At 40.1% G+C, this 144,179-nt stretch overlaps 2 protein-coding genes, 1 non-coding gene and 1 pseudogene across 5 annotated transcripts in view; 1 reads left to right on the top strand and 3 right to left on the bottom strand.

Moving 5' to 3' along the window:
- Positions 1–1,808: 1,808 nt before the first annotated feature.
- PHF8 (PHD finger protein 8) lies at positions 1,809–119,987 on the bottom strand. 3 transcript variants are annotated; one of them, XM_019710846.3, is made up of 22 exons: positions 119,274–119,987; positions 118,192–118,381; positions 84,010–84,095; positions 83,524–83,632; positions 80,380–80,540; positions 79,636–79,777; positions 78,012–78,198; positions 76,009–76,171; positions 70,904–70,991; positions 70,436–70,542; positions 69,069–69,160; positions 66,190–66,279; positions 64,004–64,306; positions 63,142–63,245; positions 55,856–56,034; positions 54,858–54,943; positions 53,464–53,564; positions 52,555–52,868; positions 26,971–27,066; positions 12,083–12,192; positions 5,304–5,640; positions 1,809–4,387 (listed from the first exon to the last, which is right to left on the bottom strand). In XM_019710846.3, exons 2-22 carry the CDS (start codon positions 118,287–118,289, stop codon positions 4,299–4,301), a joined length of 3,042 nt encoding a protein of 1,013 aa, XP_019566405.2. In that variant the 5' UTR covers positions 118,290–118,381; positions 119,274–119,987; the 3' UTR covers positions 1,809–4,298. The 3 variants fall into 3 exon arrangements, with proteins under 3 accessions (XP_019566405.2, XP_019566404.2, XP_019566406.2); XM_019710845.3 differs by having other exon boundaries at positions 53,431–53,564; positions 119,274–119,986; XM_019710847.3 differs by lacking the exon at positions 64,004–64,306 and having other exon boundaries at positions 53,431–53,564; positions 119,274–119,984.
- Positions 40,675–46,463, bottom strand: LOC109434108 (etoposide-induced protein 2.4 homolog pseudogene; annotated as a pseudogene).
- A 1,946-nt stretch (positions 119,988–121,933) lies between the features above and the next one.
- Positions 121,934–122,036, top strand: LOC141569774 (U6 spliceosomal RNA). Its single transcript, XR_012493570.1, has one exon. It is a non-coding gene; the product is annotated as a U6 spliceosomal RNA (small nuclear RNA).
- A 17,915-nt stretch (positions 122,037–139,951) lies between these two features.
- FAM120C (family with sequence similarity 120 member C) overlaps positions 139,952–144,179 on the bottom strand; it is an 86,061-nt gene continuing 81,833 nt past the window's right edge. Inside the window, exon 16 of the mRNA XM_019710841.3 lies at positions 139,952–144,179. This exon is cut by the window's right edge and continues 575 nt beyond it. The gene's annotated coding sequence lies outside the window, so the exon portion shown is untranslated.

Consider the following 144,179-nt stretch of genomic DNA (forward strand, 5'->3'; position numbering starts at 1 on the left):
CTTTCCCATATGATGCCCTTCATCTTCACTTAGCTTACAGGAGGGCAAGTGCCCCTTCAGTCAACTTGGCATGAACAGGGTCCTGATAGAAAGGGAGGGGCCTGTGTACCTGAGGCAACACTACAAGAGCAAGTAGAAATGGGGATTTGTACTCAGGACAGGTGAGAGTTAGAGGATTCTGTTTAGGAATCAATAGCATCCAGAACATTTAGAGGTGACCATCCTTCTAGAGGGCTTCATAGTTGAGACAATTCCAACTGGCAAATGTAGAAACTGACACCCAGATAAGCAATGTCCCCCAAATTAATTGGTTAGTTATTGAGAAGGTGGGCTTTTAAAATGACAAGCCCTGTGCACCTTTCCACTGCATGCTGGAAAGAGGGAACGCCGAAGTTGGCTGCCCTTGTTTTCCTTCCAATTTTTAGACAGGAGCCTCTGATTTGTTGGCACTTCTGACCAGCATGAGTAAGGTGACCAAGACTCTAGCTTATCCTTTAACCTGAGGCTGGTGACAGTGCTTTGGTCCCTCACGGGGGAAGGAGGGGTGAGAGTTGGTAACAAAAAAAAACCCAGCCCACTGTTCCTACAAGGGATCTGAAATGCTTTCCCTCTTTCCTGTTGCCTTTCTACCAGGAGACACAGTTCCCCACGCCCAGACAAGAAACTTCTCTACCCAAATCTTGCCAGATACCAAGAGTCAGATTGGGAGAGCTGGAGGAGGTCATTTAGCCAGTAGGTACCAAACCCGGACAGCCTCATCACAGACCCATCAGAAGCAGAATCTCCAGGATGAAGAAATCCTGATTGGGTTTAAACCCCTTTTACAGTGACCCTCAGACAGTAAGCGGCCCTGCCCTGGGTCACACAGAGTCACAGTGGTGGTCAATTTGGAACTGAGGCTCCTGACATTACCCCAGGGGCTCTCCTCAGGACACAAACTCTCAAGGCTACATCTTGCATAAAAACAGGTGCACAATAAACATCTGTTGGATCAGTGAGTTACAAAAGATGTTCTAACATGGTGAGGGGAAAGAACGTAAGTTTGGGAGTCAAGCAGATACTGCTGTGGAATACCACTGGCAAGCTTCAGTGCCCTTCACTACAAAATAGACCATTAATTATCTCCCAGAGTTGTCAGTAAGGATTAAATGAGATATCCCAAGTAAAACCCCTAGTCCAATGCCTGGCACAGAAAAGGCACTTAATAAATAGTAGCGGTTATCAGTGACAAGTGGTAGAACAGTGAAAAGAACATAGACTCTGAAACCAGGTTGGCCCCACAACTTATGGTATATGACGCTGAAAGGCTTTTTTGCCTGTTTCCTCATTAGTAGGTTGAGGATATTGGTGAGGATGAAATGAATCGAGAGAGAGAAAGAGAGAGAGAGAGAGAGAGAGAGAGAGAGAGAGAGAGAGAGAGAGAGAGAGAGAGAGAGAGCGCGCCAAAACTCCACATTTGCAGAAAGAAGATACAGGTGTCACCACTAAAAACAACCCATGGAAGCTATGGAAAGCCTTCCCAACAAACTTGTCAGGCCCCTTTGAATTGATGCACCCTTTTTTGTTTTTCTGCTCACTGTCCTTCTCATTATGTTTCTGGTGTGTGAACTGTGTCTCTCATGAAGGCAGGGATCCTGTCCCCTCCCCACCTTGGGTATATGGCTGGGAACCAGGGATGTGCTGAGTTGATGGGAGGGAGAATCAGAGACAATGTAAAGAGAAGGCAGCACTCTTGTACCCCATACCATCACCACCACCACCAACGCCACCAAAAAAAAAAAAAAAAAAACAAAAGACAAGCAAAGCAATTGCCAAGATAAATCACTTTTATCTCTATAGGAAAGGGAGGATCTAAAAAAAAATATAAATTACATTAGTAACACAACATAAGAAAAAAACAGGGGGGAAAAACCAAGTGTGTATGATGCTATTCTAACCTGTTTATAAAAAGGCCCTGCATCAGAAATTCACAATCCTACCCACTTCTAAAAATATATTTAGACATGTACAGAAGCGGTGGGCTTGTTTTTAAATTGTTTGCTTTTTTGTAAAAATATATTAAAGGTGAATAGAAATCCTCTCTCCCTGCCCCCTATCTTACCCCAGCTCTGTGCTGGGTATTGGAGACCAGAGGTTAACTCTCTCACCATGTTCTAAACCTTGGTTACTACCACTCCTAACCCCTCCCCAACTCACTTCATTTAGAACCTGAAACATAAAAAAAAAAAAAAAAAAAAAAAAAAAAAAAAAAGCACACTAGCCTCTTTGGAAAAGCATAACTCTGAGGGTAAACTTGCTTTTCATTTGAAACACAAAACAAACAGGAAGCTCTGAGAGCCCAACTAAACTAAAGGGAAACCCAGTCAAATGGAGTTGGGTTTCAGCTCCACAGAAACTTCTAACGAAGAAACAGAGAGGAAAGAGGCCTGGAACTAGGGGGATTTGCTAGCAATTAGCTGCCTTTGAAAGATCAAGGGGGGTTGTTAATGGGCAGAAGGGCGGGGGTCCTGGTCTTGGTTACAGCAGTCAGGGCCTAGTCAGGCAGTTGCCTGCACAGGAACACAGCCTGCCCCCCTTCCCTCCCCTCACTACGCTCTGCTGCCTTGAAATCCCCAAGAAAAGTAAAGCTGGGCAGAAACAGAGAGGAGAGGAGTGGGGACCTCATGTGCTAGGGGGGAGGTAGCCAGGCTTTTTGCCTTTGGTGTGACTAGATGGAGGACTGCTTGGCCCCTGGGGTCCCCAAGATAGGAAAAGCAAATGGGGCTAAGGGACCCCTGATACCAAGGAAGAATAGATATGGGCTGTGGAGAAAAGACAAACTGGAAACATAAAGAAGACAAGGGAAGTCTCACATATTCCCTGTGGTTTGCATGGTAGCTGTTAAGTTCCCCAGAAGCACTGGGCTAACTGGGGTGAGGTTGGAGTGGGGTAGAGGGTAAGGATGCACTCCATGTGGGCAGTGCCAAAACGGAGGGAAGGGGACATTCTCCGTCCAGTCCAGGATGCCAGGGAGGGAGGAAGGGTGGTCACTGTCTAGACCACAGAGACATCCACAAAGGGAAGAGGGGGAGGGGAGGATCAGGTGGTCTGCTCCTTTACAGATGAGTGCCTCCTCTCCTAGGCTTGGGCTCCCGGGTGGCCATCTGCACTCTGCTTGAGCATTAACCCGACGTCTGGGAGTGCAGAGGCCCAGGAGTGAAGATGGGAGTTCTGAGGTCTTCCGATCAAGACATCAGGTGGAGAAAGAAGCAGGGAGGCTCTGGATGGCGAACCCAAGGCCGAGAGGTCCTGCCCACATCCTCCCCAGAAGGTCCAGGCTGTGCTCTGTGGTACAGGTGAAGGCAGCAGGCCGCAGAGCCCAGGTTATCTGCTTCGGTGGCAGGTGCTTTCAGGCTTTTAGGAGATGGTTTCTCATCTGCTGGGACCCAGCCACAGCCACACAGATAATGTTCTGCAGGACCTCAAAATCCAGGCAAATTCCTGGAGCTCAGCCTGGGATGGCGGGCTTCATCTCTAGCCAACCAAAAGTAGCTTCCTCCGATGGGCAACAAAGTTGTGGTCAAAGGCTTGGGCATCGGTCCTCTCCCCACCTTGAGAAGTGACAGGAATCTGTCCTTTTCCCAAGAATGAGTGAAGTCAGCCCATGGCCTTTCTAGGCTACCTCTGGAAATGGCCCATAGTGGGGCAGTAAGGAGACTCTGGGCCCTCCTCTTTATTTCCATGAAGCATTTGGCAAGAGAGGGCAGAGACCAGACCCTTCTGCCAGAAACAAGTCTTGAGTGGGACATGTCCACTGGGCTGAGGGGAGGAAGGGGAAGGAAGAACAGGCAGAGGTGGGCAGCCTCCTGGAGACAGGGCTGGAGTTGTGGAAAGTGTGGAGCACTGGGCCTCCCACTTCACGAGCAGGGAAATACTGAGGGGAACCAGGCTGTGCTCGTGCTCTCTTCATCCTGCCTTCTGGCTCTAGGTGGGGACGAGAGTAAGGGGCACACAAAGCTGGTGAAAAGGAAATGGGCTGGAGCAGCAGAAAAGAGGGTTCTAGTCAGCTGAAACCCTCTCCCATTTACTTGCTACTCAGAGGTATGGAGAAGGCAGGATGTCCCCAGTGGAAGTGGGGAAGGGAGCTGGGGGTCAGTGAAGGGGCCGTAGAGGAGTCCCTGCCTTTGGTCAGTTCCAAGAAAGCAGGACAATGCGCCTCAGCACCTTGTCTGGGGCAGACAGGATCCAGGAGCGCCCCAAGAGTTGACAACGGAGAAGGCAGTGGGGGTGTAGGGGTGATGGGCAGAACACGAGGGAGCTCACAGAAGCAGTTTGCCATTTCTGTGGATTTTCAGGATACGGCCGAGTCTCTGCTTTGCTGTGGCCAGGCCCTTTTTGGGACGCTTTCCTGTGGGGGAAGGGAGAGAGAAGCAAAGGCTACGGCAAGGGCTCCAGCAGCAACGCCAGCACCAACTGTCCTTGGGCCAGTCCCTCCTCCGTTCCTCTGCCCAGTCTCCCCATCCTTACACCAGGCCCATCTTGGGCAAGAAGCCCTCCTTAACTACTCCCATCGAACGCCACGTGCCTCGGCTCTTCCTCCTGTGACCTTATGCACCAACTCCCCAGTTAGTCTGTCTGGTTCTTTTTCCCACTGGTTTCTTTGGTCCCAATAATGTTCCTTCCTAAATTCTTCTGGGACGTGATTGTGCCTCCCCATTCTCTCATCCTGTCCACCAGTATTAGACAAGTGCCTGGTTAGTGCTTATAGCTCAGTGTCCCTGAAGTTGCCACCCCCTGGGCCTGGTTTCATTAGAAACCCCCATCCTCATCACCCCAATGCCACATCAACCCCACCCCCTTGAGCTGCATACTCTAGAGACTGGGCTTTGAGGGCCAAAGCGAGTCAAAGGAGGGCCTGAGTCTCCGACCCTGGCCTCTTCCCCTTCCCGCATCAAATCACCTCCCATGTCCCATGTGATTTCCTTCATATATAATCAGTTTGTCCCCTCCCTCTCCATTCCCTGTGCCAGAGCCCCAGCCTCTCTTCACTAGCTTGGACCTGAGTATGTGCCTCTTTTTTAGACTTCCCACCTCCAGCTCACTCACCCTCTACTCTGGCCACCAGAAGCATCTTTCTAAACCTACATCAGAGCTTGTCTCTGTTAACACCAGTCAATGTCTGTCTCTTCATGGACTATGAGATCAAGTCCAAGCACCTTAGGTTGGCTGCCAACGTCCCTCCCAGGTATTCTCATCTACCAGAGTGCATAGGGTTTGGAGTGCATAAGAACCTGCTCAGTTCTATAACCATGTGGCAGTTGTACCTTGTCCTGCTTGATTGCTCTGGGAGCCAATGGAAGGGCGCCGCTGGGTCAAGAAGACGCCGGGGGCCATGGGTGTGGTGCTGCGGTTTGCCTGAGCCATGCCAAAGGCATTGGGACGAGCAGTATACTCGTGGTCAGCAAGACTTCCTGAGAGGGCCTCTTGTTTAGGCTCAGGAGGAGGCAGGGGTGAGGAGGAGGTGAGAAGCTGGGGTGTAGTGGTCAGAGTCGGGGCTGGTGCTGCCACACTGAGATTGGACTCTTGAGGGCGAGGCTGTTCTACTTCCTTCAACAAAGGCTTCTTCTTGATATATTTCTTCTTTTGGGCCTTCTGCAGCTCCTGAAACACAAGCCAAATGGAAAGTGAAAATTCAGGAATGGAGAAAAGAGAATTTCCCAGAAGGGAAATTAGACAATGGTCAGTGTGGACCTCAACCTGCCCCCACCCCAAGTCTAGCCTGGATGCATGGACACACAAACATACCAGCCTTCAATACCTGAGGTCATCTCTTGGGAACCATCCATCCGGAAGTCATCACTGCTACTAATCAGTACAGTGGCAACAGGGGGGTAAATGAGTTCAGAGACTTGGGTTTTGGTAATAACACTGCCAATTACCAGGTGGATCGTGGCCACTTGTAATAATAGTAGCTAAATTCATGTCAGCACCTGAGACCCTTTATATACTTTATCTTATTCACTCCTCAGAGCAGCCCTGAGAAGGAAAATCCCTCAGTTTACAGATGAGAAAACTGAGGTGCAGGGATATTAAGTATCTTGAGCTCAAAGCCTCACAGCTGAAGAGTTCCTGGGCCCAGGAGTCAACCAGGCCTATCTAAACACCCACCCTGCACACTTCTCAAAATGGGACATCTCAGAGTAAAAGGGTAATAGTAGGTTTGGAATGAGGTAGACCTGGGTTCAAATCTAAGCTTGCACTCCTAAGTTGGATGATCTTGGTCAAGTTATTAACCTTTCCAAATTTCAATTGCCTCATCTGAAAAATGGGCAAAATAATGTCTGTTTTTCAGGATTGTTGGAAAGATTAAATAATGACATACAAACATGTAGCATATAGTAGGTACTCAACAAGTAGTAAATTGTTATTCTATCTTCATCTCTTACAATGGTGTATCTTCCTCTTTCTTTTTAAACATTTTTAAGATTAGTTTCAGGTGCACAAAACAATGTAATAGTTAGACATTTATCATTTATATCCCTCACACAGTGACAACCCCCTCCCCCCATCCACTACCCCTCTGACATCGCACAGAGACATTACATTTCCACTGTCTCTATTCCTAATGCTGTACTCCGCTTCCTGTAACTATAAACATATATAGAAAATTATAGCTGACATTCATTATTGTTCATCTTCCTCTTTCTTTTAATAGAGGACTTGACAATCCTCTAGGTCATCAGTTTTAAAACCTCAATCTGGGATGAAGAGAAGAATAAGGAACTATATCACTTCTCCCCATATTTTGATTTCATCCATCCATTGCTCTGTGGATTTACTATCCACTGGGTAGTGGGTAACTGTGTAGTGGGCATCTGGAGCCCTGAGGACCTGGAAAAGTGATGCTGAGAGCATGTGAACGATGGTACACAGCCACACAGACCAACTCAGTGATTACACATCTTTGCCCTCTCTTGGCAACACAGGTCTACTCCTACTCCTGCCTTTGGAAGCTCTGACAGGCTGCAGCTACAATAGGAATTTGTGGGGGACAAGAATAATAATATTAGTAATACATGCCAGGTACTGTTCTATAGTTTAACTCATTTAATATCTGTAAGAAGTATCAGAAGAATCATAACCCCATTTTTAGGAGAAGAAATCATGGCACCAAGAGCTTAAGTCATTTCCCCAAGGTTACAGGACCAGTAAGTGGCAAACCTGGGATTCAAACCCAAGCCATCTGACTTCAGAATCTCCTTTCTCAGCCACGCTGGTATTCCACCCATACCAAGAACTGTATTTCTGACCCCATTTTTCTTATCTGAATCCAGAAATCTGTTTATACCTAGATCACATAGCCTAAATTTGCTACCTTTATTGCCTATTTACTTCTCATATAATTCACCCAGATTGCCCCACAGAAGACTAGACTGTCTTATGACAAGGCCACTTTCACTTGGACAACTCCTTTGCTCAAAAAGCCTAGCAAGTCTGCACCCAAGTTCAAACTCCCTGGCCTGACACTCATGGTCTTCCAGACTCCGGCCACTTACACGTAGCCAACCCATAATGATAATGATGAAAAGCGAACATGTCTATAGTATATATACTACATGGCAAGTGCTGGTCTCAGAGCTTTTATATACATTACCTCATCTAATCCTGAAAGTCTATAAAGAAACTGAGGCACAGACAAATTAAATAATTTGCTCAGTGGTACAATGAGGATTCAAACTCAGGCAGGCTGGCTCCAGAATCCATTTTTTAACCTCTATTTATCTTACCTGCTCCTCACCATGAAGCCTCCAATCTAGAAAAATCTGCTCATTCATTCATTTACTCACCCAACACTGACAGAACATATGCTTAGCATAATGGGGATACCAAGTTAAATTAGATAGAGCCCCATTCCTGCGGCACTTACAGTTTAATAGGGGCCACAGAAAAGTATACTTATGATTGTAAATACCATGAGAGAATGCTATGGAAGCACAGAAGAATACTAAAATAAATTGATAGTAAATGGTGTGAAGGAGGGTTAGGTAAGGCATCTGAGAGGAGGGCATGATTCTCAATGGGCAGAGGGAACAGCCTGTGCAAAGGCACAGAGGCGTGAGACAATCTGATACACAGAGTGAACTATGAGTAGCATAGTGCAATAGTATGGCTGGTATAAAGGATGTGCGTGAGGGGCTGGCAGGAAGTCAGGGAGGAGAGGTGACCAGAGACCAAATCTAGAAGGCCTCTGTGCTGTATGAATTAGTTCTCTTACCCTGAAATTCTTCCCTGTCCCCTACAAAAGCTTCACCTGCAAAACCCCTCCCCGATTTCAAAACCTCTTCACTGAGGTCATTCCTGATTAACTCACACAGAAGTGAGCTCCTTAGAAGGCTGAAAGTAGTTTTCACAACTTTAATTAATTTTTCTTTATTTAAAGCAGAACCCCATTGTTTTGTTTTGTTTTCCAAATTATTTTACATGGCACTAAAGTATACATATCAGAGAGAAGTTCTGTTCAAAGAAGGGCTGCCTGACAAAACCCAAACAAGCAGTATCTGGCTTCAGTGCACCCTGTACCTCTTGCTGAGCAGCCCCAAACCCAGCATTGGCAGCAGCCAGTCTCAGTTCATGGCTTAGCCTCTCCCAGGCACCTTCAAGCCCAGCGCAGGTGGCAGCCATCTGCAGAATGCTTTGTGGCTTATGCCAGGTGGCTCTGGACAGGGTACAAGCTATGGCTGAACTTGGCCTGTGGCAAGGCCCCTCCCAGGAGGCCCTGGGGCTGGCAAAACCAGTGGCTGGCTTCGGACCCAGCCAAAGCACCACCCAGCTACCTCCCTGGGTGACACACTCAAAAGACAGACTAGGCAGGCACCAGAGCCCCGCTAAAGTGAGTCCTGCTCCATAAGGTCAGCCCCTGCACAACAGCTCGACTGTAGTCATGGTCAGGCCTCACAACTAACCAGCTCAAGGTCAATCTCTCCCACGGATGTGCAAACAGAAACCAAAGCACAACTACAACAGGAAGGCACACACAACCCACACAAAGAACACAACTGGAGCACCCGGCTCAGGTGACAAGGGAGACTGCGTCACTGGGTCCCACAGGGCACCTACTACATAAGGTCACTCTACTAAGACCAGGAGACATAGCAGCGCTACTAATACATAGAAACAGACACAGAGAAGCAGCCAAAATGGGGAAACAAAGAAACATGTCCCAAATGAAAGAATAGAACAACGCTTCTGAAAAAGAACTAAACAAAATGGAGACACGCAATGTACCAGATGCAGAGTTCAAAACACTGGCTATAAGGATGCTCAATGATCTCGGGGAGAACTTCAACAAAGCGAGAGAAAACATAAAAATGGAGATAGAAAACATTAAAAAAAAAAAGTCAGAAACAATGAATAACTGAAATAAAGAATACATCAGAGGGAATCAACAGATCAAATGCAGAGAATCAAATCAGTGATTTAGAAGTTAAAGTAGCAGAAAACACCCAATCAGAACAGCAAAAAGAAAAAAAGAATCCCCCCAAAACATGAAGATAGTTTAAGGGGCTTCTGGAACAACATCAGGCATACCAACATACACATAAGAGGGATACCAAATGGAGAAGAGAGAAAGCAAGGAATTGAAAACCATTCTGAAGAAATAATGACAGAAAACCATAACCTGGTGAAGTAAATAGACATACAGGCCCAGGAAGTGTACACAGTTCCAAACAAGATGAACCCGAAGAAACCCACACCAAGACACATCATAATTAAAATGCCAAAGGTTAAAGACAAAGAGAGAATCTTAAAAGCAGCAAGAGAAAAGCAGTTAGTTACCTACAAGGGAGCTTCCATACGACTGTCAGATGATTTCTCAACAGAAACTTTGCAGGCAGAAGGGATTGGCAGGAAATATTCAAAGTGATGAAAAGCAAGGACACACAACCAAGATTACTCTACCCAGCAAATCTATCATTGAGAATCGAAGGACAGATAAAACAGCTACCCAGACAGAAACAAAAAGCTAAAGAAGTTCATCAACACCAAATCAGTATTACAAGAAATGTTAGAGGGACTTCTTTAAGAAGAAAAAAAAAAGATCAAAAATCTGAATAATAAAGTGGCAATAACTACATATCTATAAACAATTACTTTAAATGTCAATGGATTAAATTCTCCAATGAAAAGAAATAAGGTGTCTGAATAGAAAGGAAAACAAGACCCTTACATATGCTGCCTACAAGAGTCTCTGTTCAGATTGAAAGACACACATAGACTGAACATAAAGGGAAGGAAAAAGATATTTCTTGAAAATGAAAACAAACAAGCTAGGGTAGCAATACTTATACCCGACAAAATAGACTTTAAAACAAAGGCTATAATAAGAAACAAAGAAAGATCCAGTAATCCTACTTCTGGGTATTTATCCAAAGAAACCCAAAACACTACTTTGAAGAGAAATGTGTATCTATATGTTCATTGCAGCATTATTTACAATAGCCAAGATATGGAGGCAACCTGGGTGTCCATCAATGGATGAATGGATAAAGAAGAGGTGGTACATATATACAATGGAATATTCCTCAGCCATAGAAACGAATGAAATCTTGCCATCTGCAACAACATGGATGGAACGAGAAGGTATTGTACTGAGTGGAGAAAGTCAGACAAAGACAAATGCCATATGATTTCACTTATATGTGGAATCTAAAGAACAAAACAAACAACAAAACAGAAACAAACTCATAGATACAGAGAACATTTTGATGGTTGCTAGCTGGGGGTGGGGTTGGAGGTTAGGTGAAAAAGGGGAAGGGATTAAGTACAAATTGGTAGTTACCAAACAGTTATGGGGATGTAAAGAATAGCATAAAGGAGATAGTCAATAATATTGTAATGACTATATATGGTGTCAGGAGGGTACTAGATTTATTGGGGTGATCACTTCACAAGTTATATAAATGTCTAATCACTATGTGGTACACCTGAAACTAATATACTGTTGTATGTCAACTGTAATTGACAAATAAAACAATTATGTTTTAAAAAAATAAAAGCGCCTCCTGGCCTGCAGGCTCCCAACAAAAGCCTCTGAGACACGTCTAAGCAACTTCAGAGCGCCATAGAACATCATATTAAAAACAGCTTTTTATCAATTTTTTAAATAGAATATAATTACTGAATTATATAAACACTTAACTGTTTCATTTTATTTAAATAACAAGTAACATGAAAATTAGAAGCTATGAGTTGAATCTTGTCTCCTCCATTTACTGGCTGTATTACCCTGGACTAGTCACTTAAAGAGAGCTTCATTTTCTTCACCTGTAAAATGATGACAATATCACCTATTGAACAGGGGTACTGGGCATATCACATGAGTCATTGTACATGGAAGCACCTGACATAAAACAGATGCTCAATAAATGCTCTAAACTACGGGATGTGGCATGAGGAGCTAAGCAGATATTGACAAGTAGAGAATCAGAAGAATCCCCTCCAACTGCTCTCAGGGTTGCTGAACACAGCATACACATTCAAGAACTCTGCCAACTCTAACAGGCTAAAAAGTCAACTTGATTCTAGTGAAGTGACCCTTTAAGACAAAACTTAGTGGGTGAACTTTTCTTGGGAGGCAGGGGGTGAAGATCAAGGCAATAGTATTTGATATAGAGAACAATAAAAGCCTCTCCCCCAAAAAGCAAATTCCAATACTGGTGGGTAGCTGAAAACTTGTGTATACTCAATTGAGTCACCTCCTTGGGCTTCATCTGAAGGCTAATGCCATTACCCAAGGACAGACCTGGTCCTTCCCATCTGAGAGGATATTACACACCCAGAAAAGCAAGGGCCTTCCGCTGGCCCTCTATTTCCTTTCACCCTAAATCATGTCAATTGCGTGACCTGTGGAAGTAGCTTGTCATTGAGTTGGGATCTGAAGGATATAGGAGGGACTAAGAATACTGTCATGGATAAAAATCAAAGGTTACTCACTCCCCAGTGAAACAACAGTGGGATCCTATCAACTCAAAGGTCTGAGCTTTGAGGCTCTAAGTTAAACTAGATTCAGTAGCAGGGCCATTGACTAGCTGTCAACACCTACCTGCTGGGCCAGCTTTGCAGCTGCTGCAGCCAAACCTGTCTCAATGGAAGCTACCCGGGTCCCCTCACGGACAGGACGGTCCTGCTTCGGCAGAGTTGGGGTCACACGGGCTGCAGAGGAAACAGGATGAAGACATTTATCTGAATGGCAACCATATTCCCTACCTCAGCCCCCCAAAGATGATCTCAACTGGTCTTCCTGTTTTCAGCTTAAACAAAGTCAGATTTTGCTTCCCATCTGGTAAGAAGCTAGTTCACAAATACCTAAAGTACACAAAGTATACAAATATTAATGGATAAAAGTTAACCTCCCTGAACTGGCATTTAAGGTTGTCCATATTCTACTCCTGGCCAACTACCTCACCAACCTTATTTCCATACCATATTCTCAACTTCTCTAGACAAAATGGCTTCCTTACTATACCTTCAGAATATGTACAGTTCATCTTCTCTCCCTGTGCCTTCATCCTCACCATCCACACTGCCTGGAGTACCCTCTTCTCTTTTTAACTCCTCTTCGAAACCTGTCCATCCTTCAAAAGTTAGCTGAAATCAACCTTCTATGATGCAAACCTCTAAGAGGGGCTCACATTGATATCTCCATCCCCCGAACTTAAAATATGTAGAAGTCACTTAATATTAGGTTGGTGCAAAAGTAATTGCGGTTTAAAACATTACAATTGCAAAAACCGCAATTACTTTTGCACCAACCTAATACATAGCACATACCATCTTGTCTCATTCCCTAATGTTTACGTGTGTTATTTTGTCTACCAGCCTGGCCATGAGCTCCTGAAGACCATCTTGCATAATCCTTTTATAATTCCTTAACAATTTTCAATCAAAAATAGTTATTCATTCCACATTTTACATAGGAAGTATATCTCAGTATAACCAAACTGCCCCAGATGATGAGGGAAAGCTCTTCTTTACAGAAGAATACCAGCTAATAAATGTAGAAACAATGACAGAATTAGAAAATCACAGGTTTGCAAGCCCTTAATGGAACAACTGGTTCAAGGGCACTGGATATTCACACAGTACCAAAGTGTTACCTCACAGATTACTTGTAAGTCTCTAGAAGAAAAAACCAACTTGACAAGGGTGAGATCAGGAAATTGCTCCCTTAACTAAGTATTAACTTTATTGTCACTAATAGTGAGACAGACACTTTCATGCATTTCCTGATGCAATACAATAGAAAATTCACAGCATGATCTGGGAAGTAGTTTTGCCAAAGATCTAAAATCAAGTAAGCAGTTCATATCACTTCTAGTTTTTAAGAAAGACAGAGATACAAGAACAAGTTAAATGACACCATGAGAAAACAATCAGACATTCTACAAGATAACTGGCCTGGTTTCATTAAAAAGACAATTTTACAAGGAAGCAAACAAATCTAAAAGTTGGGATGTGCTACAGGACGATTATACAGGTTGCTGTTTTTTTTTTTAACAACATAAAACAAAAGTGTGTGTGGGGGGGACTGCTTTAGATTAAGAGAGACTTAAAAGGCATGACAGTCAAATGCCATATGGACATTATTTAGATCCTGACTTAAACAAATCCAGTGTAAAAATACTTTTTACTTAGACAATTGAGGAAATTCGATTATGGACTTAGTGATAGCTAACGTCAGGAAATTATCAAATTATTAATTTTGTATGTATGACAACAGGATTGTGATAGTGTGAGAAAATGTCCCTATTTTTTAGAGATGCATACTGATATCCATAGAAGGTGGGAATGGCACAATATCTGGGAATTGCTTTAAAGGATATACAATTTTGAAAATAAGAAGCTACAGATTAATCAAATGTGGCAAAATCTTGATAACTATTGATTCTCGGTGATGAGAGTATGATAACTCATTGTACTAGTCTCTCTATTTTTAATTAAAGAAACAAATCAATGTCACAGAAAAAAAAGGAGATGATGGTGATACTGACCTAGATTTAAAGATTACTTGGTTAGCTATTATTATTACAAAGGAGACTTTCTCTATAAAGTTGTGCAGATTGTAGAACAGGCAATTCAGGAAGTTGAAGTCTTTCCTTTAAAGGTGGTATTTTATTTGTTTAGAAAATGATCTGAAGCAAATCTAGCAAAAATGTTAATGCACAATTTTCGGTTATGGATTTATAGATATATTTTATATTGTTCTCTATAGTTCTGTAAGTGTGGTGGTTTAAAAACAAGCGCCCAAATTCTATTGATAGGTGGGGTCTATGTTCCCTCTTGTTGAATTGTGCAGGCTCACGTGTAGCCTATAGAGTGTGCTGAAAGTGACACTGCATGACTTCTGAGGCTAGATCAGAAAAGGCAATTTCAGTTTCCACATTGTTTATTGGAACACTCACACTTAGAGCCCTTAGCAACCATGTAAGAAGCTTGATTGCCTTGAGGCCACCAAACAGTGAGGAAGCTAGTCATATGGAAAGGACACATGTTGGCACTCTGCTTGGCATTTCTAGTATCTGAGTCCGCCAAGTCCAGGCACGAGGGATGTGAGTTAATGAAACTTCAGATGATTCAAACTCTTAGCCATCAAGTGACCCCCAGCCTTCAAAACTACCCAGCTGAAGCCCTAGCCAGCATGGAGTAGAGCCAAGTTGTCCTCATTGTGCCCTTTCCAAATTCCTGACCTATACAATACATGGGCAAGTTGATGTGTCAAGCTGAAGAACAAACAAACAAACAAACAAACAAAAACAACTGTTTTGATTGGGCCTAGGTTTTGGAAAAAAACACCATAAAAAATTATGGAGGAACAGTTGAGAAAATTTGATTATGAACATGGTATTAGAAGATCTTAGGAAATTGTTAACTGTGAAATATAACAAAGGTAGTATGGTTACATAAGAGGGTGTCCTTATTCTTAGGACTTACTGAAGTATTAAGGGGTAAAATTTCATGTTTTGATAGCTGCACATTACTCTGAAGTGGCTCAGCAAAAACTATAGATAGACAGACAGATATAGATAAGTGGATGAAGCAAATACACCAAAATATTACAACTGTAGGATCTAGGTATTGAGAACATGAGTGTTTGCGTACTACCCTTCTACATATATGTACGTTTGAAAATTATCATTAATAAAATGTTTTACATAACCAATGAGACTAACAGATTATACAAATAAAATGTACAGTCCTTGAATAGATACTGGTTTGAATAAGCAAATTATAAAAGATATTTTTGGTACAATTTGGGGAAATTTAAATAAGGATTTGACATTAAATAATATATGAAATAAATGTTACTTAACTTAGGTGTCATATAATGGTCCTATAGCTATGGAAGAAAATGTCATTTTTCATAGAGATGCACACTGAACTATTTAGTATGTCATGATGGGTGGCATCAGCACAACTGACAAAGTTAAGAACCTCCAAAAACTTGCTCCTGAATGAAAACAATGAAAAAACTGGCAAAAATTGTCCAAATAAACTTTTTTAGGACTCTGGAAATTAACCAAAGACTTACAGCAAACTGGAGAGCATGTACGTAAGAAAAATTGCTAAATCTCAGTAATAGCAGTGAGCTTTACAGCATTTTACCTTGCCTTAGACCCATTCGGGTCTCCTCAGCTCAGCAGTATCCTTGAAAAATAACAGCCCACATTCTCAGCAACTAGGGAACAGAATGGAGCTGGAGCTTTCTTTCAAAGCCTAGTGCTAAAAAGCTTCTCCCTAGGTGGCATTTAACAAAAATATTTAAAGGCAAGGGCTTTAATGTCACAGCTGCTTAAGGTGATGGATAACAGTTGCGGCAAACAATAGACTAACCCAAAAGCTTAAAAGGAAAAGCTGAAGAATGAGTTACCTACTGGGGATTAGAAAAACTCCCACATATTCATGGGAATCTAGAAGGCCATAAACGTGCATAGGGTCTATGTGCATAGTCAGGAAAGATTTGAGAATACCCTAGCACTCACCTACGGCTGACATCCAGGCTTCGGCAAAGCAGGAAGTGAAGCCTAAGGCAGAGTTGTAAATTGCCTGCCTGAGTGCTGAGGCATGTCCCAACATGCACATCGAGTCCCTTGTCAAACACTGTGAGATTTACTGGTTTCAGGCATTTAAGGAAATCTCTGTCCGGTCATTAGTTGACCACTAAATTGAGACTTCAGTGGCCACAAATAAAAAGAATATATACTTTAATGATTTTTCTGAACTAATTATAAACAAACAAATAAAAACAAGTAGCAACAAAACAAACCCTGGGGAACAGAGTGGGGAGTATCTCATTTCCAGAGTTGCCACATTATTTAAAATGTTCAGTTTTCAACAACAAAATTCCAAGATACGCAAAGAAATAAAGTGTAGCCATACATAGGAAAAAAGTAACCAATAAACACTGTACCTGACTTTCTAAACAAAGTTGAACTTACTAGAAAAGGGCTTTAACCAGCTATTTTAAACATGTTCAACGAGCTAAAAGAGACCATGCGTAAAGAACTAAAGGATACTACAAACAATTATATGTCAACAAATTGGACAATCGAAAAAATGGATATTTTCCTAGAAACACACTATCTTCCAAGACTGAATCAAGAAGAAACAGAAAATCTGAATAGACTGATTACTACTAATGAAATCAAATCAGTAATGAAACAAACCCCAACTAACAAAAGTCTTGGACCAGAGTGCTTCACAGGTGAATTTTACCAAACATTCAGAGAAGAATTAACAACTTTATTTCTCAAACTATTCCAAAAAATTCAAGCAGGGAAGGCTCCAAGATCATTGTATGAGGTCATCATTAATTACCCTGATTCCAAAACCAGACAAAGACATTACAAAAAAGAAAATGATAGGCCGATATCCCTGATGAAAACAGATGCAAAAATCCTCAACAAAATATTAGCAAGTCGAATTCAGCAATATATTAAAAAGATCATATACACCATGAGCATCTGAGATCTAATCCTAGAACGCAAGGTTGGTTCAATATACACAAAACAATTAATGTGACACACTACATAAACAAAATAAAGCACAAAAATCATATGACCATATCAACAGATGCAGAAAAATAATTTGATAAAATTCAGCATCCATTTATGATAAAAACTCTCAGCAAAGTAGGAACATACCTCAATAAAAGCCACATATGACAAACGCACAGCTAACATCATACTGGATGGAGAAGAGCTAAAAGCATTTTCCTTAAGATTAAAAACAAGACAAGTATGTCCACTTTCACCACTTTTATGCCACCTAGTATTGGAAGTCTTAGCCACAACAAGCAGACAAGAAAAAGAAAGAGGCATCCAAATTAGAAAGGAAGAAGTAAACCTGTCCTTATTTGCAGGTGACATGATACTATATACAAAAACCCCAAAAGATTCCACCAAAAAAACCCAAAACTATTAGAACTGATAAATGAATTCACTAAAGTAGCAGGATATAAAATTAATATTCAGAAATCAATTGTATTTTTATACAATAACAAACTATCAAAAAGAGAAATTAAGAAAACAATCTCATTTACAATTGCATCAAAAAATACCTAGGAATAAATTTAAACACGGAGGTAAAAGACCTGTACTGGGAAAATTATAAAACACTGAAGAAGATACAAATAAACAGAAGATGGAGAAGATCTGATGTGGGTCCTGGCCCTGAGCCCACCCACCTCCCCCCTGCCTGTCTCTCTGTCTCTGTCTGTCTCCCTGTCTCTGTCTGTTTGTCAGGTTTCATTTTCTTTTTTCTCTCCTACCCTTAGCTTGTTTTTAAACTAGATTACTTTAGAAAGACTAAATAAAGTTTCCCTTAAGTTTAAAAAAATAACAAACATTGAAAATATCCATGCTCGTGGATAGAAAGAAACAACATCATTGAAATATCCACACTACGTGGGAGATGAGGGTAAGGGGGATCAAATATATGGTGATGGAAGGAGAACTGACTCTGGGTGGTGAACACACAATGGGATTTATAGATGATGTAATACAGAATTGTACACCTGAAATCTATGTAACTTTACTAACAATTGTCACCCCAATAAATTAAAAAACAAACAAAAAACCAAACAAAAACAAAAACAAAACAAAAGAAAAAAGAAAAAGAAATATCCACACTACCCAAAGCAATCTATAGATTCAATGCAATCCCTTTCAAAATACCAATGACATTTTTCACAGAACTAGCAGAAAATAATCCTAAATTTTATATGGAACCACAAAAGACCCCAAATAACCACAACAATCTTGAGAAAGAACAAAGTTAGAGGTATCATAATACCTGATATCAAACTATACTACACGGCTACAGCAATCAAAAAAGCATGGTACTGCCATAAAAACAGATACACAGATCGATGGAACATAATAGAGAGCCCAGAAATAAATCCATGCCAATATGGTCATTTAATCTATGACAAAGGAGGCAAGAATGTGTAATGGGGTAAAGATAGTCTATTCAATAAATGGTGTTGGGAAAACTGGACAGATAGACACAGAAACATGAAATCAGACCACCTTCTTACACCATATACTATAATAAACTCAAAATGGATGAAAGACTTAAATGTAAAATCTGAAACCATAAAACTCCTTGAAGAAAACATAGGCAGTAAACTGACATTGCTCTTACCGTGTTTCCCCGAAAAAAAGACCTAACCGGAAAATAAGCCCTAGCATGATTTTTCAGGATGACATCCCCTGAACATAAGTCCTAATGCGTGTTTTGGAGCAAAAATTAATATAAGACCCGGTCTTATTTTGGGGGAAACACAGTAGCAATATTTTTTTCTGACATATCTCCTCGGGGAAGGAAAAGAATAGAAAAAATAAACAGATGGGACTACACCAAACTAAAAAGTTTTTGCACAGCAAAGGAAATCATCAACAGAACGTAAAGAAAACCTACTAAATGGGAGGAGATATTCGCCAATGATACATCCGATGGCTTAACATCCAGAATTTATAAAGAACTCATATAACTCAACACCAAAAAACACAAACAATCCGATTAAAAAATGGGCACAGTACCTGAATAGACATTTCTCCCAAGAGAACATATAGATGGCCAAGAGACATGAAAAGATGCTCAACATCATTAATCACCAGAGAAAAACCACAATGAGATATTACTTCACACCTATCGGGATGGCTGTCATCAATAAATCAATAAACAACAAGTGTTGGTGAGGATGTGGAGAAAAGGGAACCCTCAGGCACTGTTGGTGGGATTGCAAACTGGTGCAGCCATTATGGAAAACAGTATGGAGGTTCTTCAAGAAATTAAAAATAGAACTACCTTATGAGCAAGCAATTCCACTCTTGGATATTTATCTGAAGAAATCCAAAACCCAAATTCTAAAAGATATATGCACCCCTATGTTCACTGCAGCCAAGAAACGGAGTCAACCTAAGTGTTCATCAATAGACGACTGGATAAAGAAGATGTGGTACATATATACAATGGAATATTACTCAGCCATAAAAAATGAAATATTACCGTTTGTGACCATATGGATGAACCTAGAGGGTATTATGCTAAGTGAAATAAGCCAGATAGAGACAAAAACCATATGAGCTCTCTTATAGATAGAATCTAAGGAACAAAATAAATGAACAAACAAAAAAGAAACAGACTCATAGATACAGAGAACAAACTGATGGTTGCCAGATGGGAGGTGGGGTAGGAGACTGCGTAAAAAAGATGAAGGGATTAAGAAGTACAAATTGGTAGTTACAAAATAGTCATAGGGATAAAAAATACAGCATAGGGAATAGGTCAGTAATATTACAAAAACTATTTAGAGTGCCAGGTGGGGGATCACTTCATAAATTATATAACTGTCTAACCACTACACTGTACAGCTGAAACTAATATAAAATAATACTGAATGTCAATTGTAATTGAAATAAATAAATAAAATAAAAAGAATAAAGCAAAGTATGAGAATGTTTCATCAAAAAGAGAACACCAGGCCGGTCCGGTGGCTCAGGCGGTTGGAGCACTATGCTCCTAATGCCGAAGGCTGCCAGTTCGATTCCCACATGGGCCAGTGCCAGATTGCTCAATTGGTTGGAGTGCGGGCTCTCAACCACAAGGTTCCCAGTTCGACTCCTCGACTCCTGCAAGGGATGGTGGGCTGCATCACTGCAAGTAACAACGGCAACTGGACCTGAAACTGAGCTGCGCCCTCCACAACTAAGATTGAAAGGACAACAGCTTGATTTGGAAAAGTCCCAGAAGTACACACTGTTCCCCAATAAAGTCCTGTTCCCCTTCCCAAGGAAAAAAAACAGAATACCAATAGACAAAAACTACAAGAAGGAACCAAATAGATATTTTAGAGTTGAAAAGTAAAATTCAGTAGAGGTTTTCAACAGATTTGAGCAGGCAGAAGGAGGAAGAATTAGTGAACTTAAATATAGGCTTACTGAGATTATCCAGTTTGATGAGCAGAAAGAAAAAGACTAAGGAAAATGAGCAGAGACAAAGGCACCTGTGGGATACCATCAAATTTACCAACATATGCATACTGCTTTCTCCAAAGGAGTGAGTGAAAAGGGCAGAAAGACTATTTGAAGAAATAATTGCTGAAACGTTTCCATATTTGATGAAAAATGTTAATCTATATATATCCAAGAAGCTCAACAAGTCCAAGTTGAATAAACTGAAAAAGACAACACATCATAACCAAAACTAAAGAAAAGGATCAGATCTTGAAATCAGCAAAACTGAAGTGACTCAACACAGAAGGGATTCTCAACAAGATTTATAGTGTATTTATCATCAGAAACCATGGATGATAAAAGGCAGTGGGATTATTCAAAGCGCTGAAAGAAAAATACTGTCAAGCAAGAATTCTAAAGCCAATAAAACGAGTTCATTACTAATAGTCCAGCCTTATAAGAAATGCTACAAGGAGCTCTTCAGGTTAAAATGAAAGGACACTATGCAGTAAATCAAATCCACATGAATAATGAGCACTAGTAAAGGTAACTAACTACACAGGGAAATACAAAAGAAAGGATAAACATTTTTTGTTGTATCTCACTGTTTTCTTTTAATTAAAAAAGCTGCATAAAGCAGTAATTTTAATTATGTTCATGGGTACACAATGCACAAAGATGTAAATTTGTGACAGTAATAGCACAAATAAGAAAGGGAATGGAACCGTATAGGAACAAAGTTTTTGTACACTATTGAAATAAAATTGATATGAATCTGAGTTAAAATGGTATAAATTATTAATGTTAATCCCCAGGACAATCACTAAGAAAATAACTCAAATATGTAGAGAAAAGAATTAAAATGGGACCCTAGAAAATAGCTAGAAACTAGAAAATAAACACAAAAAAAGGCAGTAATGGAAGAATTGAGGAACAAAAAAGAAATAAGACACAGAGAAAAATGAACAATGTAAACCATATTTTGTCAGTTATTACATTAAGTATAAATGGATTAAATTCTCCAATTTAATTGGTAGAATGGATAAAAGCCCATAATCCTACTACATGCTGTTTTACACATGTTAGATTCAGGACACAGATTGAAAATAAAAGGATGTAAAAGACATACCATGAAGACCTTACCCAAATGAGAAACTGAATAGCTATACTAATACCAGACAAAATAGACTTTAAGACAAAAATTGTTATTAGAGACATAGAAGGGACATTTTATAATGATAAAAAGGTGAATTCGTCAAGAAGATACAATAGTTATAAAAATATACGTATCTAATAACAGAGCCCCCAAATACAGCAAAAGCTGACCGAATTGAAGGAAGAAACAAATAATTCAACAACAGTTGGAAAATTCAATGCTCCACTTTCAATAATGGATAGGACAATTAGACAGAAGAACAGCAAGGAAATATAGATTTTATGATGTCTCAAACTTCACTAAAAATGCCTTGAAAAAAAGGATGTAAAATGTTCATCATTAAATCTGGGTGATAAATATATGGGTGTTCATGGTACTAACCTCTCTAATTTTGTGTGGAAAGTTTCACAACAAAATATTTGAAACAAAAAAATATTTACTGTTTATTTTTGTTTTTGTAACATTAACTTGATTATTGTAGCACTGCAGTATATTTAAATATCTTATAAGGCAAATTTCTTTTCATTTCCTTTTTCTAGTCTAACACTCTTTAAACTAATCATACCTGTTTACTCCTTTAAATTAATTTTAAAATGAGTTTCCCATAAAATTCCACTAGGATTTTTATCTGGGAAAGTGTTGAACATATATATTTAATTATTGACCCTTTACAACACTCAGTTCTTGTAACCAAGCACATAGCACACCTTTATTTATTCATGTTCATGCCTCTTTTATGTTCATCAGTAAAGTTTTGAAGTTTTCTTCATGTAGGTTCCACACATAATCTTACAATTATTCTTGGGTATTTTATACAATTGTTGTTATCATCAATAGAATCTTGTTTCCTCGGTGTATTAAGGTTATTACTGATATATAACAATCCTTGATTTTCAGGTATCTGGTTTATAGTCAGTGATTACCCAATTTATTGAATTCTTATATTAGTTTTAATAGTTTTTCAGTTGGTTCTCTTACACTTTCTAATTATATAATCATACCATTTCTTTCACTTGTCAAATATTTATCAAATATCTTACGTGTGCCAGGCACTATGGAAGGTGCTACATATAATGAAGGACAAAAATAAACAGGATTCCCTGCTTAGGAAGCCTTACATCATGATAATTTGGTCTCTTAATTTCTAATAATTACAGTTCTTATTTCTGCTTTATTCCTAATTTTGCTGTCTAGAACTTTTAGAACAATACTAAATGGTAGCAGTGATAATTGGCATATTTATCTTATTTCTTATTTTAATGGGAATACCTTTAGTACAATTGCCTCTATCTTTTTTGGGTAACAGTCCAGTTTGAAAAAGTGATAAAAGTTATTAGCTTTCTATCTACAGAACTATACAGGCACATATGCATACGTTTAACTAAAAAACACAGAGGGTTAATTATCTACTTTCTGAATAAAAAAACAATGAATAAAATCAACTTTTTTATAGAAATATTCAGATTTTTTTATGCAGAATGAGGAAAAAGTACCATAAACAAATTACATACATATATGACTATTTCCTTACTGTATAAAAAGGGCAATTTGGAAAGCTTGAAGACCTACATGGATAAATGGGCGAAGGTCAGAAATAAAATTTACAAAGAAGAAATTCTAATGCTAATACAAACATATAAGAAATGTTTACTCAAAGAAATGAAAATTAATCAGATACTGTTGTTTGCTTGTGAATTACCAAAGATCAAAAAAATATGGTGGAGACTGCTTGTTCTCAACCCTGTATCACTTATCCTTCTTTGCTTACTATCAAAAAACATGACAGTGTGGGATAGCAATGTACCTAGCTAAAAATTCCATTTCCTGGCCTCTCTGGCAGATAATCTTGGCCATGTGACACAGTTTAGGCCAAAGATGATATTAAAAAAGTGGAACGTAAAACTCCGTGTAGAGGGGTGCTCAGCAGGCTTGTTCCTTTCTCCTTTTGCTCTTCCTCTTCTTCCTGACTGTAACTCAGAGCCCTCTGCTGACGGTGAAGTAGCCATCATATCACCCTGAGGGGATACACACTCACTAAGGATGCCTGAGAGGTTCTTGTTACAGGCAAACACTATTCCTAACTGATAAGTTCCATGCCTGTAAGGATTCATAAACAAGTACTGTCGCACATAGCTGGTGAGAGTGTAAACTAGTACAACCTTTCTGAAAAGCAATTTGGCAATATATACAAAGAGCTTTTAAAACGTTTGTATTAACAAATTGTATTGGCAAGCGTCTAGGGAAACGCACTCACACGCATTGCTTGTGGGAGCATAAACAATCTCTAAGATGTAATTGTTAAGTGAGAAAAGTAAAGCACAGAACAGTGTGTAAAGTATGCTTCCCATAGAGTAAAAAAAAAAAGAGTGGGAAATAAAATATATACATGTATTTACTTGTATATGCATAAGCTACCCTGAAAGAATTAACATGAAACTAATAACAGTGGCTGACTCCAGGTGAGGAATTGGAAGGCTTTGGAACAGGGGTTGGAGGAAGAATTTTCACTGTGTACCCATATATAAAGGCACATATTTTCATACACTTGGGCCCTTCTAGAGTTTCATGGGGATCCATCCTAAGTAAATAATCAGAAATACAAACACTTACATAAAAAGATGTTCATCCCAACCAGAGGTTAAGGGGGGAGAGGGGTTTTGGAAGAGGGTAAACGGAGTCAAATATATGGTGATGGAAGGAGGACTCTGGGTGGCGAACACACAATGTGATATATAGATGATGCATTACAGAATTGTACACCTGAAATCTATGTAACTTTACTAACAACTGTTACCCCTACTGGGTGACAATTAACTTAAAAAAAATGTTCATCCCAAATGTTACCACTAAGTGTGAAAACTTGGGACTAGGCTAAATGCCTCACATCAAAGGAGAAGTTAGGTGAATTAGGTATATCCAGGGAACGGAACATTTTGTAACCACTAAAATATTATTTATAAACAATAGCATAGGGATATGTTTATGATATAATATTAACTTAAAAGGCCAGATGTATTTATTGGTTTTCAACTTTTACAGTCAACTTCTAGTCAATATAGAGTATTAATCACAAGACAGTGTAAATGTTAACAACCTTGACAATATAAATGAAAAAGTGCGGCTCATAGAAAGTTTGAGGAAGGAAGAAAAAAACAGCGGCACTAATGTCCATGTCTTAGAAAGTGGGTAATCAAGAGAGATTGACAGAAGTTGATGGAAGGAGAAACAGAAATTAATAAATCAAGAAATGGTGTTACAGGGCAGCTGGATGGCTCAGTTGGTTAGAGCACGAGCTCTGAACAACCGAGTTGCCGGTTCGATTCCCACATGGGCCAGTGAGCTGCACTCTCCACAACTAGACTGAAGATAATGAGCTGCCACTGAGCTTCCGGAGGGGCGGCCGGATGGCTCAGTTGGTTAGAGCGCGAACTCTCAACAAGGTTGCTGGCTCAATTCCCACATGGGATGGTGGGCTGCGCCCCCTGCAACTAAAGACTGAAAATGGCAACTGGACTTGGAGCTAAGCTGTGCCCTCCACAACTAGATTGAAGGACAATGACTTTGAACTCATGGGCCCTGGAGAAACACATTATTCCCCAATATTCCCCAATAAAATTTAAAAAAAAAAAAGAGCAAAAAATGATCATGATATATTTTTTAAAAAGAGCAAAATAATGATGATACATTTTTAAAAAAAGGAAAAAAAAGGTGTTACAAATCCTATTATATATATTTTTTGGAGGTAACTACCAGAAAAATTAAAACTATGCGGCTGCCTCTCTGGCATGGCATTGTAGGTGGAAAAAGCAGAGGCAGAAGACCATTGCATTTCATCCTAAACTCCTCTGTACTATTTGATTTGCTACCAAACATACACACATATTTTGAATAAAGGCCAAAACAATTTTAAAGTAGGATATATGATTGTATACATAATGCAATTTCAACCATAAAAAGAAAAATGCATAAGAATAAAAGACTATAAGGAAATATGTAAACATATTAACAACGGTTATTTCTGGGTGGCAGAATCATGGGTGGTTTCTTCTTTATACTTTCCTCTATTTGTCTGTATTTTTCAAATTTTCCATTATGCTAATAAGCCAGAAACTATAGGACAAAATAAAATCAGAAAATGGGTCTGAAGCAAGAAAAAAGAAACATTTGCTGATTGACTTACTAAGAGAACACTTTCCAGGACTGCTCTACCACCCTATTCCCCCAACCCCAAACAAACACCAGAAATGACAAATAAGGCTGGGTGGGGTTATTGGGCCCTTTATTTCCTGGGGAAACATGGGCACTGAGATGCGAGCACCCTCTGTGGTGAACTGCTGCGGCAATGGCTCTCAATTAGCTCACATTTCCTTGTATACATAGGAGGATTTTGCAGCTCCTTGTCATAAGATGGAATCTATTTCTCCATGCCTGGAATTGAGGCTTGGCCATATCTTTGGCCAATGGAAAACATGACACAAACAGTGGCTTGAAAAGGGCTTACACATTGGGGCTTGTCCTTTCTTGCTGCTGGATACCCTTCTGCTTGCTACCTTGTGAAAAATCTTGGGTGGGCCCCCTGGTCGATAAAAGACCACATGGAGAGAGGCCCCAGTCGACCCAAATTAGGTCCCAGACACCTGAGGGAGATCTTTTCAGACCATCCAGACCCAGCCAAGCTGGTCCAGACTGGAACAGCAGCTCAGTCAACATAGATAATTGTGAGAAGTAATCGACTGTTGTTCTATGCCATTAAGTTTTGGGTAACTGGATAAGCAGCAAAAGCTAACGAACACACCCTCTAATGTGAAAAATACCAAGCCAATGAGATGAATTATTTTATTATCCTCTAAATTACATGTTCAACTCAATGATCATCCTTTCTTCCTTTCTCAGAGATGGCCTCTCAGCCAGTACAGGTGACAGTCTAAGGAGTCTTGGGCCTTGTACAGCTCAACAGTCAGAAGAATTTCCCTTCTTTGACATTAATATTACCAAAGAGCTAGGAAAATGGTAGCAGAATGTTCTCAGAAGCCTTAGACTGCTTGCTAGAATCTGTTCAAGGTCTTCCTCTTTTCATCTCTGGCCATAAAATATCAGAAGGAACATATTACATTACTTCTGGCTTTGCTGAACTGAATGCATAAACTCTGTGTCTCCCTGACCGTTTTCACTGTAGCACCTAACACAGCAGACAGTCAACAAATGTTTGCTGAATAAACAAATGAACGACTGAATCATATCTTCCTATATTAAATATCCCACCTACCCCCAGCCTATTTTCCCCCCAACTACCCCCACAGTGTTTAAGGACTAAATCACCTTTAGGACTCCATGGAGCATCATCTGAATTCTTCTTTTTCTTGGGTCGAGATTTCAAAGCAGGGTCATCATCATCAGACTCCAGGGAAGGGTAAACTGCAGGGAGAAAAGCAAAGTCAACTGAGATCTCATCCGGAAGGGGGAAGACAGAACAATACCTACCTCAACTCCTCCCACTCCCCTATAAGTAGACCCTTTTACTTAACCCATACTCAATTGCAGGATTCCCTGAGTATGCCACGTACTTTTCATGCCTTTCTACCTTTGCACCCTTGCTGCAAATGTCCTTCTCCAAGCATCACCTAATTGTGATTCACTCACCCAGCATCCATTTAGTGAACAACCTCATGAGTTACTTTGCTCACCCTGCAAATTCCAGCTCTAGATTCACTTCCTAAAGAAGTCTTCCCTCGTTCTCATAATCTGATTCAGATGCCTCCTCAACTCCCCATAGTATCCTCCGCATACCTTTACTGGAGTTATTTGTTAAATAATACTTAAGAGATGATTAGTAAATCTGTCACCCCAAATTTACCAGAAGAACAGAAATATGTATTGTTTGATTTCAAACTAAGGGAGCCAAACATAATACAGAGTAGGTACTCAGTGTTTGCTTAATTAATGGAAAAAGAATGGTACACACATCATTGACAAAAATGTAAGAAAAAGACCACCTGGGCTGAATTAGGGACAAGATTACTGGCTCTGAATGTTCTGAATGACAAAACACACATATACAAGTATCTCATATGAGGTGTGATAGAAAAATACGGTGAATGTTTAAATTTTAAAAAATTTATTATAGTAAAAGACATATTGCCATTAATCCCCTTCAAAATACTCCCCCTCACTTCGAACACATTTATCCCATCATTCTTGCCACTTTCTAAAGCAGTTCTGGAAGTCCTCTTTCATGAGTGTCTTTACTTCATTCTCCGTCATGACAATCTCCATGTCACACGTTGCTTCTGGTATACGGCAATTTCGGTCAAATAAAAACATTACAGTGTGTCCTCATCCACCTTATTCACCAGATCAGGCACTGTGTGACTCCTGGCTCATCCCCAAAGTCAAAATGAGCATGAAAGGAAAACATTTTTAATCCATCCAGGTAGCCACGACAGCACAACGAAAGACACAAAAAAGGATCTCCAGAACTACTTCAGAAACTGAAAAGAACAATGGATAAGTATGTTGAAAGTGAGGAGGAATATTTTGAGGGGGATTAATGGCAATGTATCTTTAACTATAATAAAATTTTTTAAAAAGATTTTATTGGGGAAGGGGAACAGTGTGTATCTCCAGGACTTTATTGGAGAACAGTGTGTTTTTCCCAGGATCCATCAGCTCCAAGTCAAGTTGTTGTCCTTCAGTCTCAGTTGTGGAGGGCGTGGCCAACCTCCAAGTCCAATCGCCGCCCTCAATCTAGTTGCAGGGGGTGCAGCCCACCATCCCATGTGGGAGTCGAACCATCAACCTTTTTGTTAAGATCACACACTATAACCAACTGAGCCATCCGGCTGCCCATCAGGAGCTCAAGTTGTTGTCTTCAATCTAGTTGCGGAGGGCACAGCTCACTGGCCCACGCAGGAATCGAACTGGTCACCTGTTGCCCAGAGCTCACGCTCTAACCAACTGAGCCATCTGGCCATTCCTGTAATAAATTTTTTTTAATGTAAATATTCACCGTATTTTTCTATGATACCTCGTACTATACAGATACACACAAACATCCAGTTTTACCACACTCTCCTTATAATCCACATGCAACACCTATAGGATTTAATGTAAAGATGGTCTAGAAAGGTCTGACTGATGAGGTCAAACTACAAGAGAAGCAAAGTGAGACTGAAAACTTTCTCCTGATGACCAGCTTCAAATTTCTCTAGAATTCTACTTCATCAGAGGAATCCAGTCTCCCATGTCCCACCAGAGGGATCAGCATACAACATGGCAGAACCCAACGCTCATGACAGAGTGAAAATGGTGGTTTAAGCCCTCACTGCCAAGAAGAGATCAGAGGGTATAGGAGCCTAGCCGCCCCATCCCCACCCTGTCAGAGCTTACACCACCCCAACCCTCCCAGTGCTACTAGAAGCGTAACAGTAGCAGTGTCAGATCAAAAGAACAGAATATTTGCTGTTCTGAGAACTGTGGCCCACACAGACTCACAGCCCAACTAATTCTGGCCAACGGGAGGGATCCTTTGATGCAGAACTGGCTGTGCTGGTGGTCACCGCCATTGCTCTGGGACACCTCTCACAACCCACCCTGTCCCTGTCAGATCCCTGCAATAGTAAACAGAGCTGCTGAAACACAAGGGCTCTGAATCTGCTGCAGGAAGAACTGTGGAACTTCGGAAACTCTCCACACACACCCCCGCCACGGAGGCGGTTCACTGTGACCCAGGCGAAGTGTTCACAGAGAAGCTCGCCTTCCAGGGAATCCCCCCATTGTATGAGAAGCCGGAACAGTGCACAGAAAATATAACACGAGAGCATGAGAGAGAACAAAAGGCTGAGTTCTACCAACACATACTGGAAAGCAAAACAAAGACCTCTTACTATCAACCTGTTGCAGAACCCACTCCTGTAGATGCGTAGGAAGAAAAATAATAATTCACTAATTGCCACGAATAACAAAGGTAATAAGGCAGCACAGAAAGAAAATGAAACGTCTCCAGGAAAAGAACTTAAAGATATGGAAATATGTGACTTAAAGTGACAGAGAATTCAAGATTGCAGTTCTGAAAAAACTCAACGAGATGCAAGAAAACACAGAAAGGCAGTTTAATGAACTCAGAAACACAATCAAAGAACAAAATGAACATATTACCAAAGAGACTGAAATTTTTAAAAAGAACCAAATAGAATTTCTGGAGATTAAGAACTCAATAAAATAAATGAAAAATGAAATAGCCAGCTTAGGTAGTAGAGTTGACCAGATGGAGGAAAGAATCAGGGACATCGAAGATAGAAATCTGAAAATGACACGGATGGAAGAAGAGAGAGACTTGAGACTTTAAAGAAAGAACTCTACAAGACATTTCTGATTGCATCAGAAAGGGCAATATAAGCAATGGGCATACCAGAAGGAGAAGAAAGGGAGAAGGGAACCGAGAGTATATTCAAATAGTTGACGAGAACTTCCCACACTTGTGGAAAGAACTGGATCCTCGAATCCAGGAAGCAAACAGAATACCTAATTACCTCAACACCAACAGGCCTTCTTCAAGGCACATTGTATTGAAGCTGTGAAAAATGAACGACAAAGAAAGAATCCTCAAGGCAGCCAGGGAAAAGAAGATGGTAATCAACATTAAGGAAAGCCCATTAGATTATCATGAGATTTTTCAGCAGAAACTCTACAAAAGAGGAAGGAGTGAAATCAAATATTCAAACTATTGAAAGAGAAATAATGAGCCAAGAATAATATATCCAGGAAAGATATCCTTGAGATATGAAGGAGGAATAAAGACCTTTCCAGAAATACAGAAGCTGAGGGAATTTTCTAACACATGACATGCACTACAATAAATGCTGAAGGAGGCTATTCGACCTGAAACAAAAAAGCAAAAGAATACAAAACCATGAGTAGCATTACGAACAGACAGAAGCACGAAATGGCAACACCTACACTAAATAGGACTCTATACACTTAAAACATAACATACAGAGTAAAGATGGGGGAAAAAAAAACACTTAAAAACAGAGGAAAAAGACAACTTGCTACTGCAGCGCAGAAATCAACTCACAGCATAAATAGGGATCATTTCTGACAACAAAAACATAAAAGGGGAGAGTGTAAAGGTCTGAACCGGCACAAGGGAATGGAGAAAGTAAGCATGCTGAAGAAAATGGAATACTCTAAATACGAAACTGTCTTTTACATAAACTTAATGGTAACCACTCAAAAAAAATCCAGTACTAAAATATATAACATAATAAAGAATAGAGGGAAACATCATAGAATACCACCACATTGGAATAACAGACAGCAACACAAAGGCAAAGAAACAAGGGAGACACCATCGTACCAGAAAACCAGAGATAAAATGATAGGAAATTCTCATGCATCAATAATCACGCAACATGTAAATGGACTGAATTCACCAATAAAAAGGCACAGAGCAGCAGACTGGATCAAAAACCGAAACTCAACCACATGCTGCCTCCAAGAGACACATCTCAGCTATAAGAACAAATACAGATTCAAACTGAAAGGGTGGAACTTGACCCTCCAAACAAATAGTATCCAGAAAAAGAGGTGTCTCATACTGATATCAGATGAAACAGACATCAGGATAAAAAAGGTAACGAGACAAAGATGGACATTTCATAATGGTAAAGGGGACTACACAACAAGAAGAAATAAGTCATCAATATTTATGCCCCCAATCAGGGAGCACCGAAATATACCAAGCAACTACTAACAGAACTAAAGGGAGAAATTGACCAAACACAATTACAGTAGGAGACCTAAATACATCATTGACAGCTACGGATAGATCATCCAAACAGAAAATAAATAATGAAATAGCAACCCTAAATGACACATTAGATGAAATGGACATAATTGACATTTACAGAGCACTTAATCCTAGAACATCAGACTATACTTTTTTTTCCTCGTGTACATGGAACATTCTCAAGGATAGACCATATATTGGGACATAAAATCAGCCTCAGCAAATTTAAGAAGACTGAAATCATACTAAGCATGTTTTCTGATCACAAGGCTTTGAAACTGGATATCAACTGCAAAAAGAAAGCAGGAAAAACCACAAATACGTGGAGGTTCAACAACATACTTTTAAAGAATGACTGAGTCAAAGAAGAAATAACAGGAGAGATCAAAAGATACATGGAAACAAATGACAATGAAAATACATCCTACCAAAATTTCTTGATTACAGTTAAAGCAGTTTTAAGAGGGAAATTTATCTCATTACAGGCCTATTCTCAAGAAAACAGAAAAATCCTAGATAAACAGCCTCATGTTACACCTTAAAGAACTAGAAAAAGAAGAACAAATTAAATCCAAAACCAGCAGAAGGAAGGAAATAATAAAAATCAGAGTAGAACTAAATGAAATAGAGAACAAAAAGACAATAGAAAAAAAATCAATGCAACAAGGAGGTGATTCTTTGAAAAGTTAATAGAATTGGCAAACCCTTGGCTAGACTAAGACAAAAAAAAGAGAAAAGACGCAAATAAGTAAAATCAGAAATGAAAGAGGGGAAGTTATCACAAACACCACAGAAATACAAAGCATCATCCAAGAATCCTAAGAAGAATTATATGCCACCAAATTCAATAACCTAGAAGAAATGGGCACGGTCTTAGAAACATACAGCCTTCTTAGGCTGAATCATGAAGAACTGGAAAACCTAAATAGACCAATCTCCAGTAAGGCAATTGAATCAGTCATCCAAAACCTTCCCAAAAGCAAAACTCCGGGACCAGATGGCTTCACTAGTGAATTCTACCAAACCTTCAAAGAGGATCTAATGCCAATCCTACTCAAACTGTTCCAAAAAATGGAAGAAGAGACAGTACTCCCTAACTCATTTTATGAGGACAACATTACCCTGATACCAAAATCTGGTAAGGACAACACAAAAAAAGAGAACTACAGACCAATATCCCTGATGAATACAGATGCAAAAATCCTAAACAAAATTCTAGCAAATCGAATGTAACAATGCATTAAAAAGATTGTTCATCACGATCAAGTGGGGTTCATCCCAGGGGCACAAGGATGGTTCAACATATGTAAATCAATGTGATACATCACATAAGCAAAATAAAGGACAAAAATCATATGAGTATATCAATACATGCAGAAAAAGCACTTCACAAGATACAATATCCATTTATGATTAAAACACTTAATAAAATGGGTATAGTGGGAAAACAACTCATCCAAATAAAAGCCATATATGACAAACCCTCAGCAACTATCATAATTAGTCGTGAAAAACTGAAGCCGTTTCCTCTAAGTTCAGGAACACGACAGGGCTGTCCCCTATCACCTCTGCTTTTCAGCATAGTATTGGAAGTCCTAGCCAGAGCAATCAAGCAAAAGAAGTAAATGGTATCCAAATTGGGAATGAAGAAGTTAAGTTGTGACTTTTTGCAGATGACATGATGCTATACATAGAAAACCCTAAGGACTCCACCAACAAGCTACTAGAAACAATCTATGAATACAGTCAATTTGCTGGCTACAAAATCAACGCACAAAAGTCCATTGCATTCCTACATACTAACAATGAAATCTCAGAAAAAGAAATTTAAAACAAATTCCTTTTCCAATTGCAGCAAAAAGAATAAAATACCTAGGAATAAACTTAACCAAGGATGTGAAAGACCTATATGCTGAAAACTATAAGACATTTTTGAAAGAAATTGAAGAAGACACAAAGAAATGGAAAGACATTCCGTGCTCATGGATTGGAAGAATCCACATAGTTAAAATGGCCATATTACCCTAAGCAATATATAGATTTAATGCAACCCCCATCAAAATCCCAACGGCATTTTTTAAAGAAATAGAACAAAAAAATCATCAGATTTGTATGAAACCACAAAAGACCCCGAATAGCCAAAGCAATCCTAACTATAAAGAACACGGCTGGAGGTATCACACTCCCTGACTTCAGCTTGTACTACAGGGCAACGATAATCAAAACAGCATGGTATTGGCAGAAAAACAGACACATAGACCAATGGAATAGAATTGAGAACCCAGAAATAAACCCTCATAAATATGGACAGATAATTTTAAACATATAAGCCAAAAACATACAATGGGGAAAAGACAGTCTCTTCAATAAATGGTGCTGGGAGAATTGGAAAGCCACGTGCAAAGAATGAAACTAGACTGGTATCTGTCACCGTGTACCAAAATTAACTCAAAATGGATCAAAGACCTAAAGATAAAACCTGAAACAATAAAATGCATAAAGAAAACATAGGTACTAAATTTATGAGGTACTAAATTTATGAGGTACTAATTTTATGGACCTTGGGTTCAAAGAGCATTTTATGAATTTGAACCCAAAGGCAAGGGAAGTAAAAGCTAAAATAAATGAATGGGACTATATCATACTAAAAAGCTCTGCACTGCAAAAGAAACCATCAACAAAATAAAGAGGCAACCAACCGAACGGGAGAATATTTTTGCAAAATGCAAACAACACCTCCAATAAGGGGCTAATATCCAAAATATATAAGAAACTCACACAACTCGACAACAACAGAAAAACAAACAATCCAATTAAAAAATGGGCAGAGAACCTGAAAAGACATTCCTCCAAAGAAGACATACAAATGGTCAATAGACATATGAAAAAATGCTCAACATCACTAATCATCAGAGAAATTCAAATAAAAACCACAATAATATATCACCTCACCCCAGTTAGAATGGCTATCATCAACAAGACTAATAGTAACAAGTGTTGGAGAGGCTGTGGAGAAAAAGGAACCCTCATACTCTGTTGGTGGGAATGCAGATTGGTGCAGCCGCTATGGAAGGCAGTGTGGAGGTTCCTTAAAAAATTAAGAACAGAATTACCGTATAACCTAGCAACCCTTCTCCTGGGTATCTACCAAAAAAAAATCTGAAAACATTTATCCATAAAGATATACGTGCTCCAGTGTTCATTGCAGCTTTATTTATGCTCACCAAGACAAGGAAACTACCAAAGTGTCCTTCGATAGGTGAATGGATAAAGAAGTTGTGGTATATGTACACAATGGAATACTATTCTGCCATAAGAAAAGATGAAACAGTACCATTTGCGACAACATGGATGGTTCTTGAGAGTATACTGAGTGAAATAAGTCAGAAGAAAATGTCGAGAACCATATGATTTCACGGATACCGTGTTTCCCCAAAAGTAAGACCTAGCCAAACAATCAGCTCTAATGCGTCTTTTGGAACAGATATTAATATGAGACTGGGTTTACGTTATATTATATAAGACCTGGTCTTATATTATAGTAAAACAAGACCGGGTCTTATATTAATTTTTGCTCCAAAAGACGCACTAGAGCTGATTGTCTGGCTAGGTCTTATTTTCGGGGAAACACAGTATGTGGGATATAAAAACTGTAAACAACAAAACAACAAGACAAACAAATGAAATGAAAACTCATAGACAGACAATAGTTTAGTGGCTACCAGAGGATAAGGGGGAGGGGGTGGGAGATGAGGGTAAGGGGGATCAAATATATGGTGATGGAAAGAGAACTGACTCTGGGTGGTGAATACACAATGTGATATATAGATGATGTAATACAGAATTGTACACCTGAATTCTATGTAACTTTACTAACAGTTGTCACCCCAAGAAACTTTAATTATGAAAAAAAAGAAAAAGGGTGCTTAATTTAGTTATTTAAGGAAATCTCTGTCAGGAAATATCAAGTTATATACAGTATTTGCAAACAATTATTTGCAAAGTCACTAAATAAATAGGTAACTATAGTTCACAATAAAAAACAACAGCAAACGCTAGGAAGGAAGGAAAATATGACTTCTAGAGATACCTCATTATACTATTCAAAATGTCCCGAGTTCAACAAAAAATTATGAGGCATGAAAAGAAACAGAAAAGTCTTATTTACAGGAAAAAAAGAAACTGATAAAACTGTAAGGCAGACACTGATTGAACTTTTTATACAAAGACTATAAGTCAGCTGTCTTAAATATGATCAAAGGAAACCATATCTTAACAGAAAATTGAACATCAACTTTCTATCAAGAAACAGAAAATATAAAAAGGAACTAAAAAGAAATTTTGAGATGGAAAAGTATAATAGCTTGAATAAAAAATTCACTAGAGGGGTTCAAAGTAGATTTTGAGCAGGCAGAAGAATCAATGAAGGGAAGAAAGTTCAACTGAAATTATCCAGTCTGTCTGGGTGGTGAACACACAATGGGATTTACAGATGAGGTAATACAGAACTGTGCACCTGAAATCTATGTAACTTTACTAACAATTGTCACCCCAAGAAACTTTAATTTAAAAAAAAGAAAGAAGTTATCCAGTCTGATGAACAGAAAGAATTTTAAAAAAATGAACAAAGACAAAGGGACCTGGTAGGACACTATCAAGCCTATCAACATATTCATATGGGAGTTCCAGATGGGGAGGAGAGAGAGAGAGGCAGAAAGACTATATATGAAGATATAATGGTCAAAAAATTTCCAAATTATATGAAATACATAAAAATATACATCCAAGAACATCAACAAATTCCAAGTAGGATAAACTCAGAGATCCACACTGAGACACATTATACTCAAACTGTGAATCTACAGGGACAAAGAGAGAATGTTGAAAGCAGAAAGATAGAAGCAACTTGCCATCTACAAAGGATCCACAATAAGATTAAAGATGGATGGAGAACTGACACAATGTGATATATAGATGACGTATTACAGAATTGTACCCTTGAAACCTATGTAACTTTACCAACCATTGTCACCCCAATAAACTTTCATTAAAAAAAAAAGATTAACAACAGTTTATCAGAAACAAAGGAGGCCACAAGGTAGTGGGGTGCTACATTTAAAGAGCTGAAGGAAAAATACTTTAACAAACAATAATATAGCTGGTAAAACCATCCTTTAAAAATGAAGGCAATTAAGACATTCTCAAATAAACAAAGGCTGGTAGAGTTCGTCATTAGTAAACCTGCCTTTTAAGAAATGCTTGTTATTACTTGTCTTGTTGATAACAGCCATTCTAACAGGTGTGAGGTGGTATCTCATTGTGGTTTTGATTTGCATTTCACTAATAGCTAGTGAAGTTGAGCATCTCTTCTTGTATCTGTTGGCCACTTATACAAGGTCAAACAATTACACTCACGAGCTTGTTGCAATGATGTTGCTAACCTTTTTTTTTATATCAAAGAAATTATTCATTATGAATTTGTACCAACTGGACAAATAGTTAACCAAGTTTCCTATTTGGAAGTGCTGCAAAGGCTGCATGAAAAAGTTAAGACGACCTGAACTTTTCACCAACAATTCATGGCTCTTGCATCACGACAATGCACCAGCTCACACGGCACTGTCTGTGAGGGAGCTTTTAGCCAGTAAACAAATAACTGTATTGCAACACCCTCCCTACTCACCTGATCTGGCCCCCAGTGACTTCTTTCTTTACCCGAAGATAAAGGAAATATTGAAAGGAAGACATTTTGATGACATTCAGGACATCAAGGGTAATAGGACGACAGCTCTGATGGCCACTCTAGAAAAAGAGTTCCAAAATTGCTTTGACGGGTGGACTAGGCGCTAGCGTCGGTGCATAGCTTCCTAAGGGGAGTACTTTGAAGGTGACTGTAGTGATATTCAGCAATGAGGTATGTAGCACTTTTTCTAGGATGAGTTCACGAACTTAATTAACCGACTTCACATGTCTTATTGGCAGGAGTGTCTGTTCAGGTCCTCTGCCCATTTTTAAGTTGGATTGTTTGTTTTTTTGTTGTTGAGTTATGTGAATCCTTTATATATTTTGGATATTAGCCCCTTATCGGAAGTATTGTTTGCAAATATCTTTTCCAATTTTGTTTGTTGCCTCTGTTTTGTTGATGGTTTCTTTTGCTGCGCAGGTTTTTAGTTTGACATAGTCCCATTAATTTATTTTTGCTTTTACTTCCCTTGACTTTGAGGTCAAATTCCTCTCTAAGACCAAGGTCCATAAATTTATTATCTACATGTTTTCTTCTACGCATTTTATTGTTTCAGATCTTATATTTAAGTCTTTGATCCATTTTGAGTTAACTTTTATATATGGTGACAAATATTAATCTAGTTTCATTCTTTTGCATGTGGCTTTCCAGTTTTTCCCAGCACCATTTATTGAAGAGCTTTCTTTTCTCCATTGTATGTTTTTGGCTCCTTTGTCGAAAATTATTTGCCAATATATATTTGGGTTTATTTCTGGGTTCTCAATTCTGTTCCACTGGTCTGTATGTCTGTTTTACTGCCAGTACCATGCTGTTTTGATTATTGTCACTTTGTAGTATAGTGTGATACCTCTGACCTTGTTCTTTTTTCTCAGGATAGCTTTAGGTATTTGGGGTCTTTTATGGTTCCATACAAATCTGATGATTTTTTTGTTCCATTTGTTTAAAAAATGCCATTGGGATTTTGATAGGGATTGCATAAAATCTGTGCATTGCTTTGGGTAATAACAATTCCTGGAGAAATTATGGAGAAAGAGGAACCCTCATACACTGCTGGTGTGTATGCAAATTGACATAGCCACTATGAAAACAATATGGAGACTCCTCAATAAATTAAGAATAGAGATACCATTTGACCCAGCAATCCCTCTTCTACGAAAACTTGAAAACATTTTTTACAAAGATATATGTATCCCTATGTTCATTGCAGCATTACTCAGAGTGGTCAAGACATGGAAACAACTGAAGTGTTCTTTGATAAATGATTAGATAAAGAAGATGTGGGACGTATATACAATGGAATATTACTCGGCCATAAGAAAAGATGAAATACTGCCATTTGCAACAACATGGATGGATCTTGAGAATATCACCCTAAGTGAAATAAGTCAGATGGAAAAAGTCGAGAACCATATGGTTTCACTCATAAGTAGGATATAAAACTGAAAGCAACAAATGAAAAAGAGAAATAAAGAGACAAAATTCATAGACACAGACAATAGTGCAGGGGTTACCAGAGGGAAAGTGGGGAGGGGTAGGTAGAAAAAGGTAAAGGGTATCAAGTATACCGTCACAGGAGATTTGACTTTGGGTGGTGAAAACACAATGCTATATACAGATGATGTATTATAGAATTATACATTTGAAACCTATATAATTTTATTGATCAATGTCACCCCCAATAAATCTAATTTAAAAAAATGCTAAAGAGAGTCCAGGCTGAAATGAAAGGACATTAGAGAATAACTTAAAGCTGTATGAAAAATAAAAAACACCAGTAAAAGTAGCTACAGAGGTAATTATAAAAGCCAGTATTGTTGTATTTGCAGTTTCTAACTCCTTTTCGTTTCCTATATGATTTAAAATTCCAATGCATAAAACAATAACTATAAATCTATGTCAATAGGAACTCTCAGAGATCAACATATAAAAATCACTGTGTTTCTATACACTAGCAATGAACAATCTCTAAAGTAAATTAAGAAAACAATTCCACTTACAATGGCATCAAAAAGAATGAAGTAGGTCGGAATAAAATTAACCAAGGAAGTGTAAGACTCGTATACTGAAAACTATAAAACATTGCTGAATGAAATCAAAGAAGACCTAAATAAATGGAAAAAAATGCCATGTTCATAAATTGGATGTCTTAATATTGTTAAGATGGCAATACTATCCAAAGTATTCTACAGATTCGATGCAATTCCTATCAATATACAAATGGCCATTTTTGCATAAACAGAAAAATTGATTCCAAAATTCAAATGGAATTGCAAGAGACCCCAAATAGCCAAAACAATCTTGAAAAAGACAGAGTTGGAGGATTCACACTTCCCAATTTAAAAACTTACTACAAAGCTACAGTAATCCACACAATGTAGTACCGACATAAGGATAAATATATAGAGCAATGGAATAGAACTGAGTGTCCAGAAATAAACCCATACATCTATAGTCAACTGATTTTTGACAGGAATGCCATGACCACTGAATGGGGGAAAGGAGAGTCTCTATAAGAATTGGTGTTATATAAGAAGAAAAAGAACTCAATTGATAAATTACAATGAAATACTAAAACTTAATCAAATAATCCAAATGAAGGCAGGGAATGAGAAACAGAGGAACAACAGGCAGAGATACCCAAGAAACAAAAGAAAAAACAAAATGGTAAGCCTTCATTTGAACATATCATTAATTACATTAAATGTAAATGGTCTAAAACACCAATTAAAAGATAAAGATTATCAATAAGGAATTTTTTTAAAACCAAAAGACTCAACTAAATGCTGTCTACAAAATACTCACTTTAAATGTAATCATACAGGTAGGTGAAAAATAAAAGGTATATTAAAAGATATACCATACCAATGCTAATTAAAGCTGGATTTGGCTATATTATCAGACAAGGTAACTTCTGACCAAGAAAAATTACCAGGGACAAAAAGTGATGTAACATAATCACAAGAGAGTACAATCAACAAGAAGACATAATCTTTGTTTTTCCAGATTTAATGGGTTTAATAAGTTTTCCCCTTCAGATCCTATTTGCAGCACCCAATATTCTTTAGAAACACCAGACAGAATCAACAGTGGCCGACAGTAAACGTCAGACCTCCAGAGTTTAAAAGTTCAGGTTCTCTGAGTATTCTCTGTTGCAGTGGCAGTTATCCAAAATTGGTACCTCCCTGTAGTTGGGGAACTTTAAATATAACAGTGGAAAAAGCTTTTTTTTCCCCTCCTTCAAGGGGAAGAAAAATGACTCCTGAAAACCCAGCAGATCTGGCTGTGAAGTATTTCCTCCTGTTCCATCTCTTTCAGGCTTGTTTTCTGCAGTGGAGCAAGAGACCAAAATCTAACCTGAGTTAAGAGAAACAAAACAGTGATGGCTGTAAAAGGAGTGACCAGAAGCAACTGAGATACTCCTTTACCTCCCACATCCAATATATGAAAACAGAAAAACAACAAAAAACAATAGGTCCACAAAATACAACAGCTCGAATTGCAAAATCCATTCATCTAAGGGTGGTGGAAGGCAGGAAGGGGAGGTAGGAGGGTAAAGTGCACAGGGAGAAAAAGTATTCAAATCAGTTCAGACACAGGGGCTGGTAAATGCTAGAAAAGAGCTGCAGAAAGACATGTGCTCCTTTCAGACTCACGGGTGTTAAAAATCCACACATTAGTGTCAGGGAGATTGTGCCTTATGTTCACCAGAGACAAAATGGTCAGTTACTCAGAGAGAAGGGACTATGCAGAGGACCGTTGGCAGCATGGGTCCTGCTTTCCCTGGTGGGAGAGGTGACAACAAAAGAGCTGTTCAGCTTCCTTCCAATCCCATTCATCCCCTCTGGGTGGCAGGTGATTCAGTGGCCTGCAGCAGCCTTCAGTTTCGCATGAGACAGGTTCAGTGAAGGGAACTTCTCTGTAGAGGTTGAGCTACTCAGGGCGGACTGCAGGTAGACAGTCTTGTGGAAGACTCTGTTGCTTAAGAAGACCACAAGGAGAAGAGGAGCAACTGGAAAAGGGATGCTTTGCCAGGGGTCTTTGCCTCATTGGCGCTGATAATGAATAAAGAAAAGAGGATAGAGAGGAGGCAGCCACTGATAATGTATAAGGACTGCATTGCTGTGAGGAGAGCCAAAGGCAAACCGAATCCGAAGTAGTAAGGCCAATTCCTCTCTGACAACCATTGGTGCATTTCAATTCCTTTATTAAACCAACGGTGTTCAAAGCAGTATAGTGAGTAGAGAAGGGACATATGCAGGAGACTCACCAGTGGACCAACAAGATGGATGGGAAAGAGATTCACAAACATCCCCGGACGAGGAAGAGCCTGCAGAAGAAGGCTGAAGAACATGTCAGCAATGATTTTGCTGACACTAGGCAATGGGTGAGGCTTCCTCCCTGATACCTCGAATGCCAGATCAGCAATATCTTGAAACCAAATGTCATTCACAACTTTGCTAAGCACAAACAGGGAGAGCACCCAAAAAGCACTGAAAACTGATGTGAGGAAGAATTCTAGCCACAACCAAACCTCTCCATGTTGTGACAGATCACCAATAATTTAGGCAGTTACTGACTGAAGCACAGGAATAAACAATCCATAAAACAAGAGGAGACCGAACCAGAATACTCCACCATTCCAAGCACAGCACTGGAATGCTCTACTAACAATACCTGGCTCACTCTCTTGCTTCCTCTCTATCCTCTGGGCTGTCCTCTGCACTAGGACACTACTTGCCCTTCTTCGATGCTGCTCTCTCTTTTGCTGAATTCGAGCATCTAGTTTTGAGATGGTACGAATTCCCCAGATGAAATCTTTGATTCTCCTGGCAAGGTCAAGGAGAAAAGCTTTGACACTATCAGCCACCTCTTCATCACTCAAACTACCAATTAAGGTAGAGAGGTTTCTAGGATAAGAAACTTCTGTTAATACTCCCACCACGCAGCTCTGCTGCCTGGCGCTGACCCAGCCTGGCCCCTCACCCACCACAAAGCTGGCTGCCACCTGGGTGCTCCCAGGGCCCAGGCCAATGCACACACACTGGGCATGACCTAGGCATGAGGGGTGGTGGGAAGTCTGCAGACACAGAGCCCAGCTGCCCAGGGTGGAGGGTATGGGGCCAAGCTCAAAACAACAATCTTAAATGTGGATGCACCTAACAGCAAAGCTTCCATCTATATGAAGCAAAAACTTATGGAATTTAAAGGGGAAATAGACAAATCCCTAATCATGCTTGGAGAGTGCAACACACCTTTCAGTAACTGATAAAACAAGTAGACACAAAATCAGCAAGGTTACAGAATGTCACCATCAATCAACTTGATATAATTGAAATTTATAGAACACACATTCTTCCCAAGTTCACAGTGCAAAATTTTCAAGACAGACTTAACCTTGAGTAATAAAACAAATCTTAACAAATTTTAAATGAAATGAAATCCCGGTTCTTTGAACAGATTAATTAAAATGATAAAATGCCAGCAAGAATGACAAAGGGAAAAAAAAGACACAAATTACTAATTTCAAGAATGAAAACGAAGATATCACTAAAGACCTCATAGACATTAAAGGGATAATAGGGGAATACTAAGATAACTCTGGGCCCATAAATTCCACAAGTTAGCTGAAATGGACCAGTTCCTTCAATTACATAAACTATCAAAATTCACTCAAGATGAAATACATAACCTGAATAATCCTATATCTACTAAAAAAAATCCACAGGGAAACCTGAAAAAGAAATCTCTAGACCCAGGTGATTTTGCTCACAAATCCTACTAAATATTTAAACACACACACACTATAATTCTACATAATCTCTTCCAGAAAACAGGAGAGAAAGGAACAGTTTTCAATGCATTCTTTGAGGCCAGCATTACGCTGATACTAAAATAAAAGACAAGAGTACAGGAAAATTACAGAACAGTATCTCTCATGAACATAGACACAAAAATCCTAAGTGAAACACTACTAGTAAATTAAGTCCTGTAACATAAAAAGAATAATACACCATAATCCAATAAAGTCTATCCTGTGATTTCAAGTCTGGTTTGATATTTGAAAATCAATCAATGTAATCTACCATATTAACAGTCTATAGAAAAAAACATATGACCATATTCATTGATGGAACAAAAACACTGGACAGAGTGCAACACTCATTCATAAAAAAAAAAAAAAAAAACTCTCAGCAAAATAAGAAGTGAACTTCCTTAAGTAAAACTGCCATTATCTGCAGCTGACATGATACTATATAGAAAGAATACCAAAGATTCCACCAAAAAACTATCAGAACTGATTAATGAATTAAGTAGTAGGATACAAAATATTCAGAAATCAATTGCATTTCTATACACCAATAATGAACTATCAGAAAGAGAAATTAAGAAAACAATCCCATTTACAATTGCATCAAAAAAAAAAAAAATACCTTGGAATAAATGTAACCAAAGGGGACAAAGACTTCTATTGGAAAATTATAAGGAATTGAAGGAAAAAATTGAAGACCATAAAGTAAATAGAAGCATATAGACAGCTCATGGTAATACAATGAATTAACATTGTTAAAATGTCCATACTACCCAAAGCAATCTATAGATTCAACGTAATCCCTCTTAAAATACCAATGCCATTTTTCACAGAACTAGCACAAATAATCCTAAAACTTATGTGGAACCACAAAAGACCCCAATAGCCACAGCAATCTTGAGAAAGAAGAACAAAGTTGGAGGTATCACAATACCCGATATCAAAATATACTACAAGGCTATAACAATCAAAACAGCATGGTACTGACATAAAAACAGACACAGATCTATGGAACAGAATAGAGAGCCCAGAAATAAACCCACACCTATTTGGTCATGCAATCTACCGTGTTTCCTCAAAAATAAGACCTAGCTGGACAATCAGCTCTAATGCGTGTTTGGAGCAAAAATTAATATAAGACCTGGTCTTATTTTACTATAATATAAGCTTGGGTCTTATAATATAAACATAATATAATAAATATAATATAATATAATATAATATAATATAATATAATATAATATAATATAATATAATGTAATGTAATACCAGTTCTCATGTAATATAATGTAAGACTGGGTCTTATATTAATTTTTGTTCCAAAAGACACATTAAAGCTGATTGTCTGGCTAGGTCTTATTTTCGGGGGAAAACAGTATGACAAAGGAGGCAAGAATATACAATGGAGTAAAGATGGTCTATTCAATAAATGGTGCTGGGAAAACTGCACAGATACATGCAAAAAATGAAACTGGACCTTCTTACTCCATATTCAAGAATAAACTCAAAATGGATTAAAGAATTCAATGTAAGACCTGAAACCATAAAACTCCTGGAGGAAAACAAAGGAGGCAGTAAACTCTCTGATATTGCTCTTAGTAATATACTTTCTGATCTCCTTGGGCAAGGGAAACAAAACAAAAAAATAAACAAATGGGACCACATCAAACTAAAAAGTTCTTGCACAGCAAAGAAAACCATCAACAAAATGAAAACGACAACCTAACGAATTGCAGAAAATATTTGCCAATGATACAGACAATAAGGGGTTAATATCCAAAATGTATAAAGAACTCAGGGAACTTAACATGAAAAAATCTAAAATTCTGATTTAAAAATGTGTAGAGGACCTGAACAGACAATTCTCTGAAAAGGACATACAGATGGCCAACAGACATCTTAAAAGATGCTCAATATTGGGGCCGGTCTGGTGGCTCAGGCAGTTAGAGCTCCATGCTCCTAACCGAGGGCTGTCAGTTCGATTCCCACATGGGCCAGTGGGCTCTCAACCACAGGTTGCCAGTTCAATTCCTCGACTCCCACAGGGGCTGGTGGGCTCCGCCCCCTGCAACTAAGATTGAACACGGCACCTTGAGCTGAACTGCCGCTGAGCCCCCGGATGGCTCAGTTGGTTGGACTGTGTCCTCTCAACCACAAGGTTGCCGGTTTGACTCCCGCAAGGGATGGTGGGCTGTACCCCTGCAACTAGCAACGGCAACTGGACCTGGAGCTCAGCTGCGCCCTCCACAACTAAGACTGAAAGGACAACAACTTGAAGCTGAACGGCACCCTCCACAACTAAGACTGAAAGGATAACAACGTGACTTGGAAAAAAGTCCTGGAAAGTACACACAATTCCCCAATAAAGTCCTGTTCCCCTTCCCCAATAAAATATTTAAAAAACAAATAAATAAATAAAGATTTATTCATACGTTTAAAAAAAAGATGCTCAATATCACTTAATCATCACAGAAATGCAAATTAAAACCACAGTGACAACAAATCAACAAAGAAGTGTTGGTGAAGACGTGGAAAAAAGGGAGCCCTCATGCACTGTTGGTGGGATTGCAAATTGGTGCAGCCACTATGGAAAACAGTATGGAGGTTCTTCAAGAAATGACATCCACAGACATCATCAAAATGGCGGCGTGAGGTGAGCCTCTGTGAGGCTCCCCTGGAATTTACAACTAATCGAACAATAATAACTCCACAAAGAACTCCCTGCACAGCAGACAGGCAAGATGAAGAGGGCCACTACTGAATTCACCTAAAGGTGGGCAAATCGCGGGAGCAGAGGTGGAGGGAAGGGAGAAGTGTGGAGACGGAGTCGGGTGGGCACAGGACGCAGACCTAGATCAGTGCTCTGAGCTCGCTGCATCCCGGAACTACCGCAGCTGCGGGAGACGGAAGAACTTGGACTACTAGGGCTCCACTTGTGGCCCACAGGGCTGAGGGGACAGCATATAACACAGCTGAACCCAACACTCACGGCAGAGACCTCAGAGATAAGACTGAGGGAAGAAGACTGAAAACGTTGGTTTGAGCCCTCACTGCTGAGCAGAGAATGGAAGCCTTAGGCACTGAGACTAGCCGCCCCCTCCCTACCCTCCCAGAGCTCGCCCCAACCCCAGCTGCCCGGTGCTAGAAGTGGAACAGTAGCAGTGTCAGATCAAAATAACAGAATATTTGCAGTTCTGAGAACTGTGGACCACACACACAGATTCACAGCCCAACTAGTTCCAGTAAAGGGGAGGGAGCTGTGGAAGCAGGACCGGCTGTGGTGGTGGTCGCAGCCATCACTCTGGGCCACCTCTCACAACTCACCCCACCGCTGTCCCCACCTATCTCGGCGGATCCCTGCAGGAGTAAACAAAACTGCTGAAACAAATGGGCTCTGCATCTGGTGCAGGAAGAGCTTTGGAACTTCAAAAGCTCTCTGCATACCCACACGGACGCTGCGTCCTGTGACCCATGCGAACGATTAACAGAGGAGAAGCCTGTCTCCCAGGGAATCCCCCCATTGTGTGAGAAGCTGGAATAGTGCAGAGAAAACATAGCACTACCATGAAAGAGAGAAAAAAAGGCTGCAGTCGGAGAGAAAATAAAACATTCTAACAACAAGTACTAAAAACAAAAGAAAGACCTCTTCCTATCAACCTGTTGTAGAAGCCACTCCTGTAGGTGTCTAGGAAGACAAATAATAAATCAGTAATTGCCATGAATAACCAAGGCAACAAGACAGCTCAGAGAGAAAGTGAAAAGTCTCCAGAAAATGAAGTTAAAGATACGGAAATACGTGACTTAAATGACAGAGAATTCAAGATTGTAGTTCTGAAAAAACTCAACGAGATGCAAGAAAACATAGAAAGGCAGTTTAATGAACTCAGAAACAAAATCAAAGAACAACATGAGCATTTTACGAAAGAGATTGAAATTTTAAAAAAGAGTCAAATAGAATTTCTGGAGATTAAGAACTCAACAGAAGAAATTAAGAATGAAATAAATAGCCAGCTTAGGTAGTAGAGTTGACCAGATGGAAGAAAGAATCAGTGACATCAAAGATAGAAACTTGGAAATGACAAGGATGGAAGAAGAAAGACACTTGAGACTTTAAAGAAATGAAAGAACTCTACAAGAACTTTCTGACTCCATCAGAAAGAGCAATATAAGAATAATGGGCATACCAGAAGGAGAAGAAAGAAGGGAACAGAGAATATATTCAAACAAATTGTCGAAGAGAACTTCCCAAACTTGTAGACAGAACTAGCTCCTCGAATCCAAGAAGCAAATAGAACACCTAATTACCTCAATCCCAACAGTCCTTCTCCAAGGCACATTTTATTGAAGCTGTCTAAAATCAATGACAAAGAAAGAAACCTCAAGGCACCCAGGGAAAAGAAGATGGTAACTTACAAAGAAAAGCCCATGAGATTCATCATCAGATTTTTCAGCAGAAACTTTACAAGCCAGGAGGGAATGGTACCCAATATTCAAACTATTGAAACAAAGAAATTATGAGCCAAGAATAATATATCCAGCAAAGATATCCTTTAGATATGAAGGAGGAATAAACACCTTTCCAGACATACAGAAGATGAGGGAATTTTCTAACACACGACCAGCACTACAAGAAATACTAAAGGAGGAAATTCGGCCAACATCAACAGGGACTATTTGTTGTGGAAACCAAAACACAAAAAGCGGGAGAGTAAAGGCATGAACCGGAATATGGCAATGGAGCAAGTAAGCGTGCTGAAGAAAACGGAATACTCTAGATATCAAACTTTCTTTTACATAAACTTAAGGGTAACAACTCAAAAAAAAAGCCAGAACGGAAAGACATACCGTAATAAAAGAAGAAACAGAGGGAAACATCATAGAATACCACCACACAGAAATAATAGACAACAAAAAAAAGGCAAAGTAACAATGGAGACACAGTCTTACCAGAAAACTAAAGATAGAATGACAGGAAATCCTCACATATCAATAATCACCCTAAATGTAAATGGACTGAACTCACCAATAAAAAGGCACAGAGTAGCAGACTGAATCAAAAAACTAAACCCAACCATATGCTGTCTCCAAGACACACATCTCAGCTACAAGGACAAGCATAGACTCAAAGTGAAAGGGCAGAAATTGACACTCCAAGCAAATGGTATCCAGAGAAAATCAGGTGTAGCCATAATGATATCAGATGAAACAGATTTCAGGGTGAAAAAGATAACAAGAGACAAAGATGGACATTTCATAATAGTAAAGGGGACTATACAACAAGAAGACATAACAGTCATCAATATTTATGCCCCCAATCAGGGAGCACCGAAATATACCAAGCAACTACTAACAGAACTAAAGGGAGAAATTGACCAAAACACAATTATACTAGGGGACTTAAATAAATCATTGACAGCAATGGATAGATCATCCAAACAGAAAGTAAATAACGAAATAGCAGCCCTAAATGACACATTAGATGAAATGGACATAATTGACATATATAGAGCACTTCATCCTAAAACATCAGACTATACAGTCTTTTCTAGTATACATGGAACATTCTCAAGGATAGACTATAGATTGGGACATAAAATCAGCCTCAGCAAATTTAAGATTGAAATCATACCAAGCATATTCTCTGATCACAAGGCTTTGAAATTGGATAGCAACTGCAAAAAGCAAGCAGGAAAAAACACAAATACATGGAGATTAAACAACATACTTTTAGAGAACGACTGGGTCAAAGAAGAAATTAGGAGAGATCAAAAGATACATAGAAAGAAATGATAATGAAAATACGTCCTACCAAAGTTTTTGGGATGCAACAAAAACAGTTTTAAGAGGGAAATTTATCTCATTACAGGCCTATCTCAAGAAACAAGAAAAATCCCCAATAAGTAACCTCATGTTACACCTTAAAGAACTAGAAAAAGAAGAACAAGTGAAACCCAAGGTCAACAGAAGAAAGGAAATAACAACAATCAGAGCAGAACTAAATGAAATAGAGAACAAAAAGACAATAGAAAAAAATTAATGTGACAAAGAGCTGGTTCTTTGAAAAGATTAACAAAATTGACAAACCCTTGGCTAGACTCACTAAGATAAAAAGAGAGAAGACACTAATTAACAAAATCAGAAATGAAAAAGGGGAAGTTATCAGGGACACCACAGAAATACAAAGGATCATCCAAGAGTAATATGAAGGACGATATGCCACCAAATTCAATAACCTAGAAGAAATGGACAAGTTCTTAGAAACATATAGCCTTCCAAGGCTGAACCATGAAGCACTGAAAAATCTAAACAGAAGATTTTTGCAAACAGTGCCTCCGATAAGGGGCTAATATCCAAAATATACAAGGAACTCATGAAACTCAACAACAAAAAAACAAACAACCCAATTGAAAAATGGGCAGACGACCTGCAGAGACATTTCTCCAAGGAGGACATACAAATGGCAAATAGACACGAAAAAATGCCCAACATCACTAATCATCAGAGAAATGCAAATCAAAACCACAATGAGATATCACCTCACACCAGTAAGAATGGCTATCATCAACAAGACAAATAGTAACAAGTGTTGAAGAGGCTGTGGAGAAAAAGGAACCCTCATGCACTGTTGGTGGGAATGCAGACTGGTGCAGCCACTATGGAAGGCAGTGTGGAGGTTCCTCAAAAAATTACGAATAGAATTGCCATATGACCCAGCAATCCCTCTCCTGGGTATCTACCCAAAAAATCTGAAAACATTTATACATAAAGACACGTGTGCTCCAATGTTCACTGCAGCTTTGTTTACAGTGGCCAAGACATGGAAACAACCAAAATGTCCTTCGATAGATGAATGGATAAAGAAGTTGTGGTATATATACACAATGGAATACTATTCGGCGGTAAGAAAAGATGATATAGGAACATTTGTGACAACATGGATGGATCTTGAGAGTATAATGCTGAGCAAAATAAGTCATACAGAAAAAGCAGAGAACCATACGATTTCACTGATATGTGATATATAAACCGAAAACAACAAAAGAACAAGACAAACAAATGAGAAACAAAAACTCATAGACACAGACAATAGTTTAGTGGTTACCAGAGGGTAAGGGGGGTGGGCATGGGAGATGAGGGTAAGGGGGATTAAATATATGGTGATGGAAGGAGAACTGACTCTGGGTGGTGAACACACAGTGGGATTTATAGATGATGTAACACAGAATTGTACACCTGAAATCTATGTAATTTTACTAACAATTGTCACCCCAATAAATTTTAAAAAAAGAAAAAAAAAAGAACTGAAATATAGAACTACCATATAACTCAGCAATTCCACTTCTGAGTATTTATCTGAAGAAATCCAAAACACGAATTTGAAGAGATATATGCACCCTTATATTCATTGCAGCATTATTTACAGTAGGCAAGATCAGTAGACAACTGGATAAAGAAACTGGTACATATATACGATAGAATATTACTCAGCCATAAAAAAATGGAAATTTTACCATTTGCAACAACATGGATGGACCTAAAAGGTATTATGCTAAGTGAAATAAGTCAGACAGAGAAAGACAAATACCGCATGATCTCACTTATATGTGGAATCTAAAGGACAAAATAAGTGAACAAACAAAACAGAAACAGATTCATAGATGCAGGGAACTTGTTGATGGTTGCCAGATGGCAGGGAGGTTGGGGGAGCAGGGTGAACAAGGTGAAGGGATGAAGAAGTACAAGTTGGTAGTTACGAAATAATTATGGGGTATAAAGTACAGCATAGGGAATATAATCAATAATATAATAGCTATGTATAATGCAAGTTTAGTACCAGACTAGTCAGGGGATCACTCTGTAAATTATATAAATATCTCACCACTACAGTGTACACCTGAAACTAAGATAAAATAACACTGAATGTCAACTGTAATTGAAAATGTTTTAAAAGGCGTGGGGCGTGTGTGAAGGTGAATAAAGGGTTCAAATTTCCAGGTATAAATCAAATAGGTCATGGGGATGTAAAGTACAGCATGTGGCATATAGTCAATAATATTGTGATAGCATGGTATGATGTGAGATGGTTGCTGGACTTATCATGGTTATCAGTTCCTTAGGTATATAAATGTTTGGGTTTTTTAAATGTTGAATTAACTATGGTTTGCACCTGAAACTAATATAATATTTTATGTCAGTTATATTTTAATAATAATTAATATAATTTTTTTAAAAAAAATCTTTAAAAAAAAAACCTCAAAAATCATTTCTAGAATGTATTAAAAACACTCCAACAAATGTAGAATATATAAAGAATATCTACAAATCAGTAACAAAACCAAATATCCTAATAGAAAAATGGGTGAAAGATTGAATAGATAATTCAATCCAATAAACATAAAACAAAGTGAGACACCACTTTTTTACAGTTGGACTGGCAAAAATTAAAAAGGCTGACTGAGAGCATCCACTGCTGGTAAGGGTATGGGGAAACGATATTTCTCATACACTGCTCATGCGCTTGCCCTTTTAGAGGGGAATTTGGCACTACTAACATTTATTTTGTATATACCCTTCACCCCAGCAGATCCAGCTACCCTAAAGAAATATTAGGTGGCACATGGGCACAAAGGGTTATTTATGAGAGTTTTCATTACAGCATTGTTAGTGACACTAAAAAATTAGAAACGAACTAAAAGTTAATCAGTAGGGAATGGTTAAACATATGAAGGTATATCTATGCTATAGACTACTACGCAGCAGGCAGATCTCAATGTATTGATGAGGCAGATTTCTAGGAACTGATGTTGAAAGATATCCAAGCAAGCTGTAGAACCACACACACTATAGAAAACTATACCTCTATCTATTTTTCTACATACGGGTGTAAACACACGAAAATGAAAGGTATACATCAAACTGATAACAAAGGTTACCTTTGGGTAATCTTCCTGAGAGGGGGAAGAGTATTAGTCAAAGGGAATTTTTGCTCTCTCTGTCTAGTTCTAATTTTTGGTCAATAGGATTAATTTTTCAAAATAATATTAAAACAAAAGCCCACATTAAAGTCAGCTGTACTATACAAAAAAAGTGCTTTATACACTGTAGTACCCAATAAATCTTAGCTTAAAAAAACGAGCCATCTCTTACATGCAAAAAAACCCATCAGGTCATTATATACCTTTGCAAGGAATGAAATGAATGGCACAGAACACAAATGATACAGGTGATGGAAGTAAAATAGGCAAGAGGGAAAACAGTCACCAGTAGTGAAGGTGGGACAAAGCTAAAAGTGAATGATAACTAATTATAATAGCTACCAATTTTTGAAGGCCACCCATGAGCAAGACACTGCCAGGTGCTCCGTACAAGCATTATCTCTAACTCTTACATCAACCTGTGAGAGATCCCCATTTTACAGATTAAGAAAACAGAGCTCAGAAAAATCAAGTATTCATCCGAAGGCCAAGCCATTGTTCACGGCAGGCTTTCCTGGATTGGGATTAGGATTGACACTGGGGCCAGGGGAGCCCTTCTGGCATGGACCCGAATGCTCAGCTGCCTTACTATACTCTGCATCCTTGAAGCATGCTCCCAAGCTGTCCTGTTCATCCAGACTGGCATTCTCCTCCTCCTCTTCGCTCTCAGTTTTCCAGTATGCTGGCCGCTTGATGGGCCGCTTCCCTGGGGTGCGCTGGGAAGCCGGACTGCCAGACACTGTGCCCAGCCCACTGCTGGAGCTCCCACTGCTTCGGTCCTGCGCCCCGGTCCACCAGGCCTGCAAGCTGGAGGTAGCAGGGGAGGATGACGAGGACTGCAGGTTGGCCATGCACAGCATGCCCTGGATGGCCTCCTGAGTGCTGGGAGAGGCAGGGGCCTCGCTGCAAGAGACAGAAGGGATATGCTGAAGGAGTTTCTCTAGACGTCAGGGGAAATCAGTCATCAGAATAGTCAGGGAGGAGGGGTCAGGGTGGGAGGAAGGAGGAGAGAGCCATCCCAGGTGAAAAACCAGAAACCAAACTAAAGGATTCAAATAGTGTCTGTTTTCATGAAAAGGCCAGTCCATCTTGCCTCAAGTTTCTCCAGACAGCAGACAAGATGGCAAAAAGATGGGCGTTCTCCCTCCCAGTTCATTCATGCTGCACTTTTTCCTTTTTTCAACAAGGTCCAGTTCTCCTTCCATGCCTCTTCCAGCCCCTCTTCCAACTTCCAAAGAACCCAAAACTGATTCCCCCTGATGTCTGTACAGCTTCTCTCTGTCAGATATTAAGTCCTTTAGGACAGATTGTATGTCTACTTTATTCTTTCAGCTCAAATGCCCTGGCTAATTCTTTGTCCCTTTAAATGATTCGATAAATATCTGCTGATTGGCTGACCCAGCCCTTTGGGGTGGGGGGGTGCTGTTTGATCGCCTGGAAAGGGCAGAACAAAGCCATTACTCACGTGAGGGCAGCATAGTCAGGTCCCCCCACCTGCCTGCTGGCCTTGAGCAGATCAAGAATTCCACCAGCTCCACTCCCTTTCCCAAGCTTGCCTTCAACACCTTCTACCATGTCCTCATCTGTTGTGTAGTCCTCCTGTTGGGGAAAGAAGGTATCACCTCAGCTGCCCAGGATTGGTCTGGTAAGGCCCCAAAACAGGGTTGACAGCCTCACTCCTGATACTAATATCCTCTGAGCACCAAGTATATTCCAAATATTATGCAGAATATTCATTCTTTCATCTTATTCTCCACAGCATCTTTGTGAGTTAAGTATTATAACTCCCTCGAATGGCTATCATCAACAAGACAAATAATAACAAATGTTGGAGAGGCTGTGGAGAAAAAGGAACCCTTATCCACTGTTGGTGGGAATGCAGACTGGTGCAGCCGTTATGGAAGGCAGTGTGGAGGTTCCTCAAAAAATTATGAATAGAATTGCCGTATGACCCAGCAATCTCTCTCCTGGGTATCTACCCAAAGAATCTGAAAACATTTAGAGATAAAGACACGTGTGCTGCAATGTTCATTGCAGCTTTGTTTACGGTGGCCAAGACATGGAAACAACCAAAATGTCCTTCGATAGATGAATGGATAAAGAAGTTGTGGTATATATACACAATGGAACACTATTCGGCGGTAAGAAAAGATGATATAGGAACATTTGTGACAACATGGATGGATCTTGAGAATATAATGCTAAGTGAAATAAGTCAGACAGAAAAGGCAGAGAACCATATGATTTTACTGATATGTGGTATATAAAAATGCAAACAACAAAGGAAGAAGACAAACAAATGAAGAAACAAAAACTCATAGATGCAGACAATAGTTTAGTGATTACCAGAGGATAAGGGGGCAGGGAGGTGGTAGATGAGGGTAAGGGGGATCAAATATATGGTGATGGAAGGAGAACTGACTCTGGGTGGTGAACACACAATGTGATAGATAGATGATGTATTACAGAACTGTACACCTGAAACATATGTAACTTGGCAAACAATTGTCAACCCAATAAACTTTAATTAAAAAAATAAATTAATAAAAGTATTATAATTCCCATTTTACAAATAAGGAAACTAAAGCTCAGTGAAGTTAAACAACTGGTATAAGACCACAATTGGATATTTCAAATCAGATACTCTTTCTGCTACATCACACTACCTTTTATTCTACTCTGTATTAAAGGATTTTAAAAATATTTAAACTAAATTATAATCCTCCATTAATATGCTCAGCAGCACTTAGTATGCAATCTTTCACTTAATAAATACCTGAGGAATTGAATGCATAGGATATCTTATTTTCCCCCAACTAGAATGACAATCTGTATTCTGTCTCTATAACCAGAATGAGCAGAAGACTAGACTCAGGAAGGACAGGCTCTTACCTCAATGTCAAATTCAACTTCTCCTGGTTCACGAACTCTGTTGGGGTCAGAGCAAGGCTTTGCACGGGGCAGCTTTCGGGGAAATTCTAGAAAACAATGGAATGCACTTATCATGAAGCTAAGATTAGCATCTGAGCCAAACACTCAGGAGAAAGACAATAAGACTATAATTTTCCTCAAAGTAATGACAACAGACAAACTCATTTAGGGAGCTTAGGAATTAGTTTATAAAAAATCTCTAGAGCAAAGGTTACATGGAGGCCTACAGAGCTGGTAAATCAGAAAGTCAGATGTGGGGGTTGGTAGGGGGCATCAGAGCAGGGTTAGCAGTACTTCTGTGGAGTGGGGGTAGGTGTGGTGACACTGGCAGCCAGGTGTGGGGTGTTGGAGTCTAAGTAGGGTGATGAGGAATCCAGGTACTGAGCCCAAATGGGGTAAAGAGGGCATATGCAGAGGGAGTGGGGTTGGCAGCAGGAGCAGCCTGGCAGGGTATTTGTGCCCAGATGAGTCAAATAGGACATTGAGCATTGAGGGATAAGTGTCAATAGCCCCAAGCTTGGTGTCAGAGCCCTGAGCAGGGCAAGGAGGGTGTCTGTCCAGGCAGAGGCAGCCATACAGCTTGGGAGATTAGAGTCTGGGCAGAATGAGGAGTCGTCCCCACAGCCAACATGCTATGCTGGAGCTCAGTGGAGGGAAGATGGCATCTGTGTGAGGTCAAGGGCTATATGTGACAATGGCCCCAAACAGGTCATGGGTGCTAAATAGAATGAGGAAAACAACTGGGGTGAAGGGAGGCAAGTGTCTGCGGGGGGGGGGAGTTGGAGCTTAATGAGGTGAGGCAGTCATTAGCGTGGGGTCAGGTTGAGAGAACAAAAGCAGAAAAACAGAAAAAAAAACATAGAAAGTCAACAAGCTCAGGCCTGAGGTCTGGAGCCTATCAAGGGGACCAAAAACAAATGTGAAATGAGCAAAGCAGGAAAGAGAAAACAGGTACACACTTGGTCTTATGATCAAGGTCGCCTTTTCCTTTCCCAGTCTCTCGTCAATCTGCAGTTCATCATCTGAATCCAAGCCAAATTCATCCTCCATCACCTGTTCTGCCACCAGCCTAGCCTTGTCTGCCTTCTTCGTGATCTTGGCTCGCCGAGACTTGGATAAGGTCTTTACCCTCTTGGAACTAGAGAGAAAGAGAAGGAGAACATAAAAACAGTCATGCTCAATATTGTTATGGTGGCAATTCTCTCCAAATTCATCTACAAATTAAATGCAATCCCCATCAAAATCCAGTTACCGTTTTTGTAGAAATTAATAAGCTGATACTAAAATGCATATGGGCATACAAAGGACTTAACATGGCCAAAACAATTTTGAAAAAGAACAAAGTTGGAGGACTTACACTATTGCATTGTGAAATTTACTAGAAAGCTACAATAATCAAGGTAGTGTGATATTGGCATAAAGATATCCATAGATATACATCAATGGAACTGTGCTGAAACTCTGGAACTAAATCCTTAAATTTATGGTCAATTGATTTCTGACAAAGGTGCCAAGGCAATTCAGTGGGTAAAGGATGATTTTTTTCAACAAACGGTGCTGAAATAACTGTATATCACATACCAAGAAATGTGGATTATTACCTCACATCATACACACACACAAAAAAAAAAAAACCCTCAAAATTGATCATAGGTCTAAAGGTAAAAGCTAAAACTATAACACTTCTAGAAGAAAATACAGGAAAACATCTTTGTGACCTGGGATTTGGTATAATTCAGAACATCTGTGCTTCAAAAGACACCATTAAGAAAATGAAAAGACAAGCCACAGACTAGGAATAAATATTTGCAAGTCATTTCTCTGGAAAAAGATTTGTATCCAGAATACTTAAATAACTCTCAGAACTCTATAATACTACAAACAAGCCAACTGAAAAAAAAATGAGCAAAATATTTGAATAGACATTTCTATAAAGGTGATGATATACAAATGGCCAATCAATAAGCACCCGAGAAAATGCTCAACATTGTTAGTCATTAGGGAAACGCAAATTAAAACCACTGTACATCCATCAGAATGGCTGTAATCAAAAAGACAATAACAAGTGTTAACCAGTATCTGTAGAAATTCTTTATCGCTGGTGGGAATGTAAAATGGTACAGATACTTTGGAATAAATTTTGGCAGTTTTTTAAAAAGTTAAACAGAGAGTAACCATATGACCCAAATTTCACTTCTAAGTGAGAAATGAAATCATATGTCCACCCAAAAACTTGTATGTCAATGCTCATAGCACCACTATTCATAACTGCCGAAAAGTGGAATCAATCCAAATGAACATCAACTAGTGAAAAGATAAACAAAATGTGGTATATCCATACAATGGAATACTATTCAGCAATAAAAAGAACCAATTAATAATACATACTACCTCATGGATGAATCTCAAAGAAGCCAGACTCAAAAGACCACATATTTTATGACTCCATTTATATGAAATGTCTAGAATAGGCAAATCTATATAAACAGAAAGTAGATAGATTACTGGTTGCTTGGGCCTGGGGAAGGGAACCAGGACTGACTATAAGTAGGTATACGGGATCTTTTTGGGTGATTGAAATGTCCTAAAATTGGATTGTGGTGATGGTCGCACATTCTTTAAATTTATTAAAAGTCATTTACAAGTACACTTAAAACAGGTGAATTGTACGGTATGTAAATTTACCTCAAAAAAGCTGTTAAAAATATATAAAGTATGGGAAAAAACTCAAAAGTAGCTTTTGAGTTTTTACATGGTGTTATACATGGTGAACAATATTAACCAGTACAAACTGCTAAAATAAAACTTATAGTTAAAAGGAAACAAGTTTTTGGTAAATCAGAACACTTGATACATTCAGCAAATAGTAATCTGGTGAACTAGCTTTCAGTGAATTAGTTGTCCTTAAATTGGCCTGTTCTCTACCTCATAGAATTGTTGGGAGGATTAAATGAGCTAATGCAGAGATTTATACATGGCTAGTGCCCAATGGTAGCTAATCTTTAAGTTATTGGGGACTCAGTTTCCAAATTGGTAAAATAGAGATATTAACACTGACCTTTAGGGTTGTTAAGAGAACTAAATAAAGTATATAAATAGCTAAGATAGAATCTGATACAGAGCAGGTGCTCTGGAAATGGTACCTATTTATACCCTGATCTTTTATTAACTTCTAATTACGAAAAATGTCAAACATATACAAAATATAAAAGTATAACAAATTCCTGTGTACCTATCACCCAGTTAAGTTCCAGCAATTATCAACACACAGCCAATCTTGTTTCATCTACACCTCAGTCCCTGTAGAACACTGGATTGTTTTGGAGAAAAGCCCAGATATAAGATCATCTGGTCTGTAAATATTTCTATACCTTGACTCTCTAGGTTCACTTAACAGCTGCCTCTGGCAGCTGCAGGAGGTAATAGAAGCAGCACAGTAAAGACTGGTGGGGAAGGGGAAAATATCTCGTGTCCTCAATAGCCATTACAGGAGGGACGCTTAGGACTCTCAATTTTCTTTTCCCCAGAGCCTAACCACGGGTTCTGGACAAAGGCAATGCTCAACAGTCTCTCTAATCTTATTCTTTAGTAACCAGGTTCTCAAATCCCAAGAACAGCTCTGCTGCTTTCAGAATCTGCCCTACTCTCACACTTCCTTTTCCCTTATTTCCCAGCCCAGTGGACCTACTACTCCCCTCTTTAGGATCTGAAGACAATCTTTTCCTACAAAAAGGCTATTAAGGTATCCTTGTCATTTGTATTCCCACACTGTTCATACTCTGTACTTGGCTCTTGACTGCTCCTGTCTGATGTTCTGAATGTTCAGATGATAACTCTTACTATCTTCTGCCTTCCTACGTGTTTCAGGGCTTCTGATGACCCACTCAGCTTCTGACCATAGCCATGCCATCATCACCACTACCACTATCATCTTTCATCTTCAACTTCAGCATTATATTTACGAGCTACCATTAATTAAGCATTTACTATGTGGCAGGCACTATGATAAGCACTTTACATACATTAGCTCATTTAGTCCGCCAACAACCCCAGGTTAAGCTTTATCTATAGAACAGATATAATGAGGACACTGAGGCACACACAGGTTAATTAACTTACCGTGGTCACACATGAATACATGTCAGAGCTGGGATTCATACTCAGGATTGTCTGATTCCCAAGCCCATGCTGTTTGTTGGGAACAGCTTTTATCTTATGCTTTTAGAAAATGCTTTATTAAAAATTATTTTAAAGGAGAGACAACCAAGATGGCACAGTAGATAAACACTGTGTTTACCTGCTCTCACAACCACATCAAAATTACAACTAATCTACAAAACAACCATTATTGAGAATCACCTAAAATCAAGCTGAACTAAAGCCTCTCAACTAAGGACATGCAGAAGCCACCTCTAGACTGGTAGGAAGGTCAGAGATGCGGAATGGGCTGGTCCCACAACCAAGTGTGACCATTAAAGATCAGGAGGAGTATTTCAGCTATAGGGGTCCCTAGAGGAGCGAGAGATCCCAGCCCCACACCACCCCAGGGTTCCACTGCTGGGGAGAGATGTCCCATAATTTCTGGTTGTGAAAACCAGCAGAGATTGTGACTGAGACTGAGTAAAGCTGCACTCACAGGCGCTCCTCTTAAAGGGACCACGCGTGGACTTAACCCTCCAACGGAATCACTCGCTCTGAGCTCCAGCACTGGGGCAGCAGCTGGAGAGGCCGCAGGGACATGTGGTGGGGAACTGAGTTATCTGGTTTGGGACAGGGGCTGGAGAGGTGGCTTTCTCCTGGATGGGGGAGCTGGTGAAGGCCATTGTTTCTTTTTTGAGCCCTCCCCCTTCCCTGCCTATGGAACACAGGTGGCCGCCACATCTGAGTCTCAGCAGTTCGTCAGCCACACCCTTGCGATTTGAAACCTGACCCCGCCCAACTTTCAGGCACACCAAGGCTTCTTTCAGTGGCTTTTTCGAGCAGACCGCCTGTCTTGGCTCAAGCTGCAGACCTTCCTAGACTCTCAAAGGTTAGCAGAACCCAGACAAGCAGCTTCTGGATTGAGCGTGTCCTGTACCTCTGGCTAAGCAGCCCTAAGCTGGCACTAGCGGCAGCCAGCCTTGGTTCATGGCTTGGCCTCTCAAGGCACTTCCAAGCAAACCACGGGTGGCAGCCATCTGCAGATTTCTTTCTGGCTCCCGCTAGGCAACCCTGGGTGGGGCACGGACTATGGCTGAGGTAGACCTACAGCAGATCCCCTCCAAGGTGGTCCTGGGGCTGGCGCCCCCGGTGGCCAGCTTCAAAACAAGCTGGAGCATCACCCAGCCACCTGCAAGTACAACACACCCAAGGGGTGGATTAGGCTGGCACCAGAGTCCTGCTGAGGCAGATCCTGCTCAGTAGGGTCAGCCCCTACACAACAACTCTTCCACTGTAGTCAAGGCCAGTCCTCACAAGTGAGCCCTAGGGTCAGTCCCTCACATTGAGGTGCAATTATCAACCAAGGCTCAACTATAAGAAGAGGGTACACACAGCCCACACCAGGGACACAACTGGAGCGCGTGGCTCAGGTGACCAGAAAGATTGCGCCACTGAACCCCACAGCACACCTACTACAACTACATAAGGCCATACTATTAAGAACGGAAAATATAGCAGCCCTACCTAATACACAGAAATAAACACAGGGAGGTAGCCAAAATGGGGACACAAAGAAACATGCTCCAAATAAAAGAACACAAGAAAGCTGCAGAAAAAGAACTCAGCAAAACGGAAATAAGTAATCTATCAGACACAGAGTTCCAAACACTGGTTATGAGAATGCTCAATGATCTCAGGAGAACTTCAACAGAGAGACAGAAATCATAAAAATGGAGATAGAAACCATAAAAAAGAAACAATCAGAAATAAAGGATACAAAAGTGGAAACGAAGAATATATTACAGGGAATCAACAGCAGATTAGATGAAGCAGAGGATCCAACCAGAAATGTAGAAGATAAGGTAGCAGAAAACGCCCAACCAGAACAACAAAGAAAAAAGAATCCAAAAAATTGAGGAGAGTTTAAGGGGCCTTCAGGACAATTATCAAGCGTACCAACATTCGCATTATAGGGGTACTAGAGGGAGAAGAGAGAGAGCAAGGAATTGAAAACCTATTTGAAGAAATAATGACAGAAATCTTCCCTAACTTGGTGAAGGAAAATAGACATATAGGCCCAGGAAGAACAGAGAGTCCCAAACAAGATGAACCCAAAGAGGCCAACATCACAACACATCATAATTAAAATGCCAAAGGTTAAAGACAAGAAGAGAATCTTAAAAGCAGCAAGAGAAAAGCAGTTAGTTACCTACAAGGGACCCCCCCCATAAGACTGTCAGCTGATTTCTCATCAGAAACTTTGCAGGCAAGAAGAAAGCGGCAGGAAATATTCCACATGATGAAAAGCAATGACAAACAAACAAGATTGCTCTACCCAGCAAGGCTGTCATTTAGAATTGAAGGACATAAGGAGCTTCCCAGACAAGAACAAGGTGAAGGAGTTCATCACCACCAAACCAGTATTAGAAGGAATCTTAGAGGGACTTCTTTAAGATAGGAGAGGGGTTAAGGATGGGTGAAATGGGAAGGGATTGAGAAGCACAAATTGTTTGTTATACAGTGGTCATGGGGATGTAGGGTACAGCATAAGGAATATAGTCAATAATATTGTAATAACTAGGTGTGGTGCCAGATAGGTACTAGATCTATCAGGGTGATCGATGGGAGTGGGGTTAGGGGCAGAGTGAAAAAGGTGAAGGTATTGAGAAATATGAATTGGTAGTTAATACATATGGGGAATATAATCAACAATGTTGTAAAGATGATGTAAGGTGCCAGATGGGCACTGGACTTATCAGGGGGATCACGTCATAGACTGTGTAGATGCCTGACCAATGCGCTGTACACCTGAATAATAATATTGAATGTCACTATAACTAAACATATAGGTATATATATAGTCACAGGATGTGGAGTACAACACAGGGAAGTTTCTCGATGGTATTGTAACAGCTATATAACATGTCAGAGGGGTAGTAACTTGTGGGGTGGGTTATCATTTTATGAGGGGTTTAAATGTCTACCTATTACGTTGCTTTGTACATCTGAAACTAATAAAAAAAATAAAGAGTCTAAGAAATATAAAAAAATTATTTTAAGAAAAGTAATACATGCTCATTGATTGCATAAAATTCAAATGCTACTGAAGTGAAAATTTCCTCTCCTTCCTCCCCTATCCTACTTTCCAGAGATAATTACTGTTACAAGTTTGGTGTGACAAGTATCAAATATGTAACAAATATATTTATTTGCGTGAACGTGTATAAATATCTCTGGAAGGAGTGGGAGCAAAATTTTTCACTATGCATTCTTTCATACTTTTTGAATTTTAAACTGTAAAAATTAAATTTGAAACCTCTTTTAAAAAGTTAAATTAAAGGGAAAAGTCTGTATGTTGCTTTTCTACACAAGCATACATGTGCATACAAGCAGTTTTTAAACATTAAAATGGAACTATTCCTATATATTATTTTATAAACTGATGTTTTCACTTAAGAATACATCTTGGCCAACAGCCTGATTTTGAACTTGTAGCTTGCAGAACAGTGAGAGAATAAATTTGTGTTTTTTTTTAAAAGAATATATCTTGGATATCTCCCCATGTCAAAAGATGTTAAACTCATTTATTTCAACAGCTGCATGGTGTTCTATTCTATAGATGTACCATAATGTATTGATGAAACACTTATTAATGAACATGTTTCCAATTACTATTCTAAACAATGATGCAGTGAACACCAAACATTTCTCTCTACACACCTGTGCAAATATTTCTGCAAAATAAATTCCTAAAAATTGAATTGCAACAGGTATATTAAAAACTAATGCACTTAACCAGTATGCTATACTACTTCTTATACCTGCCAGTGGTTCTGACACACTGACTTGCTGAAATTTCTAGAACTTATGCAAGATTTTTCTCAGGATGGCCAATTAGATTCCAGACCTCTCGCCCTACCCATCGTCAAACATTACCATGGTTCTCTGAACTAAGCAATGATATCGGATAATATATGGGTATTTTCCCAAGTAGAGTCCCTCCCACACCCGTGTTCCAGTTACAGGTCCCAATCCCATGCCCTGTGTTAGTGGCATGTTGCCACTGACAGTCCCAGTATCTCTGTGCTACTTCTCCCAACCTCACCTGCCATTAGACATGAGTAGGGCCAGCGGGCCCTCATTCCCATCAAGGTCCAAGTCTGGCGAGTCATCATCTGAGTCATTCAAGCAGGTACCAGCAATGTTGAGCTGCAGAAGGAGGAGGCTCAGTTGTCATCGGTCTGGGACTCCCATGTGAATCAGGATGGCCAGTTCCCTCCGGTTTCACTGGCTGAGTTCACTGTCAAAACCACCTGAACCAGGGTCTTCTGCTACACTGTCCCACACCCCCACCCCCAAATGATCATAGAAGGAGACTGAGAATGTATGGCTGGCTCAGGGAGAACCTATCAATCTTATAAAACATGTTCCCGAAAAAGAGTGGGGAGCAGCTTCACATGCCTTTGGACAGCACCACAATCTTGAAGCAAGATGGAGCCCTGGAGGAGGGCTTTTTTCAAGAACCTGTTCAAGACTCCAACTTGACACTCATGAAACATGTTCTCAAATGTCATCCGCACCCCAGCATTTCAAGATTTAGCTCGTATCATGTTTTCTGAGAAGAGCTCCTGACGACTGCCCCTACCCAGACAGAATCATCCCCCCTGTGTCTCAGGGACCCACACACACCCTTTGATTGTGGTATCCACAACACTTCATTGCACTCATTTGTGTTTATGCCTCTCTCTCTCACTAGCCTTCAGCCTCTTGGGGGTTACATCTACAGCACCTATCACAGTGCCCAGCATAGACAAGGTCTCAATAAATGCATGTTAAATGAGTGGGACTGGTAGCCAAACACCAGGGGCCCTAAGGGAGGTGGGAGAACAGGACAGTCTGTTCTTTTGATACCCTGCTCTTCCAAGGGACCCAAAAGGGTTGAGCTGAACCCATGGGCCAGCACCCACCTTTGCTTTCTGGGAAGAGCCTGTCTTCAGTGCCTGGTGATTGTATATGTCCATGAGATTATAGCTCAATTGGCCAGCAGGCCCCAAGGCTGAGCTCTCCTTGCCCTTTCGCTCTGCCTTCTTGAAGAATTCCTTGGACTTCAGGCCTTTCTTCTTTGAACCACTTTTGGAGGGCAGTGACAGCCTGGACATGGATACTGAAGTGGAATGGGCTGGCCTGGTTAAGGGAATGGAGCCAGATGGGAAGATCCTCTGCAGCCCAAAGATATTGCTCGTCTTCCCAACGTTCTGTTGGAAGATATCCTACAAGAGTGTTAGCACATGAGGGGGTTAGAGCTTTACTCAAGGGTTCTCTCTTTGCTTTGCTAAGAGCAGAGGTCTGTTTATGGCACTGGTGGTACTGCCATGGAAGTGGCTTACAGATGCTCCACATATGCACACCCTAGTTTTTGCACAATGAGTCATCAAGAATTTACCGGGTGGCATTTCTTTACCCAGCCACTGACGAGTAAGAAGACGAGCAGAGGAAAAGCCCAGCTTACTGTCAAAACTGGAGAGAAAAGACTCCAGGAACAGTTGACATGAGACAGAAAATAATTCAGTACTAAACTGTGTGGTTCCAACTCTAAGGACTGCAGGATTTGAGAGAAGGACAGAGGTTCTAGTCCTAATTCTGCTACTAGCTACTTCTGTGGCCTCAGGGAAGTGATCTGACACTCTCCAGCTCTGTTTGCTCAGTTGTAAAATTGCAAGATTAGACTGGAAAGGTGGTTTTCAAAGATGCTCTGCGGCTCCTTTGAGCTTCTTGGGAGGAGTACTGGGGACTGGAGGGAGGTGGAAGGCAAACAAGAGGAACAAGTGGAACTCTAAGCCTCTTGCCTTCATCTTATTCATAGTAGCTATACTTTGATTGGTTGTCTGTATATACTGGACTTCCATGTAAAATCTCATTTGAAAGAAAGGATTCTATTTCTTTAAAATATTTGAAAGCCAGGTATTTGACCAGGTATGATCCATCTCTAAGTCCTCTTCCAACCAGCCCAAAGTTCTGTGTATACAAAATTGGTTTAAGTGGGGAGAGCTAGAAAAGGGATAGACCTTTTAACTACCTGAAGAATTCTGACAGATGGGAGTGGAGGAAAATGAGGCAGGAGGTGGACAATGTAAGCTGTGCTGTAGGCAGTGAAACATGCCGCCAGCAGTGAGGCTAGAAGCCCAACTTCCCAGTAGCTCATTCTGACCACGCTTCAACACGGATTTAGTGCTTATATCCTGAATGCCAGCCAAATCGAACGTTACAGCTTCTGAGCTAAAGGAAAGTTTAAACTTCCTCAAGTCCAGTTCTCCTCTGGTGCCTCTGCTACTTCACCAGCCCACAGTGAGTTCTGTCTTTGCTGCAAAATCTATTAGTAACAATGGCTCTCATTTATCAAGCACTTACTCTGCCAGGCACTGTGCTAGGGGCTCTATATATATATTAGCTCTTGATCCTAACAAAACTCTCAAAATGTGGAGTGATCCCCACTTTACAGATAAGGATACTGAGGCTCTGAAAGGCTTGCAAGTGACAGAGCAGGAACTAGAACCCAAGTTTCTCTGAGTCTCTTACCACTACACCTTACTGCCTCGCGGTATATGCCACCTGTTGAAACATGGCTTTGTATTCATCTTCAACCCGAGGAGAACTGTCACTTTGTAGAATGCAGAGACTGAGTCAAAGTATTAGTAACAACAACTACTATGACCTCCACCATCCACCACCACCATGACCCACCGTCAGAATTCATTGAGCACCTACTGTGTGCAAAGCACTATACTTAATGCTCAACCTGTATTACCTTATTTAATTCTTTTAACACTCCCTGACTAGGTATACTTATCCCCCCTTCAGAGATGAGGAAACCGAGGCTCAGACAGGTTCACTTGGCTCAGGGTCCTCTACTAGACTGTGAGTTCTTTGTGGGAAGGCATTGTATTGTGCATCCAAAGCACTTAGCCCAATGTATGGCATACCAAGGCACATAATATAATTATTTGAATGAATGAATAAATGAATCAATGAATAGGGTGCTTGGTGGGGTCTTCCCAACTCTTCCCCTCAGCTCTTATGACAACTACAGAAGCCTGACCTTCCACTTGAGCCTTGAGCCCTTCCCAAACGCCTCCCCTGCTCCCATGCTTCTTACTTCCACCAGGCGGATCTCCCTAGCCAGATCTTTAATGAGCTGTACAGTCCGCACTGTCTCCGGGATCTCATCCTCGTGGTCTGGCAGAGCCTGTCAAACAAAAGGCATGAGGAATAGACCCACATATAAAGGTACCAAGGCAATTCAATGGAGAAAGGGTAGTCTCTTTAACAAACAGCACTGGACTGATTAGATATCCATAAGCAAGAAAAGGAACCTCAATACATATTTTGCACCATACATGCAGACACACACAGACACACACACACTCAAAATGGACCACAGAACTAAATGTCAAATCTAAAATTATAAACCAATTAGAAGAAACCAGAGGAGAAAACCTTTGTGACCTTGAGTTAGGCAAAGATTTCTTAGGACACAAAAAGCATGAACCATAATAGGAAAAATAAAAACTATAAATTGGACTTAATAAAAAAGAAAAACCTTCTCTTAGAAAAGCACTGCTAAGGCACACTGTAGACTCAGAGAAAACATTTGCAAAACATATATCTGATAAAGGATGGTGTCAAGAGGTGCGAGGAACTCAGCTGAGAGCTTGGACCATACCCCTCAAAAGATCCCTAGGGATATCCCAGCCTCTCCATGTCTGAGGACAGGACTCAGCTGAGCGGCTACAGGCCTACAGCTAACTTGACACCAACCCAGGGAGAAACCTGTTGGTTGTCCTCTTCTAATCTGTTAGCAATCTTTTTGAGTCCTCAAGATTTACATGTTTATGTAGACAAATCTCTCAAGCTTTTCCTTTGTGATTTCTTCCATCAATTTTCACTTCACTTCTGTATCCAGAGGATAAAACTTCCTCAGCGTTTACTTCTTGTTTCTCATGGTTTGATTATTTTTTCCTTTACCTCTTCTAACCTATCTGGAATCTATTTTGGTGGCTGGGCAGAGGTGGGGCCTAGAACCCATGTGACCCAGCTGGATAAACTTAACAGCTCCCTCCTCCCAGCCCAGGGGCTCTGGAAGGGTGAGGGGAAAAAGTGTCTCCCATGGAAGTCGTCTGCACTTCATAAAAGACTTCTTTCATAAATGTGGGCTCCTCATATCTGTGTCCTACTCTCCTCCAGCTCTCTTTTGCCACACTGTTTGGGTCTATCCCTTGGTCTCTGGAGCCATCCTGGCCCAGGGCATGAGCGCTTATGACCCACCCTCTTCCTCCCCTTTTAGTATTCTGGGACAGAGTCACTTCATGGGGATGTCAGAGATAAATCTCAAGGTAGTCACACCTGAGGGATGTAAAGAAACAGAATCTCAGGCTAAAGTCCAAGTGTAGATGAGTCTACGGAACAAAGCACAAAATATGAAGTTCAAGGATATCTGAGGGGATGATTGGCAATAGGAAATGGAGAGTTTGCACAAGTCAAGCCTGCAGTGGCTGAAAGGTTTCCTTAACCTTTTTCACTGCATTAATTGATTTCAAGTTTGTTCTCCAAAATGTGTCAAAAATCCACAGAAAATAATTACAGTATTTATGTTTTTAAGTAAATACAGTTAAGGTGCTACATTTTATTAAAATAAATGATTACTTTAAAGTATAAAAATTTCCTATTGCTATTCATTCTTGAAAAACACAAAAATACAGAAAAATGTATATCTGCTTTCCTAAACTTCCTTTCTGGAACACTGAGCTTGTAGGGTGAAGTCGAATGCTGCAGTCAGTGGCATGGAAATATTATATTCGACTATAGACAAACGTCACAGCGAAAATGTTAAGCCACTGTATGCAGGGGAAGGAGTCTAGAAAGACTATTAGCAGCATAAAATAATATATTGATATTTCTTCTTCTATTTTTTGTATTTGTTAAAATTGGTTTTTAATAAAAATTCAACATTTTGAGTAGGTAATCCATTCACATAGTTCAAAAATCAAACAACATAAAAAGATGTATACTGAAAAGCTTCAATATATATCTGTCCCGTCCCTGCCATCAGCCCCATTAGGCCATCCCCATATGTAACCACTTTTATTAGTTTCTTCTGCATCCCTTCAGATTGTGTCTTCAGGCAAATAAAAGCACATATAAATATAATTCTTGTTTTCCCCATTTTTACACATAAGGTAGGATACTATACACACAGTTCTACACCTATACTTAAATTCTGTAGATCTTTCCAAGTCAGTACATGGACAGCTTTCTTAATATCTTTTATAGCTGTTTAGCATTCAACTGGATAGATGGATATTGACATATTTTTAAAAAGCCATTTTGGCAGTATGCATCAAGAGTCTTACAGTTTTTCATATTCTTTGATCCAGTAATTGCTCTTCTAGGATTCTATCCTGAAGAAACAATTAAGAGATAAGGACAAAGATTGATGCAAACAGTCACTGCTTGATTTTCTATAACTACTTCCAAATAAATAAATAAAAAGGAAGCAGCAATAAACAAGTGGTTAGGTAAGGATGGCACATCCCTGCAAAAGAATATCATGTAACTATTAAATGTTTATGGAGAACTTTGGTGACACAGAAAAATTAAGATAAACTAACCAATTCAGATACAAAATTGTATGTACAGGGTGACAGCAATTATGTTTTTTAAATACATATAAGAAAGACCAGAAGAAAATATACCCAAATGTTAATGTTAATTCCCTGAGTGTTAAAATTACAGGTTATGTTTTTCCTTCTTTATACTCTTCTGTATTTTTCTAATTATCTGGAGTAAGCATGTATTACTTTTTATAATCGGAAAAATTTGAAAACGCAATTCAAGTAGTCCTAGCCCAGTCCTCCACTCTAATGCCAGGAACCCACAAGCCTCCCTGCCCTCTTCTGCCTCCCCAAAGCATCTACCCAAAGCCAGTCCCGATGGAGGGTAAAACTCTAGAGGAGGTAGGGAAATAAGTATATTTACTTCTTTCTTTGTCCAGGCTCTAAAGGCCAAGTTCAGGGCTTTGCCACCATGAACCAGATAGGAGGCAGGGTGTCTCCTGTTCTCTCGCAAACCTAAAGGGTGAAAGAGGAAGGCAGAGTGTCAACAAAGCCATACAGGTAAGTGAAGGACTTGTTCCTTTTTTCAGGCAACCAGAGAAAATGCTCAAGGTTCTAAACACAACTCCTGATCTCAGTTCTTATAATAGTGTGCATTTAACGAGTACCTACTATGTGCTAGGCATCTGACATCTACTATCTCATTTAATCCTTATACCCCACCCTGTAAGCCAGGTATCATTATCTTCATTTTATAGTTCAAGAAACTGAGGCTCAGAGAGGCAAAGAGACTTAACCAAGGGTACACACCTTGTAAAGTGCCAAAGTCACGACTAAAATCATGTCTATTTGAATCCAAGGTCTGTGCAATTCCCGCCACACTACTCTTCCTCTTGGGTTTCAAAGCGCAACAGGAAGCCCATGATTGCCATTTGCACAGATGTGAGTGGCCATTAATGCCCTTGTTCTAAGTTACTCCAGGAGGAGGGTATGACGAGCAACCAGATTTAGGCTCAATAAAGAATTTTTTACTGAACTGGTAATAAGGAGTAGTCATCCACCCTCTGATCGAACACTTAAGTGACAGTCTGTCTAGGTGGCAGAATATGGGCTTGAGGCATTGGGGAGGAGACTGTACTCACTGGCCTCTGAGATTCTTTGTAACTCTGAGATATTGATTCCTTCTGGCCAAGTCACCTTGAAGAATCTCATGTCTGAGCAAAGGAGCCACTCTATTTAGAGCAGACCAGGAAAGAGGAAACCCTGAAGGTTGGCTTCCACCTGGGCTGGTGCCCAGAACCAACACAGCAATGCCAGGATGGTCAGGACTGGGCCTTGTCCCTATGGGAAGCACATCCAGGAAACTCTGAGACTATTCACACTGACTTTCTGACTTTACTTGGTAAGGAAATAGGGATAATTTCACTGTGGTTCAATTTTTTCAGCATCTTTGCTAAATAAAAATGTTAAAAATCTATGCTCTACCCTACATTATACTTAGTAAAAAAGCCAATCACAAAAGATCACATACTATATGATTTCAGTTTTATAGCACTCTTGAAATGACAAAATTATAGAGATGGAAAAACAGATCAGTGGTTTCCAGAAGTTATGGGTAGTGCAGGGGGAGAGAGTGGGTAAGATTTTATGTGGGTAGCACTGGGGACATACCGTAGATCTCTGTGGTGAGGGAGTGTGTCTTGATCGAGGTGATGGTTACGTGCACACACATGCACGCACACATACTCAGCGGACCAAGGGGAAAGGGACAGTTGGCAGAGGGCTTCATACCTCGAAAGATGTCCAGGATGTGCTTTCCCACATACCAACAGATGGTCTCAAAGTTGGGGAACTTGAAGAGGTCTGCTGTGCTCAGCCGCTTTTCAATCTCATAGGCTCTAGAGGAAGTAGGCACAACAATAATGACGATCACAAGGCTCCTGTTTACTGAGCACCTACTATGTATCAGGTATCTGGATGCTTTATATCCATTATCTCTAATCCTCACAATTACCCTGTAAGACCCTACTTTATGGGTTAGGAAACCTGGGCTTAAAGATTATGTGACTTGTCCAAAGTCACATAACTACTAAGTGAGGAAGAGGTATTCACCCTCAGATTGAATATCATCAGGAACCAGTATCAGTCACTTTCTGATCATCTTGCCTCCTGTGCTGCACTCCTCACTATACAGGAGAACCCAAGGACTCTAGCAGAGGGGAATGGCCAACTTGGGATCACCACAGCCTCAGGACTCACTTGAGCTGCATTTCGATGTTAAGGCTGTGTAAGAAGTTCCCTCCAAAGGCAAGGCAGTCCACGGGGGTCAGCACAGCATGGATCCATCCTGCAGTGTAACAAAGCAAAATCAGAGCTGGAAGAGGCCCTTTCTTCCTCTGGACATCTCCGCTGCCCACTCAGCTCAAACACAAGACCTTAGAGCATCCAGGCTGGCAGTGACTCAGAACAGTCTAACTTCCTCTAATTCAGAACATTCTAGGTCTCTCCATTCTCCTAATACCCACCCTGGCCAAGTCTGCCATCATTATAACCCTGAACTGGACCAACCTAAGAGGTCGATAAACTCCTACCTCCCTCTTCTCTACTTCAAAATATCTTTGTTGCCTCAACCATCCTCTCTCTTATTTCTAAGAAGGGCATCATCTCCTTGCCATGACTACCCCTTTTAACTCTACCCAAGATAAAACAAAGAGTTTATGTGTTAGGCAGATCTGGATTTAAATTCTGTCATATTATAGCTAAATATCCACTTCACAGGTTGGTTATAAAGCATGCACTTAAGTTGGAACTCTATTCACCTTGCCCTTAATCCTACACTGCCTTCTGGGACCTTCTGATTTTTCTTCTGAAATCTCTGTCATAGTCACCTTCTCCATCCATCCATCCTACCAATGCTTTGATCAGACCCCTCATTATCTCTCACGGAGGCTGCTTACAACAGCCTCCAAACTGGTTCCCCTACACCAGTGGTTTGGAAAGTGTGGCTCAGAGAATCCTGGGGGTCCCTGAGACTCTTCCAGAGCATATCTGAAGTCAAAACTATGCTTATAATAATACTAAGATGTTATTTTTGTCTTTTTCACCCTCATTCTCTCACAGGTGTACAGTAGAATTTTCCAGAGGGTACATGACATGATATCACAACCTGCAGAAGTAGATTTGAGGATCCAGTTGTTTTCTATTAACCCACAAATTAAAAGATTTGCAAAAATGTAAATGTCAATCTTCTCACTAAATGTTTTTAAATGTTTTTTGATTTGAAAATAGGTTTTCTTAAAAAAAATTGTTACTTACACTAATATGCAATGAGTTTATTAAGGTTATTTTTCAATTGATTAATAAACATTTTTAGATTTTGTTTTAATTTACAATATGGTAAACATTACTAAATATAAACCAGAAAAAAACAAAAGCTCTTTTGGGCCCTCAATAATATTTAAGAGTACAAAGGGGTCTTAAGTCCAAAGTTTTTGTTTACAAACCATGCTCAACGGCAATCTCGACTTCTAAAATCTATCTTCCACATCCCACCACAAAAGTAATATATCTAAAATACAAATCTACCCATATCAGCCCCTGCTCGCAACTCTTCAATGAAATGTCCATCTACAGGAGAATGGATAAATTGCTGTACACTCATACAATGAAATACTGGAAAACAAGTAAAATGAATGAACTGCAGCTACATGTATTAACATGAATCTCACAATCGTAATGTTCATAGAAAAAACCAAGTTGAGAATAATACATCTCTAATATGATGATTCCATTTATATAACATTCAAAAATATGTAAAATAAATGCATAATAAGGCATGCCATGTAATAAAGGGATAGAAATGCATGAAAATGATAATCACCAACTTCAGGACAATGGCTAGCTCTGAGAGGGAAAAATGGGAATGTAAATGGGAATAATGGCTAAAGATATAAACCTACACATTCAATAACTTCAGTGAACATGTACAGTATAAAACCAAAGAAATCCATGCAACGACACTGTTAAAAACTAAAGGAAAAATACTGAAAGTAGCAAAACATGACACATACAGAAAAAAAACACACCAATTTGAATGACAGTTGAAATCTCATCAGAAATCATGGAGACCAGAAGGAAGCAGTACAACATTTTTCAAGTACTACAAGGAAAGAACTATTGAGGCAGAATTCTATATCCAGCAAAAATGTCCTTCAGGAATGAAAGGGAAATCAAGACATTTACAGATAGAGGAAAACTAAGAGAATCTGTTGCCAGCAGACCTACCCTGAAACTGTAAACAGAGAGGAAATGATAAAAGAAGGAATCTTGGAATACTAGGTGGGAAGAAGAAAGAGTAAAAATACAGGTAAATACAACAGACTTTCCTTCTCTTGGGTATTCTAAATTATGTTTGACATTTGAAACAAAAAAATTAAAACACTATGTGACATGGTTCTCAAAGTGCAAAGGAAATATTTAAGACAAATACATTATAAATGGGAAGGGTAAAGGCACATGAACAGAGGTAAGATTTCAACACTTCCCTCAAACTGGTAAAACGTCAATTAAAATGTCAATACCTGTAGACTGTGATAAAGATATAGACATGTAAAATAAAACTAGAGTAACCACAAAAACCTATATAAAAACTGAAGCTAAAAAATCATATAGAAATCCAAGGAGCCCACAATAGCCATAACAATCTTGAAAAAGAAAAACAAAGTCGGAGGGCCAACACATTCTGATTTCCAAACTTACTACAAAGGTACAATAATTAAGACAGTATGATACTATCATAAGGGTAGATATATAGAAAAATAGAGTAGAATTTAAAGTGCAGAAATCAACCAATACATCTACGGTCTTCTGATTTCTAACAAAGGTGTCAAGATAATTCAATAGGAAAAGAATAATCTTTTCAAGTGGTTCTGGGACAACTGGACATCTACATGCCAAAGAATGAAACTGGACCTTTACCTCACACCATGTACAAAAATTAATTTGACACAGATGAAAGACCTAAATGTAAGAACTAAAACTATAAAACTCTTAGAAGAAAACACAAGTATAAATCTTCCCAACTTTGAATTAGGCAATGGTCTCTTAGATATGACACCAAAAGCACCAGCAAACAAACAAAAAATAGATATATTGGACTTTGTGCGTCACAGGACACTATCAAGAGAGTGAAAATACAACTCTCAGAATGAGAGAAAATATTTGCAAATAATATGTCTGCTAAAGGTCTAATATCCAAAACATATAAAGAATTCTTACAATTCACAATACAAAAACAAATTACCAAATTAAAGAATGGGCAAAGGTTTAAAACAGACATTTCAAAAAGAAAAAAAGATGCAAATGTCCAATAAGCACATGGAAAGATGCTAAACATCAATAGTCATTAGGGAAACACAAATTAAAATCTCAATGATATACCACTTCACATCCGCTAGGATGGCTATAATTACAAACACACAAAAGAACAAGTGTTGGGGAAAATATGGAAATATTGAGACCCTCATAAATCGCTGGTGGGAATGCAAAATGATGCAGCTGCTTTAGAAAGCAGTTTGGCAGTTCCTCAAGAAGTTAAACAGAGTTATACGACTCAGCAAATTCTCTCCTAGGTATATACCCAAGAGAACTGAAAATATATGTTAACATAATAACTGGTACATAAATGTTCATAGCAGCATTACTAATAATAGCAAAAAAGTGAAAACAATCCAAATTGACTATAAAATGATGAATGGATAAACAAAATGTAGTATGCCCATACAGTGAACTATTATTTAGCCATTTAAAGAATGAAGGAAGTACTGATACATGTTATAACATGGATGAACCTTGAAAATAGTATGCTGAGTGAAAGAAGCCAGACACAAAAGATCATATATTGCATGACTCCATTTCTACGAAATATTCAGAATAGGCAAATCCATATACAAAGAAAAATACAAAAGTGGTTGACAGGGACTAGGGGGAGGGAGAAATGGGGGGTGACTAATGAACACAGGATTTCTTCTTAAAGTGATGAAAATTTTCTGGTATTAGATAGCAGTGATGGTTGCACAACCTTGTGACTATTTAAAAAAAAATACTGAACTGTATACCCTTTAACATTTTTAAGTTTCATGGTATGTGAATTGTATCTCAAATTTTAATGCATATTTAACTAAATGAAAATTAAAACACAATATGTCAAAATACGTGACATAGCTAAATCAGTACTGAGGGGGAAACTGATGGCACTAAATGCTTACATTAGAAAAGAAGGAAAGTCTGAAATCAATAATCTAAGTTCCTGTCTCAAGACTGGAAAAAGGAGAGCAAAGTAAACCTAAAGCAAGCAGAGGGAAGAAAAAACAAAGATAAAAGCAGAAATCAATGAAATTGAAAACAGAAAGACAACAGAGAAAATCAATGAAACAAAAAGTGTTTCCTAAAAGTTCAATAAAATTGACAAACCTCCATTAATATTAACACAGAATAAGAGAGAAGGCACAAACAACTAACACCAGGAATGAAACAGAGGATCTCACCAAAGAACTGGAAGGCATCAAAAGGATAATAAAGAAGTACTATGAACAACTCTACACACCCAAATTTCACAAATTAGATAAAATCGATCAATTCCTTAGAAGCATAAACTATCACAACTCACCCATTATGAAACAGATACTTTGAATAGCCTAATAAAGTTAAAGGTAATTAAATGCTAATTAAAAACTTACCCCCCCAAAAAAACCTCCAGGTCCATGAGATTGCACTAAATTATTCTACCAAATGTTTCAAGAAAATTTAATACTAACTCTAAAATCAAGAAATTAAGAAATGAAGAAAAATCTAAAGAAATGGAGAAGCATACTGTGTTCATGCAAGACTCAACATAGTAAAAATGTCAACTTTCCCCAAATTGAGACAACTGGAGGACCTTTTCAAAATACATACACTCAGATCCCACCCCAGGCCTAGGCATGTATTGTTTAGGGGGGAAAGGCCCACCCTCAACCCAAGTCATTCTGATTTATAGCCTACAATGCCAGCCTTCCAGTCACTCAAAGTTACAGGGCTTAGAGTCCTGTTCTCTGTATGTCCACCAAGATGTCATCAGGCCACTGCAAAGGAGTCCATCAGCCTCCTCCTGCACCTCCCCACCTGAAGCCTCCCCAAGCAACCATGCTGCCCACTGGCCACCATGTGAATTTTCTTGAAGTCCAGTTCTGAGCCTTCAGCTGATAAGAAAGGGATATCCCACATAATCAGATCAACAAATTACGGGAAGGGGTTGGCTCTGGTGCCATAAGCTCCCTTCCTCATCCCGCCCTCCTCAAACGCTCCCAGAGGGGCCCAGGGAAGACCTGTAGGAATGAAAAGTGTCTGTCCTTGCTTCACAGAACACTTGTAGCACTTGTCCACCTGGTCCCCAAAGAACATCTCATCCTGGTTAGAGGAGCTACTCCAGCACTCAAAGAGAGTCAGGTTGGCATTTGTTGGGCGGATCAGGTAGAAGATCTTCTCACCCTGAAATAAAAAGAGAGTGAAGTGCCAGAAATATCAAGGTTTCCAGAAAAGTCCTTCAGGGGGTCTCCAAAAGGATATTCTCTCTCCCATGCTCCAAGACCATGTAGTATGCCAGAATTCTTTCCCACACCCATCCATGAATCGGTTTTATGTGGATTTGGAAAACTTCAAAAGGTGCTTTTGCACACTGCACTTTTAAGCTTCTATAAGACTGACAAAAATAATTTGGAAAGGGTATTTCAAACAAAATTGTTCAACTTAGCACAAATGTACACCAAAGGCACCTATTTCAGATGCAATGCCAAATGAAAAAATGTCCTCTATAGATGAAAAGATCAATACTACTAGCCCTAGGAGAATTTAAGGCCACATTACCAATGAGGAAAAAATTGAATTTGCCTTTAAATGCCATTTACAGAGAGTGCTCTTTTTCACACCTGCCATCAAAGCTAATAAAAGTTTAAAAGTTCAGTAATCGCCCAAGGACTTCTGGGAGATTTTATGTTACATGATTATCTGTTAAAAGAACATTTTATTTCCTAATTATGTTTTGCCTGAAAAATCACCAGATAGATAATTTGGCACAAAAGAAGCAAAAACCCACTAGCACAAAAATATCCCCAACCCACAGCTTGATTAGTTTAACCATTATTTTATGATAATAAATTTCAATGTAATGTAGAAAAGCAACACTAGAAATTATCTATTGCACAACTGGAAAGATTTGAATTAGATTAATACTAATGTAGATTAACAGCATTACATAAATATTAATTTCCTGATTTTTATTACTATACTGTGGTTATATAATGCCTTGTTTAAAAGAAAAATACACTAAATTATGAGAAAAAAGGACACCATGTCTGCAACTACTCTCAAATGTTTCAGAAAAAAAATATATATATATAACCATTTTATTATGTTTGCTTTAGAGAAAGAGAGAATATAAAACGGTAACATTTGGGGAATCTGAGTGAAGGGCACACAGAAATTCTCCCCATTAGTTTTGCAAATTTTCTATAAAAAATAAATTATTTAAAAATAAAAAAGTTAAATCTAACATTTGCGTAATAGCACTTTTATTTACACGCTCCAATTTCTTCATGATAAACCAATGGAAACTATTTCAGGATTGGTGATCATGTGGACAAGAGCCATATTCAAGTTTTCTGCTCTTTCCTTGGCATTTCAGATAAGAAAACTAAATAATATGAAGAATGGCAGAAAACAAGCAAAACTACTTAAGAATTTGTTTTCCATACCTCAAAACTCCTTTACAGTCATTGACAATCAATATGCTAATTACAAAATTGTTACAACCACAAAAGGGAAACTATCTACAGGAAGGCTGACATTAAAAAAACTTCTCATATATGCTCCATCCTGATGGTGGTGGCAGTTATGCAACTACATACAAGTGCCAAAACTCATCAAACTATACACTTAAAACAGATTAATTTTATGGTATATAAATTATACCTCAATAAAATTGGGGGAGGGGAAGTTTCTCATGTTACCAGGAATTTCTGCAGTAAATATGGACATTTCCATACACAGTGGTACGAGTATAGATTGGTTTAATTAAGAAGATAACAGGTGGAGAAAAAAAACACACATCCTCTGTTATTCAAAAACAATGTTAAGCATCATCAAAACAGTAGAGGCAGTTTATATGGCATATCCACTAAGTGCCCGACCCTGATAGAGCAGTTATATGGAAATGTCACCCAAATAGAATCCAGGAGGCAGGTAGGCCTCAGCAGCCTGTTTTGTGCTGCCACCTGAAACAAACAGGGAGGTCCAAGGCTGAGCTGCCTCCAGAAGCCATACCCATTCCTACCTTGAGCACATGGTACCAGACCGAGGTGCCGCCAAAGTCAATGTGAAAGTCTGTATAGCTATCCCGCACGCTCATGAGGCAGTACTTCTGCACATTGGGCCTCTCAAAGATACACTCCTCCGGCCACAAATTCTCCACCCATGAGAGCTTCCGAACAATCTTGGGTGTCTCTACAAGGTTAGAAAGCCTAGCAAGGAAGGGATGAAGAACAGATGTTAGCTGCTTGGGAACTGAGGTTGAAGTCGGAATAAAATACCCTCCATCCCCGTGAAAGTCACATAAGACAAAGCTGTTCCTCCACAGAATCCCCAAGGACACACAGGACACTTATTTCTGTAAGTCTGGTCAGCATCCTCATTCCACTCAGCTCTAGAAGTCCCAAGTTCCAGCTCCACAACCTCCCCCAGTCAAAGGTGATCATTTCCTCCTCTAAATGCTCATATGTCCCCTCCCCCCCTTCAGGGCCCACTCACTTGGCACTTGGTTTATAACAGCTATTGTACTGTCCCCATCTCATAGTGTCTTCGTTATGAGGAACCATCAGATAAACCTCTCCAGGCTCAGTTCCAGGTAAAGATGTGTTCCTCCTAAACATCTGGTTGTTTTTATCCTATGTGAAACCACAAATCTTGTAACACTGTATTCCTTTCTTTGTTCTGACCTTCAGGAAATTCAGTGAAAAGTCTACAGTCCTTCTCCACCAACTATCCAGATGTTCATACATATTTTGTGTGTAGATTGCCCACCAGATGTAGCCTATTTTCCCACCTTTATTTTCCTTTTATTCTAATTTTCTCTTTTTTCCCCCCTCTCTGCATCTCTGCAAGCTACTTCAAATAGTCTTTCAAGATGAAGTGAGGTGTAAGCAAACGTAGTTTTTTAAACAATCTTCAGGTTGTTTACTTTGCATGTCAAAGCCAACAGCAAGGGTTTCAATATTGTACTATAGTTATTGTAAGATGCTCCCATTGAGGGAAACTGGCTGAAGGATACACAGGACTTCCCTGTACATTTTCTGCAATTTCCTGTGAATGTATAATTATGTCAAAATTAAAAGTTAAAGAAGTAAACAATTAGACAGTAAGCTTCCTAAGTCCAAAAAGATACTTTATGATTTTTTGGAATCTCCCATGGTTCTGAGCACAGAGAAGACTACATATATCTATTGAGTGCATGAGCCCAGACAGAATGATTTAAAGGTTATAAGCTTTTTTTCTTTTATTTTAAATATAAAAAAACCTTATTCTTAGAGAAACTACTTGTGGGTAATTTTAGTAAATCTATTTCCAGGAAGAGAGGACCTATCTTGGGAATTAAACAAGTGACCATGCCACATTCTGAATACCAGCCAAAGGTCTAAGAAAGTTGTCATAGTCTTGAAGGAGATAAAAATTAATTAAAATAGCTAATGTATAATCAATCTATCCAATGCTAGACACTGCAGAGGAGAAATATGATTTGGTTGTTATAATGTGAGCAGCTCACCTAGAAAAAAGTATAAACCAGCTCCCCACCCCAAAGGAAGAAACCACTAGGAGGAAGGGAAAGGAACATTAACATATCCTCAGTATATCACAAGTTCCAGGCATTTGTCAGACTTTTTACTTACCCCTGACCCTCTTACCTGGTATCAGAGAATTCCAAACTAATGACATTGAGGACTTTCTCTCTCTTCCCACTGTAATAATATTTCACAAAATCACCGAGCTTCATTTTGCAGTCAGCCTGGCGGGTCACATCAATCACATCAATCTCTTTGTCAGAACCTGGAGTAAAGAGATGGGTTCTGTACCAAGTGGTCTCAGGGACCGGAGAAGAGGCTCCCATCCCCTCACCAGTCCTTAGAACAGCTTTACACTCAAAACCTCTCTCCTCAGACATTGTATTTGTATGTGCATGTTTGGAAGGTCGGGGTAGGAATCCCTCACCCTCTCCTTAGACTTATGTGCCGGGTCCAGGCTGCTAGGGCAATAGAACTGCCTGACACACAGCCTCACTCACAGTACAGTCCACCTGCCTGGGCCCTGCGTCCTCACTTCTTCTCTTCCTATCGTCCAAAAGACAACTGGTATGTGAGGGCAAAAGCCGAAGGCTTTCTCATCTCAACAGAGGACAGAGAGACTACCACCTCTGGAATTCCCAGGTGAAAATGGGGCTCAGCCTGGGGTTTTGAGGTCTATTAGGAAAAAAAGGAAGAGAAGACTAAGATTTTGATTCTAGCTTTGCCAAAGAATGACTCTGGGCAAGCCACTTCATCTCCAATTCTCCAGATGGCTAGAAAGGAAATGCAAAAGGTAGACTGGAGGGAAACGGTCATAGGTCTTGATGGTAGTGACCAATGGTAGTTAAGAGGGTCAGTGTTGCTTACCAACATAGTGTTCCACATCCCTCACAGTGAATGATGGTGAGGGTAACGTCATCCCCAACCCATCCTTCTTCAAGACTAGGATGGGCACACTGAAGCTATTCTCTTCCAGGTATTCCACGGTCAGTTGACTTCCAGTGGGCTTCAAAATCACTTCTTCTGAGCTGTAGATCACATGAGAGAAAGCCTGAGGACCAGGGGCCTTGCCACTGAATGCCTCACTGGATGCTGCCACTCACCCAAGTATAGGGGGTCTTTCTGAGGGGACCCAAGGTGGGCTGGCAACCAATGGCATAAACTTCATGTGCCAGGGAAGAAAGGACCTATCCAAGGCAATAAGCCAGGTCACTGGAATAGGTGGGGAGCTTAACCTACGGCATCCTATCAATAGGCTGCTCTGCTCCGGATGACAAAGGAAGAAATCAGTCAACAGCCTGCCCAGGAAGAAAAGACATACCTGACAAGTTTAGCTGATTTACTCTAACCCAGAGAAGCATTACCCCATTTAAAATATTGGCAAATATGTTTTGATTGGACTGTTTTTTAGTTGTTGAGTTGTATGAGTTCCTTATATATTTTGGATATTAGCCCCTTACCAGAGGCGTTTGCAAATATCTTCTCCCATTCGGTTGGTTGCCTCTTTATTTTGTCAATGGTTTCTTTTTCTGTGCAGAAGCTTTTTGGTTTGATATAGTCCCATTCATTTACTATAGCTTTCACTTCCCCTGCCTTTGAGGTCAAATTCATAAAGTCCTCTTTGAACCCTGAATAGACATTTCTCCAAAGAGGACATACACATGGCCAATAGACATATGAAAAGATGCTCAACATCACTAATCATCAGAGAAATGCAAATAAAAACCACAATGAGATATCACCTCACACCTGTTAGAATGGCTGTCATCAACAAGACAAATAGTAACAAGTGTTAGAGAAGCTGTGGAGAAAAAGGAACCCTCATACACTGTTGGTGGGAATGCAGACTGGTGCAGCCATTATGGAAGGCAGTGTAGAGGCTCCTCAAAAAATTAAGAATAGAATTACCATATGACCCAGCAATCCCTCTCCTGGGTATATACCAAAAAAATCTGAAAACATTTATCCGTAAAGATATAGATATACACGTATGTGCTCCGATGTTCATTACAGCTTTATTTACAGTGGCCAAGACATGGAAACAACCAAAGTGTCCTTCGATAGATGACTGGATAAAGAAGTTGTGGTATATATACACAATGGACTACTACTCTGCCATAAGAAAAGATGAAATACTGCCATTTGCAACAAAATGGATGGATCCTAAGTTATTATGCTAAGCGAAATAAGTCACACAGAAAAAGTCAAGAACCATATGATTTCACTGATATGTGGGATATAAAACTGAAAGCAACAAAGGAACAAGACAAACAAATAAAGAAACGAAAACTCATTGACACAGACGATAGTTTAGTGGTTACCAGAGGGGAAGGGGGGAAGGGGTGGTAGATGAGGGTAAAGGAGGTCAAATATATGGTGCTGGAAGGAGAACTGACTCTGGGTGGTGAACACACAATGTGATATATTGATGATGTATTACAGAACTGTACACTGGAAACCTATGTAATTTTACTAACCATTGTCACCCCAATAAATTTTAATTTAAAAAGTTTTTTAAAAGTATTGGGAAATAAAAATAGTGATGCAAAAAATGAAAGCAACTTTTACAACCACTTTCTCAACACGCATACTTAATTAGAAAACGGGAGTTTTGGGGTTTTTTTTGTTTTTGTTTTTTTAATCATGCTGGAGAAAAGATGGACTACTTAACAAGTTGTGTGGGGATGAACATCTGGAAAAACATCTATTCACTCTTTACATAACTCTAGCTAGATCAAGAATCAAACTGAAAAAAAAATAAAGCCATAAAGTAGTAGAAAAAAATATAGAAGAGAAAAGGCCCAGTAGTCATTAAAAATAGTAATAAACAGTAATAAACACATTTTCTAGTGGGAACATGAAATGGTATATCCACTTTGGAATAATTTGGCAACATTTATAAACATTTTTAAAGCACATACTCTTTGATCTAGCAATTTCACTTTTAGGTAGTAAATCTACACATACACTCACCCACATATGCAAAAACTTAAGTACAAAGACATTCACTGAAGCATTTTTTCTAATAGCAAAATACGAGATTTGATTTAAATGTTTGTCAACAGATGTTTGTTAATTATGTATTCATACAATGAAATACTACACATCCATGAAAAATAATGAAGAACATCTGTATGTGCTGCTACGGATTGATCTCCAAGATATATAATTTAGAGTTAAAAAAAAGGAAGATGCAGAACAATATAGTGTGTTTCTATTTGTATTTTTTTACAAAGAGTGATACACACACACACACACACACACACACACACACACACACAAACAACACACGTGCTTGTATAAGCAAAAATTATTTCTGAAAGAATGCACAAGAAACTGGTTGACTTTGGAGAAGAGACCTGACGGGCTTGAGGAGGAAGGGAGACTCACTGCCTTTAAACAAACAGATAAAACAAAAAAATAGTAAGTTGAAGAAACATTTATAATTCTAAACATTTCAATTATAGGAAAGCTGGAAATAATCAAATGAATTAAAAACTAAGCTAAAGAGAGTGCTTCATTCATTAATTTTTCCAACTTATTATTTCTGCTCAATTGAAATATTTTAATAAGCCATCTTAATTTTTTAAAAAGGAAAACTATTTTTGTTGATTGCAAAAGAAATACATGCCCAGTCAAAATTTTTTTTATTATTAAAAATGAGTTTCCTCTTCTCTACAATGAGACAATTAAACTTTCTGATCTTTATGACTCCTTCTAGTTGTAGCAATCTTTGGGTGCATGTAAACATTGTCTCCTGACTTAGGTGAAAACTGCCACCCAATCTACCAAAAGTTTCCACAAGTGGACCTTAATGTACTGTGCACATCAAATGAAACTCTAGCAATGTTTCTCAGAAACTGATTAAAATGGAAGATCCCTCCCCAGAGGGAACTTGCAGAACACTGCAGAACACCCCCAAATGGGAGAAGCAACTAATGGGGCAGCCAGTGGGAAATCTGGGAAGAGATGGTCCCAGCTTCCTAGAGCCCTGGAGTAGGGGTAACTCACCTGTCAAAGGTCCTACTCCGGAGCTCTCGAATGAATGTAGGGCTTCCAGTCTTGACTGGCTTCCCCTTGTGTGTATCATGCCCTTTTGAAGACACACGGCGTTTTTTCACTAAGCCAGAAAGAAAAAGACAGGAGACCATAAGTCAGAATGGCCTCGAGCTATGGTTCCAAGACAAAGGCTTCAGTAGACCCTGCTTCTCTTCCAATCTAACTGGCCCTTGGAGCATGTGGGGTCAATGAGACCCTCACAGATTCAGGAAAGTTCCTGGTGAGGATAGGTGTCTCCTTTGGGGAATACCTAGGAAGGGAAGGAGGTGAAGCTCTGTACTCTGCCCTCTCAGCGGGGCAGCTGCTGGCCTGCAGGGCCTATGTAGGCGTCTGCTATTTCCCAAGGGAGATGAATCTGAAGTAATCTCCCTTCCACGCTACCTTTGCTTTCTCTCTCTTCTGGCCCATCTTCTCTTAGAAACCTTAAGATCTACTTACTAATGGAGGGCCCATGTAAGACCTCACAGTTGGGGCAATGGTAGAGGTCAATGTCAGCAGCCTTCTCCTCTTCAACACCAACACAACTAGAAAAGAGAAACACGGAAATTTTATTTTTCATAAGGTCCAAAACTGTACAGTCCAGAAAACATGGCTATTTACAGTTAAATTAATTCAAATTAAGTAAAAATTTAAATGCAGTTCCTCCATCACACTAGCTACATTTCAAGTGCTCAGTAGCCACATGTGGCTAGAGGTTACCATATTGGGAAGATTATCAAACATTTTCATCCATGCAAAAAGTTCTACTGGACCACACTGGTCTAAAAGAATTATTGCAGAGTTAAACATGTACAGACAGTAAAATTTCATTAAGACTCAAAATGGTCAAAGCTGAAAGAGACTTTAGAGCAGTGTTGTCCAATAGAAATATAATGTGAGCCAAATAGGTAATTTTAAATGTTCTAGTAGCCACATTAAAAAGGTAAAAAGAAACAGGTGAAGTGAATTTTAATAATATTTTGTTTAACCAACATATCCAAAATATTATTTCAACATATAATCAAAAATTTAAACTTTATTGAGCTATTTTACTTCATTAAATGAAAAGGACTAAAACAGTATTTTATCGTCAACAGTGGTTCTGAGCAAAGGATTACAGGTAATCATTTTTTCTCTTATCTGTGTTTTCTAATTTTCTACAATGAACATGTGTGACTTCATATTGTAATGTCTAAAAAATATTTAATTTTGAAAATTTGAGTTTGCATGTATAATAAGATGGAAATCTCACAAAATTAAACCCTTCCTCACCAAAGAAGTCATCAGCAGCCTTCCAAATAACTTCTGGCTAAGATCAAACTCCTAAAATCTTTTGGTCAGCCACACACAGCAGGGAGAATAAAAATAGGGCAGAGCTCCAACTGTTTCAGCCAAGGTCATGCTCACAAACTAACTTCCTGGGATCAGGACCCACCACTTTCCCGCCTGCTAATCCTAATGCCTGTAAACATGCCGTATAACAATAAACTGAGGATATCACCATCAACTTGGCAGGATTTTTTTAAGGACTCAGATAATGTATATAAAGTCCCTAGCACAGTGAGCTCAGAGTCTGGTACACAGTAAGTAGTCAGTAAGTACTAGCTAATAGTTTTTCACCCAGTCTAGATCTCACCCCTCACCTGCCTAAACCTTCTTTAAATACATTCTCCAGACCTTGTAGCATTTCTGACTCGCACCCCTGTTACCTTTGAACACTGCTCCGGAAGGAAGCCCTCTGGTCATCTCTCTTCTGAATTTTCACCCCACATAGTCATGTGCTTTCTCTACCCCAATCATCCACTGCTCATCACCTTTCCCAACTTATCTGTTATACTACCAGCAACCCCCTTCCTTGGTAAACAAACCTCTTTATATTCACATCCCCTTCAACAAACCCCTTCTTCACCTTCTGGCTTAACGGAATGCAGGTTCTCCTATGAGAAAACCATTTTTTCTGTACCAGTGCCACTCAAAGTGTAGTTCACAGACTAATGTGGTAGTGAGATAAGTACAGAAAGAAAGTAAGCATCTAAAAACTTTAATGGCAACTTGGCTGAGCAATTTTATGTCTGTTGAATCTAATAATAAAAAATTGGGGGTTATCTTTTGTATAGCTTTTTTGTTCATACCATTTTTCCAGTAATTGATTTTTGTGAGTTGAAAATTAAAAAGTCTAGGAAGCACTGTGCTAGAGCCGTCAGATAGATACTGTACATTCTCCCAGACCCTTCTAACTCGGGCCTTGGCTGGGGGTAGATGTCCTCCTCACTCTCCAGTGAGATTTCGAGATCACCTCTCCTCTACCTTTGTATAAGATCTCTAATCCTCTGAGTTTCGTATCATCCGACCATACAATACCTCTTCAATGTCAGCTACTCATCTCCCCAACATACTCCCTTCACTCACTGAAGAACCTACTCACAAATTCCTCTCTACCCAACTCCAATCAACATCCCACATGACATTTCTATCAATCTAGAGGCCCAACGTCCTGGCCTTTCAGCTCTTTGACCTTCTCATCTTCAGAGTCTGCTGCCTCCACTCCCATTTCAGCTACCAACTCTCATGGCCATTCCCCAGACCTGGTCAACTTGCAGTGGCTCCACCTGTGAAATGTGAAATTCATACATCATACTCTCTGACCACAAGTATATCCATTCAGCTTTCATTCATTACTCCTGTTCATTGCCCTCAAAATCCCTTGCTCCTACCTTTAACCTATTCACCTATTCTTGACTACCCTTCCTTCCTATCTTGGATTCCAGCATGCCTCACTTCTACCATTCCCTTACAGATATCCTCAACTCACTTGATCCACTGCCGTTCCATTACCCCCACCTGCAAATCCCAACCATGGTTCAACTACATAACAATGCACCATTGGACATGGCTGGCGAAAAATCACCCATTGGATTGGTGCCACAATATATTCATTGTCCAAAATATCTGAGTCACAGAATAGCCAACACAATATTGAAGGAGAAGAATAGAGTTGGAAGACTGATACTACCTGACTTCCAGACTTACTATAAAGCTACAGTAATCAGGACAGCATGGTATTGAAAGAAGAAACAAACAGATCAATGGCACAGAATGGAGAACCCAGAAATAGACCCACATAAAGATAATCAATTGATTTTTGACAAAGGAGCAAAGGTAATAAAATGGAGCAAAGACAGTACCATATTTTGCCAGGTATAATGCGCTCCCATGTATAATGCGCAACCATGTTTTTGGCCCAAACTTTCAGGGGAAAAAATGTTTCATTTTAATTTTTTAATTCAAATTTTTATTTGTTTACATTTAAGTACTTGTTTTTGGTATTATAAAGGAATTTTGGCATTTATTTTCTAACACATTATGGTACAAGAAATTTTATGTAACAATAATTACAAAACACAAGAACAGATGCAAGGTACAAGAAATTTTATGTACCAGTAACAAATTTACGATATTTATGCATCACAGAAGGCCAAGAACTCTTTGTTGTTGCAAGTTTGTCATAAGTTCAACAAAACTGATTATCGTATTCCAGGGTATCATTTTGCATAAGGATATCATTATTGATTTCTAGAGTTACACTTTTAACTCATAAGCATAAATAAAAGAATTAAAGGGATGGTCGGTTAGCTTAGTTGGTTAGAGTGTGTTGCTAATAACACCACGGTTGCCAGTTTGATTCCCGCATGGGTCACTGTGAGTTGTGTCCTCCTCAAAAAAAAAATTTAATTAAACACATTTATATAGATATGGAATCTACCCATGTGTAATGTGCATCCTTATTTATCCCTCACAAATTTAGGCAATAAAGTGTGCATTATACACAGCAAAATACGGTATTTTCGATGAATGGTGCTGAAACAACTAGACAGCCACATGCAAACAAATGAATCTAGACACAGATCTTACACCCTTCACAAAAATCAACTCAAAATGGATCATAAACCTAAATGTAAAATGCAAAACTATAAAACTCCTAGAAGATAACATAAGAGAAAATCTAGATAACCTTTTGTGTGGCAATGCCTTTTTAAATGCAACACCAAAGGCACAATCCATGAAAGAACGAACTGATAAGCTGGACTTCATTAAAAATAAAAACCTGCTCTTTGAAAGACACTGTCAAGAGAATGAAAAGACAAGCCACAGACTGGAAGTAAATATTTGCAAAAGACATATCTGATAAAGGACTGTTATCCAAAATATACAAAGAACTCTTAAAAGTCAACAATGAGAAGATGAACAACCCAATTAAAAAAGATGTGAACAGACACCTCACCAAAGATATATAGAAAAGGACATACAGATGGCCAATAGACATATGAAAAGATGCTCAATGTCACTGATCATCAGAGAAATGCAAATAAAAACCACAATGAAATACCACCTCACTTCTGTCAGAATGGCTATTGTCAATAAATCAACAAATAAATGTTGGAGAGGATATGGAAAAAAGGGAAGCCCTGTGCACTGTTCATGGGATTGCAAATTGGTGCAGCCACTATGGAAAACAACATGGAGGTTCTTCAAAAAATTAAAAATAGAACTACCTTATGACTCAGCATTTCCACTCCTGGGTATTTATCCAAAGAAATCCAAAACACTAATTTGAAGAAATATAAGCACCCCTATGTTTATTGCAGCGCTATTCACAATAGCCAAGATATGGATGGAAACAACCAAAATGCCCATCAACAGATGACCGGATAAAGAAATTGTGGTACATTTATACAATGGAGTATTACTCTGCCATAAAAAAGAATGAAATCTTACCATTTGCAAAAATATGGATGGACCTAGAGAATCTAAAGAACAGAATAAAAGAGCAAACAAAACAGACACAGAGGTACAGAGAAAAAAACTGATGGTTGCTAGATGGGAGGGGGTTGGGGGATAGGGGAGAAGGTGAAGGGATTAGAAAGTATAAACTGGTACTCACAAAATAGTCATGGGATGTGAAATACAGTATGGGGCATATAATCAATAGTGTTGTATAGATTATGTAGGGTGGCAGATGGGTACTGGAATCATGGGGGCATCACTTCATAGATTGTATACATGCCTGAGCACTGCACTGTACACCTGAAGCTGATGTAGAATAATACTGAATGTCAACTATAATTAAATATATATATATATATATATATATATATATATATATATTACACACACGCGCACACACAGTCACGGGATGTAAAGTACAGCATAGGTAATAAAGTCAATGGTATTCTAACAGCTATCTATGATGTCAGAGGTGTAGTAGATTGAGGGGGGCTATCACTCTGTGAGGGGTGTAAATGTCTAATCATTATGTTGTTTTGTAAACCTGAAACTAATATAAAAAGTAAAAGAGAATAAAAATAAAAATAACAGCAAAAAAATAGTTTAAATTGGGGGGGGAGAAGATATACAGATAGCAAACAAGCGTATGAAAAACTGCTCTATATCATATGTCATTAGAAAAACGCAAATTAAACCAACAATGAAATATCACTATACACTTGTCAGAACAGACAAAATCCAGAAGACTGACAGCACCAAATTTTGGAGGGGAGGTAGAGCAACAGGAGCGCTTATTCGTTGCTGGTGGGAATGCAAAATGGTACAGTCACTTTGGAAGACAGTTTGGCGGTTTCTTACAAAACTAAACATACTCTTACCATACAACTGAGCAATTGCGCTTCTTGGCATTTACCCAAAGGAATGGAAAACTACATCCACACAAAAACCTGCACACAGATGTATATAATCAGCTTTATTTACAATTGCCAAAACCTGGAAGCAACCAAGACGTCCTTCAGTAAGTGAATGGATAAACTGAGGTACATCCAGACAATTGACTATTACTCAGTGCTTAAAAGAAATGAGCGGGGCCGACCCGGTGGCTCAGGTGGTTGGAGCACCATGCTCCTAACACTAAGGTCGCCAGTTCAATTCCCACATGGGCCAGTGAGCTGCGCCCTCTACAGCTAAGATTGTGTACAACGGCTCTCCCTGGAGGTGCACTGCCGCAGGCTGCTGTGTGCTGCCATGAGCAGCTGGCAGCCGGCAAGAGGTGCCGTGAGCTGCTGTGAGCGGCCTACCCGGTGACCTCAGCCCGTGGGGGCGGGGAGGGGGAGCACAAGGCTCATAATACCAGCTTGGGCCAGGGAGCTGTGTCCTACACAACTTGACTGAGAAACAATGGCTTGAACTGGAGTGGCGGGGAGGTGGAAGAAGGGGAAAAGGAAAAAAAAAAGGTTAAAAAAAAAAAGAATTGAGCTATCCAGTCATGAAAAGACACGGAGGAAACAAATGCATATTACTAAGTGAAAGAAGCCAATCTGAAAAGGCTCCATACCGTGTTTCCCCCAAAATAAGACCTAACCAGAAAATAAGCCCTAGCATGATTTTTTAGGATGACATTCCCTGAACATAAGCCCTAATGCGTCTTTTGGAGCAAAAATTAATATAAGACATAGTCTTATTTTTGGGGCAACACGGTATTTTATGATTCCAACTATGGGGACAGTTAAAAGATCAGTGGTTGCCAGGGGTTAGAGGGAGAGAAAGAGATGAATAGGTGGAGCACAGAGGATTTTTAGGGCAATGAAACTATGCTGTATGATACTAAAATGTCATAACGGTGGATACATGTCATATTATACATTTGTCCAAACCCACAGAAGGCACAACACCAAGAGTGAACTCTCATGTAAACTATGGACTATGGGTGATTATGATGTGTTAATGTAGGTTCATCAATTATAACAAATTACCAGTCTGGTGCAGGATGTTGATGATGGGGGAGGGGGCTCTGCATGTGGGGGCAGGAGGCATATGGGAAATCTCTGCACCTTCCACTTAATTTGGCTATGAACCTAAAATTGCTCTAAAAAATAAAGTCTATTAAAAATAAGCGGGGTCATGCTGTCTGACAATCCTCCCATATTTCCCTGCTCAGTTCTCTCCCATTATCCACAGCGGCTATTTCAAATATCTGACCCCACTACCTCCCTCTTCTCTCTCAGCAAATGACCCTATCGCCTACTTCTTAGACAAAATGAAGTAATCAAAAGGGCACTACATCAATTTCCCACACTGAATCCACCTCCTTCTGCACCCATCTTTTCCTACTGTTACAATGAAAGAACTATCCTTCTTTCTTCCCAAAGTCAGCTTTTCCACCTGGGTCACATTTTTTTTTTTAAATCTTCTCAATCAATAATCCCTTCTTTTTGCAGTATCTTCAACTCCCTCTCTACCTTCTCCTTCACAACAGCACGTTAAACAAGCTCACTGGACTTTTAAGACAACAAAGACAAGATCCTCCCTCACTCCTGTCTGTCACTTCACAGCTAAATATCTTCTTTGGTTAAACCTACCTGTACAGCTTCATAATAATTTTAAAGAATAGGTATCAGTTATACGTGGTACAAAACTCAAAAGGTACAGAAGCACATACAGTGAAAAGTCTCCCTCCTACTGCTAGTCACCGGGTAGTATCCAGAGATGTTCTATCAGAGCCAAACCTATAAAAAGAATTTGTTAGGAGTTTCTGTGTACTCTTTCTCACCCATTTGCTGCAGTCCGATTTTAGTCCCCACCTTCTTTAAAACAGATCTCACCGATGTCCTGACCTCCTTACTGATATGTGCAGTAAGTGTTAATAGTTCTCTCCTTTATCTCACTTGACCTCTTCGCACCATTACCACAGTGCCAACCCTGGGCTCTGTCCCTTTCACAAGCTCTCTACCTTGGACTTCCAGAACACTGCACTTGCCTGGTGCCCATTCCTTCAGCTAACACTTAATGAACATCTTCCAGGTCCTGGTCTAGGTACTGGGGAGACAAAGAAACAGAACAAAGCATACAAAAAGCCCTGCCCTCATGGAGCTGATATTCTAGTGGGGGAAGCAGACAAACAAGAAAAAAATCAATGTAATCAGTGAAATACACTGTATGTTAGTGAGAAGAGCTAAGTAGAAAAAATAAAGAGGATTATACACGCATGTGTATATACACGTGTATCTACACACACACACACACACACACACACACACACACACAGTGGGGGCATGCCACTAGTATTGATATTTTAGGTAGGGAAGCCAGGGATGGCCTGACAAAATGACTTTTGAATAAAGACCTGAAGGGAATAAGGGAACAAGCCCTATGGCTATGAGGGAAAAGCATCCCAATTAGAGAGAACAGCAAGTACAAAAGCCCTGTGGCAAGAGCATGCCTACATTATTGTAAAGCAACAGATGTGTGGGGGGGTAAGAGACAGTGTTCTGGAATAGAGGGAGCAAGCGGACAGTCATAGGTCAGAAAGGTAATGGGCTTGTGTCGTAGGGTCCTGTAGGCCAGCATGAAGGACTCTGGCTTTTCCTGAGTGAAGATCTGGGTAAAATCCACAGGAGGATTATGAGCAGGGATGTGATGTGATGTGATCTTAATTATGTCTCTGGCTGCTCCTGTTTCCCAGTGCATTCTTTTTCTCCTGTCCACTCCTTAAATGTTGACATTTCTCAGGCCCTCCTTCCTGGCACCCTTCTCACCTCACTCTCCCTCTCCCTCGTTGATCTCCCCCAACTCCCAGGGCTCCAGGTGCCTTCTATTCACCTACAACTGCAAGCCAGATCTCTTTGCTGAGTTTCAGGCACCTCCCTCGAAATGCCTCCTGGGTATCTCTACTGAATAAGCAACCCACTTACATCAAATTTAACATGTCCGAATTAAATCTCTCCCCCTGCCTGCCCCCTAAACCTGCTCCCTTTCTTAGCAACGAGGTCCGTAAGCCAGAAACCTGGTAGCCACTGAGGACTCGCCTCTCACCCTCTCCCTCAAGTAGACCCCGAGTAGGCATTCAAGTATCAAGAACTTAAAACTTTAAGGTCAGACTGCCTGGGTTTACATCCTGGCTGTACCTGTGACTTACTAGCTATGGGATCTTGGGCAAATTACTTAACCTCGGTGCCTCAGTTTCCTGATCTCCAAGGCAGGGCTAAAAACTGTATGCATATCATAAAGTTGGTATGAAAGATAAATGAGTTAATTTACATAAAGTGTTTAGAACAGTGCTTGGCACATAGGAAGTGTTCTGTATGTGTTGTATTACCCAAGTTATCACCGTGTCCTATCAATTCTAGCTCCTAATTAGCTATCAGTTGTGCTTTTCTGTCATCCTCATCGCCCCTGCCCTAACCCAGGCCGCTATTATCTCTAATAGGGATTATGTCCTGCCCTCCTAACTGGGCTCCCAGCCTCTACTTTGCCCGCACCCAACTGGCCCTCCACACTGTAGCCAAAGTAATCATTTAAAAAAAAATTTGACCCTGTCAAACCTTGCTCAAGAGCCCTCACAGGCTTCCTATTTTTCTTAAGGTAAAATATAAACTTACCATGGCCTTGCCTCTCTGGCCTCACCTCTTGCCCCTCACACACAGCATCTGGCGCAAATAAACATTAGGGACCCCTTGTTCACAAAATGGGGAAAAAAAGCTTTATCCTTTATTCCACAGTCTCTCAACTTGTCATGGGGCTTTTTATTTGCTATTTACTGTCACACTCTCTTGGGCATGGGGTGCGTGCAAGACGTCATAGGCCATGTCCTGCGACTCAGTGCACAGGCTGCAGGCACCTGGCCCTGACTCTCCTGCACCCAAGCCTGGCACCCCAGGCAGCCAACCAAGAATTTGTTCGGGGAGGCAGGACCACACATGAGGGAAAATTATTAGTCTCCAGGACACAATCCATTCTCCCACGGAACTTCAGATATGAAACACAAATTCAAAGGTAAAATTATTAAGAATTTTATGAGAACAATCACAGAGCATTAAACCTCAAGCTTGGGGTTTATCCAAATATGATGCTGTATGTTACTATGGTAGTCATATATTCACATGTATGGAAGGCAACCCTGCTCTGAAAGGCCAGCTGGACTCTCAGTGCCATGCTCTTTCTGGTCTCTGGGTCTCATCACACGTGGCTCCCTGTGCCTAGAACATTCCTGCTCTTCCTTTTCCTCATGGCTGTGGCGCCCCCCCCCCCCACACACACACACACACTATCCTTATTTCAGCACTCACCACGGGGACTTGCAACTACTCATGTACTTGTGTAGGGATCTGGCCCACAGGCAGTCAAGGTCCCCGGCTCCATGGGAACGCGGTTTATCAGCCAGCCAGTTCTGTACACAGGCCGGCAGTCAAGGTCTCCGGGCTTCTCCAGACGCTGTGTGCCTGAGAGCAGCCTGCAGGGCCTGCCAGATGATTTCTCCCATGGAATGCTGTTTGTTTTGTTGTATCTGTATAACCTTGCTTCTTCTCCTCCTGAGGGCAGAGCACTACCCCTCCCGGAGGCTGCCACTGGAAACTCTCCCTGGTCTGGAAGTCTCAATAAACCTACGTCCCACACTCAGCCACCTAGTGTGTTCCTTGGGCTTGCGGCTTCTCAGGCCCCAATCTTGGAACATCTCGGACTCAATCTGAACAACTTGCTATCTGCCTCCACGACATTCAGCAGATAGCATCTATCTTGCTCACCAGAAGTCTTCACCGTATCCATCTGTCTCCCAGTCTTGCTTTATTTATTATTCAACCCAAATGAACAAACATTCACTGGGCTTGATGACTCCTCATATCGGGAAGGCAGATGGATGAAAATCAGGCTTCTAGCGGCACTGTCTCAATAATTATCACCTGTGATCAAGGGTCCTAAATGTTATTTTTGCTTCCTTGGTGTAGAAGGTAATTAGCACCAGGTCTCAAGATGAAGATGAATTATCCCCAATGTATCTCGCAGAGTCTGGTGCATGCCAGATAATCAATATTTAAGTAGGTGAGTGCATAAATTCAATACATATTCAGAACCGCCACTGCCCTCATGGAATGGACAGTCTGGAGGGGGAGACAGGTGAGGCCAGAAGAGTTTCATAAATGCTATAAAGTAAATAATGCAAGGTAAAGAGATGGTGAGTGAATGAGTACATTTGAAGCCTGCATAAAAGACCTGAGAAAACGGATCTATGAATTATACATGACATTTAATCTCCGCAACAAATCAGGGCATTCTGTACAGTATTCAGAGGCACTATATCACAGAGGTTAAAAGTAATGACTTGGGAGCCAAACTGCCTGGGTTCTAATCTCACCTCTGCCACTTACTAGCTCTGTGAACTTAAGCAATTTCCTTAACCTCGCTGTGCCTCAGTTCCTGCATGTATATGATGAGACTATTAATAGTACCTCACCTCATAGGGTTGTTATGATTAAATGAGCTAAAATAGGTAAAGAGCTAGAGTACCTGGCACATGATAAGTATTAGCTATCATTATCATTAATATTATTCTAATTTAACAGATGAGAAATCTGAGTAACTAAATAACTTGTTGGCCATTACAAAACTAATAAGCAGCAAAGCAGGATAAAAATCCAGATCTGGGTGACTCCACTATATCACCACAATGTGTCACTAGAACATAGTGCGGGGTCAGCAGTAGTCAAGTGCTATGAGCACACAAAAGGGGGCACTCAGTTCTTCCAGGGCCGTGGAGGCCGAGGACTGGAGAAGCTTGACAGGTGACGAGGCTGCACAGGAGCCTGTCTGGCTTATCTGCTCAAGCTCTGCTCTCTGAGGGTGCCCACAGAGCCAGGTCCTGTCACCACCTGTACGCTGGAAAAAGCATATCTTCATCCATAAATAAAGAGGAAAAAGAGCGTACTTTACCTTTCTTCATTATTCAAAAAATACCAGAAAAATCCAAATCAATTTCTGGTTTTCTGCAACAACCTGGACCAGGCCGAGCACAACCTATAAAAACAGGGATGGACCATCCCTAGCAGCTGGAGAACCCACTATTCCCAACAGTGGCCCCCCGCCTGCAGGCACTCAGGACTTGAAGGAGTACAAAGGACACTGAATAAGTTCCAGAGCTCAGGGCAAGTTTCTTTTTGGTCTACCCGGTCCCTGACACTTGTTTTCCAATAACACGTGTCACTACATTCTGGATGCACTGACACAATCACTCCACATGCACTCACATGCACACAAACAGGCTGTAACCGCTGTCTCCAAAAAAAACCCCAACCAAACGAAAAAAAAACTGTGCCTCCTTCAGTCATTGCCCCATTACTCTGTTCCCTGTATACCAAGACCTCTCCAAATGGAGTCATCACTGAGTACTTCCTTTCACAACTCCAATCTAATCCATCGGCAAATCCTGTAATCAATATAGATTCAAAATCCAACCACTTCTCATCACCACTGGCTCTGAAACAAGCCACCACTGCCTAACTAGACCAGTGTTTCGCAAATATTAGGGAACACTTGGAGGGCCTGTTAAGCTAGATTCCTGGGCCTCATCCCCAGAGATCCTGACTCAGCAGGTCTGGGGTAGGGCCCACACATGTGCATTTCTTTTTTTTTTTTTTTTCTCTTTTTCTTTTTTTTTAAATTTTATTTCATTAAATTTATTGGGGTGACAATTGTTAGTAAAATTACATAGATTTCAGGTGTACAATTCTGTATTACATCATCTATAAATCCCATTGTGTGTTCACCACCCAGAGTCAGTTCTCCTTCCATCACCATATATTCGATCCCCCTTACCCTCATCTCCCACCCCCCACCCCCCACCTTCCTTACCCTCTGGCAACCACTAAACTATTGTCTGTGTCTATAAGTTTCTAACAAGCTTCCAGGTGATGCTGACACTGCTGGTCCAGGGACCACACTTTAAGGAATAATGACCTATAGTAACCCCCAAACTCTACCTGCTTCCACTCTTGCTCCTCACCTTGAGTCTGTCCTCACCACAGCCAAAGCCTAAACCAGATCACAAGTCTCCTTTGTGCAAAACCTTTCTGTGGTTCCCATCCCACCTGGAGTGAAAACCAAGTTTTTACAATGACCAGTAGGACTCTATACCTGTGGTTCTCAAACGTTAGTGCACATTAGAATGACCTGGAGGGCTTGTCAAACCATAGGTTCTTAGGCCCCACCTCCAGAGTGTCTGACTTGGTAGGTCTGGGGTAGGATGCAAGCATTTGCCTAACCAGTTCCCAGGTGATGCTGATCCTACGGGTCCGGGGACCACACTTGGAGAATCACCACCCTACATGATCTGCGCCCGCCCCCAACCCAACCTCTATCATCAGTTTCTGCTATTCTCCCTTCACTCACTCCGTCCAATAGCATCGACTGGAATGGTAGCACGCCAAGAGTGCTCCACACTCAGGTTCTTTATTTTCTTGACCTGGAACACTCTTCCCCCACTTACCAGCATGGTTACCTCCTTCACTTTTCTTTACGCCTCTGCTCGTGTCAGCCATCCATAATCACCCTATATAAAACCACCAGACCCCCAGCGCTGGGCACGGCACTCCAGCTCCTGCTTACGCTGCTTTATGTTTCTCTCTACCACTTATTATCACTTGACATACTATATATTTACCTGCTAGGTTTACTGTCTGATGCACACTGCTGTAGCCTAATTTAACAGATGAGAAATCTGAGTAACTAAATAATTTTACTGTCTAGAATAATGCCTGGCACGTAGCACGTATATATTGAGTAAATCAATACATAAATGAATGAATAAATAAATCCGTATTATTTTCTAGCTTGAGATAATCTAGACAACCTGTGTCTTCATCTTCATCAGTTCTTAGCCCACTCCTTGGCAAACAATAAATATTCAATAAATATTTACTGCATGAATGTTCTAGGTGATAGCCAAAACTTAGTTGCTACTATGTGTCAGGGACTGTGCTAGATGTTCTACAGACATTCTCTTACTAATCTTCACAACCATATGAAACATGGATTTTGTTTGTTTGTTTTAAAGCTGAGAAAGCAGAAGCTTAGAGATGTGAAATGACCAGCCCAAAGCAATAGAGCTAGTAAATGGAAGAGCTGGGATTCCACGTCAGGTTACTCTGACTCCCAAGCCATTCTTCCTCCAATATGCCTCTGTTTCCAAAGCAGATTCTCATTTAGCTCCCATAAGTCAGTCCCAGGCATCATGCCGATCAGACCCTCCACTATATCCTAAATTTTCAGGACATTCCTTTTGGAGACACTGACTGCCCATACATGTTCGCCATTCCAAACTCCTTCCAGGGGGGCTGAGGCAAAAAGTATGCTACCCCAGTAATAAAGGAACAGTTCTGTATTTTGATCATCATGGCTACACAAATCTACAAATGTGATAAAACTGTGTAGAACTCAATACACATACACACAAATGAGTACATATAAAACTGGTAAAAATGAAATAAGATGGTGGATTGCACCAATGTCAGTTTCCTGGTTTTGATACTGTACTATAGTTACATTAGATATGAGGAAAACTGGGTAAGGATATACAGGCACACCCCATACATTTTTTTTTTTTTTTTGCAACTTCATGTGAATCTATAATTATTTAAAGATAAAAATTTATTTAAAAATTATGTCACTCCAAGAGACATTCCCAAGAGCCTTGACAGAGCAGGCTGTCCTCTGATCCTTCTAACTCTACAGCCTACAAGACCTCCAGGGCAGGGGTTCTGCAGTCCATACATTATATCTAGTAAACCCTGAATATTAATGGTGGGACTTCTCTTCCCTTTTCCACGCACTCTTAAAGCTGTGGGTTAGCCTTCTGCAGTTTCAGAAAAAAATGGTGTTCACTTCAGCCTGATTTCACTTGGAACAAAAATGTGAATTGCATGTGAGTTTACAGGCCTGATTTTCTCTATCTCCCACAACGTCTTGAAAATAGCTTAACCTGAATAGTGCTTTATACTATCTATAATATTGGCTCTTATAGTAAGAGTCCAAGAGACCAAGGTTTGACTCATTTTCAAGCAACTAACTGGCTATGTAGCTTTGGGCAAGTTATTTAATCTCATGAGAGAAAATAATAGCGCCAAAGAGCTATTGTAACAATCAATTGGTCACATGATTCTGGAACAATATGGAATAGACTCACTTCTCTCCACTCTTCCCACTAAAGTACAGCTAAAAGTCTTGGACATTACATGTATATATATAAAAGGCAAGACAACTCTGATATTTGGAGAGAACAAGGCAACCTGACTAGGGACAACAGGACGTGAGGTAGTGACCGTGGGGAACCTGGACTTCCACTCCCACCTGGCAGTAATGACGTGGAACCCCCTTCTCCTGCCATTGAAGTGCAGTGTCTGAAGAGACCTACAAGAACAGAAGATGTAATATCCAGAATCTCATAATACCTGAAATATTTAGGATATAAATAATCGCTCGTCGTATCAAGAACATGGAAAATCACAACTTGAATGAGCAAAGAAAATCAATAGTCTCAATAGTAAGATGACACAGATGTTGAAATTATCTGACAATAATTTAAAGGAATGATCATAAAAAATGTGTCGATGAACAATTACAAACATGCCTGAAACAAATGAATAAATCGAAAATGTCAGCAAAAAGACAGTCTCCACAAAGGAATAGAAGATACAGAAAAGAACCAATGGTACTTTTAGAACTAAAAACCATAATTTAATGGGCTCAACAGCAGAATGGAGACAACAGGAAAAAAATAAACTTGAAGATAGAACAATAAAAATTACCCAACCTAAATAGAAAAAAATAGACTGAACTATGAACAACTATCCACCAACAACTGAACAACCTAGAAGAAATGGATAAATTCTTAGAAACATACAAACTACCAAGCCTGAATCAAGAAGAAAAAAAAATTCTGTACACACCAATTATTAGTAAAGAGATTGAATCAGTAATAAAAGACCTCCAAATGAAGAAAATCCCAGGACCAGATGGCTTCACTAGTGAATTTTGCCAAATATTTAAAGAAGAATTAACACCAGTTCTTCTCTAATTTCTCAAAAAAATAAAAGAGGGCCGGCCCGGTGGCAAGGTGTTTGGAGCTCCGTGCTCCTAACTCTGAAGGCTGCCGGTTCAATTCCCACATGGGCCAAGTGGGCTCTCAACCACAAGGTTGACAGTTCAAATCCTCGAGTCCCCGCAAGGGATGGTGGGCTCCGTGCCCTGCAACTAAGATTGAACACGGCACCTTGAGCTGAGCTGCTGCTGAGCTCCGGGATGGCTCAGTTGGTTGGAGCGCATCCTCTCAACCACAAGGTTGCCAGTTCGACTCCTGCAAGGGATGGTGGGCTGTGCCCCCTGCAACTAAGATTGAACACGGCACCTTGAGCTGAGCTGCTGCTGAGCTCCGGGATGGCTCAGTTGGTTGGAGCGCATCCTCTCAACCACAAGGTTGCCAGTTGGACTCCCGCAAGGGATGGTGGGCTGTGCCCCCTGCAACTAGCAACAGCAACTAGACCTGGAGCTGAGCTGCGCCCTCCACAACTAAGATTGAAAGGACAACAACTTGACTTGGAAAAAAGTCCTGGAAGTGCACGCTGTTCCTCAATAAAGTCCTGTTCCCCTTCCTCAATAAAATAAAAAATAATAAAAATAAAATAATAAAAGAGGAGGGAACACTCACAAACTCATTTTATGAGGCCAGCATTGCCCTGATTAAAAAAAAAAAGCTAGATAAGTACATTACAAGAAAAGAAAACTACAGGCCAATATCCCTGATGAATATAGATGCAAAAGTCCTCAATAAAATACTAGCAAACTGGATTCAGCTGCACATTAAAAGGTACGTTTACCATGATCAACTGGGATTTATCCTTGGAATACAAGGATGATTTGACATAAGCAAATCAATAAAGGTGATACATCACGTTAATAGAATGATAGAAAAATCATCTGATCATCTCAAAAGATGCAGAGAAAGCATTTGACAAAATTCAACATCCATTCATGATCAAAGCTCTCAAAAATGGGGTATAGAAGGAATGCACCTCAACACATTAAAGGCCATACATGACAAACACATACCTAACATTATGCTCAATGGTGGAAGGTTGAAAGCTTTTCCTCTAAGATCAGGAGCAAGACATGGGTTCCCACTCTTACTACTCCTATTCAACTTAGTACTCGATATCCCAGCCAGAGCAATCAGGCAAGAAAAAGAAATAAAGGCCTAAGAATTGGAAAGGAAGAAGTAAAATTGTCTCTATTTGCACTTGACATGATTTTATATAGAGAAAATCCTAAAGATTCCACCAATAAACTGTTAGATTGAATCAATGAATTCAGCAATGTTGCAGGATATGAAATGAACACAGTGATGTCGGTGGCACACAGCATGAGAGGACTCCAGGTCTCTCCCCTTGAAGCTACCAGCTGTAATTCAACACAGGATTCCCTGCTCAACACACAAACACGTCTGAGGGATCTGCTCACAAAGACATCTGAAGGTGGGCATATGGGAGTGATCAGGAGAGACAGGATGGGGGAAGGACAGAGACGAGAGCCACAGAAGCAGCCTGGCACTCACTGGCAGTGGTCCCAGTGAATGTGATAGCAGGGAAGGGTCGGGGTTCAGCCCCCACTGGGCAGATCAGACCAGAGGGGCAGAGGCGACAATTGGGCCTGGATGGCCTGTACACATTGAGGCTGAGCCCAGGGTCAGAGGCAGGGAAGTGGTGCAAAGGGCATCTAGCACAGAAATCACTACCACAGGACAAAGAAAGCCGCAGTCGTGCCAGCACGCCCCCCCCCCCATCCCCTTGTGGACCACCCAGTAGTAAAATCCTCACTTAGCAAATCGCAAAAAGCCAGAAAAAACTTTCCAGCATAAGTGGTCCATTTTCCAGACCAGTGCAGCTGAACCCACTGGAAGGTACAGAGCAGCAGACACAGGAACCCACCTACTCCCACCCACTCCTCCCCCACCATCCCAGCAGTGCTGCTGACAGCTTCTGGCTGCAGGAAGGCTGTGCCGAGAACACATCGGCCAGAAGACCCATCGCTACCACATCCCGTCACAGGGGTGGTACCAGGAGACCAAGGCAACCCTGGTGTAAAGAGGATGGCCACTTCCTCAGGGAATACAGGGCTCGGGACACTGCCCCACAGAGATCTGGAAAGACCCAGTAGTGCAGGTAAAAGAAAACAAAAAACTTTCGCGTCAGCACCACCTACTGGAAAACAAAAGAAAAACTCTACTTATCAACCTGCTAAACAGTTAACAGTCAAATACTGAAAAAAAAAAAAAAAATCATTCCCACAAATGCTCAAAAAGAGAAATGATCCATCAAGAAGAATGAATAACCAGGGAACAAAGGAATTCAGAAAGAAACTGAAAAATCTCCAGAAAATAAACTTAAAGGCATAGAAGACTGTGATTTAAATGACAGAAAATTCAAGATTGCAGGTCTGAAAAAATCGACAAGATACAAGAAAACTCAGAAAAGCAATTCAGCAAGCTCAGAAATAAAATCACTGAATGAAAGAAGTACTTCACCAAAGAGATTGCAACTATAAAAAAGAATGAAACAGAAATTCCAGAGCTGAAGAACTCAAATGAGATGAAGAATTAGTGAGTTTAGGAAACAGAGTAGACCAGATGGAGGAAAGAATTTTGATATTGAAGATGGAACTCCAGAAATGACCCAGGTGGAAGAAGAGAGAGAATCAAGAGTAAAAATTAAATAAATAAATAAATAAATAAATAAATAAATAAATAAAAGAACTCTACAAGAACATTCTGACTCCATTAGAAAGAACAACATAACAATAATGGGTATACTAAAAGGAGAAGGGAACAGAGAGCCCATTTAAATAAAATATCAACGAGAACTTCCCAAACCTATAAAAAGAACTGGATCCTCGAATCCAAGAAGCTAACAGAACATCTAATCTCAATCCAAAAAGGCCTTCAAAAGGCACATTATATTAAAGCTGGGAAAAATTAACGACAAAGAAAGAATTCTGGGGTAGACGGGTGGCTCAGTTGGTTAGAGCACAAGCTCTGGACAAAGGGGCTGCCGGTACGATTCCCACATGGGCCAGCGAGCTGCGCCCTCCACAACTAGATTGCACAACTAGATTGAAGTCAATGAGCTGCTGCTGAGCTACTGGGTCGCCAGATGGCTCAGTTGGTTGGGGCACGTGCTCTTAACCACAAGGTTGCCGGTTCGACTCCCGCAAGAGATGGTGGGCTGCGCCCCCCTGAAATTAAGATTGAACATGGCACCTTGAGCTGAGCTGCCGGATGGCTCAGTTGGTTGGAGCCCGTCCTCTCAACCATAAGGTTGCCGGTTACTGCCCGCAAGGGATGGTGGGCTGTGCCCCCTGCAACTAACAACGGTGACTGGACCTGGAGCTGAGCTGCATCCTCCACAACTAAGATTGAAAGGACAACAACTTGATTTTGAAAAGTCCCGGAAGTACACACTGTTCCTCAATAAAGTCCTGTTCCCCTTCCCCGATAAAATCTTTAAAAAACAAAACAAAACCCAATTTATATGCTGCCTTCAGGAGACATACCTTAGCTGCAAAGACAAACATAGACTCAAAGTGAAGGGGTGGGAAAAGCTACTTCTAGCAAATGGCATTCAGAGAAAAGCAGGTATATCCATACTTTACTGGACAAAATAGATTTCAATAAAATTCAATAAAACAAGAAAACGGAGACAAAGATGGACATTTTATAATGATAAAAGGGACAATACGTCAATAACACATAATATTTATTAATATAACCAACGTGGAAGCACCAAAATATATAAAGCAATAACTAACAGAACTTAAGGGAGAAATTGACAAAAATACAATTTTAGTAAGGGACCTAAAGACGCCATTGACAGCAATGGATAGATCATTCAAACAGAAAATCAATAAGGAATATTGACCTTAAATGACACATTAGACCAAATGGACATAATATTTATAGCTTTTCATCCCAGAACACGAGACTACATTCATATTGAGTACACATGGAACATTCTCAAGGACAGACCATATGTTAAGGCACAAAACTAGCCTCAACAAATTTAAAATTGAAATCATACCAAGCATATGCTCCTACCACAATGCTTTGAAATTGGAAATCAACTGCAAAAAGAAAGCTGAAAAACCACAAATGTGTGGCGATTAAACAACATGCTAAACAATGACTGGGTCAAAGAATAAATAAAAGATCAAAAGATACATACAGACAAATGACAATGACAATACGACATATCAAAATTTTGGAGATGCAGCAAAAGTGGTAATAAAGAGGGAAGTTATAGCATTACAGACCTACCTTCAGAAACAAGGAAAATCCCAACATACAACCTAACATTTCACCTTAAAGAAATAGAAGAAAAAGAACAAATGAATCCTAAAGTCAGATGGAAGGAAATAATAAAAATTAGAGCAGAATTAAATGAAATACAGAACAAAGAGAGAATAGAAAAAATTAATGCAACAAAGAGCTGGTTCTTTGAAAAGATTAATAAAATTGACAAATGTCTGGGTAGGCTCAATAAGAAAAAAAACGAAAAGACTCAAAACCAGAAATGCAAGATAAGAAGTTATAATGACCACCACAGAAATACAAATGACTATACAAGAATGTTATGAAAGGCTATATGCCACCAAATTTGATAACCCAGAAGAAATGGACAAGTTCTTAGACATATATAATCTTATTAGATTGAATCATGAAGAATTGGAAAATATGAATAGGCTGATCAACAGTAAGGAAATTGAAACAGTCATCAAAAACCTCCAAAAAGTATAAGTCCAGGACCAGATGGCTTCACTAAGTGAATTCTACCAAACATTCAAAGAGGATCTAACACCTGTCCTCCTCAGACTCTTCCAAAAAATTAAAGAAGAAATATACTTCCTAACTCATTTTTAGAGGCTAATTACCCTCATACCAAAACCTGGTAAGAACAACACACACACACACAAGCACACAATTACAGACCAATATCTCTGATGAATATAGAAGCAAAAATCCTAAACAAAATACTAGCATATCGAATACAACAATACATTAAAGAGATAATATTAACACATCATGATCAAATGGGGTTAATTCCAGGAGTGCAAGAATGGTTCAAAATATGCAAATGGTTCAATGTGGTACACCACATTAACAAAATAAAGGATAAAAACCATATGATCATATTAATAGATGCAGAAAAAGCATCTGACGAGATACAACATCTATTTGTGATTAAAACATTCAATAAAATGCGTACAGGACGAAAGTACCTCACCACAATATAGGTCATGTATGACAAACCATCAGCTAATATAATACTCAGTGGTGAAAAACTGAAAGCTTTTCCTCTAAGATCAGGAACAAGACAAGGATGCCCACTCTTACCACTGTTATTCAACATAGTACTGAAAGTTTTAGCCAAATTAGGAAACAGAAAGAAATAAAAGGCATCTAAATCAGGAATGAAGAAATAAAATTGTTATTTTGCAGATGACATAATTGTACATACAGAAAAGCATAAAGACTCTGCCAAAAAACTATTAGAAACAATAAACAAATATAGTAAAATTACAGGATACACAATCAATGTACAAAACTCTATTGTGTTCCTATATACTAACAAGGAAACATCAGAAAAATGAAAAAAAATTCCATTTGCAACTGCAACAGAAAGAATAAAATACCTAGGAATAAACTTAACAAAAATGTGAAAGACCTATACAATGAAAACTACAAGACACTGTTGAAAGAAACTGAAGAAGGCACAAAGAAATTGAAAGATATTCCGTGTTTATATATTGGAAGAATCACTATAGTTAAAATGGCTATGTTACCTAAAGCAATAGACAGATTTAATGTAATCCCCATCGAAATACCAATGGCATTTTTCAAAGAAACAAAACAAAAAAAATCATTGAATTTGTATGGAACCACAAAAGACCCTGAATACCCAAAGCAATCCTGAGAAAAAAGAACAAAGCCAGAGGTACCAGACTCTCGGACTTCAAATTATACTACAAAGTTACAATAATCCAAACAATATGGTATTGGCAGAAACATAGATACACTGACCAGTGAAACAGATGAGACCCGAGAAATAAACCCAAATGAATATGGGGAGCTAATTTTTGACAAAGAAGCCAAAAACATAGAATGGGGAAAAAGAAAGCCTCTTCAATAAATGGTGCTGGGAAAATTGGAAAGCCACATGCAAAAAGAATGAAACCAGACTGCTATCGCCATATACAAAAATATAACCCAAAATGGATCAAAGACCCAAATATAAGACCTGAAACAATAAATTGGATAGAAGAAAGCACAGGTACTAAACTTATGGACCTTGGGTTCAGAGATGATTTTATGAATTTGACCCCAAAGGCAAAAGAAGTAAAAACTAAAATAAATGAATGGGACTATATAAAACTCAAAAGCTCCTGCACAGCAAAAGAAACCATCAACAAAACAAAGAGGCAACCAACCGAATCGGAAAAGACATCTGCAAACAACGCCTCTGATAAAGGGCTAATATCCAAAATATATAAAGAACTCGTACAACTCAACAACCAAAAGACAAATAATCCAATTTAAAAATGGGCAGAGGACCTAACAGATACTTTTCCCAAGAAGACATACTAACGGCCAACAGATATATAAAAAGACTCTCAATTTCACTAGCTATAAGGGAAATAAATACAAATCAAACCCACAATGAGACACCACCTGTTAGAATGGCTATTATCAACAAGACAAGAAATAATATATGTTAGAGAGGATGTGGAGAAAAAGGAACACTCTCAACACTGCTAGTGGGAATGTAAATTAGGACAGCCACTATGGAAAACACTATGGAGGTTCCTCAAGAATAGAGGTATCACATGACCCAGCAATCCCTCTTCTGGGTACTTACCTGAAAATTTTGAAAACATTTTTTTCTAAAAGATATATGTACCCCTATGTTCATTGCAGCATTATACACAGTAATCAAGACATGGAAACAACCTAATTGTCCTTTGATGTATGATTAGATAAAGAAGATGTGGTAGGTACAGAGGGTGCCAAAAAAATGTATATTCATTTTAAGAAAAGAAAAAAACTATTAAAATTGTAATACTCAATATATGCTGATAACAAAAGATGAATACAAGTCACGTTTGACTTCTGCAATTACAAGACGTGCTCAAAGTGGTTACCATCAGCGTCCAGACACTTCTGATTATGGCGAACTACTGCTTAAATAAGTCTTTAATCCATTTCAAGTTAATTTTGGATATAAGTTAGGGGTATAGTTTCATTCTTTGACATGTGAATATTCAATTTCCCAACATTGTATTATGGTATTGGAAACGTTGACCAAAGTGCCCATTTGTATACATTTTTTTGGCACCCCCAGTATATACAATGGAATACTACTCAGCTATAAGAAAAGATGAAACACTGCCATTTGTGACAATGTGGATGGACCTTGAGATTATCATGCTAAGCAAAATAAGTTAGATGGAAAAGGACAAGAACCATGATTTCACTCATATGTGGGATATAAAACAAAAAGCAACCAATGAACATACAAAACAAACTGATAGACACAGACAACGGTATGGTGTTTACAGGAGGGGAATGGGGATAGAGGGCCGTTGAAGAGGATACAGGGGGTCAAATGTATGGTGACGCAAGGGGACTACACTTTGGGTGGTGAGCACATGATACAATATACAGATTATTACAGAATTGTACATTTGAAACTTATGTAATGTTATTAACCAATGCCACACCGGAAAATTTAATTTAAAAATTAACATACAAAACTCAGTAGCATGTCTACACACTAACAACAAATTATCTGAAAAAGTAAAGAAAGGAATTCCAAAAACTATGAAATAGTTAGGAAGGAATTTAACCAAGGAGATAAAAGATCTGTACACTGAAAATTACAAGACATCAATGAAAGAAATTTAAGAAGACACAAAGAAATGGGAAGATATCTCATGTTCATGCATTGGAAGAAATAATATTGTTAAACAAAATGTCCATACTACCCAAAGCCATCTACAGATGCAATTTAATCCTTATCAAAATTCCATTTGCAATTTTCAGAGAAATAGAAAAAAAATCTTACAATTTTTTTTTTCAGTTACAGTTGACATTCAATATTATTTTATATTAGCTTCAGGTGTACAGCATTGTAGACATTTATGTTATTTATGCAGTGATCCCCCCGTTTAGTCTAGTACCCACCTGGCACCATACAATAGCCAAAGCAATCCTGAGGAAGAAGAACAAAGCGTGAAGCATCACACTTCATGATTTCAAACTACATTAAAGGCTATTGTACTCAAAACAGTATGGTACTGACATAAAAACAGACACATAAACCAATGGAACTGTAAGCCCAAAAATAAACCCATGCACACATGGTAAACTAATATTTGACAAAGCAGCCAAGAATACTCAATGGAAAAAAGACAATCTTTTCAATAAACGATGTTGGGAAATTGAATATTCACATGTAAAAGAATGAAACTAGACCCCTAACTTATACCAAAAATTAACTCGAAATGGATTAAAGACTTAAATGTAAGACCTGAAACCATGAAACTCCTAGAAGTAAACAGGAAAAAATTCCTTGACATGGGTCTTGGCAATGAATTTTTTTAATATGACACCTTAAAGCACAAGTAACAAAATAAAAAATAAATAAATAAAAAATTTAGTTTGAGGACCGGCCCAGTGGCTCAGGCGGTTCGAGCTCCATGCTCCTAACTCCGAAGGCTGCCGGTTCGATTCCCACATGGGCCAGTGAGCTCTCAACCACAAGGTTGCCAGTTCAATTCCTCAACTCCAAGGGATGGTGGGCAGCGCCCCCTGCTACTAAAGATTGAACATGGCACCTTGAGCTGAGCTGCCACTGAGCTACCGGATGGCTCAGTTGGTAAGAGCGCGAGTTCTCAATTCCCGCATGGGAGGGTGGGCTGTGTCCCTGCAATTTAACATTGAAAACGGCGACTGGACTTCGAGCTGAGCTGCGTCCTCCACAACTAGATTGAAGGACTACAACTGGGAGCTAATGGGCCCTGGAGAAACACACTGTTCCCCAATATTCCCCTATAAAATAAAATAAAAAAACTTAAAAAAATTGGCAGAGGAACTGAGCAGACATTTTTACAAAGACATACAAATGGTCAACAGGTACATGAAAAAGTGCTCAACATCACTAATCATCAGGGAAATGCAAATCAAAACCAAAGTAAGATATCATTTCAATCCTGTTAGAATGGCTGTCATCAAAAAGACAAGAGATAACACGGGCTGGTGAGGACATGGAGAAAAGAGAACCCTCCTGCACTGTTGGTGGGATTGTAAATTGGTACAGCCACTATGGAAAACAGTTCCTCCAAACATTAAAAACTACCATAGATCCAGCAATTCCACTTCTGGGTGTATATCTGAAGTAAACAAAATCACTATGTCAAAGAGATATCTGTCCATGTTCACTGCAGCATTAGCTACAAAAAACCAAGTCATGGAAACAACCTAACTGTCCATCAAAAGATAAATGGATAAAGAAAATTTCACACACACACACAAACACCACCATGAAATACTATTCACCCATAAACTAAAGAAGGAAATCCTTCCATTAGCGACAACATGGACGGACCTTGAGGGCATTATGCTGAGTGAAATAAGTCAGACAGAGAAAAACAAATAGTATATGATCTCACTTACATGTAGAATCTTAAAAAAAAACCCTCAAACTCACAGCGAAAGTGATCAGATTTGTAGTTACCAGAGGTGGGTGGGGGTAATTGGATGAAAGTGATCAAAGGTAGAAATTTCCTGTTGTAAGACAAATAAGTAATTGTGTCACGTGGGGCGGCCTGTGGGGTCTCAGCTCCAGCTCCCCACATAAGAACGCAGGACATGGTGAGGCCAAAAAGGAACACCCACGGAGCCATAGATGGGGGAATCACACCACTATAGTCTCACTGGCGGCTGGGTTGGAGACACAGAAAGCAGGAGCCACACTGTTCGCAACCCTCACTGCGCCGCTTGCAGGCTCAGCCACCATCTTCTTGCTAGCCTCCATTTTCTTGCTAGCGTAGCCACAGCAGTTATATTAGTGGCCAATGGCTCACTGGTTACAGCTGACGGCCAACTAGCCACAGCTGATGGCCATCCAATCACAGTTGATGGCCATTTACTATCTGAGCCAGCACCTTCCCATGTGAGGCCGAGAGCCTGGAATACTGCACTCCTGACTCTGTCCCCACAACACGTAATGTACAATATGATGACTATAGTTAGTTAACACTGTTCTACGATATATTTGAAAGTTGCTAAGAGAGTAAATCCTAAAAGTTCTCATCACAAAAACAAAAAGGTTTTATCTATTTTTTCATATCTATATGAAGTGATAGATGTTAAATTAACTAAACGTATTGTGGTAATCATTTCATAATATATGTAAGTTGAGTCACTATACTATACAGCTTGAACTTATATAGTGTTGTATGTTAATTATATCTCAATAAAAAGAAAAAAGAATATAGATTGAAAAAAATAAATAGAGCTTCAACAACCTATAAGACTAAAACAAAAGACAACCCCAAAGAAATCCACACTGAGAAATAGAATAATCAAACTCCTGAACACAAAAGACAATGGAAAACTGTTGAAAGCAGTGAGCGAGAAATGACAAATTACATAAAGGAGAACACCAATTCGAATGACAGAGGATCTCTGATCAGAAACCACAGGCTGGCCAGATGGTTCAGCTGGTAGGAGAGTGAGCTCTTAACAGCAAGGCTGCTGGTTCGATTCCCGCATGGGATGGTGGGGTGCACCCCCTGCAAATAAGATTGAAAACAGCGACTGGACTTGGAGCTGAGCTGCGCCCTCCACAACTAGATTGAAAGACAACGACCTGGAGCTGATGGGCCCCAGAGAAACACACTGTTCCCCAATAAAAAAAAATTAAAAAAAAAAAAGAAACCACAGAGGCCAAAACGAAGTAGCACAATAGTTTTTAGTGCTGAAAGAAAAGAACTAACTTAGAATTCGATATCAACAAAAAGATCCTTCAGGAAATCAAGACATTCTCGTATGAAGGAAAACTAAGAGTATGTGTTTCCAACAGACCTATCCCAGAAGAGTGGCTAAAGGAAGCTCTCTGAACAGAAAGGAAGTGATAAAAACTAAGATAAAAGAGAGAACAAAGGAAAGATTAAAATTATGGATAAACACAGTATACTTTCCTTCTCCTCTTTAGTTTTCTAAATCCTGCTTGACAGTTGAAGCAAAAATGTTAACACTGTCTCATGTGGTTTTCAATGTATGGAGAGGATATATTTAATTATATTATAAACAGGGGAACATAAAGGAATTTAAAGTGAAGTAAGTACTCTTCACTCAAACTGGTAAAATGTCAATATAGTTGATTGTGCTAAGTTGTGTATGTACAGGCATACCGTATGCATTTTATTGCACTTTGCTTTATTGCCCTTCACAGATGTTGCATTTTTTACAAATTGAAGGCAAGACCCTCCACCAGTAAAAACAGTATGACTCACTTTATTGTACTTGCCTTATTGAGGTGGTCTAGAACTGAATCTGCAACATCTCCAAAATACGTCTGTATTATGTTAATAACCTTGATCAAGTAAAAAATTAAGCTTTTTGTACCAAAAAGGCTATACAAAGAGATACACTCAAAAACACTATACAGTAGTCCTCCCTTACCTGCCAGGATACACTCCAAAATCCCCAGTGGTTGCCTAAAACCACGAGTACTATCAAACACTAATCAACTTGAACTCTTCCAGAAATGTGGCAGCAGCTTCTTCATTGGCAGATGCAGCCTCTCCAGTAATTTTTATATTTTTCAGTCCAAGCCTATTCTTGAATCTGTGTAACCATCCCTTACTTGCAGTAAATGGCTTGGCGCCACTTGTTTCAGGGGAATCCCTTGCTGAAGTCATTTTTATCATTCAACGTTTTCTGGCATAACACGTTGCAGTCAACTGGAACACGTTTTCTGTTCATGTCTTCCACCCACAAATTTAATACCATTTCCATCTTAACTAAGCACTTATCACACACTGCGACCATAACTTTTGCAGTTTGAAGTGTGACAGCAAAACTCGCACACATTTCTTTTCCCTTCTTCACAATTTCACGGATAGAAGATTTATTCTTACCATAGATCTTAGCAACCTCAGCATATGATTTTTTTTTCTTTCCTTATTGAGAATTCTAAACTTCTCACTTAAAGGGAGCACTTTACAGCTTCTCTTTGGCATATTCGAATTGCCAGCATCACTATTCTTGTTCTTTGGGGCCATTATTAAGTAAAATCAGGGTTACTTGAACACAAACTGCAATACCCTGAGAGCCGATCTGATAATCGAGACGGCTACTACTAAATGGCAGGTAGCATGTGCGGCATGGATACGAGGGACAAAGGGATGATTCAGATCCCGGGAGGGATGGAGGGGGATGGTGTGAGACTTCATCATGCTAGTCAGAACGATGCAATTTAAAATTTATGAACTGTTTCTTTCTGGAATCTTCCATTTAATATTTTCAGACCATTGGTAACTGAAACCGCGGAAAACGAAGCCGCAGATAAGGAGGGACTACTGTAGATACATCAAAATGGAATTCTAGAAAAGGTATAAGCAACCCACAGGAAGGCAAGAGAAAGAAAATAGAGAAAGAACAGAAGGAATAAACAGAAAACAAAAAAGAAAATGACAGACTTAAGCCCTAACATATCAATAATTGTATGTTGTATATATGGTCTAAATATACCAATTAAAAGAGATTGGCAGAGTGGATAAAAATAATACTGAACTATATGCTGTCTACAAGAAATTCACTTCATATATAATGATGTAAACTCAAAGTAAAGGAGTAGAAAAGGATGTGCCATGCAACCTTAAAAAGAAAAAGAAAAAGAAAAAGCAGGAGTGGCTATAGTAATGGCTATTTTAATTTTACATAAAAAAAGACTTCCATGCAAAGAAAATTACCAAAGACAGAGGGCATTACATAATAATAAAAGGATCAATCCACTAAGACATAGCAATCCTAAATGCATACTCGTATGCATCAAACAACAGATGCAAAATGTAAAGCAACAAATGATAGAATTGAAGGGGAAAATAGGCAAATCAACAATTACAGCCGGATACTTCAACACCTCCTTCTCAACAAGTCACTAACAACTAGATAGAAAATCAGCAAGGACAGAGAAGAATCAGCAACACTATCAACCAACAGGAGTAAATCGACATTTATAGAAAAATCCACCCAACAGCAGGATATACATTCTTTTTTGAGTGACTATGGAACATTTACCAAGACAGACCATATTCTGGGCCATAATACAAACCTTAACAAATATAAAGGAACTGAAAACATACAGTGTATATTCTCTGACCAGTATGGAACCAAACCATAAACCAATAACAAAATAGTAACAGGAAAACCTACAAACACTTGGAAATTAAACAACACATTTCTATATAATTCATAGGTTAAACATGAAGCTTCTAAGGAAATTAAAACTTACATTGAAGTATGTGAAAAGAAAAACACATCAAAAGTTGTGAGACACAGCTAAATCAGTACTAAGAGGGGAGCTAATAGCAGCACTAAACGATTATATTAGAAAACAGGAATAGCCTCAAATCAATAACCTAAGCTTCCACCTTCAGAAATTAGGTAAAGAGGAGCAAAATAAACTCAAAGCAAGCAGAATGAAGGAAATAAAGTGCAGAAATCAATGAAATTGAAACAGAAAGATGATAGGAAAAAATTAATGAGACAAAACACTTGTTCTTTGAAAAGATCAATAAAAATGACAAATCTCTAGCAAGCCTGACAAAGAAAAAAAGAAAGAAGACACCCAGCCTGCAGATATTGAAAGCATAATAATAAGGGAATACTTAAACAATTCTATACATTTAAATTTGACAAGTTAGATGAAATGAATAAATTCCTTGGAAAGTACAAACTACCACAACATACTTAATAAAATAAATAATTTGAACAGTCCATAACTAGTAAATAAATTGAATTCCTAATTTTAAAACTCCTACAAAAGATTAAATAGTTTGGTGAAATGTTTAGCATACTGCTCAGCGCCTTAGCTGGTGCTCAATGCACAAGGGCCATTATCATTGTATTTAAATCCTCACAACCACTCTAGGGAAAACTGAGGTTTCACAGAAATTAAATACTTCGTTTGCTAAAATGTTAACAAAGTCAGAATTGAACCTAGATGTGTAGCCAGTACCATTTCCTTCAGTGTTTACAGTCCATTCCACAGCTACCCCCTTGGGCCACAGCTACTCCCTTGGGGATGTGCCAACCAATACTTCCTTTATAGACAGGAGAACTGTACAGGGGTTAGGTTTTGCCAGACATCAATAAATGCTTGTCAACGAACTTTCAACTCCAGTGTAGAACAATGATTCTCAAAAGTTAGAGTGCATCAGAATCTTGTTAAAATAGACTGCTGTGTCCCAGCCCAAGAGTTTGCATTTTTAACATATTCCCAGTTAATGAAGTATACGTTGAGAACTCTGTACAGTAATTGATATGTTAGCCCGCTAATTCCCCAACATCAGAAGCTGTCACACTCCACTGACAGGGAAGGAGTGGAGACAGAATAATGCTTTAAATCAGTGGTTCTGAAGGTGGTCCCCTCTCACCCACTGTATCAGAAACCCTGCAGGTGGAGTCTATCTATCTTGTCTTTTAATAGGTTTTTCCAAGTGATACTGAAGCACGCTAAAGTTTGAGAACACTGCGCTACAAATCAAAGTATTTTGCAAATCCCAGCCCTTTACAGTAGAAGGAATGGAGCTATACCATATTTTTCCCACTTTTGGGAACCTAGGCTCTGGAGCCAGATAATTCTAAATTCAAATCTAGACTCAGAAAGAAGTTTAACTTAATCTCCATGAATTCCAGATTCTCACCAGCAAAGTACCTTTCTTTGCTATAACCTTTCCAGGAAGTAACCTGTAAATATTAATCCCTAACTGGACTTTAAGAAACCTTGCCTATGGAAGTCATCAGAGATGTGAATAGATTTATATCACCTATTTGTGTGGGCTTAACTATTGTGAGCACCCATGGCAAGCCCACGACATGTAGTCATTTTCAACCGGGCTGAAGCACAAACTTAAAAGGAGCACTGTGTGTGTGTGTGTGTGTGTGTGTGTGACAGAGACAGACAGAGACAGAGACAGACAGAGAGACAGAGACAGAGAGAGAGACAGAGAGAGACAGAGACAGAGAGAGAACACAATGTACTGAGTAAGCAAGAGCAGCCACCCACCCAGCCGGCCTCCTTGTTCCCTGGCAGCCCATGCAGAGAAGCATGAGAAGAGATAAAACTTTGCCTCTTTCATAGAAGAAACAAATTAAGGCAGTTAACTTGTGTCATAGTGTGCATAGCAACACAAGACTCACCACAGAAATGTGATTAAGGAAGGGACTGGCCCATAAACCCATTTCCATATTTGTAACTTTGGAATTCTTAAACGCCTCAGTGGTGTTCATTCTAAATGTCAAGTCTCTACCGTGCAAAGATGTTCACCACAATGTTCTTTTTATTGTAATCAGCACCCATGTCAAAATGCAAAACATTTCCAGAACCCCTAGTTTCCCTCACATCACAATATTACTTATAATATAAAAAAAGTACAAATGGGCTGGCCCAGTGGCTCAGGAGCTCCAAACGCCGAGGTCGCCAGTTCGATTCCCACATGGGCCAGTGAGCTGCACCCTCTACAGCTAAGACTGTAAACAACGGCTCTCCCTGGAGCTGGGCTGTGGTGAGCAGCCTGAGGTTGGCGCCGGCTCCTGTGTACTGCCAGGAGCGGCTGGTGACAACGTGAGGGGCCGGCAGCCAGTGTGAGTGGTCGGCAGCCAGAGTGAGCGGCCGTGGACTGCTGTGCGCTGCCATGGGCTACTGTGCTGCCTGGGGCTACCGTGTGCTACCATGGGAGGCCGGCGGCCGGCGAGTGCTGCGGTGAGCGGCAACCGACTGCCTCACCCAGGGGAGCGCAAGGATCATACCAGCATGGGCCCGGGAGCTGTGTCCTACACAACTGGACTGAGAAACAACAGCTTGAATGGAGTGGGAGTGGGGGAGGCAGAAGAAGAGGGGAAAAAAAAGTAGAACTAATGTAAGCAGCCAACCACAGAGGAAATGACCGAATAACTGAGGACACATACATAGGATGGGATATCAGAAATCAGGTTTAGATGAATATGTAACAACCTGGTAAAATACATTATAGTGTCAAGTAGGAATGAAAGTCAGGTTATAAAATGGTATGTATAATACAATCCCATGTTGTAAAAATATGTTTATATTCTAAGTCAAACAATGGGAGTTAATCTGCTGGATAGAGTAGACACATAGGTGATTTTTATTTCCTTCCTTATTTTTTTCCCATATTTTCTACAATGAGCATGTCTCACCTATATAATCAGGAAAAATTTAAAACATTATTTTAAAAAGAAATATCTACCTTTCAGGGTTGGGTGTAGATTGAGAAAATTTATGCAAAGTCCTATCATGGGGCCTGGCACATATCGTGTTTCCCCGAAAATAAGACATAGCTGGACCATCAGCTCTAATGTCTTTTGGAGCAAAAATTAATATAAGACCTGGTCTGATATTATATATTATATTATATTATATTATATTATATTATATTATATTATATTATATTATAGACTCAGTCTTATATTAAAATAAGACTGGGTCTTATATTAATTTTTGCTCCAAAAGACATTAGAGCTGATGGTCCAGCTATGTCTTATTTTCGGGGAAACACGGTAGTAAGTAAGCACTGAGGAGCTATTCGTTCCTGTTTCCTGTTCCTGGACTGTGGAGTTAGGGTTTCTATACTGTGGGTAGGAGTTCACTTTCCAGGTTTGAACCTACATACTACCCACACAATCCAAAGTAAGGGCCACAGGAATAGCTTTTTACAAAAAGACTCATTCACTTATTCATTCTAAAATGTAAGGGGGGGTGCGGGAAGGGCGAATTGGGTAAAAATCAAATACGTGGTAACGGAAGGAAACTAGACTTTTGATGATGAGCGCACAATGGAGCATACAGATATTGAATTATAATGCTGTATAGATGAAATTTATGTAACGTTATTAACCAATGTTACTTCAATCAATTTAATTTTAAAGTGTACTCTAGGTTCTGGGGATACCAAAAATGAAAAGATGACATCTCTGTCTTCAGGTAGCCCTCTGGCTAATAAGTGACACAGGTGTATTTTGAACTATGATATGATGAAATAAGAACTTTCAATAAGGATATACACAAAGTGCAATGGGAAGCCAAACGAAGGCCTTTTACAGCAGAGGTATGCTGTGAGTTGTAAAAGGAAGGCGATTAGTGGAAATAGCATGTGCAAAGACAAAGAGCCACAAAGGAGGATAAAATTTTCCCAGAACTATAAGAGTTCAGTCTTGCTGGGACATAAAGAACAAGGGAAGAGGAATGGTGGGAAATGAGACAAGTAGATCACAAAAGATCTTGTCTGTCACACAAAGACCACTGAATTTTATTCATAAGGGAACCACCAAAATAATCTTAGGCAGAGGACTGACTAGCAAAGATACCGGGAATCCTGAAAAACATCTGAATCCCCACTTATTTCCAGGGGAAAGGAAAAGGCCCCATCCTCTAGGTCTGTCCCCCCTGAAATAACATGAAGCAGTAAACAGAATTCTGCACCTGGTACACAGTGAATACTCAATAACAATCAGTTGAATATGAATTTGGATGTTCTGCATGAGGCAGTCTCTGCTAAGAGCAGAATTTTAGCAGCACCAGCACCTTTAGTTTGGTCCTGGGTGTGATAACAGGAACAGTTCCTTTGGAAGGGAGCAGTGACAACTGAAAATTCTAGAATCTAACAACATACAACAGGAGGAGGGTGCCATATACTGTTTCGTTGTACTCCAGTGTACAAATCCCTCTCATGTTTTTCTTTCCATAGCTGGGATTTAAGTCCCAATAATGGGATAATATTACAGTTTTAGTCCATACACTAACCTCTCTGGAATCCTGGATGACAGGTGCTTATGTGCACACATGGTAAACCGGAGGGAATTCATTAATGATTTTATTCCTGTTGTTTTACCCAATATCTCGTCTGCTTAATTCAAGTTAGTTAGATGGTTCTGCAGATAAACACTATAGAAATAAAATACTACTGCATTTCTGCCTCCATTTACTGAATGCATGCAAAATGCTTTCAGTAATCAGGAAGGCTGTGTTAGATATATTTTATTGGTGAAGACAATGAGGCTCAGAGAGGCAGCAACTTGCCCAAGGTCACTCTGATAGTAAGCTGCAAAACAACAACTCAAATCCATTTTTGCTATAGTTTAACTATCTCAAAATTATAACAAAGTATTCTCCAAAGCCAGGGTCTGAGACAAAACAAAATTGCTAGAATACAAAAATGATACTTTGTGGCTGGAAAGAAGACACTTTCTAAATTAAAAAAAAAAATCAAAAGAAGGGTGAAAAAGAAAAAATACATATGGGAAATGAGAAAAATACGGAGAAACCAGAAGCCAGTGTCAGCTAGGCCCTAGTCTGCAAGAAGGGATGGAGGAACCTGGGTCGGGGAGGTGGGCTGGAGTTCATTCTCAGGGAGCAAGGCGGGGAAAGTTTCTGTGGGAACCTAAAACAAAGCTGAGAAAGAAGCAAGTGAGCACCTGGCAAGGGCACCCTGTGCCACCTGGCCTGCCTTCCTTACCTGCCGTGAAACCAGTCCTGGCACATGTCACACTCGATCATGAAGCGGGTCACATCGTAAGGCAGCCGGCAGAGGCAATACACCGGCACCGAGGCCATCTTCGCCTGGCCTTGAAGCGCTCTGCCGCGGATCAGTCTCAGAGCGTTAAGAGGAGTGGGAGGCGGCAGCACGCGTCCTTTCTGGATGAAAGCTGGGCACAAACAACACTTTTTATAGTGAATCAGATCCCCCAGGGTACCAACCCACAGTTCACAAATGGGGAGTTACCACGGCCGTGATGCAACACAGCTGGTGCGACTGTAGGGGGCAATCGGAGAAAGTCCACCCGCCTCCAGAATTGCTTTAACAAATAAAGAACGAAGCTCTGCCGTCGAGGCTTTCCCCCCACCCCACCTTCCTTGGCCCCCAGAGTCAGTGAGAACTTCTTTCCAGGCTTCAGGGAAATATCTGACGCCTTTAAGGAAGCTTTTTAAATCCCTCATTGCACCCTCTCTTTGCTAGAAACCTTGCTTCTCGGGGCGCTCTCTATTATGACACCAGCCCTAGCCTCAAGAATGAGACTGGGGGAGCTCAGCAAAAGCCCCTTTCTCTCCCCCCAAATAGAAGCAACTGGAGAGAGACGAGGGATCCCTAAATGTGGGCTCGGATTACTCGCAAATTACCTCGGTGCCTTCATGAACAAGGCAGAGGCGCCCAACTCAAATCACAGTTCTAGCGTCGTGTTCTCTCAACTCTCCCAATCATTCTACCCCAGAGCAGGCGGGAGCCTCATCATCCCCAACAACTGAAATAAATCTCAACTGCAAAACTCATCAGCTCGTCCTCTACTTGAAACATGACCGGGTTCTCATCGCATCCCTGAAACTAAAAAGGATCGCTACAAAACCCCTAAACTGACTACAATTTCCTTACACTCCTGCAACTGAGGAAGGATTTGTTTTCTTCCCTCCGCTCGGAAACGGGCAGGCATCTCCTCCCTACCCCCTCAAACTGACGAGGGCTCCCCTGTCCCCCCAAACTGAACGGGATCTCCTCGTACAGCTCGAAACTGACAGGAATAGTCTCGCAGCCCCGAAACTTACGAGAATCTCTTCACGCTTCCCAAACTGACAGGAACCTCCTCACGCCCCCAAACCGACAAGAATGTCTTCGGTCCTCGGCCCTAGGGGGATCTCCGCATCCGCAAAGCTGCAGGGATTCCTCCCGCCCGCGGAGCTCAGTCCGACCGACGCGCCAGCGGCCGGGCTCGCTGTGGAGCGGCTCGGCGCCTCCCCCAGCGGAGGTTCGGACGGCAGTTCTGGCCCCACCGGCGGCGCGCGCCGAATTCTGGGATCGTCACGGCAACGCCACGACCCTAGCTTGCCGGCCCTCCGACCACCCGCTGGGTCGTGCGGCCCTAGCCGCCAGGCTCTGCTTCCGGGCAGCTTTCTTTACAGCTCTGCCCCGGGCCGGCCGTTAGGGCCTACTGGAGACCGCGGCTCTGGCCTAGTCCGGCGGTTGTCCGGAGACTGGGCGAGCGTCGTTGTCGCTGAGCCGGCAAGAGCTAGCCGCGAGCAAACCAACGAGGACGGAGACGAACCGGCGGCCAGATCGAAGAAAAACAGCCCGGAAAGTCGCCGGGAGAAGCCCGGTAGCGGTGGTAGGCAATTCGGAGTAGTCAATAAAGTTTATTCAAAACAACGAGGAAGTTGAGGCGGAGAGGGGAGGAGAAATATGGAGTAAACAGCTACCATATTGAGAGTGGCGGAGCTGCATCGAGGAGGCTACCCGACCGCCATCTTATGAGGGCTAGCCCAGTCAAGGCCCCGCGGCAGAGGCGGGGAAGGGAGGGTCTGCCGGCTCCCGCGAGACGTCATAGGGCGGGGCAACGCCTTGAGACAGCGGGGCGGGACTAGGCTACCTTTGGACCGGCTCGTCTACTCTAGGTGCCCAATGGACGATGAGTACCTTGATCCCAGAGGAAGGGGAGCCGCCATCTTAGACGAGGCGGTCACTTGGCTCCATTTTGAGTGGGGCCAGAACCATCCCACCCTTCCCCCTCCTCCAGGCAAGCAGGGAGTTAAGCCCTACCACCACCGGCACCACAGCACCACCACCACTAGTACACACTCCTCCCAGCCTCTCCTCCTGTGAGACGAGGTGAAACGCTGTGACTACAAACTGCAAAATGAAGAGGTGGCGGTGGGCACGGGCTCCGACCAGGGCAGAGGCGGAGTATTCACTGCGGCTCCCGTTCAGTGAGCTCTTTTGGGGGCTAAGCTCTTTCAGAGAGTCCCTGAGTCGCGTATTCTTCATCCCGTAAGGGAAGCTCTATTATCTCCAAAAGGAGAACACGGGCATAGGGACGACTGGCATTTTAGAGCCAGGAAGTTGAATCTTACACCCTCTCCCACACCCGCGTTCTGTCCTTGGTCCCTCGTTCCTCCTTAAAGCTTCTGTCAGCTTCCTCGGAACACTCTTATCTGATCCTACTACCTCAGTTCAGTTCAGATACAGGTCAAAGATTTCCCTGCACATATCCCCGGATTTTCTGACTCCAGCCTGAGGGGGTGGGAGAAGAGGTTGAGTGAAGGGAACTTTGCACACCTGCTTCAAGATGGCGCTGGTTTTCTCAGGCATTTTAGAATATTCTCTAGGAATGCTCTTACTGTCTCATTTTCTTAAAGGGTCCTCTACCACTTTAAAAAATAAGATGGGTGTTTTGCACACCAGTTTCCTAAGTGATGGTGGTTTAGGCCCGGGGGATACAATGATGGAAAGAAGGACTTTGCGGTGAGAAATTGCCAGCCAGTGCATCAGACAAGCTTGCAAGTCAACAATTGGAATACAACGTCCAGTAATCACACAGATACCTTTTGCAAAATAAGGCTAAGAAAGTGCCTCAGCAGCTGCTGCTGTTGTCAAGGAACATTTCAGGGAGGAGGATACATGAAAGTTCACTAACTGTAGATAAAAGGATCAACATGTACAAATGCATGGATGGAGGCACATGGGAACATATTTGCAAAAAGAATTTGAATATTAGATTTTATCCTGTAAGCAATGACAAGAAAGAGCAAGAGCAGCTGAGTCACATTTGTGTCTTAGAGGAAAATCCAGGTTTAGTGGAACCTGAAGTTTATACAGTTTATGAGGTGGGACTTCTTTATGAAAAGAATATAGAGTTGTGAATACAAAATTAGGTTCACAGGTCGACGGTAAGAGTATTTCTAGAATCAATTCTTATACCTGGGTAATACCATGTTTCCCGGAAAATAAGACCGGGTCTTATATTAATTTCTGCTCCAAAAGACACATTAGGGCATTTTTTCAGGGGATGTCTTATTTTTTCATGTACAACAATCTACATTTATTCAAATACAGTCATGTCATCTTCTGGAACATCTTCATAACGTACTAAATGTGTCTGGCTGACGATCTTAACTGGGGCTTATATTCGGGGAAACATGGTAGCTACAAATAGAAGTGATATAGATCACATAGATGTCCCACTGAACCCAAACTAAATGTAGCCCCCAAATCAACTTCCATTTAGCTGGGTTTCAAATATGTCTGAGGCAGCTCCAACACCACCTATTACAAGAGAAAATGTGACAAAGGAAACTCTGTGGGAAGGGACAACAGTTTTAACCAATTGTGCTTTAAATATATTTTACAAACAATAAAACATAACCATGTGGCTATATGGCAAGTGATGGGCCCTGCAGCTTAAACTTTCTTAGCTTCACAAGGAGGCAGGTGGGTGCTCACTTTGGCAGCACATACATTAAAATTGGCAAGACAGAAGACTAGCGTGCCCCCTGCACAAAGATGACAGGCAAATTCTTGAAATTTTCAAAAAAAAAAAAAAAAAAGGCAAGAGGGAAGAGGTTGTTGCAATTACTCATGAAAAAAAAAGATGAAGCCTGAGTCAAGATAGTAGCAGCAGGGGTAGAAAAGGATCAGATTAAGTGGGATATTTCGGAGGTTGAATAGGCAGGGCTTGGGGACCAATTGAAAATAGTGGGTGAATGAATTAAAGGAGTGTGGGTTCATTTCTGGGTTGGGTGTCAGAGTGGATAGTAGTGCCATTGACTGAGCCAGGGTACAGAGGAAAAGGTTTGGTAGGGAAGAAGAGACTAAGTTCAATTTGGACTATGTTGAGTTAAGGTGTGTGTGGAACAGTAACTCACCCAATAATTCTTTGTTGAGCATCTATTATGCACCAGGCATGGTGCTAGGTGCTAAGGATGTAGCAGTAACACAGATAAGGTCCTGGCCTTCATGAAGCTGACATTCTACTGGGGGAGCAGTCAGTAAACAAATATAGTTTCATTCACATATTTATTGAGCACCTATTATATACTGGGCACTGTTCTAGGCACTAGGGATTCAAGGGTAAACAAAACAAAAGTTCCCCGCCTTCCTGTGATTCACATTCCAGTGAAGGAGACAATAAAGTGAACCAAATAAGAGAATTTCAGATTGCACTGAGCTCTATGAGGAAAATAAAACAAGTTATGAGATAAAGATTGGGGTGGAAGATAGTCTATTTTAGGTAGGGTAGTTAAGGAAGGCCTCTAGGAGAAGGTAACGGGAGTGAGACCTGAATAACAGCTGGCCCGGAACAGGGCAGAAGGAATAAAAAGTGCAAATGCCCTATTATGGTGGGGCCAGTTCAGGGCACCCTCTCAATAACACCTCCTAGGCATTTATGATGGGCAGGGTGGAGGACAGGTGGGGAGTGGGGTGGGTTCTCCAGACATGAGTAGGAGACGGTGTGTGTGTCCTTAAGGAGGATACGCACAATCTAATGAGAGAGACAAGGTTCTGTACACAATAACAAGGCTGAGAAAGGACAAACTCTAAGTGCTTCCTAGAGGTTTAAGCAACATGTGTGGGAACAAAGGGAACCACAATTAATTCAAACTTGTTCAGTGGGTGTGTCAGGACAGGCTCCACAGGAGGTGGCATTTAACCCTAGAAGTTCCTTTCCAGTGTTCTTGGGAGGTGGGGTGGGGGTGCTATAGGATAATGGGAAAGGCAAAGCTGTCAGGGGGCTGAATCGAGGCAGTTAGATTTGCTGACAGAGAGCTCTTGGCACTGCTGTGGATGGGAGGCTGCCCTGGAAATGTGCATGTCTCTCACATCGTCAGTGCATGATCTGAACTGGCTGCCATAGTACGAGGCTGCCCTGGAAACCTTCCCCCCCATCCCACCTCCGCTTAACAGTTGTAAACTTTTTTTTTCCATAATTGGAGCAGGTTGTGAAAGACTTTTGCTACTCAAAAAATACTCCTTCCAGTTTCTGGTTGTGAGATCTTGTAGGGAATGTGTTTGTAAGTTTCAATTTTTTTTTTTTTAAGGAGGGCACAGCTCACAGTGGCCCATGCGGGATCGAACCAGCAACTTTGGTGTTATTAGCACCACGCTCTAACCAACTGAACTAAACGGCCACCCCCAAAACATTTATTTATTTATTTATTTATTTATTTATTTATTTATTTTCCCCCTTCTTCTGCCTCCCCCCGCCCCCACTCCAGTTCAAGCCGTTGATTCTCAGTCTAGTTGTGTAGGACGCAGTTCCCGGGACCAAGCTGGTATTATGAGCCTGGTGCTTCTCCCGGCTGAGGCAGTCGGTTGCCGGTCGTAGGTCGGCCGCTCATAGCAGCTCACGCCAGCTGCCAGCCGCTCACAATGGCTGCCGGCCACTCACGCTGGCTGCCGGTCACTCACACTGGCCACCGGCCGCTCCTGGCAGCACACAGCAGCCCAAGGCAGCTCATGCCGGCTGCGGCTGCTCTCGGCAGCCCAGCTCCAGGGAGAGCCATTGTTCACAATCTTAGCTGTAGAGGGTGCGGCTCAGTGGCCAATGTGGGAATCAAACTGGTGACGTTGGTGTTAGGAGCACGGTGCTGCTACCACCTGAGTCTCCGGGCTGGCACCAAAACATTTATTTTTAATTACACAGGCATTCCTACTGTAAACATTCAAACAGGCGGAAAATCTCTGCTGACCGCCACTCAATACTTGCTTACCTCCCTAGAGGGAACTTCAGCGGGCTCTTTTCCAATTCATCTCTCTGTGTGTATGTACATATGACTGTGGAGTTGAAAAATGAGGTCTAAGGTGGACTATAAAATACATGAGGAGAAAGGGGGAAAATGGGGAAACATTACATGATGAACAGGCTTGCTCCAAAACAGACTAGAAAGTACAAGGACAGGGAAAATAAAAGACAAAATGACAACATTATCTGAGAATTTACTATGTGCTAAGCACTGTTCTAAGCTCTTTACATGCATGAACTCAATCCTGACGGCAGCACTATGAGGTAGGTACCAGTACTATCCCCATTTTATGGATAGGGAAGCTGAGTTAGACTTTAAATCACTTGCTCAAGGTCACATAGGTAGTATGTATCCAAGTGGGAGTTCCTGGTCATACAGGTCACCACTCCACTATACCACTGGTGTGGATTTAACAGCAGCTGGTGTCTCTAAGATCCATGTAATGGAGGAAGGTAATCAACGGTTCTTTGCATAATTTGAATCACAGAAGCAAAACAGGATTTACACTCACATGGAATAAAAACTAGCAGAATGATCCCCCAGGTGCCAAACTAGGTAGCTAACACCAACACACTTCTTGAGGGCCAGCTTTAGGGGTGTGCCACATGGGCAGAGCTCTGCTCCCAGGAGGGGCTTCAAGCCTGCACAAAGAGTAACTCTGCCCTGAGCCCTGCGATGAGTACTGCTAGTGCGCAGGCAGCAAGCTTTGCCAGTAAATTACTACACAGTAAAAGCGGACCCATGGACATTGCAGTGAAGTCCACCAAGGGGTTATTAGAATTTTATTTCTAATTTTTATTGGGGAATATTGGGGAACAGTGTGTTTCTCTAGGTCCCATAAGCTCCAAGTCGTCCTTCAGTCTAGTTGTGGAGGGCGCAGCTCAGCTCCAAGTCCAGTTGCCGTTTTAAATCTTTAGTTGCAGGGGTGCAGCCCACCATCCCATGCGGGAATTGAACCAACAACCTTGTTGTGGAGAGCTCGCGCTCTAACCAACTGAGCCATCCGGCTGCCCCTAGAATTTTTTGAAGACTTTTAGAAACTCTGGTTTTGAAAAGTGGTGCAACATTGCAAAGCAAATATTGGAGGCTCAGATATGGAAATTAGATTTAAAGATCGTCACATTAGACACATTAGATGAAAGCTTTGGATGAACCAATTAATGAGAAAGACAATTTAAAAGTGTTTTCCTTGTAGTTGAAGATACAGTGGTGCAATGCATAAACAGGCATTTTGAATTATAAATAAATCATGAAGCCATTTTTTATTTCTTTTATGACCTTGTCTTAGACTGTTCAAGCTGCTAAAACAAAAATGCCATAGACTGGGTGGCTAATAAACAAAAATTTATTTTTTCCAGTTCTGGAGACTGGGAAGTCCAAGATCAAGGTGCTGGTAGATTCAGTGTCGGATTAGAACCCACTTTCTGGTTCATAAATGGCCATCTTCTTGCTGTGTGATGGAAGGGGTGAAGGAGCTCTTTGAGGTCTCTTTCATAAAAGGCACTAATCTCATTCATGACAGATCCACCCTCAAGACCTAATCACCTCCCAAAGGCCTCACCTCCTCATACCATATCACATTGGGGATAAGGATTTCAACATATGAACTGGGGGAAGTAGGGGAACAGAAACATTCAGTCTATACCAGACCTTCACAAGTTATAGGAAATGTCAGAGGAAACATTAAATGCCATTGTATAAATTCACATTTAAAATTAGATTCAGACTTACACAAAACTGATTTGTATGAAGAGTTAAATTGTTTTAAAAAATTGTTCCACAAGAATTATCAGCTCTAGACACATTAAAATTAATATTTTGAAGTAATTTATCAGATAGCTATCCCAATGTTGTCACAGCCAATAATAGTTGCATCAGCAGGAAGAACCTTCTCAAAATGAAAAGTTATATTATTTGCCACCTTGTGATTGATTTTGCTCTGTTATATTGGTTGAAAATGAAGTTTCTAAAAACGTAAATTTTGGTGACCAAATAATGGAATTTACAGAAAAGCAAGCCAGAAAAACCTTATCATCAATCAAGATAACACATTAGTAACATGTTACAGTGGTACCTTGGTTTTCTAATGTAGTCCATTCCGGAAGACCATTCGAGTTCTGAAACGTTCGAAAACCGAGGTGCAGTTTCCCCACAGAAAGGAATGCAAAATGGATTAATCCGTTCCAGACCTTTAAAATCAACCCCTAACACTGTAAATTTAGCATGAATTTTACAATCTAATGATACCATAGATCCATAAATTTTACAGCGTTCGTAAACTGAAATGTTTGTCAGTGGAGACGTTCGAAAACCGAGGTACCACTGCATTATTATATAAATTATGGTAACAAAAATATTGTTCTGCACTTTGTAAGTTTATGTTGTTATTCATGTAGCACTATTATCCCTATAATGTTTCATAAGTAACAAAGTATTTTTAAAAGAAAAAAATTATATTTTAGTACCTTTAATTGTACTTCCCGCCTCTCCCCTGGTTTTTCAACTAGGAAACCTCCATTTTCATTTTGCATTGGGCCCCACAAATTATGTAGCAGGCTCCCACTACTGCTGGATGGTAATAGTGAGGTGATTTGAGGGGAACATAACCATTCAAACAGCCTCTCTGCTGTAACCAAACTCCTTTCCACTGGGAGTGGGGGGTGAGGGTGGGTAGAGAGAGCTTGACAACACAGAAACATGAAGGTTACTGTGGATATTTATCATTTTCATGTGAATAGGATCATACATACTGTCCATATTATTTGGCCAATTGTTTTCTTCACTTGGAGATGTCTTGGAGATCTTTCTACCAAAAAAAAAAAAAATCAGCCTTGTTCTTTTTAAAATTCTTGTTCAGGGAATTCCATAATTCAGATGGGTCTTGAATTATTTCTCCATTCTCCTGATGGATATTTAAAGTGGCTTTATTTTTCACTAATACAGAGCTGCAGTGAACATACCTGTAGGGACCTCTGTATTTCTCTAATTGGACACTCAGAAATGGGTTGCTGGGTCAAGGGGTATGGATATTTTCAATGTTTAATACATACTGCCAAATTGCCTTTCAAAAGCACTATGCCAATTTTCACTCCCATCAGCAGAGCATCTTCACATTTCCTGACTCTGACCTTTAAATTGTTTACCAGTCTGATAGATGAAAAAAAGAAAAAGGTAACTCATGTTTGTTTAATTTGTACTCTCCCCATCACTAGTGAAGTTGAGCATCTTTTCATGTTTATTGACCCATCCTCTGCGAACTGTTTGTAACCTCTGCCTAGTCTTTCTTACAAGCTTATTGAGTTGTAGGAGTCATTTATATATCTGATTATTAACCCATTGTCTATTATGTTGCTAATATTTTCCCACAGTATGTAATGTGTATGGTTTGTGTTATCACACAGAAGTTTTAAATGTTTGTATAGTCATTTGATAAATTTATGTCAATCCTTTTTCTGTGACTTTTTTTTCAACTTTTATTTGTGTTTTTCCAGGACCCATCAGCTCCAAGTCAAGTAGTTGTTTCAATCTAGTTGTGGAGGGCGCAGCTCACAATGGCCCATGTGGGAATCGAACTGGCAACCTTGTTGTTAAGAGCACCCTGCTCTAACCAACTGAGCTAACCAGCTGCCCCCCTTCTGTGGCTGTTCCATTTTATTGCTTTGGAAAACCTTCCTTATCCAAGGCAACAACCATATTATCATTTTTTCCATTGTGTTATAGTGCTTTGCATTTAGGTTTTAATCTGCCTTAAACTCATTTCCTTCTCAAAACCTTTACATTTCTCCTATCTGGAACTCTCTTCCCCCAGGACTTCCTATGGCTGACAGCTTCAGGGCTCAACTCAAATATAGCTTTATCCAAAGGGCCTTGCTTGACCACCCTAACTAAATCAACCACCCACTCTTCATTAAGATGTGCCCTATTTCATTACCTTGATTTATTTTCTTCATAGATCTTCTCTCTCTAAAGTTATCTAATTTATTTATTTGTTCATAGTATATCTTTGCTTAGTGTAAAGTTCCTAAGAGTAGGAACTTTGTATCATTCCCAGCATCTTGAATATTTGTAGAGTTTATTCTGGTGAATTTGATATGGTGTAGGGATAACTTTATTTTTTCCCAAAAGAATAGATGATTGTCTCAACACCAGGACTCTTTTTTCTAAAGGAGTATTATTTCAGTCATCCCGTTTTTCTACTCCTACTTAATATTGAGTGAATCGAGGATGGTTATGATTATTATTCAGTCCAGTGGTTCTCAACCCTGGTGGTATACCAGAATCACACTTGAACATTTTTTTAAAATTTAGATACAGAGTATGTATTAGTTTCCTAGGGCTGCTGCAAGAAGGTACCACAAACTGGGTGGCTTAAAACAACAGAAATTTATTGTTCTGGAGGCTAAGCCTGGAACGAAGGTGTTGGCCGGGCCATGCTTTATTTGGAAGGCCTAGTAGAGCATCCTTCCTTGTCTCTTTCTAGCTTCTAGTGGTTGCTACCCTTGACATCCCTTGGCTTGTAGACTTATCACTCTGCCTCTATCATCACATGGTGTTCTCCCTGTGCAGTTGAAGTTCCCTCTTCTTCTAAGGGAACCCAATCATTGGATTAATGTAGTATGACCTTATTTTAACATGATTAGATATACAAAGACCGTATTTCCAAACAAGGTCACAACCACAGGTTCTGGGTGGACATGAATTTGGGGGGCAACACTATTCTGCTTCACTAGGTCTGACGTAGAGGCCCAGCATCCTTATTTTTTAAAAGCTTTATAGGCTTGACAAATGATATCAATGTTCACCTGGAAAGGTAAGCATGGAAGAGTAACTAGAACATTTCTAAAAAAAGAAAGTGATAGAAAACTAGTTCTGTCAGATATTAAAAATAGTACAAAACTAAAATTATTAAAACAGTTTAGTACAAGAAAGAATTTGACCAATGGAACAAACAGATTCCATAAGTAGAACCAAATACATAAAGGAATTTAATTTATTATAAAGGTGGCAATGGAAAACAGTGGGGAAAACAGGGCTTATTTCATATATGGTACTTAGACAACTGGCTCTTTAGTGGTGAGTGGGGGGTATCCTTACCTTACTCCTTATACCAAAATATAATTCTTAATAGATCATAACTGGAAAGGGAAAAAATTGAAAACATAATTCTAGAAGAAAATATGAATAAACTTATTTGTAGTCTAGGAATAGGGAAGGCACTTTTAAAGCAGAATCTTAAACCCAGATGCCAGTGAATAAAATTATTGTTGAATTTTGACGCACAAAAGTTAAAAGCTTTGTGAGCCAAAAATACCATAAATAAAGTCAAAAGATCAACAAAAGTGGGAAAACATATTTGCAACATATATGACAAAGGACTAGTTTCTTTAATTTACAATTAGTTGAAAAGAATCAATATGAAAAAGGCAAAACCCAACAGTATAAAGAGCTAAAAACATAAGCAAGTAATTCATAAAGATATACATCAATAGAGATTTGAAAAGATGTTCAATCTTATCCATGATTAAAAATATAAGTCAAGGGCCAGCCGGGTGGCTCAGGCAGCTGGAGCTCCGTGCTCCTAACGCTGAAGGCTGCCAGTTCGATTCCCACATGGGCCAGTGAGCTCTCAACCACAAGGCTGCCTGTTCGATTCCTCGACTCCCACAAGGGATGGTGGGCTCCGCCCCCTGCAACTAAGACTGAACATGGCACCTTGAGCTGAGCTGCCGCTGAGCTCCCAGATGACTCAGTTGGTTAGAGCGTGTCCTCTCAACCACAAGGTTGCCAGTTCAATTCCTCGAGTCCCACAAGGGATGGTGGGCTCCGCCCCGTGCAACTAAGATTGAACACAGCACCTTGAGCTGAGCTGCCGCTGAGCTCCCGGATGGCTCAGTTGGTTAGAGCGTGTCCTCTCAACCACAAGGTTGCCAGTTCGACTCCCACAAGGGATGGTGGGCTGTGCCCCCTGCCACTAATAACAGCAACTGGACCTGGAGCTGAGCTGCGCCCTCCACAACTAAGATTGAAAGGACAACTTTACTTGGAAAAAGTCCTGGAAGTACACACTGTTCACCAATAAAGTCCCGTTCCCCTTCCCCAATAATATATATATATATATATATTTTATTGTATATATATATATAATCTCAAAACAATAAAATACTATCATCACCTATCACTTTGTGAAATGTTTAAAATTTGATTATATGTAGAGCAAGTGAGTGTATGAGGAAATAGATTCATATATTGCTGGTAGGACATGCATATTTTCTTTGAAAGTTGTGGGCTTTGCTAGTGCCTTCTCAGCAATCATTCCCCAGTTTTTCCTTCCTAATGATTTATAGATTTTCATTTGTGTATCTATTCTTCCCACTCACAGCCCATGTATTTTGGGGTAAACTGATTCTATTCCCAGTTCTTCTGGTCACAGACATTGGTTCAGGGGAGGACTTGTGACCCAAGCAAGCCTATTAAGGTGCACCTTAAGAGCCCTGCTTACTTGGAATACTGGGTCAGAAGTTTTCTCTGTTGGACTTAAAGGAAGAGACTCACAGCCTCCATTGCCACTTGCAGCCATCTCATGGCCACCTTGGCTAAAGCAATGGTTCTCAGCCTTTAGAGTGAATCAGAATCACCTAACTTGTTAAAACTCAGATTACTGATCTCCACCCCTGGTGTTTTAGATTCCGTAGGTCTGAGGTAGGGACCAAGAATTTCCTTTTCTAAGTTCCCCAGTGATGCTGATGCTGCTGGTCCAGGGACCACACTTAGAAAACCACTTGGATAAAGTAGGACTTCAGAGCAGAGAGGATGAAAGAAACTGTAGCTATAGCTTACCCTACCAGTGGAGCTGTATTTTGTTATTTGCAACCAAAAGCATCCTAACCAATATACTCCACAATCTTGCCACTAAAACTTTACCCTATAGATATCCCTGCAGAAGTTCACCAAAATGTATGTCCACGTAGTGTTACTTGTAATAGCTAAAACTGGAAGCAATCAAAGCATTTATCAATAGGGAATTGATACATCTTATGGAATCATCCATCTAATGGAATACTGTGTAGTGTTAAAATTTATGAAATAGTCTGCATTTGCTCACAGAGAAATAGCTCTATAGTAAGTATAAAAAAGTATGATGACTAAAAGAATAATTTATACCTTTTAAATAAAAGAATGGATAAACGGATACAATATATGCAGTTATATGCTTAACTATTTCCTGGAAGACTAATTACTTTTTGGAGGGTGAATTCTGATTAAGAATGACTGTATTTGAGGAGAGGGGTTGGGAATGAGGTGGTGCTAGAGGTTTTTCAATCTTCATTTTGTACGTTTATTGTTTGAGTTGTCTAACCTTAGGTAAAATTTCCTTCTTTAAAAAGAGAAAATGTCGGGCCGGCCCGGTGGCTCAGGTTAGAGCTCCATGCTCCTGGCTCCGAAGGCTGCCAGTTCGATTCCCACATGGGCCAGTGGGCTCTTGACCGCAAGGTTGCCAGTTCAATTCCTCGACTCCCGCAAGGGATGGTGGGCAGCGCTCCCTGCAACTAACATTGAACACGGCACCTTGAGCTGAGCTGCTGCTGAGCTCCTGGATGGCTGTTGGTTAGAGCACGGGCTCTCAACCACAAGGTTGCCGGTTGGACTCCCGCAAGGGATGGTGGGCTGCGCCCCCTGCAACTAACAGCAGCAACTGGACCTGGAGCTGAGCTGCACCCTCCACAACTAAGACTGAAAGGACAACAACTTGAAGCTGAACAGCACCCTCCACAACTGGGATTGAAAGTACAACAACTTGACTTGGAAAAAAAAGAGAGAGAAAATGTCATTTGGAGTTATCTGGGGAATGCGTAGGCCAATTTTAATTTCCTTCTTGTATTTCTCTACTGAAAAAACAACTAACAAATGTTACATTATTTTTAAAAGATAAAATAAGATAAATGGAAAATTAAAGACTACTCAGGCATTCTGATGTGCAGCTAAGCCTGAGTGCCACTGACATGGTGCAGAGGTTATAAACCAGTGAGGAATTATACCTGTCCAGATTGAGACTCAACTAGCGAGCTGCTTCTTATACTTCAATGTGAATATGAGTTGTAAAAATGCAGATTCTGATTCTGAGAGACAGTGAGTAGATCTGAGGTGGGACCTAATACTCTGCATTCTTAAGAGTCTCCCACGTGATGCTAACATTGCTGGCCTACTGATTACATTTTGATAGCAAGAAAAAAGGAGAAGAGGAAGATGAAGGAAGAGGGGGTAGGGGACAATGAAGATGAAGAGGAAGGGACAGATATGAGACACTGCGGAAGTAGTGGGCATTTGGAATGAGAAAAGAGCCTAAGATGACCAGGTTTCTGGCCTCAATGATGTGAGAATGCTGGTGACATTAACCAAAGATAGAAGAATCGAGCTGGAGGAGGAGGTAGAGGAAACAGTAGAGGAGTGGGAACAAGACTTCACATTTAAACATAATAAGTTGTGATTTTTCCGGGAGAGTATTATGTGGACTTGTCCAGATGACCATTCGAACTCTGTATCTGCTCAGTAGAGTTCTGTGAGAGGTAGATTTGGACGTCATCTTATAAAGGTAAGAGTTGAGGCCATGGGATAGGATGAAACTGATCAGGGAGAAAGAATAGTGAGATGGCTGAGAACAGAAACTCTGAGAAATGCAACCTTAAGAGAAAGCCTTTTGGCTCTTTGTGCAGCACCACGGCGGTCGGAAAGAATAAGCGCCTTATGAAAGGCAGCAAGAAGGGAGTCAAGAAAAAAGTGGCTGACCCACTTTATAAGTAAGATTGGTAGGATGTGAAAGTACCAGCTATGTTCAATACAAGAAATATTGGGAAAACACTAGTCATGAGAACTCAAGGAACCACAACTGCATCTGTGGTCTCAAGGGTCATGTTTTTGAAGTGAGCCCAGCTGATCTGCAGAATGATGAAGCTGCATTTAGAAAACTCGTTAGTTACTGAGGATTCTCAGGGCAAAAGCTGCCTGCTAATTTCCATGGCCTGGATCTTACATGTGACAAAATATGCTTCATGGTCAAAAAAATGCCCGACCATGATAGAAGCTCATGTTGATGTCAATAGTACCAATGGTTATTTGCTTCATGTAGTCTGTGCTGGTTTTACCAAAAAATGTAACAATCAGATTCAAAAGACCTCTTATGCTCAGCATCAACAGGTCTGCCAAATCTGGAGGATGATGGAAATCATGACCCAAGAGATGCAGGCAAATGACTTGAAAGTCGTCGTCAATAAATTGGTTCCACATAGCATTGGAAAAAAACATAGAAAAGGCTTGCCAATCTATTTGTCTGCTCCATGATGTCTTTGCTAGAAAAGTCAAAACGCTGAAGAAGCCCAAGTTTGAAATTGGGAAAACTCCTGGAGCTTCATGGTGAAGGTGGCAGTTCTGGAAAAGCTCCTGGGGATGAGACACGTGCTAAAGTTGAACAAGCTGATGGATGTGAGCCCCCAGTCCAAGAATCTGTTTAAAATTCAGACTTTTCACTGTGACTAATAAAACCCAGTGGCATTGTGTGTGTGTGTGTTTTAAAGAGACATTCTAAGGAAGGAAATGAGGTAGTCAGAGACAGTACAAAAGACAAGATATTCTGAAGGATCCTCCTACTACAGAACTAGATCTTACATAAAACATAATTTTTATTGTGTTGCTGGACGTATAAACTAGCAACTGCTGCACTGTAAACCATCCCAAAACTCAGAGGCTTGATACCAAACTATTTATTATTGCTCATGAGCCTATGGGTTGGCTACATAGCTCTGCTTATCTGGACTAGATTTGGCTGATCTTGGCTGGGCTCACTCATGTATCTGTGGTTTGCTAGTGGGTTGGCTGTGGGCTGACAGGTCTAGGGTAGTCTTGGATGGTGTAGCTGGACAACTGTGTCTCTCATCCTCCAGAAGGCTAGCCCAGGCTTGTTCACATGGTAGTTCCAGGGGTCTAAGAGAGTGAGCAGAAGCACACAAGGCTTCTTGAGGCCTAAGCTTGGAATTGACATATCGCTTCTACAACATTCTACTGACCAAACTGAAAAACAAGACTAGTCCAGATTTGAAGGGTGAAGAAATTGATGCCATCTCTTAATGGGAGGACCTGCAAAAGTTGTAGATACACAGAGATGTGAACAACTGTAGCCATTTTTGTAATCAACTTACCATGCTGGTTTTACAAGTAAAAGGAATCTTTAAAGAGCAAGCAAAACAAAGCAAGCAAACAAGCAAATAAACAAAGCAACCAAGCCACGATAACAGTAACAAACCCCAGTGAGCTGGCTGGGGAGAGCAGAACTCTTGAGGAAACTTCCAGAAATAGAAAAGAGGTATATCCTTGGAAAACTGAGGTGGAAACTGACTGGAAGAAACAAGGAAAGATTGCTGGTCAGGTAGAAGAAAACAGACATCTACCTCAGAATGCAAGCATCTATCCTTTATCGGGAGAAAATTCTAGAAATACTTTAACTTGACATAGAATAGTCTTGGACTTTCTGGTCTTTGAAACAAGTATGCACATTGGGCAACTTTTAGGAATTTAGCTTGGACTCAAAACCAGTATGTCAACTATATCTTCTTAATGTGTTGGAAGTGTTTTCACATGCACTAGCTTGCGTTATTCTCACAACTACCTGTAAAGGAGGTAACATAGGCATTATTATTTCCATTTAATACTAGCTTTTAAGAAGTTTTTTCACTATCTTATCAAGATGAACATTTGCATGACTTAGGTTCCAGCAGGAGACATGTGCAAAAGTATTCATGGTAACATCAGTAGAAACACGCCATTATTTCTATTGGACACAGAATGGGTAAATTGTGGTATATTCACACAATGGAATACTATATAGAAGTGAAAATGAACTACAACTACAGCAACATGTTTGAGTCTTAGAGAAATCAGTTGAGTGAGAAAAGGAAGTTGCAGAAGACTACATACAAATAACATTGTCATAAAATGTAAAAGTAAAACCTAACAATATATTGCTCAGGAATAATTACATATGTGATAAAACTTATTAAAAAACAAGGGAATGATAAATAAAACTCAAGATACCAGTTACCTCTGGGGAAGGCAGGGAGAAGGTAGTTCTTAGGTTGGGCAGTGGGCTTATGATTGTTCATTACCGAATTTCATAACGTATGTTACACATATCATTTTATGTTTATCAAGTATTATACAATAATTTTTAAAAGTAGTTTTAAAAGGAAAGATAAACAGGAGGGAAGTGTAGGGGAAGCCAGAGTTTCAGGAAATGGGTTTTGTTTCAGTGTGAATTACTATGGAAGCCCTCAGCAAGATGAGGCCTGTATGAAAACCCTGGACTTGGTGATTGGGGGCATATTGGTCACCTTTGGGAGCAGCCACATTCAAATGAGAAGGGCTGAAGCCAGATTACAGGCTAAGAAGGAATGCTATGAGAACGACTGGGAGCGTAGACATGTCTTTCATCTACCATGTTTCCCCGAAAATAAGACCTAGCCGGACAATCAGCTCTAATGCGTCTTTTGGAGCAAAAATTAATATAAGACCCGGTATTATATTATATCATATATCATATCATACCTGGTTTTATAGTAAAATAAGACCAGGTCTTATATTAATTTTTGCTCCAAAAGATGCATTAGAGCTGATTGTTCGGCTAGGTCTTATTTTCGGGGAAACATGGCACTACCCTCTTCCCCTAAGCCAATAACAACAGCTAATATTTATCAAGCCTGAATTATATGCCAGGTACTTTACATACACTATATCATTAATCCTCACAACCAACCCCACAGGGTGGTCTAGGGGAGCTAAACTCAATTCTTGTGTTACCACCAGATATTCACTTTAGCCCACATACAGCGAATCCCTAGGACACTGGAATGGGAATGAATGCTTCACTATCCCACTCCACATTTTAGGTATAGTGACTGACTCATGTGGTTAGGTAATGGCAACCAGCCAAAAGGTGATGAATTTAGTACACTCAGAAAGAGGTAATTTCTCCCTGTGATGCTATTATTGCAACTTGCCAAACTTTCCTCTCCCTTGTTCCAGGCACATAGAATTATACTTTTCCACCTCTATGAAATTAGGTGCAACCATGTGACTTGCTTTGGGCAATGAAAAGAAAGAAATGATGTGTGCCATTTTAAGCTTTAAGTCAGTGTGCATTTTGGTCACAGGCCTTCCCCTGACTCAGTGATGGGGCTTCTGTTAGTCTGAGTTCCCAAGTGACTATTGATAACAAAGCCCCCACTGCCAATCCATGTTGGACATACGAGTATAATATGGACAAGAAATACACCTTTGTTACATTGAGATTTGGGGGTTATTATTGCAGCAAAACCTAGCCTATTCTGACTAAAACACTCCTGTTTTTCTAGAGTTAGAGATTATCGATGTATAAGGACTGAATTATGAAATGAAAATGTATATGGATGTGTAAAATAAAGTACCTAGGCCTCTCTCTGACACATAGTAAGTCCTTAATAAATCACAGATCACTTTCTGTATCTGGTCCTAATAAATGACCATGGAATTTTCATATTTTCCACATATAAATAAAGACTGGTTGTAGAAGTTGTAAATAGAAGGCAATGTTCTGGGCTCACACTATTCTTAATCCTTGTGATTTTAGAAGAGAAATCACATTCTTTGTCACTTCTCCCTCAAATATACAGAAAAGCCCTCCAATTGGCCCTTCTTGAGTCATATACCCATCCCACTGGGGGAGGTGAAGCCAAATTACTGAAGGCCAACCCACCTTTACCCCAAGATAGGAAGGAGCAGTTCCCCTAAGGAAAAAACAAACAAACTGTGTTTAACTGCCAGAAAGAGGCAGGACTGCTGGGCAGGCAGAAAAAAAAAGTTATCTACTTAGTCAAAACGAACTTAGATTTAGAACCCTGGTTGTATCACTGATTAGCTGTTTGTGAACTTGGGCACCACTGAATCAGTCTGTTCATATGAAAAGTGGGGATAGTATTTACTTTTCAGAGTTGTTTAAGGATTAGAAACAATGTACATGAGCCTAATAACTTGCCTGGTACCTAATGGGCCCTCAGAAAACAGTAACTTTTAAAAGCCAAATGCTAAATATTTCCTACTATTGAATTCTGAGTTCCAATACCCAACGATCAAAGGCTAGGCAAAGACAACTATAGTCATAATGAACCAAATCTAAAACAAAGTATGTTACAAATAACACGTTGCATACGGTGGGGTTTAAATCCCTCGTGAAGATTCTCGTGATCCGTACGCAACGTGATAATAAAGTTCCGTTTAAGGGTAAAGTGTTTATAAGCTTCAGTAAGCCTCTAGGCTCAGCTGTTCCTTTAGTAATCTGTACACACAAGGCACAGAGTAGTCACAGAGACCAAGCTCAATTAGCATCACTCAGCAGAAGCCTTAAGGATGCTCTAGAGTCCAGACTTGGCTCCAAGCATCCCTGTGTTGTTCAAAGGTGATTCAGAGCTCAGTTTTTTTCAGAGCCCCATTTTAAAACACAATTTAAATGAATACTATTCAGCACTGAACCTGCATATTCAATCTTCTTATGTTTTTGCCATCAACTTATCTTCTGCCTCAGAAGTCTACAACCTGCTTTGTACCAGAGAACATTTTCAAAGGTGTTTTAGCTGTCCTTGATTTACTCATCAAACATTTATTAAGTGCATGCTGGGTGGTAGGTGTCAAGATAGAGGTGGTCAAGTTTAATGGAGGGGCAGAGATGCAGCAAAGTGCTATAGGGACTGGCTGTGATGAGTCTATGCAGGGATCCCTAGTCAGGGGTGAGGAAAAGAATCAAAGATATGAGCTGAATCTTGTGAGGAAACATCAAGAATGCACGAGAGACAAGGGGAGAGAGGCAACGGTACAAGCAAATGAGAAGAAATGGATATTTACAGCTTAATGTTTCTGGGATGCTCTTTAGTGTCATTGGAGGGGGTTAGGCATGGTTGCAAATGAGGCTAGAGAAGCAGTCAGGGGCCATGTCATGAAAGTGAGGGTGCAGCATGGTAGAAGGACAGATTACTCTGGAAGCTGATAAGCATGGTAGATTAAAGCAGAGGTTCTTAATGTCTCTTGTGTTGTACACTTCTTCAAGAACCTAAGAAAGGTATGGGACCTTTCGCCGTGAAAAGGTACATACACTTAGACACAAAATATTGCTTACAGTTGCCTGGACAGGAGTAAGACAGGGGAGCAACTGCAACAATTAAGGCGAGACATGATGAGGCCTGAACTAAGCCATGGCACCAGGGACAGAAAAGAGACAGATGTGAGAAACAGAAATATGGTTGAGTGTTATCAACAGAGCTTGTCACAAATTCGATTTGAGAAATGAGGGAAAGGTATAAATCTCAGATAACTCCATTGGTTTGTGATTTAGACAACTGAGCAGAAGGTAGTGTCACTCATGGAGAAGACCAGGCTTCAGAAGAGAAGATGAATTGAGTCAAAAGTGCCTTTAGACTTATTTCATTTTAGCATCATACCCTCTAGGACCATCCATGTTGTCGCAAATGGTAAGATTCCATTCTTTTTTACAGCCCTAAAGAACAAAATACATGAACAAACAAAACAGAAACCGACTCACAGATACAGAGAACAAACTCATGGTTACCAGATGGGAGGGAGGGTTGGGGGCAGACTGAAAAAGGTGAAGGTATTAAGAAGTACAAATTGGTAGTTGCATAATAGTCACAGGGATGTAAAGCATAGGGAATATAGTCAATGATATGGTAATAACTATATATGAGGTGTGATCAAAAAATACGGTGAATGTTTAAATAAAAAAAATATTACACTAAAAGACACATTGCCATTAATCCTTCTCAAAACACTCCCCCTCATTTCAAACACACCTATCCCATCATTCTTGCCATTTTCTGAAGCAGTTCTGGAAGTCCTCTTTCGTGTCTTTAATTGAGCTGTTGTGGCTGCCTCGATGTCCTGCATCGATTCAAAACGTTTACCTTTCATGGTCATTTTGACTTGGGATTAGCCAGAAGTCTCACGGTGCCAGATCCGGTGAATAAGTTGGATGAGGACACACCGTGATGTTTTTGTTTGACAGAAATTGCTGTACCAGAAGTGATATAGGACACAGAGCATTGTCATGACGGAGGATGAAGTAAAGACAATCACGAAAGAGGACTTCCAGAACTGCTTCAGAAAGTGGCAACAATGATGGGATAATTGTGTTCAAAGTGAGGGGGAGTATTTTGAGAGGGATTAATGACAATGTGTCTTTTACTGTAAGAAATTTTTAAAAATTTAAACATTCTCCGTATTTTTCGATCACACTTAGTATGTTGCCGGGTGGATACTAGACTTATCAGGGGATCACTTCTTAAATTATATAAATGTCTAACCACTATGCTTGTACACCTGGAACTAATATAATATTGATGTCAACTGTAACTGAAAAATAAAAATTAAAAAACATTTATACTAAAAAAAAAGTACCTTTTGAACACCCAAATAAAGAAATTCAGCAGGAAGCAAAATATGCCCTTCCATTTGATGATTCTTGTGTTGGCTCCCTTGCCCTGATATTCACCCACAAATAGGCTCCAAATCTCTGCACTGAGACCAGTATATCCACCATTTGCAAAAGGGATCCAGATATGGGAGAAGAAATTAAACTTCACACACTCAAAATTATTTCACATTATTTTTTACTAAAAGAATAGACTTTATAGACTTTTATTAAGCACTGTAAGTTTCTTTCCATCAGCATTAACAGAACAACAACCAATTTCCATCACAGAACAACTCCTGAGACATTTTCATTCTTTTCTGAAACACTTCCATTAACTTCCGCAGTTTCTCCTAAGAAGCATCCATTCAAACTTACATTAATAAACTATGGAGCTTTTGTGGTGAGGTGGGCCAAAAAGACAGGGAATTTGGAATCTGGGAGTGGGAAAAAGAAATACATATTATCCACCCACTAAACACACTGTCAAGGGCACAGGAGAAGAGATATTAACACAGGAAAAAACAATGAAATAATTTTTTACTTTTGTCAATAACATCATTAATCAGGGAGCACAAAACATCGACTCCTTGCAGTTAAAGTTTCTTTACCTAGTATGTTATTCTAAAAATAGAATAAAATAAAAGGTGGGAGGGGAAGTATCTTCTGGGAAGTAACTAAAATGAAGTCATCAGATTTGGCAGGGTTACGAGAGATTAATGAAATGTGAAATATTTAATTTGCTTCATTTACATGAAAATTCACTAGTCATTAGTTACTAACAACATGGAGAAAAAGAACACCTATAAAATATAAAAGTACAAGGTCAATGTCAAAAGCTGAAATGGGCACCCTAGCACAGGGAGTAATTTTATTTTGCTTTTAACTTGGAAAAGATGACTTCATAAAAAATGAAGTTATATTCTTAGAACATCAAAATAACCTCTGGCAATATTGAAGATAATTATCAGTAATAGGGGGATAGGTACACTGAGCTCTACCTGCACCAGCAGACTACTGTAATAAGCCAAGGGAAAAGAAAATGGAAAGTCAAATAAAAGAAGATGCCAAAGTCAGGAAAGGGAGAAAAATATAGGGTGACACACAATGGAACAGTGAAAACTTACCCTCCCCCCGCCCCCAACACCCAAGCATATTTAGGAAATATGCATCAGGAAGTGAACAAGTATTATGATTAACCCTTAGTAGAGTTACACTAACTACTTTAAACTGTGATCTACTCGTACTGTCAGTTCAAAGGGCGGGGGTCTTCATAGGCTCAGAGGGTAGCACTGACATTCCCACAGGAGCCTTCTATGGTTCCAACGGACTTTCACATTCTTTCTACCCTACATAAGCATTCCTCCACCAACCCCCACCTTAACCATCCTCCCTAATGCCTTCTCTGGCTGTTTTTCTGAGCGATCAAAAAAAGTTAATGTGATTTGGCCAACAATGCCAGGAAATCAAGATAGAGACAAAAATCAAATGTCACTAGATGAAGAAGTGCCATTTGGGGCTTTAAAGTTTACCCGAAGTCCTACTGGCTCAGAATGAAAATGATACAAGTGAGCAGAAGTTTGTCAGACCTGGTCCAGACCAGACTGGTCACTGAATATGGGTGGGAGTTATAGGCTGACCTCAAGGCACAGCAGCAGAAGTCAATAACTGCAAGTCCTTGGGGATCAGTGGCTATATACAACCAGGGGGCTTTTGCTTGTGGCCCTAAAGGTAAAGGGACCATTTCTGGGGGTTCCTATATAACTTTGTTCAAGAGAGGCCACATCATAGAAATGAAACCAAGTGAAGGATGACAGCCTCTTCAAGTGGTACTCACAGCAAACATCAGATCCGCCTTTCCCAATTTGTCCTCCAGTTAGAAACTTTAATTATCCTTAGTCTTTCTGGCTTCTGAATTGTGTGTTTTGGCAGATAAATTAAAATATAGGAATATGACCCTTTATGGTTCTTTCTTGTAAACTTCCAAACCCAAAATTCCGAATCCAAATAAAAATCAAGGTCGGAAGTGAGCCACTTGTTTCACCGTGGGCCAAGCTAGAAGAAAGTAGAGATTTGTAGAAGGGAGAAAAGCAAGCCTTTTGGCAAACTGGAATCATCCCTGTCAAAGTAGCAATTCTATTTCTCACAGTGAATGTCTATAAAATAAATCTGTGAGTTAACAATACTGTCATTTGATTGTATCAAATAGATTTAAGATGCACAGAAACAGCAACTGAAGAAAATACCTTTCCATATCACTCCAAGTACTTCCTACTAGAAAATGGAGATCTAGATAGATTTAATTTAACACAGCTCAGTGACTCTGGTTACTTTTTGAGCTCCTAAGGATTCCTCCCCGCTGTGGCTTCAGAAAGAAATTTCCAAGCCATCTAAGTTCACTACTGCTAGATATAGAAGTCATAACCTTCAAGATGTTGTGAAAGGTTGGGCAGGTCCAAGAGAAGAGTGGGGACCAAATTAGGGGAGCCAGTTCCACAGAGATTTTTGTACATTTTGTTCCTGGTTATATCTGGCTTGGTGTGCATTCTTGTCATCCTGCTTTGGTTCATGTAAGAAGTATCTGGGCAAGGGGAGAGGAATTCTAGGGCTCCCTCCTCCTGCAAATTGTAGGTTCTCTTAAACTGGGCCAGACTAGGATTAAACAGTCTGAGACTGTTTTCAATCTCTCATGACATATTCATTGTATGTAGGCAGCAAGCAAACAGCTGTCTGGTTGTCTGGAAAAAAAATCAACAAGGACCTGCAGTGGGTTAAAGTGCATGGAGTTTTTCAAAAAGAGAGAACTCTGCTAGAAGTCTAGTCAGTTGTACTCCTGTAGAAATAGTACTTCTTGGGCAAAAATATCACAAAGCCCAAAGGAGGTGTGTGAGGCTGAAGGCCTCAATTCCTAAATGAAGACACAATGCTAATCTGTTGCAAGCCATGTTCCCATCCCTCATACTTAGACTGCTGAGGAGGGAAACTGGAAAGGCAAGGTTGTCTTAAGAGTATCTCTGTCGAGGAGGAATAGCCTCTTTGTCCTGGGCAGATCCTGGCCTTACTGGGGCCTGGGAATCCCTAAAGGCCCAGGCCAGAGTCCTCTGAAGTCTTCCTTGCAAAGCAAATGAAAAGATCCAGTAGTCAAAATGTCAGTGAACAAATGAAACAATCTAGGTATGTAAAATCAAACTGTCGATTTCCTCACACTTCCCTACCTGTCTTTCCAATGCTAGTCCTCTCTCCTTCAGGGACGCATGGCAATCAATTCTAGCTTGAGGCCAGTTTGATCCTGGAGTTCCGAATGAGATTTCCTCTAAATTGGCTGCAAGCCCTGATGGTCACTTCCCATCCCCTTTCTCTCTCGGATCTAGGCTGCGCCTTTAAAAGGAAATGCCCAAATCTTCCCAATCCCGTTCCAACCTCCTGTTTTCACCATATGGGATGTGAGGGCTCTGTTCAAGATTAAGCTGGTGACAACCCAACTGTTGTTCTGAACAGGCAATCTCTGGAAAGTACTTTTTGTCTGCTTTAGAGAAGCCCATCCATCTTCTCAGAATTGTGATGGGCTGTGACTTAGTAAGGATTTTAAAGGGTGGTCTTTTGAAACCTACCACTCCGTTACTATGGAAGCATTTCTGGGAAATTCAGTAAATCCTCTGGGATATCACCATGTATGCATGTATGTAGTGTATGTATGTATATATGGATATATCTATATGTAGATATATATACACACACACATATACATATATTTATTTATATAAAATATGTATAGATAAATAGATCTGTCTCTTTATATAAAGGGTATGTGTATGCATACAGATACACACATTCATATATACATCCACCCACACACCCATACACAAATGTGCACACGTGCACACGTGAACACACACACACACACACACACACACACACACACACACACACACACAGTCTTTTGAGTTCCCTTTCGTACTCAGTGTCATTACATTGATTTCCACCCTTTCAGGGTGTGGGCAGCAGGGAGTGGGCGAACTGCACCACATCAACTATTTTACAAACAATGCGTTAGTTCAGAGGCAGGAAAAATCTGCCCAGTACTTTTGCGACTCACTTGAATCCCCCAGTACAAAGGCCATTGGTAGTTTTTTTTTTAAGTGTATAAAATAAAATAAAAATAAAAATAAAATAGCTAATACTACCTCACTTCCCTGAAAACATCTATCTTTCTGATTGTCAGGCCAGAGCTAGAGGCGGTGGTACAAACTCCTGGTGTAGGTGAGGGGGGAGCAAGAAAGAGGTAAATACTGATTATATACAAAGGCCCCACTCCTTTACAGAGCAAAAAGCAACTTAGGAAGCCATAGGCAGGTGTCCCCACCACCTCGTGGGTTTTGTGAGTATCATGAAAACTCACAAAACTGAAGTTGGCACTTTTCTATATATGGCCTTATGTG

The sequence above is a fragment of the Rhinolophus sinicus genome, chromosome 18, assembly GCF_057876585.1.
Source record: "Rhinolophus sinicus isolate RSI-liver-muscle chromosome 18, RSI-T2T, whole genome shotgun sequence".
Taxonomy (NCBI): domain Eukaryota; kingdom Metazoa; phylum Chordata; class Mammalia; order Chiroptera; family Rhinolophidae; genus Rhinolophus; species Rhinolophus sinicus.

Bases quoted from the DNA above. Each gene is read 5' to 3' on its own strand.
- PHF8 (XM_019710845.3), bottom strand. From the start codon at position 118,289: ATGGCCTCGGTGCCGGTGTATTGCCTCTGCCGGCTGCCTTACGATGTG. The intron at 80,541-83,523 runs GTGAGTTACCCC...TGTGATCTACAG, and splicing joins CGGAGTAGGACCTTTGACAG to CTCAGAAGAAGTGATTTTGA. The intron at 53,565-54,857 runs GTAAGAGCCTGT...TTTCCCCAACAG, and splicing joins AAGTTGAATTTGACATTGAG to GAGGACTACACAACAGATGA.